Raw genomic sequence first — 144,179 nt, forward strand, 5'->3', positions numbered from 1 at the left:
TCCATCTAGTCAAAGCTATGGTTTTTCCAGTGGTCAGGTATGGATGTGAGAGTTGGACTATAAAGAAAGCTGAGCACGGAAGAATTGATGCTTTTGATCTGTGGTGTTGGAGAAGATTCTTGAGAGGCCATTGGACTGCAAGGAGATCCAATCAGTCCATCCTAAAGGAGATCAGTTTTGGGTGTTCATTGGAAGGACTGATGTTGAAGCTGAAACTCCAATACTTTGGCCACCTGATGCAAAGAGCTGACTCATTTGAAAAGACCCTGATGCTGGGAAAGACTGAGAGAAAGAGGAGAAGGGAACGACAGAGGATGAGATGGTTGGATGGCATCACTGACTCAATGGACATGAATTTGAGTAAACTCTGGGAGTTGGTGATGGACGGGGAGGACTGGTGTGCTGCAGTTCATGGGGTTGCAAAGAGTTGGATATAACTGAGTAACTGAACTGAACTGAAAATAGATCCTATGTTATGGAGGTTAATTGTTATGTTCAAATCTGACTGAATGATTGAGGTCATGGCATCCTGCAATAAAAGTATTAACAGGCTTTTACCCAGTTTGAAGTGTGCATTGTACAGATGCTTTCAGGCATAATTGTGATCATGTTGGGATCTTATTCTGAATTGGTAATGTGATGCAATTATTTTAAGTCAGCAGCATTTAACTGATCTAAGGGTTATTTCTATGTCTGATATTTAGATGAGACGGATAAATACCTCGTGTTCAGAATAATATTTTAACACAGATTTCACATAACAGAGTCTTCTGTGATGCCAAATTCTGCTCTTAGTTATTTTCCACAAGAGACCAAAATTATGCTATTTCCATTAGTGAAATTATTTTATGTTTCTGGTAAAAGTTAGTTTGCTTTATTCAATGTAGTGGAAAAATCAACGTTATTGACATGTTGTAAAAATACCTCAACTGTCTAGTGTTTTCACAAGTGAAATTATCAAATAAAACAGTGAAGTCAGTGAAGTCTATTTGGGGCAATGAGGTTTAGAAAATATCTATACATCTTTTTCAGTAAACACAATGTCATCATGATAATCACATGGTTTATCAAGGAGAGATTTTTATGATGTTGTGAAAAGAGACTGGATTAAGACAGAAAAACATGATACCCAGTCCTAAGCCCCTTGTTTGCTAGTGTGATCTTGAGTAAACCACCTCACATCTTCTTAATTAATTTTTGTCTGTGCTGGGACTTCGTTGCTGTGCGTTGGCTTTTTCTAGCTGCAACGAGTAGAGGCTACTGTCTAGATGTGGTGCTTGGGCTTCTCATTGTGGTGGCTTTCTTCCTTGCGGAGCATGGGATCTAGGGTGTGCGGGCTTCAGTAGTTGTGGTGCATGGGGTTAGTTGTCCTGAGGCATGTGAAATCCTCCTGAAGCAGGGATCAAACCCATGTTTCCTGCCTTGGCAGTTGGATTCTCAACCACTGGACCACCAGAGAAGTCCTCATCTCATGTCTTTATTTTCAGTTCTATCATGTGTACCTTGGGGTTAGTAACATTTACTTTATAATCTTGTTGTGAGTATAAATAAGCTAATGCATGAAATAATTCTAATATAGGTCTAGAAATATTCTGCATGCATGCTCAGTCATGACTGACTCTTTGCGACCCCATGGACTATAACCCACTGGGCTCCTCTGTCCATGGAATTTTTCAGGCAAGGATACTGGAGTGGGTTGATGTTTCCTACTCCAGGGGATCTTCCTCATCCAGGGATTGAACCTATATCTCTTGCATCTCTTGCATTGGCAGGCGAATTCTTTATCACTGTGCCACCTGAGTAACCCCGAGAACCATTTGGTACTCAATAAATATTCATCTCTATTTCTAAATTAAAAAAAAAAAATTTGCCTCCTAGTTGCCAATATTGTGTGTGTGTGTGTGGTGTTAGTCACTCAGTCGTGTCCGACTCTTTGCAACCCCATGGAAAGTAGCCCACCAGACTCCTCTGTCCATGAAATTCTCCAGGCAAGAATACTGGAATGGATTTCCATTCCCTTCTCCAGGGGATCTTCTTGACCCAGGGATCGAATCCAGCTCTCCTGCATTGCAGGCAGATTCTTTACTGTCTGAGGCACCAGGGAAGCTCCTTCAAAGTATATTAGGTAAGGGTAAGTCTAAGAAGATATGTTACAACAGGAGAAAAATTTTGGGTAATTGTGTAGCAAAATAAGCTATGCAATTTTGCTGATGGAAGTAGTTTGGCTTAAGACTAAGGAGAATCTTTTAACGAAAGTTTATTGTGGGAAACTTTTGACCAATTTATTACAAGAATTTCTTATTTTAAGGAAATCCATTATATAGAATACTGAATTTAACATAGAGACCAGATAATAGACAGCATCAGCAACATAAACCTCAATGTCCTTATATGGGACGTAAAATTTGTAATTCTCTTTAGCTGTCAACATTCTTTGTTGTCTTGATGGCCAGCTTCCCTCCTTTACATTACCTGATTGACTCCTATATTATTTGTTTGCTGTCCATGATTTCAAACATTGAGATAAAGACTTGTTATTAGGCAAGACAGTTTCCCTTTCCTAAATTGTGAGTTGGATGTGGAAACTGATGACTAGAGAGGTTGCAACAGTAATGCAAACTCAGATGCTTGTGTTTACTTTCTGTTTTCAAAAGTCAAAGAAATAGCAACAACAAAAAATAATACCTGATTGTATCAAACAGAAAAAAGAAAACAAATTAACTTTGACCTTAAATAAATAAAAACAATCAGTTCTGTCTTTTTAGCTTCAGAATGGTAGCATACTTAAAGCCCTTCCACAAATAGCACTATTTCCAGCAAATTTTGTAATATGTCTATCAGCTTATAAATCATAAATCTTAGTAATCTTAAAACCCAAAAATTTCCATTCCTAGCACCCTGAAGACTGATAGAACTCTGTTGAACTTTTACTTTTAGCTTTGGAGATTGTGCCTTTCTCAATGACAGGGCTAGCTTTTCTTAAAAATATTTTATTTCTCTTCAATGTGTGCTCCAAATGCTTTGATTTCTTATTGCAATTGCTGTTACCCAGATGCTTTTGAACTGTAGTGTTGGAAAAGACTCTTGAAAATACCTTGGACAGTAAGGAGATCAAACCAGTCCATCCTAAAGTAAATCAGTCCTGAATATTTATTGGAAGGACTGATGCTGAAGCTGAAGTTCCAATACTTTGGCCATGTAATGTGAAGAACTGACTCCTTCGAAAAGACCCTGTGCTAGGCAAGATTGAAGGAAGGAGAAGGGGATGACAGAGGATGAGATGGTTGGATGGCATCACTGACTCGATGGATATGAGTTTGAGCAAGCTCCAGGAACTAATGATGGACAGGGAAGCCTGGTGTGCTGCAGTCCATGGGGGTTGCAAAGAGTCGGACACGTTTGAGCGACTGAACTGAACTGAACTTAACAAAAAGTAAATGTTATCATAATATATGCCTAAGCATGAACCTAAAATTCAGGTTTTATTTGTTTTGCAAAATTGGCTTATGTTACCTTACATTCTGATCATTGGATTTACAGTTAATATTTACCCAAGATTAAACATATCATAATTGGACGATGTTCCAATAAAATACTGCTTCCTCATAGTTCAGTTGGTAAAGAATCTGCCTGTGATGCAGGAGACCCCCGGTTTGATTCCTGGGTTGGGAAGATTCACTAGAGAAGGAATAGGGTATCCACTCCACAGAATTCTTGGGATTCCCTTGTAGCTCAGCTGGTAAAGAATCTGCCTGCAATGTGGGAGATCTAGGTTCAATTCCTGGGTTGGGAAAATCCCCTGGAGAAGAGAAAGACTACCTACTCCAGTATTCTGGCCTGGAGAATTTCATGGACTAAGTCCATGGGGTTGCAAAGAGTTGGACAGGACTGAGCAACTTTCATTTCGCCTTCATTTCTAAAGTACTATTAGGCATTACATTTAGTTTCCTAGTGCTCACTGGCATTTAGTTTCATGCTGATTTTACTATAAGTGGTGTTTTTTGGGGTCCTTTTTAAAAAAATCTTCTTTTGCCTTCAAATAAGTAAGGGGAATCTAGATGCTTCAGTAATCTAAAGGGGATTAGATTCCACTAACTTAAAAACCGGAGAAGGCAATGCACCCCACTCCAGTACCCTTGCCTGGAAAATCCCATGGACGGAGGAGCCTGATAGGCTGTAGTCCATGTGGTCGCAAAGAGTGGGACACGACTGAGCGACTTCACTTTCACTTTTCACTTTCATGCATTGGAGAAGGAAATGGCAACTCACTTCAGTGTTCTTGCCTGGAGAATCCCAGGGATGGGGAGCCTGGTGGGCTGCTGTCTATGGTGTTGCACAGAGTTGGACACGACTAAAGCGACTTAACAGCAGCAACTTAAAAACAACTTTATGATTTGGGATCAAATAGGTAGGATAAAGTTTAAAAGCAGTGATATATATCTAAACGTCAGAATTATGAAAACAGCAGGTACCATAGCAGTTCTAAAGATTTGTATATGTTGACACATTTAGGGTCCTGGGAGAAAATGTGACTGTCAGCAATCTCATTTTGTTATTTTTGTAAAAGATCTGCAGGTTTTTTTTCCTGTGTGACTCAAGAATCACACAATAAATTTTTCTTCGCTCCAAACATCACCCTGGCATCATGCAACCTACTCTGACTATATAATTCCCTTTATTCTTCATTTATGTAATTTTCCCCAAGATATTTCAGCTTTCTTATCTCATTCAGTTTAGTTCAGTTACTCAATCTTGTCTGACTCTTTGTGACCCCATGGACTGCAGCACGCGAGGCCTCCCTGTCCATCACCAATTCCTGGAGTTTACCCAATCTCATGTCCACCAAGTCGGTGATGCCATCCAACCGTCTTATCCTCTTTTTGTCTCCTTCTCCTTCTGCCTTCAATCTTCCCAGCATCAGGGTCTTTTCAGATGAGTCAGTTCTTCACATCAGGTGGCCAAAGTATTGGAGTTTCAGCTTCAGCATCAGTCCTTCCAATGAATATTCAGGATTGATTTCCTTTAGGATGGACTGGTTGGATCTCCTTGAAGTCCAAGGGACTCTCAAGAGTCTTCTCCAACACCACAGTTCAAAAGCATCAATTCTTCGATGCTCAGCTTTCTTTATAGTCCAACTCTCACATCCATACATGACTACTGGTAAACCATAGCTTTAACCAGATAGACCTTTTTTGGCAAAGTAATGTCTCTGCTTTTTAATGATCTGTCTAGGTTGGTCATAGCTTTTCTTCCAAGGAGCAAGCATCTTTTACTTTCATGGCTGCAGTCACCATCTGCAGTGATTTTGGAGCCCCTCTCAAAATAAAGTCTGTCACTGTTTCCCTGTCTATTTGCCATGAAGTGATGGGACTGGATGCCATGATCTTCGTTTTCTGAATGTTGAGCTTTAAGCCAACTTTTTCACTCTCCTCTTTCACTTTCATCAAGAGGCTCTTTAGTTCCTCTTCACTTTCTGCCATAAGGGTGGTGTCATCTGCATATCTGAGTTTATTGATATTTCTCCTGCCAATCTTGATTCCAGCTTGTGTTTCACCTAATCCAGCATTTCTCATGATGTACTCTGCATATAATTTAAATAAGCAGGGTGAGAATATACAGCCTTGACGTATTCCTTTCCCGATTTGGAACAAGTCTGTTGTTCCATGTCTGGTTCTAACTGTTGTTTCTTGACTGGCATACAGATTTCTCAGGAGGCAGGTCAGATGGTCTGGTATTCCCATCTCTTTCAGAATTTTCCACAGTTTGTTGTGATCCACACAGTCAAAGGCTTTGGCATAGTCAATAAAGCAGAAAGAGATGTTTTCCTGGAACTCTCTTGCTTTTTTGATGATCCAGTGGATGTTGGCAATTTGATCTCTGGTTCCTCTGCCTTTTCTAAATCCAGCTTGAACATCTGGAAGTTTACGGTTCACATACTGTTGAAGCCTGGCTTGGAGAATTTTGAGCATTACTTTGCTACTGTGTGAGATGAGTGCAATTGTGTGGTAGTTTGAGCACTGTTTGGCATTGCCTTTCTTTGGGATTGGAATGAATGCTGACCTTTTCCAGTCCTGTGGCCACTGCTGAGTTTTTCAAATTTGCTGGTTTACTGAGTGCAGCACTTTTACAGCATCATCTTTTAGGATTTAAAGTAGCTCAACTGGAATTCCATCACTTCCACTAGCTTTGTTCATAGTGATGCTTCCTAAGGCCCATTTGACTTCGCACTTCAGGATGTCTGGCTCTAGGTGAGTGCCACACCATCATGATTATCTGGATTATGAAGATCTTTTTTTGTACAGTTCTTCTGTGTATTCTTGCCACCCCTTCTTAATCTCTTCTGCTTCTGTTAGGTCCATACCATTTCTGTCCTTTATTGTGCCCATCTTTGTGTGAAATGTTCCCTTGGTATCTCTAATTTTCTTGAAGAGATCTTTAGTCATTCCCATTTTATTGTTTTCCTCTATTTCTTTGCACTGATCACGAGGAAGTCTTTCTTATCTCTCCTTGCTATTCTTTGGAACTCTGAGTTCAGTTGGGTATATCTTTCCTTTTCTCCTTTGCCTTTTGCTTCTCTTCTTTTCACAGCTATTTGTAAGGCCTCCTCAAACAACCGTTTTGCCTTTTTGCATTTCTTTTTCTTGGGAATGGTCTTGATCACTGCCTCCTGTATAGTGTCCATAGTTCTTCAGGCACTCTATCAGATCTAATCCTTTGAATCTATTTGTCACTTCCACTGTATAATTGTAAGGGATATGATTTAAGTCATACCTGAATGGTCTAGTGGTTTTCCTTACTTTCTTCAATTTAAGTCTGAATTTGGCAATAATTATCTCATTAGGTAGTAATAACATTTGTATACAAACTTGAAATAATTTTTTTCCTTCATTGACTCAAAACCTATATGTTAAATATTCCTCTATTTTCTGAATCTGGCACTGAGGATACAAAATGTAATAAAATATGGTCCACAGATGATTAAATATACAAGATGAGAAGTTCTGATAATGATGAGTCAAGTGATATGGAGTTGTAGCTAGACGATATTCATATTATCTAGGGCCTTAGTTCTTAACTTTAGGTGCATGTTAGAATTGTCTGGAGAGGTGCAAAAAATTCCTATGCCCAGATGGCTGCCCAGGTCAATTAAATCAGAATTGCTGAGGGTGGCTTCCAGGCCTCAGTTTTATCTTGAAGCTTTCTAAGAGATCCTAATGTGAAACCAACTTTGAAAATCACAGGTCTAGATATTTGCAGTTGGAGTCCCAGAAGAGTTGAGACTTGAGTTGACAGTTTACTTAGATATGTGAAGAAATGGGGATGTCATAATAGGAGGAAAGTGCATTTTGAAGAGGCAAAGGATTATGAAAATAGCATGAAGTTTTAGGCAATTCACAGGTTACTCAGTACAGTAGAAGGAAAGATAGAGAATGAAATGCCCTAAAATTTGAGGAAGAGGTAGGTAGAAAACTAATTATAAAGAACTTTGACCTACTTATTTCCAACAGAAATGATCATCACAGTGATAATGTGGCAAAAGATAAGAGGAGTGAGCTTAGAATGAAGTAGAAGAATAAAGATGCAAGACTAGGAGTGGATGGCTATGAGGAAGAAAGGAACGCGCCAGCATGGAAAGGAGCCAGTAAGTCAAATGGTCACAGGCAGAGGGGCTGGTAGAATCAAGAGGAAAGAAGTTTTGATTAATATAGGAAAGTTTTGGTATTCAGTGTTGGTGTCAGACTTAGCTAATGTTTCTACACAATTGTTACCTCCAGTGGACTTTTGGATCATGGGAGACAGTGCCTGGGAGAGGAGGTAGAGGGAACTAGGTAAGGTGGTCCATGTTCTCTGTTACCTGGCTAAAGGTATTAGGATTCAGTTATTCAGTTATTTCAGGCATGGAGAATCAGAGACCTGGGCTGAGGAGCAGATTGTGAGGTTGGTATTTAATGTTTACTCTAATATCCTGGGGTTGAAAACTTCTGGCTGTACCAGCAAATTTAGGATCTTTGGACATCTGTAATCACATACCCTACCTTACCACTTGTTACTATGTATCCACTCTCTCTGCTTCTATTAGGGACAACACTTCCACATGCATACTGGATCACACCTTGTGAAAATATTTTGGTTCTGCAATTATTCCCTTTTCTTATTTATTAACAGTTTTCTTTTTTCTGTTGGGCCATTGCCAACAATATACCAACATGTTTGCTGTCTTTAAAATAACCCCCTGACTACATTTCCTCTGTGTAACACTCTTATGTTTCTTATCCTTATTATCTTAACCTGTTTATTATCTCTGTGTTTCTTAACCCTTTCAGAAGGGTTACCTCTCTTCACTCTATGTCCTTTACCTCAATTTTCTTCTGAACACACTCCAACAGGATTTTCACTTTCTCTATGCCTCTAGAATCACTCTTGTTAAGGTCATTAATGGCTTTCAAATTGCCAAAATCAATGGCAATTTGAATTTAATTTAACTGAATTTAATTTCAGTTCTAATCTTACCTGACTTTATTTGCATCATTTGGCAGCAGTTAGTCCTAATACCCTGAACACTGTCTTCCTTTCAATTAGGATACTATTCCCTTTTGGTTTTACCCATATCTCAGTGGTCGCACGTTCTCAGTCTCCCTTGCATTTATTTCCTATTCTTAACTTTTCTGTTGCTCTTTCTTCCTTCCCTAGCTGCATCCATTCCCCAGTTCATCTGGTCCAGTGGCATGGCTTTGATTTCTATCAATATGTTGACTCATATTTATATATCCAGCCTCTCCTATGAGTTCTAGGCTCATTGGTCAAAGTGTCATTTTTAAAATTGCTACTTGGAGTTCAAGTAGATATCTTATGCCTCAAACAGAAATCCTTTATTAAGTCTTATTTCTTCCCTAGTGTTCTCCTACCTTAATAGTTGAATCACAATTCTTAAAATAATTGATAAACTTGTATGATTTACAGGCTTCCCAGGTGGCCCTGGTGATAAAGAACCCACCTGCCAATGCAGGAGACATAAGAGATGTGGATTTGACCCCTGGGTTGGGAAGATCCCTTGGAGGAGGGCAATGGAACCCACTCCAGTATTCTTGCTTGGGGGATCCACATGGGCAGAGGAGCCTGGTGGGTTACAGTACATATGTTGCAAACAGTTGGACATGACTGAAGGGACTTAGTAATGCACACACGTATGATTTGCTCTTGGCTAGTTCTTTGACCTGTGCTTTTTGCTACTCTTACTCTTGACTCACTGTACTGGCTGTACTGATCTTCTTGCTGTTTTTAAGCATGCCAGGCACACTACCACCTCAGGGCCTTTGCTCCTGCTGTTCCATTCCCTGGAGTATGTTTTACTCCCGATATTCATGGTGCTTACTCTCTTCATTCCTGTCTTTGCTCAAATATCTCTTCGGCAAAGCTTTTCTTGTTCACTCTAAAAGAGAAAGCTTTCCCTTATAACTCTCTATTCAATTCTTACTTTTTCTCTGAAGAAGTTGTTACTGTCTTCTGACATCCTGTTATTTGTTTATTTACTGTTTGCCTGTCTTTCATACTAAACAGAAAGCTCTAAGAGGGCAGGGATTGTTGTCTGTATTGTTTCCAGCTTTATTTTTATTTTTTTTGTTTCCAGCTTTATTTTTAGTATCTAGAATAACACAAAGTAAGGAGCTTAGTAAATATTTGTTAACTGATTGATCCAATGAATGAACTACCTGTTAATAAAAGTGGATGCTCCTTAGATAAGAATTAATCATCTTGTGTCAGAATAATCTGACATAGTTTCCTATTGCTAGAAAAATTTTAAATTATTATATGAAAAAGTCATTATTTTTAGGCTTGTAGCTAGACTTATCTTGATATGTCCTCTTAAGTTAATTTCTAAGCAATGTAGGAAATTGCTCTTAGTCTTATCCTAACGATTAATCTGGTGTGTGTGTGTGTGTGTGTGTGTGTTTGTTAGTCACTCAGTTGTGTTCAACTTTTTGTGACTCCATGGACTATAGCCCGTCAGGCTAATCTGGTATTTGAAGTAAAATAGGAAACATTAATTTCCCTTTGTTTTCTCAGAGTCTGACTTTGTGATATATTAACAGTCTTTCTCCTCCCACTTCTTTTTTTAACTACCCCTTCAGCATAATAACCTTCCCTTGTAGCTCAGCTGGTAAAGAATCCGCCTGCAATGCAGGAGACCTGGGTTCAATCCCTGTGTTGGAAAGATCCCCTGGTGAAGGGAAAGGCTATCCACTCCAGTATTCTGGCCTGGAGAATTCCATGGACTTTACAGTTCATGGGGTCACATTGGACATGACTGAGTGACTTTCACTTTCACTTTCACCATTATAATGATACATAAAATATGAAGAAAAGGATGGGAGCAATTAGTTAGACTCCAGTGATACATTCTATGTTCTACATCAATGGATAGGCTTTAAGTGGAACACAAGATGAGCTGCATTCCTTCAAAACTGACTAATACATTGAACTAATCTGAGAAAAATGACTTGGTACTCACTGTAAAGGTTAGCTGACAAAGCAGATGGTTGAAATGATTTTTATTTTTCACATTAAGATGTCACTTTTAAAATTAATGCTGTACATAATAAAATTCTTAGTTCAGTGGCTTATCTTTTTCATGAAAATCTAAAATGTGAGTCATTTATTTCTACAATTGTAAACATAAATCGCCATGGCACATAGCGTGTCACTAATCAGAAATGGCCCTTTGAATAAGTAGTCATGCATCAATTGCCTTTGAGAAATGTGTTATTTCTGTGTTTTTCCTGATAAAGAGAAAAGGTGACAAGAAGAACTAAAAGCATGAAGCTAGTAACACTTAGAAAATAGTAAAAATACTTACAACAGAAAAATGATGACTTATGTTTACATTTCTAGTTTGTATTTTCAGATTTATAAAGGGTGTGGTTTTATTTCCAAATTAAACAGCAGACACTGAGTAATGTAATACAAAATTGATTTCATTCATCAGCTTAACGGGAAGTATTAGAGGTGCCACATTGATATATAGCATTTAATCAAAAGAAAAGCACCCAATTGCTGAATTCGAAGGCTCAAATGATAATAAATCCTCAATCCACACTAGAATTTTATGTTCCTAAGCAACAGTAGTCCTCCAGTGACTTCATTATTATCAAGTTAATGTGTGTTTTTTCTCAAGGGTAGTTTGAGACGCAAACCATAACTATTATGCATATTGGAATTATAGGCGAAAATCTCACATATGATATTATTTTGATATTATAAATAGTTCTATGCATAACAACAAAGTAGATGAGGTTCACAATAAGATCGAGAGCTTGGGGGCTCTTTTGGTATTGTAATTCATGAGCTTTCCAACCTCAGGCTGGGGACATATTTGTAATTTACTTCATTTCTTGTAATTCATTTTAGGCTGGAAAGACTCTCAGGTTGCACTTTCAAGGTTTTACAGGTATAACTGCTTGTGGTGTGTTTGTGATTCTGGTGATGACTTTAAATATTAAAACTGCAACTCTCATGATATTTACATAGATCTAAAACTAATAACTACATAGGAAATGGTAGCTTTCTGCTTATAGAAACACGTCTTATAATTTAATAGTTGATACCCATTAAAAAATCCAGTCTTAAAACATATTAATGCCTATGCAAAGCTCTTTATTTTCTACTGATGAAACCCACAAATAGTAAAGTGTAATTCAGTTTAAATACTGACAAAGTAAGGAGAGAATTTAGAAACATCAGAATTTCTATATTCTGGTGAGTATTATTTTCTTCAAAGTTGTTCTGTTAGCAATTTGCATACTTATTTCAATGACTCTACTATTATTCAAAATATATTAGTCCTAACTAAATAAATTATTTTTTCTTTTTAAAATTGTGATGTAAAATACATGAAATCTATTTAACTTTTTAAGTGTACAGTACTGTCAGATATAAACATAATATTATACAGCAGATCTCTAGAACTTTTTCATCTTGAATGACTAAAAATTTATACCTATTGTTCAGTGTATTAGGGTTCGCCAGAGAAACAAAACCAATAAAGTGTATAACTATATGCATATATAATATATATGTGTAATATGGGCTTCCCAGGTAGCTCAGTAGTAAAGCATCTGCCTGCCAATGCAGGAGACGAAAGAGATGTGGGTTCAGTCCCTGGGTTGGGAAGATCCCCTGGTGGAGGAAATGGCAACCCACTCTAGCATTCTTGCCTGGAAGGAGCCTGAACGGTTTTAATTCATGTGTTGCAAAGAGTTGGACACGACTGAACATGTCCACATGTGCATGTTCACACACATGTGCGTGCGTGTAAACACACACACATGAAATTTACTGTAAAGAATTGGCTTAAGATATTGTGGAGGCTGAGAACTCTCAAGATCTGCAGTTGGAAAGCTGGAAACTTGGGAAAGCAAATGTGCAGTCAGAGTCTGAAGGTTTGAACACCCAAATTATTAATTTTTTTTGTTCTGGATTTTGGGTAACCACAAAGGTAGGAAATGTCTTAGACATCCTGGAATGTGAAGTCAAGTGGGCCTTGGAAAGCATCACTATGAACAAAGCTAGTGGAGATGATGGCATTCCAGTTGAGCTATTTCAAATCCTGAAAGATGATGCTGTCAAAGTGCTGCACTCAATATGCCAGCAAATTTGGAAAACTCCGCAGTGGCCACAGGACTGGAAAAGGTCAGTTTTCATTCCAATCCCAAAGGAAGGCAATGCCAAAGAATGCTCAAACTACCACACAATTGCACTCATCTCACACACTAGTAAAGAAATGCTCAAAATTCTCCAAGCCAGGCTTCAGCAATATGTGAACCGTGAACTTCTTGATGTTCAAGCTGGTTTTAGAAAAGGCAGAGGAACCAGAGATCAAATTGCCAACATCCGCTGGATCATGGAAAAAGCAAGAGAGTTCCAGGAAAACATCTATTTCTGCTTTATTGACTATGCCAAAGCCTTTGACTGTGTGGATCACAATAAACTGTGTAAAATTTTGAAAGAGATGGGAATACCAGACCACCTGACCTGCCTCTTGAGAAATCTGTATGCAGGTCAGGAAGCAACAGTTAGAACCGCACATGGAACAACAGACTGGTTCCAAATAGGAAAAGGAGTACGTCAAGGCTGTATATTGTCACCCTCCTTATTTAACTTCTATGCCGGGTACATCATGAGAAACGCTGGACTGGAAGAAACACAAGCTGGAATCAAGATTGCCAAGAGAAATATCAATAACCTCAGATATGCAGATGACACCACCCTTATGGCAGAAAGTGAAGAGGAACTAAAGAGCCTCTTGATGAAAGTGAAAGAGGAGAGTGAAAAAGTTGGCCTAAAGCTCAACATTCAGAAAATGAAGATCATGGCATCCGGTCCCATCACTTCATGGGAAATAGATGGGGAAACAGTGGAAACAGTGTCAAACTTTATTTTTTGGGGCTCCAAAATCACTGCAGATGGTGACTGCAGCCATGAAATTAAAAGACACTTACTCCTTGGAAGAAAAGTTATGACCAGCCTAGATAGCATATTCAAAAGCAGAGACATTACTTTGCTGACTAAGGTCCATCTAGTCAAGGCTATGGTTTTTCCAGTAGTCATGTATGGATGTGAGAGTTAGACTGTGAAGAAGGCTGAGCACTGAAGAATTGATGCTTTTGAATTGTGGTGTTGGAGAAGACTCTTGAGAGTCCCTTGGACTGCTAGAAGATCCAACCAGTCCATTCTGAAGGAGATCAGCCCTGGGATTTCTTTGGAAGGAATGATACTGAAGCTGAAACTCCAATACTTTGGCCACCTCATGCGAAGAGTTGACTCATTGGAGAAGACTTTGATGCTGGGAGGGATTGGGGGCAGGAGGAGAAGGGGACGACTGAGGATGAGATGGCTGGATGGCATCACTGACTCGATGGATGTGAATTTGAGTGAACTCTGGGAGTTGGTGATGGATAGGGAGGCCTGGCGTGCTGTGATTCATGGGGTTGCAAAGAGTTGAACACGACTGAGTGACTGAACTAAACTGAACTGAAAGTAGGAAATGATTGTACTAAGATTAAGTAATATTTGTCAACAATTCTTGGATAATATTTTCCAGAATCCCAGGGATGGAGGAGCCTGGTGGGCTGCCATCTATGGGGTCGCACAGAGTCGGGCACGATTGAGGCAAGTTAGCGGCAGCAGCAGTATTTTTCTAGTTATTACTTAAAATGAGTATACACTAGCAGTTGTGTATTAGTTTCTAGACAGAATGGCTAATTTCTAGACTATTATAATAAGGTTAAAAAAATCCAATGATAGATAGCTAGGAAAATTATGGAATGAAATTTAAGTTACATGTATTTCTTTAATCTTCCAACTATCTGTTCAATTCAGTCGCTCAGTTGTGTCCAACTCTGCAATCCCATGGACTGCAGCACCCCAGGCCTCCCTGTCCATCACCAATTCCCAGAGCTTACTCAAACTCATGTCCATTGAATTGGGGATGCCACCCAACCATCTCATGCTCTGTCTACCCTTCTCCTCCCTCCTTCAATCTTTCCCAGCATCAGGGTCTCTTCAAATGAGTCAGTTCTTTGTAACAGGTGGCCAAAGTATTGGAGTTTCAGCTTCAACATCAGTCCTTCCAATGAATATTCAGGACTGATTTCTTTTAGGATGGACTGGTTGGATCTCCTTGCTGTCCAAGGGACTCTCAAGAGTCTTCTCCAACACCACAGTTCAAAAGCATCAATTCTTTGGCACTCAGCTTTCTTTATAGTCCAACTCTCACATCCATATCTGACTACTGGAAAAACCATAGCTTTGACTAGATGGACTTTTGTTAGCAAAATAATGTTTCTGCTGTCTAGGTTGGTCATAACTTTTCTTCCAAGGAGTAAGCATCTTATTTCATGGCTGCAGTCACCATCTGCAGTGATTTTGGAGCCCCCCCCCAAATAAAGTCTCACTGTTTCCATCTTTTCCCCATCTATTTCACCCTCATCCACCATAAATTGTGGTGCTATTTACCAACCGTTGGTACACTTAGCATATATGACCCTGAACTTGCCTGTCTGTAAGGGGACAGCAATTGTCACTGTATATCAGGCTTGTCCTGTGAACTGTTTCAGGGTTTCAAGTTCTCACCAAATCTGTCTTTACTTGAACATACTACTTAGCATGGATACTCACTAAATAACAGGAGAAAAATTCTACTTTTTAAATATAAAATGTCAAATAAAATTAAGCAAAATTTAAGAAAGAAAAAAAAAATGAAAAAATGGTACCAGTAATTTCTTCCTGACTCTGGAAATCTTAACATATAGTAATGGCAATCAATACATCTTTATTTGTTAATTGGTAGAAAATAACTTTATAGTTCAAATTGAGGTAGAATAAGAAACTTAGAGCTATGGGTGAAATCTGAAAAAAAAGGGGGAGCTAGAGTGAAAGTTCAAAAGCATGATCAGTAATTCAAATACTTAAGGCATGCTATACAACTCTGCTACTTTGCACACATGCATATGCATGTGTGAATGAATACATTTGGGGGTGCATAACTTCCTACACTTGTGAGAATATATTGCTACTTATCAATGTTTCATTAAAAATGTTATTATGTTCACATGAGAGTGGTAAATAATAACATTTTATTATAACTATTAAGCAATCATTTGTTAATACAATTAGGACATGATTCTCAAAGGGTGGATTTTTGGATCACAGTAGCATGACCATATAAATGTCTGGAAATTTGAAAAAAAAATATAAAAAAGAAAGAAATACAGAAAGAAATGTAAAATCTCAGGTTCCAACCAAGATCTACTGAATCAGAGCCTTTATTGTATGATTATGTTAACAAGATCATCACATGATTTATATGCATGTTCAAGTTTGACAAGTTGTTCACATTAGGACATTTAATTTGGCAACAAGGAAGATGTTGGTGATGGTACCTTGGTTGGCTACTTGGGCAAGTAACAGTCTAGATAAATGATCCTGAAGGTCTGAACAGCATAGTGATAGTGTGAAAAGGGGTTGATAAGAGCTACAAATTTTAAAAGTATTCCCATGTGGGGTCCACTCTGTAATATCCTTTTGCAGTGGATCTAAGGTGAAGCCTAAGTATGAGAATTTTTTAAATCTTCCCTGATGATTGTACAGCTCCCCTGTGCATCCACAGTTGAGAATCATTGCTCTATAGACTGGGAACTTTAAAATAAGAATCAATATAGTGAAAATGAGTATACTACCCAAAGCAGTATATAGATTCAGTGCAATCCCTATTAAGCTACCAATAGGATTTTCACAGAGCTAGAACATATAATTTCACAGTTTGCATGGAAATACAAAAAACCTCAAATAGCCAAAGCAATCTTGAGAAAGAAGAATGGAACTGGAGGAATCAACCTGCCTGAATCAACCAAGCCACAGTCATCAAGACAGTGTGGCACTAGCACAAAGACAGAAATATAGATCAATGGAACAAAATAGAAAGCCCAGAGATAAATCCACACACATATGGACACCTTATCTTGACAAAGGAGGCAAGAATATACAATGGAGTAAAGTGATGCTGGGAAAACTGGTCAACCACTTGTAAAAGAATGAAACTTCAACACTTTCTAAGACCATAAACAAAAATAAACTCAAAATAGATTAAAGATCTAAATGTAAGACCAGAAACTATAAAACTCCTAGAGGAGAACATAGGCAAAACACTCTCCGACATACATCACACAAGGATCTTCTGTGACCCACCTCCCAGAATACTGGAAATAAAAGCAAAAACAAACAAATGGGACCTAATTAAACTTAAAAGCTTCTGCACAACAAAGGAAACTATAAGTAAGGTGAAAAGACAGCCTTCAGAATGGAAGAAAATAATAGCAAATGAAGCAATTGACAAAGAATTAATCTCAAAAATATTCAAGCAACTCCTGCAGCTCAATTCCAGAAAAATAAACGACCCAATCAAAAAATGGGCCAAAGAACTAAACAGACATTTCTCCAAGCAAGACATTCAGATGGCTAACAAACACATGAAAAGATGCTCCACATCACTCATTGTCAGAGAAATGCAAATCAAAACCACAATGAGGTACCATTTCATGCTAGTCAGAATGGCTGCAATCCAAAAGTCTACAAGCAATAAATGCTGGAGAGGGTGTGGAGAAAAGGGAACGCTCTTACACTGTAGGTGGGAATGCAAACTAGTACAGCCACTATGGAGAACAGTGTGGAGATTCCTTAAAAAACTGGAAATAGAACTGCCTTATGACCCAGCAGTTCCACTGCTGGGCATACGCACTGAGGAAACCAGAATTGAAAGACACACATGTACCCCAGTGTTCATCACAACACTGTTTATAATAGCCAGGACATAGAAACAACCTAGATGTCCATCAGCAGATAATGGATAAGAAAGCTGTGGTACATATACACAATGGAGTATTACGCAGCTATTAAAAAGAATACATTTGAATCAGTTCTAATGAGGTGGATGAAACTGGAGCCGATTATACAGAGTGAAGTAAGCCAGAAAGAAAAACACCAATACAGTATACTAACACATATATATGGAATTTAGAAAGATGGCAATGATAACCCTGTATGTGAGACAGCAAAAGAGACACAGATGTATAGAACAGTCTTTTGGACTCTGTTGGAGAGGGAGAGGGTGGGATGATTTGGGACAATGGCGTTGAAACATGTATAATATCATCAGTTCAGTTCAGTCACTCAGTCATGTCCGACTCTGCGACTCCATGAATCGCAACACGCCAGGCCTCCCTGTCCATCACCAACTCCCGGAGTTCATTCAGAGTTGCGTCCATCGAGTCAGTGATGCCATCCAGCCATCTCATCCTCGGTCTTCCCCTTCTCCTCCTGCCCCCAATCCCTCCCAGCATCAAAGTCTTCTCCAATAGGTCAACTCTTCACATGAGGTGGCCAAAGTACTGGAGTTTCAGCTTTAGCATCTTTCCTTCCAAAGAAATCCCAGGGTTGATCTCCTTCAGAATGGACTGGTTGGATCTTCCTACAGTCCAAGGGACAGTCCAGGTTCGATGCAGGATACTGGATGCTTGGGGCTGGTGCACTGAGATGACCCAGAGAGATGGTATGGGGACAGAGGAGGGAGGGGGGTTCACGATGGGCAACACATGTATACCTGTGGTGGATTAATGTTGATGTATGGCAAAACCAATACAATACTGTAAAGTAATTAATCTCCAAGTCAAATAAATAAATTCATATTAAAAAATAAAATATAATGAATTGACTTATAGAAAATAAAATAAGCACAGTAACAGTAAATAATGATGTGACATGATGGTAATACAAATGTAAATTAGCTTGTTAATTATACTAGAAAACTCCCTACTTCATTAAAAAACTTTGATTTAGTTTTTACTTAAAAAATTTTTCTTTTTAAACAAATAGTACTTATTTATGGATGAGATGGCTGGATGGCATCACTCACTCGATGGACGTGAGTCTGAGTGAACTCCGGGAGTTGGTGATGGACAGGGAGGCCTGGTGTGCTGCGATTCATGGGGTCACAAAGAGTCGGACATGACTGAGTGACTGAAATGAACTGATTTGGATTTTGAATTATCAAATAAAATTTGTCTTTTTTTCAATTTTCATTGTATGGAATTTTTGTTCATGCTCTCAGCCTGTCATGCCTTAAATTAATTTTCTTAAACATACTGTCTGCCTGAAAAAAAAAACAAACAAACTAAACATATAGAATAAATTGTTTCCTTGAGGAATTCATAAGGTGTGAATATTATATATATAATTATGAAGATCAGACTTCTCTTAAACATTTCATTAAAAAGTGAGAATGATATAAGAAAAATACTTAGGAAGCAGATTCATGTAGAGTCAAACAATTTTAATACAAAAGATTTTTCTCCATTTTTATTTTGGATTTATCATAAATTGTCAATGTTTCTCAATATTAATATAAGGGCTCAGTATTATTACCTTTTTAAAATATTTTGCTGCACATTTCTCAAACCCATTAAGATACATCAGCTAGCACTCAGGTTTGCAGTACTAAGAATTTAAGTTTATAGGTGGCAAATTTAGAATTTTTTGGCTCTACTTTCACAGAGTACAATTGTTCACAAAGGTTATTAGCAATACCAAGTAGTTTTCAAGCTCCAAAACTTTAACCAATTCACTTTTTCCTTCTCTGGTTCTCAGATAAAATAATGCTTTTTATTTATTCTGTTGCTCAGAGAAGAAAGAAAAGAGCTATTTTTTTTCATTTGAACACATACTACTTTGTCATACCATTGTGCAGGCAGCTTTATGTAGAAACTATCTAATTCTTATAATAAAGTTACCAGGTAGCGTTAAACTCAGATCTGCCTGACTTCCAGCCTATGCACATTTGATTAACTGCTTCGTTCTTATTAAATGTCCCAGAGCTCTGTTGGCATTTACCAATATTTTTCAGAAAATTGTTTTGCTCTTATAAAACATCTTTTTTGCAGTTGCCAACATATTAATAGTATCGTAAAACCCTTTGTTTAAATTTATACTTTTGTTTATAATCCTCTAGCCTCTGGGCTTCCCTGGTGGCTCAGTGGTAGAGAATCTGCCTGTCAATGTAGAAGACACGGGTTCAATGCCTAGGTTGAGAAGATCCACTCTAAAAGGAAATGGCAACACCTTGGATCCTGTCAAAATAAATCTACTTTAGTACTTTTAATCTTCCCAAATTCTTTTTTCTCCTCTATATGTTGTTTGGTGTGCCTGGGATGCTACTATTCCTTCTTAATCCCATGGCAAATTTCCACCCTTTATATTAGTCTGGTTCTCCAGAGAAAGAGAACTATACATATAAAGAGATTATCATGAGAAATTGGCTCTTGTGATCAAGGAGGCAGAGAAGTCCCCTGACCTGCAGCTGGCAAGCTGAAGACCCAGGAGAACTAGTGGTATAGTTCTAGGCTGAGTCTGAAGACTTGACAACCAGAGAAACTAGTGGTATAAGTTCCAGTTGGGGTCCAAAAATATGAAAGTGTTAGTTGGTCAGTTGTATCTGACTCTTTGGGATATCATAAACTTTCCTTGGAAGGAAAGTTATGACCAACCTAGACAGCATATTAAAAAGCAGAGACATTACTTTGCCAACAAAGGTCCGTCTAGTCAAGGCTACAGTTTTTTTTTTCCAGTAGTCAGGTATAAATGTGAGAGTTGGACTATAAAGAAAGCTGAGTGCTGAAGAACTGATGCTTTTGAACTGTGGTATCGAAGACTCAAGAGTCCCTTGGATTGCAAGGAGATCAAAACAGTTCATTCTAAAAGAAATCAGTCCTGAATATTCATTGGAAGGACTGATGTTGAAGCTGAAACTCCTATACTTTTGCCACCTGATGCGAAGAGCCGACTCATTTGAAAAGACCCTGATGCTGGGAAAGATTGAAGGCGGGAGGAGAAGGGGATGACAGAGGATGAGAGAGTTGGATGGCATAACCGACTCAATGGATATGAGTTTGAGTAAACTCCGGGAGTTGGTGATGGACAGAGAGGCCTGGTGTGCTGCAGTTCATGGGGTTGCCAAGAGTCGGACATGACTGAGTGACTGAACTGCATTGAACTGTGGCCTACCAGCCTCCTCTAGTCATTGAATTCTCCAGGCAAGAATACTAGTGTAGGTTGCCGTTCCCTTCTTCAGGGGATCTTTCCCACCCAGGGATTGAACCCAGGTTTCTTACATGGCAGGCAGATTCTGATCCACCAGGGAAGCCCCAAAGGCAGGAGAAAACTGATGTCCCAGCATGAAGAACATCAGGCAGAGAAATAATCCTCTATTTGCCTTTTATTCTATTCAAGACTTCAGTAGATTGGATGTGGCTCTTCCACACTGGGGAGACAATATAATTTAATTGATTTAAATGTCAATCTCATCCAGAAACACTAACAAAACATAGCTAGAATAATGTTTAAGCAAATATCCAGGCTCTTCTGTTTCAGTCAACTTGGCACAAAAAGTTAATCATCATAACTTCCTATAACATTTAACTGAGGTATCCTGTGCTTTCAAGCTCTTCCTGAACATTATGTTGCTTTTTAATCTCTTAGTGGTATTTGACTCTTTGTCAACCCATGGACTGCAGCACGCAAAGCTTCCCGGTCCTTTACTATCTCCCAGAGTTTGCTTAAACTCGTGTCCATTGAGTCAATGATATCATCCAACCATCTCATCCTCTGTTGTCCCCTTCTTGCTTGCCTTCAATCTTTCCCAGCATCAGGGTCTTTTCCAATGAGTTGGCTCTTCGCCTGAGGTGGCCAAAGTATTGGAGTTTCAGCTTCAGCATCAGTCCTTCCAATGAATATTCAGTATTGATTTCCTTTAGGATTGACTGGTTTGACTCCTTGCTGTCCAAGGGACTCTCAAGAGTCTTTTCCAGCATCACATTCAAAAGCATCAGCTCTTCAGTGCTCAACCTTCTTAACAGTCCAATTCTCACATCTGTACATGATTACCAGAAAAACCACAGCTTTGACTATACGAACCTCTATCAGCAAAGTTATCTCTCTGCTGTCTAGATTTGTAAAAGCTTTTCTTCCAAGAAGCAAGTGTCTTTTAATTTCATGGTTGCAGTCACCATCCACAGTGATTTTGGAACCCAAGAAAATAATGTCTGTCACTGTTTCCATTTTTTCCCCATTTTTGCCATGAAGTTATGGGACAGGATAGCATGATCTTAGTTTTTTGAATGGTGAATTTTAAGCTTGCTTCTTCACTCTCCTCTTTCACTTTCATCAAGAGGCTCTTTAATTCCTCTTGATGTGCCATAAGGGTGGTATCATCTGCAAATCTGAGGTTATTGATTTTCTCCTGGAAATCTTGATTCCAGTTGGTGATTTATTGAGCCTGGCATTTCACATGATGTACTCTGCATATAAGTTAAATAAGCAGGGTGACAATATACAGCCTTGATGTACTCCTTTCCCAATTTTGAGCCAGTCTGTTATTCCATGTCCAGTTCTAACTGTTGCTTCCTGACCTGCATATAGGTTTCTCAAGAGGCAGGTCAGGTGGTCTGGTATTTCCATCTCTTTAAGAATTGTCTACAGTTTGTTGTGATCCACACAGTTAAGGGCTTCAGTGTTGTCAATAAGGCAGAAGAAGATGCTTTTCTGGAATTTCCTTGTTTTTTCTTAGATCCAATGGATGTTGGCAATTTGGTCTCTGGTTTTCCTGCTCTTTCTAAATCCACCTTGAACATATGGGAATTCTTGGTTTATGTACTGTTGAAGCCTGGCTTGAAGGATTTTGAGCATTATCTTGCTAGCATGTGAAATGAGGGCAACTGTGCAGTAGTATGAGCATTCTTTGGCATTGCCCTTCTTTGGGATTGGAATGAAAACTGACCTTTTTTAGTCCTGTGGCCACTGCTGAGTTTTCCAAACTTTCTGGCATATTGAGTGTATCACTTTCACAGCATCATCTTTTAGGACTTGAAATAGCTCAGCTGATATTCCATCACCTCCACTACCTTTGTTCATAGTGATGCTTCCTAAGGCCCACTTGACTTCACACTCCAGGATATCTGGCTCTAGGTGAGTGATCAGGCCATCATGGTTATCTGGGTCAATAAGATCAGTTTTGTATAGTTCTTCTGTGTATACTTGCCACCTCTTCTTCTGTTAGGTCCATACCATTTGTGTCCTTTAGTGTGCCCATCTTTGCATGAAATGTTCCCTTGGTATCTCTAAATTTCTTGAAGAGATCTCTAGGCTTTCTCATTTTGTTTTCCTGTATTTCTTTGCACTGATCCCTTAGGAAGGCTTTCTTATTTCTCCTTGATATTGTTTGGAACTCTTCATTCAAATGGGTATATCTTTCCTTTTCTTCTTTTCCTTTTGCTTCTCTTATTTTCTCAGCTATTTGTAAGGCCTCCTCAGACAATCATTTTATGTTTTTGCATTTGTTTTTCTTGGGGATGGTTTTGATCACTACCTCCTGTACAATGCTATGAACCTCTGACCATAGTTCTTCAGGCAGTCTGTCCATCAGATATAATCCCTTAAATATATTTGTCACTTCCACTGTATAATCATAAAGGATTTGATTTAGGACATACCTGAATGATCTAGTGGTTTTCCTTACTTTTTTCAATTTAAGTCTTAATTTTGTAATAAGGAGTTCATGATCTAAGTCAAGGCTATGGTTTTTCCAGTGGTCATGTATGAATGTGAGGGTTGGACTATAAAGAAAGCTGAGTGCTGAAGAATTGATGCTTTTGAACTGTGGTGTTGGAGAAGACTCTTGAGAATCCCTTGGACTGCAAGGAGATGCAACCAGTCCATCCTAAAGCAGATCAGTCCTGGGTGTTCTTTGGAAGGACTGATGTTGAAGCTGAAACTCCAATACTTTAGCTACCTGATGAGAAGAGCTCACTCATTGGAAAAGACCCTGATGCTGGGAAAGATTGAGGGCAGGAGGAGAAGGGGCTGACAGAGGATGAGATTGTTGGATGGCATCACCGACTTGATGGACATGGGTTTGGGGGGACTCTGGGAGTTGGTGATGGACAGGGAGGCCTGGCATGCTGTGGTTCATGGTGTCACAAAAAGTCGGACATGACTGAGTGATTGAACTGAACTTTCTAAGCCACAGTCACCTTCTGATCTTGTTTTTTTTTTGACTGTATAGAGCTTCTCCATTTTCAGCTAAAAAAGAAGCCTGAGCATTAGAGGATTAGTTAATTGCTTTCTATAGCACCTATGGTAGAGATATTTGGCTGTTCAACCAATCTATTTTCTTTTCCTGCTTGGTACATATGCAGACTACATTACTCAAACTCCTTTGTCCTTTGGTGTGGCCATGTAGCCTTACAGCTAAATTTCTCCCACATAATCTGTTGTTTCTTCTCCTATCTTGTTAATTGTCTGCTTATATAGACAATTTATCCTTTTTAAAAACTTTTAATTTTATATTGGAGTGTGGTTGATTTGCAATGTTGTATTAGTTTCAGGTGCATAGCAAAGTGATTCAGTTATGCAGGTACATGTATGTATTCTTTTCAAATTATTTCCCCATTTAGGTTGTTACATAATGTTGAGTAGAGTTCCCTGTGCCATACAGGGTATGTTGGGGGAGGGATAGTTAGGGAGTGTGGGATTGACATGCATACATTGCTATATTTAAAATGGATAACCAGCAAGGAACTATTGTACAAGAGAAGTTATCTTTAAAAACCATGTGTTGAAATGCCAGAGCCTGTCAGCTGGGTTCCTGAATGAATAAAGGAATACATCTGCCAGTCCTCCATCCTATCTCTGCCCCGCTGTCCTATCAATGGAATAAAATAAAATTTTATGCATTAAGCCATCATAGAAACAGTAAGGGAATTCCAGAAAAACATCTTCTTCTGCTTCCTTGACAACACTAAAGACTTTGACTGTGTGAATCTCAACAAACTGTGGAAAATTCTTTAAGAGATGGGAATACCAGACCATCTTACCTGCCTCCTGAGAAACCTGTATGTTAGAACTGGACATGGAACAACAGTCTGGTTCCAAATTGGGAAAGGAGTATGTCAAGGCTGTATATAGTCACCCTGCTTATTTAACTTATATGCAGAGTACATCATGTGAAATGCTGGGGTGGATGAATCACAGACTGGAATCAAGACTGCTGGGAGAAATATCAATAACCTCATATATGTAGATGACACCACCCTTATGGCAAAAGGTTGTGAGGAATTAAGCCTCTTGAAAGTGAAAGAGGAGAGGAAAAATTTGGCTGAAAACTCAACATCAGAAATGAAGATCATAGCATCCTGTCTCATCACTTCATGTCAAATACATGGGGAAACAATGGAAGCAGTGACAGTCTTTATTTTCTTGTGCTCCAAAATCAATGAAGTTGGTGACTTCAGAGATAAAATTAAAAGATGCTTGCTCCTTGGAAGAAAAGCTATGACCAACCTAGACACCATATTAAAAAGCAGAGACATTTTTTCCCTTTTTTAAAAAATATAAATTTATTTAATTGGAAGCTAATTACTTTACAATATTGTATTGGTTTTCCCATACATCACCATGAATTCACCACGGGTGTACATGTGTTCCCCATCTTGAAACTCCCTCCCACCTCCCTCCCCATCCCATCCCTCTGGGTCATCCCAGTTTACTAGCCCTGAGTATCCTTTATCAGGCATCGAACCTGGACTGGCAATTTGTTTCACATATGATATTATACATGTTTCAATGCCATTCTCTCAAATCATCCCACCCTCATTCTCTCCCACAGAGTCTAAAAGACTGTTCTATACATCTGTGTCTCTTTTGCTGTCTCACATACAGGGTTATAATTACCATCTTTCTAAATTCCATATATATGCGTTAGTATACTGTATTGGTGTTTTTCTTTCTGGCTTACTTCAACCTGTATAATTGGCTCCAGTTTCATCCACCCCATTAGAACTGATTCAAATGGATTCTTTTTAATGGCTGCTTAATACTCCATTGTGTATATGTACCACAGCTTTCTTATCCATTCATCTGCTGATGGACATTTAGGTTGCTTCCATGTCCTGGCTATTATAAACAGTGCTGTGATAAACATTGGGGTACAAGTGTCTCTTTCAATTCTGGTTTCCTCAGTGTGTATGCCCAGCAGTGCAATTGCTGGGTCATAAGGCAGTTCTATTTCCAGTTTTTTTAAGGGATCTCCACACTCTTCTCCATAGTGGCTGTACTAGTTTGCATTCCCACCAACAGTGTAAGAGGGTTCCCTTTTCTCCACACCCTCTCCAGCATTTATTGCTTGTAAACTTCTGGATAGCAGCCATTCTGACTGGCATGAAATGGTACCTCACTGTGGTTTTGATTTGCATTTCATAATGAGTGATGTGGAGCATTTTTCATGTGTTTGTTAGCCATCTGAATGTCTTGCTTGGAGAAATGTCTGTTTAGTTCTTTGGCCCATTTTTTGATTGGGTCGTTTATTTTTCTGGAATTGAGCTATAGGTGTTGCTTGTATATTTTTGAGATTCTTTATCAGTTGCTTCATTTGCTATTATTGTCTCCCACTCCGAAGGCTGTCTTTTCACCTTGCTTATAGTTTCCTTTGTTGTGCAGAAGCTTTTAAGTGTAATTAGGTCCCATTTGTTTGTTTTTGCTTTTATTTCCAGTATTCTGGGAGGTGGGTCATAGAGGATCCTGCTGTGATGTATGTCGGAGAGTGTTTTGCCTATGTTCTCCTCTAGGAGTTTTATAGTTTCTGGTCTTACATTTAGATCTTTAATCCATTTTGAGTTTATTTTTGTGTATGGTCTTAGAAAGTGTAGTTTCATTCTTTTACAAGTGGTTGACCAGTTTTCCCAGCATCACTTGTTAAAGAGATTGTACTTACTCCATTGTATATTTTTGCCTCCTTTGTCAAAGATAAGGTGTCCATAGGTGTGTGGATTTATCTCTGGGCTTTCTCTTTTGTTCCATTGATCTATATTTCTGTCTTTGTGCTAATGCCATACTGTCTTGATGACTGTAGCTTTGTAGTAGAGCCTGAAGTCAGGCAGGTTGATTCCTCCAGTTCCATTCTACTTTCTCAAGATTGCTTTGGCTATTTGAGGTTTTTTGTATTTCCATAAAAACCTTGAAATTATTTGTTCTAGTTCTTTGAAAAATACCATTGGTAGTTTGATAGGGATTGCATGGAATCCATAGATTGCTTTGGGTAGTATACTCATTTTCACTATAGTGACTCTTCCCATTCATGAACATGGTATATTTCTCCGTGTATTAGTGTCCTCTTTGATTTCTTTCACCAGTGTTTTATAGTTTTCTATATATATATAGGTCTTTTAGTTTATTTAGGTAGATATATTCCAAGTATTTTATTCTTTTCATTGCAATGGTGAATGGAATTGTTTCCTTAATTTTTCTTTCTGTTTTCTCCATTTTTAGTGTATAGGAATGCAAGGGATTTCTGTGTGTTGATTTTTATATCCTGCAATTTTACTATATTCATTGATTAGCTCTGGTAATTTTCTGGTGGCATCTTTGGGGTTTTCTATGTAGAGTATCATGTCATCTGCAAACAGTGAGAGTTTTACTTCTTCTTTTCCAATTTGGATTCCTTTTGTTTCTTTTCTGCTCTGATTGCTGTGGCCAAAACTTCCAAAAGTATGTTGAATAGTAGTGGTGAAAGTGGGCACCCTTGTGTTGTTGCTGACTTTAGGGGAAATGCTTTCAATTTTTCACCATTGAGGATAATGTTTGCTGTGGATTTGTCATATATAGCTTTTATTATGTTGAGGTATGTTCCTTCTAGGACTGTAGCCTACCAGGCTCCTCCATCCATGGAATTATCCAGGCAAGAGTACTGGAGTGTATTGCCATTTCCTTTTCCAGGACATCTTCCCAACCCAGGGATCAAACCCTGGTCTCCCGCATTGCAGGCAGACACTTTACCATCTGAGTCACCAGGGAAGACTCACTTTCTGGAGGGTTTTTATCATAAATGGATGTTGAATTTTGTCAAAGGCTTTCTCTGCATCTATTGAGATAATCATATGGGTTTTATTTTTCAATTTTTTAATGTGGTGTATTACATTGATTGATTTGCGAATATTGAAGAATCCTTGCATCCCTGGGATAAAGCCCACTTGGTCATAATGTATGTTCTTTTTTTAATGTGTTGTTGGATTCTGATTGCTAGAATTTTAGTAAGGATTTTTGCATCTATGTTCATCAGTGATATTAGCCTGTTGTTTTCTTTTTTTTTTTTTGTGGCATCTTTGTCAGGTTTTGTAAAAAGCAGAGACATTACTTTGCCAACAAAGGTCCATCTAGTCAAAGCTACGGTTTTCCAGTAGTCATGCATGGATGTGAGAGTTGAACTCTAAAGAAAGCTGAGTGCCAAAGCATTGATGCTTTTGAACTGTGGTGTTGGAGAAGAGTATTAAGAGCCCCTTGGACTGAAAGGAGATCAAACCAGTCAATCCTATAGGTGATCAGTCCTGAACATTTCTTGGAAAGACTGATGCTGAAGCTCCAATACTTTGGCTGCTCGTGCAAAGAACTGACTTATTGGAAAAGACATGATGCTGGGAAAGATTGAAGGCAGGAGGAGAAGGGGATGACAGAGAATGAGATGGTTGGATGACATCACCGACTCAAAGGACATGAGTTTGAGCAAGCTCTGAGAGTTGATGATGGACAGGGAAGCCTGGTGTACTGCAGTCCATGGGGTTTCAAAGTGTTGGACACAACGGAGCAACTGAACTGAAAGGTCTTCTACCTGGGTCACTTTTGGGAGACCGAAACAAAGACACACATCTAGTACAGCTCATCTCATTTGTGCATGCTTAGTTGATCAGAAGTGTCTGACTCTTTCCAAGCCCATGGACTCTAGCCCACCAGGATCCTCTGTCCATGTGATTATTTTGGCAAAAATACTGCAGTGGGTTGCCATTTCCTCCTCCAGAAAATATTCCTGAGTCAGAGATCAAACTGGCACCTCCTGTGTCTCCTGCAAGTCTGTGGCAAGTGGAGTCTTTACCACTGGGCAAACTGGATAGCCATAGCTCATCTCACGTTGTTTTATATGATTGGTCTTATGTCTTTGTCTACTACCAGATTCTAAGAACTTTAGATTCTATGTGCTGTGCTTAGTTGCTCAGTCATGTCCAACACTTTGCGACCCCATGGACTATAACCCACCAGGCTCTTCTGTCCATAAGAATTCTCCAGGCAAGAATACTAGAGTGGGTTTCCATGCCTTTCTCCAGGGGATCTTCTGAACCCAGGGATTGAACCCCAGTCACCCACATTGCAGGTGGATACTTTACCATCTGAGCCACCATGGAAGCCCTTGAGATACTAAGGTGAGTAGAATTTTGAGATGGCTCCCAAGATTCCTGTCTCCTCGTGTACTTGCTCTAAATAATCCCCTCATCTTGAGCATGGGCAGAACCTGTGAATATGAGGAGGTAGTTGCTTCTTTGATTAAATTACATTATAAGGTGAGATGATAATTACATTTGATTGTAAAGAACTCTGTTTTAGCTGACTGAAGACAGAGATTCCCATGCTGAAACTTGAAGAAGCAGGGCACCATGAATTCTACAAATGCAAGGAAATGAATTCCGTTAACAAGTGACTTTGGAAGTAGATCCTATGCCTCAGATGAGACTCCAGACTTCACCAACACCTTGACTATGGCCATGTGAGAATTTGATTACCCAGCTAAGCTACAGCCTGACTCCTGACTCAAGGAAACTGTGGGATAATAAATATATGTTGTTTTAAGTTCTTAAGCTTGCGATATTTTGTTACAGCATAGAAACCTATTACAGACATGTATATGTTCTTATAAAAATTGTGTAATATTTCAATATGCCAAAATGTTAGAGAATAATGTAACTAGTATCATGTATGCAGTATGAAGCTTGAACATAAAATTCATAAAATTATGAATAATGTTGAAATCATCTGTGTAGCCCTTCTTAATTCTGTTTCCATTATGTCCTCTTGAGAACCCACACTGTCCTGAAGATGGTATTCAGCATTTCTGTGCATTTTAGAAAACTTTATTTCGCTATATGTATGTCCAAAGATAATATACTATTGTTTCTTTTTACTTGATCAAATAAATAAATTTATATTAAAAAACAATGATGTTTTATGTTAGTTTTCCTTTTTAATACTGTCTAATTTTACACTGTGGACAAACTAGCAAATATTTGGCTAGTTGCTATGACAGAAATACTTAACACTTACTGAACAAGTGTGTACTCCACCACATCTGCCAGGCTCTAGCAGTTGGGTCATGCCATGTGACAAATTCTGACCCATGGCCTGTTAGTGGAAGTTGCCTGTGTCATTGCTGGGCTAAAGTACTGAAGAACTTCTGCAGGACATTCAGTTTATCTATCCCCTGTCTTAGCAACCAAGGAAGCTGCCTGTTAAGATGATTGAACCTAGGATGGAAACAGCCTGGATTTCTGAGTCTCTGTACGGATGATTGCTGGTCTGCAACACTTATGAAAATTGCACAGGACTTTCTGTAAGAAATAAAACTTTACTGTGTAAAGCCAGTATAATTTATTATTATGGCATATGTAGCCTAAACTACTCTGTCTGATACAGAGGAATACAAGTTCATGTATTTTATTCTCATGTTGTGTTCCTTTTTGTAGCTTATCCTTATTAAGCCCTTTGTCTTACACTCTGTGTAACACTGATATTGCTATATAAATTTACTTTTGATTAGTATGTTCCTCTATACTTCTGATCATCCCGTTATTTTCAAACCTTTATTTTATTTATTGCATGTCTCTTCTAAGATAACTGGGTATATTTTAAAATCAGATCTCATAGTTCTTTTTCTTCTGTTAGGTAGTTTAATCCACTTATACTATTGGGATTACTAATAGATTTAGACTTATTTCTATGATTTTATTGTTATCAAGCCATTTAGTTTCAATTTTAATGAAAGAATCACAGTTAATTATCAATTGATATTATAGTCAGTAGCTCATTAAATTTGCTAGTCTGTTTTTAAAGAAACATTTTCTGTCTTCAGTGCTGTTTTTACACAAGAGGCTTTTCCCTTTGGACTCACCATTCATCTTGATGAGATATGTATACTGCTTTCTTTCTTTCTTTCTTTCTTTTTCAGTGAAGGTCTGTAGATAGAAAGCTCCATTAGACTCTTCTATGTCTGAAAATGTCTTTATTTTGTCTGTCACCTCGAATGATAGCTAGGTATAGCATTAAGTTATTTTTCTGTAGCATTTTCTGATACTATTTCACTAACTTCTGGTGTCTATAATTGCAGATGACAGGTTAGCTCTTAATTCAACAACCATTCCCTTGTAGGTAATTTGCCTTTTCTTTACAGCTTCTTCCAAGATTCTTCTTTATCAAATATTCTGAAATTATACTACAATATGTCTAGAATTTAAAAAACCTAGTATTTGAATTTAACTTTTGCTCTGAGAGTTCTAATTTTTAGTTCTTCAAACTTTTTTATTTTAGCTTTGTTGAGATAAAGTTGACAAATAAAATTGTAAGATATTTAAAGTGTACATGGTGATGACTTGATATATATACACATTGTGAAAGGATTTCCCCCATCAAGTTAATGAAAACATCCATCACCTCGTGTGTTTGTTTTTTATTTAAAACATTTTTGTTTTGGTCAGAACACAAGTTCTACTCTCTTAACAAATTTTAATTACACGAATAGTGTTATCAACTATAGCCACTATGTTATACATTAAGAGTTTCTTTTAAAAATTATTTATTTATTATTATCATTGTTTTTTTCAGCCATGCCTTGGCTTGTGGGATCTTAGTTCCCTGACCAGGAATTGAACCCGGGCTCTTGGCAGTGAAAGCACAGAGTCCTAAGCACTGGACAGCCAGGGAATTTCTGTACATTAAGATTCTCTTGAAACTGAAGGTTTGCTCTGTCTCCTTGATGGTGGAATATGTACATAAATTATTTGGAATAATTCTCTATGGGAGTTTGGTCTCTTCTCCCTCATTTATTTAATTATTCAACCATTTTAATAAATAAATGGACTCAATATTTATTTTAGACTCTGTGTGATAATCCAATTGTTACTTTATTCCATTAGTCAACTTGTTCCCATGCACTGTATTTATTTTTATCTGAGAAATTGTGAATTGTGCCATGAATCAGATCTTTTTTGCTTTGGTTTCCAGAAAACATAGAGCTACATTTGTGGCCTTGCAAAAATTGTTCAGAAATTGATACATTTTAACATTAATCTGACTTGCTTCTCCATCCTCTGTCTGTAGCCTCATTTCTCTCCTCTCCACTTTCTTCAAATTCATATTATCTTACTGTGTTTTATGAAAGTGTCTTTATAGGCCACTTTACATTTTTTTTTTTTCTGAAAGAAGGCCAGAAGTAGCTACTTGTACTTATTTACCTTCTTTGTATCATTATGTGCCTATTCCATCCCTTTCCACATAATAAGGGACCACTGCCAAAGCTCTCTCTGGAATCCCGGCTCCAAGACCCTACTCCTAGCCGCTGCTGGACCTGGCTTGCTGTGAACTGACCCTGTAGAGCTGTGTGAGGTGTTGGACATCTCACTGGCCAGGCTTCACATCTGGGTCTTTTGCTGGCAGGACTGGGGGTTGGATGGAACAGGATTTCATCTTCCACGAAACTTGTTGGGATTTCACGGTCTTTTTTGATTTTTGACTTATTGTTTCTCTGTTTCTTAAAAAGATATTTTATTGAGGTATGCATGACATACAAAAAGTGAACACATATAATGTACACAACTTGATCAGTTTGGAGATAAATATACATCTGTGGAACCATTACCACAATCAAGGTCATAAAATCATACATCCTCCAAAGGTGTCCTCTCAATGCCTTTTATTAAAAAATTATTTTTTCTTTTGTGATAAGAGCACCTAAGATTTACCTTCTTAGAAAAATTTTAAGTATACAAGTATACTAACTATTCTACAATTCAGTAGTGTTAATTATAGATCCTGCTTTGTACAGTAGATTTCTAGACTTTATTCACCCTGCATAACTGAAACTTGGTACCCTTTGACTCAGGGCTTCCTGGGTGGCTCAGCAGTACAGAATCTGCCTGTAGTGTAGGAGACACAGGAAATGCCAGTTCGATTCTTGGGTGGGGAAGATTCCTCTGGGGGAGGGCGTGGCCACTCCAGTATTCTTGCCTGGAGAATCCCATTGACAGAGGAGGCTGGTGGGCTACAGTCCCTGGGGTCACAAAGGCTCAGATGTGACTGAAGCAATTTAGCAATGCACCTTTGACTCACAATTTCCCATTTCTCCCTTCCCTCAGTCCCTGGTAACCACCTGCTTCTATGTGTGTGGCAATTTTAGATTCTGTATAATGTGAGGATCATTCAGTATTTCTTCTTCTGTGACTGGTTTATTTTACTTACTTAGTATATGTCCTCCAAGATCATTTGTTATATAAATAGCAGGATTCCCTTCCTTTTTTATGGTTGGATATATGTATGTATAATGGATTATACATATAAATTATATATAAATCAATTATATACCTTTAATTATGCTAATATATATAATGAAATATTTATATGAATTTATATTTTATATGAATGATGAACACTGTGTCCATGTCTTGGCTATTGTTGTAAATATGCTGCAATGTACATAGGGGTGCAGATTTCTCTTCAAAACTGACTTCCTGTCTTTCAGATACATACTCAGAAGTGAGGCTGTTGAATTATACAGTTCTTTTTTTTTTTTTTTTTAATATTTGAGGAGCCGCATAGATCTCTATATCTTTACAGTTAGTTATTGGAGCATTACCTCATTCTTGGTGATCCTTGTACCCTTGCGTTCTTGCTTTGGAATCTGCATTTGAGCAAGTGGACTCTTCTTCCAGAGGGAAAGATGGTCTACAAGTCAGTTCAGTTCAGGGTACGGGATGAGGCAGTTGGCAGCATCTGGAGGTGTGGGGTTTTTCTATCTGGTTTCTTGGTGGGTGAGGAGGACACTGCCTGTGCTCTAAGGATGCCACTGGCTGGGTCCCGAGTGGACCTCTATGTAAGTGAAGGAGCCGGGTGGGCTACCTGTTCAGGTTGGGGCCAAGCAGGGCACCTCTCCCAGGTCAGAAGAGGCTTCAGGGTGGTGCTCCCTGGCAGGGCAACGCCAGGGGTTGGATTGTGCCTTTGGGCAGAATTCCAGGCTGTGCTCCTTGCACTCCAGGTTGGATGAGGTGTCGGTCGTTCTCCTCGATTGGATGATGCGGAGGGCCGGGTGCTGAGTTCAGGCAGGGTCAAGCGCGGTTTCCGCAGATGGAGGCGCACATGGGAGCTGTGTTCTGAGATCAGGGGGAAATGCGCACCGTGCCCAGAGTTGTGCAGAGCCACAGGCGGGCCTCACGGACAGGTAGGCAGTTGGGTCTGATGGGCGGGGAAGCCGTGGCGCTTCTGTAGCTGGGCGAGGGTAGGGGCTGGGCTGCTCAGGCAGCAAGCTGAGTCTTGGTTCTGGCGTCCGTTTCGGGTGTGATCGCAGACTTGGCTCGGTGATTGGGCGGGGCCAAGAGCTGGGTTCCCTATCTGGGCGAGGCCGCAGGCTGCGTTCAGCAGTCTGGCAGGGGCCAGATGCTGATCTCGGGGGTAGGCTGGGCTCCGAGGATGCTCAGGGTCACTGCTCCGGTTTGCTGGTAAAATGGGGCAGCGGCTCTGCTTAATAGTTGGGCGTGGCTGCCGGCTTAGTTCCTGACCCGGTGGCAAGATGTGCTCCACAGCCTTCAGGTGTGTCTCGGGAGTGGAACGTGGAGACTGCTCTCTGCCATTAGGCAGCTCTGTGCATCAACAATGTGGGCAAAGCGTAACTGCTTCTCTTACCCCTCCAATATTCCTCTTGGTCTCTGCGGTCCATGGGGATGTTGCAGTTTCCCCCTGACCTTTCTGAGATTTTCATAATGATGTCTTGCCTATGCTGTAATGAGATGGAAGTAACATTATCTGTGGCACATGGCTCTAAGTATATAATAGCTTCCAGGGAAATCTCTAATTTGAGTGATTATTAATCAAAAGGAAGAGAAAGAATTGTTTAGCTATCTAAAAGTCGTTCTCATTTTGCAGATGAAACAATACAACCCAGAGCGACAGAGAAACTTGCTCAGGTTTCTTTCTCACAAAGCCTGTAACTGTTACATAGCTGTGAGGAGCTGAAAGACATGAGTATGTGTTTCTGAACTGGAAGCCCCTCAAGGAGGCAGGCAAGGGAGGCGGGGCCATATGGTTGCTGATGGAGGAGAAATGCCTGGTTTGATGGGCATGATCATTCCACTGAAGGCAACTCTGTCAACCCCTGTGTGGCAGTGAATATGGTTCTTGACCTGGGCCAGGCTTTGAAATACTTGGATGGAGTGAACATGTGGGGAAGAAGGAAATGTCAGGTGAGGCCAAAGGTGTGCCTTGAAGCAGGTCATGTAGGATGCTGAAGGTCAATTTCATTAGTCTGGGCAGTTGAATATTTTTGAGGTTGAATGTAAGTGCTTATGATTAAGCCAATACTGTGTGTCTGCAATAAAATGTGACTTTGAAAGTGGGGAAATTTTGCTGGTGTCTTCTCCTGCCACAGAGTCCAGACTATTCCCTCTCAGAAGCTCACTGTTCCACCAGTGAACTAGAAGTTTCCTTCTCTGGCCTTTGCACTAAATGGTAAACATACTTCATTTGTGAGCTTTTGAACCCTGAGGAAACATTTTTAGTAGAAGATGTCCTGTGACAGCCTGGAAAGACTGTTGGAGTTTTAGTCATGGTTTCTTAGGGTCAGTGGTCCTGGAAGAGCCAATCTGGGTGGTTCTTGCTTGCAGCATTTCACGAATCTGTATTCAAGACGGTGTCCGGGCCTGTTGTCTCTGAAAGCTTGCCTGGAGTTGGTAGATCTGCTTCCAAGGAGGCTTCCTCATATGGCTGTTGTCCCTTATATGACCTTAGTTCCTCACCACATGGCCTTTCCACAAGAGCTTCTCACAAAAGGGTAATATCCCTTCCTCAGAGCAAGCAAGTGAGAAAGTAAGAGAGAGGTGACGAAAGGTTTTAAAAACATTTTTGTCTTTATTCCTATATATTTTTTTCCTTAACATAGAGCAGTTTGCAAATGCTTCCCCTAGCTCCTTGATCTCAAGAACTATTATATTATCAGGTGGAAGCTCATTTTTTGGTCACATTGAGGATACTTTTGGTTAGTCACTCAACCTATAGGTGGCTTGATTCTTCATCAGTAATCAACAGGCTATTCTCATCGTCTTCCTCCTAATATCACAGAGTCACAGAAGCCATAGGATCAGTCAGTGTTTGGAAGCAGCTTTTTTCAGCTTCATTTTATGAATAAGAGAATCTCTAAATCTCTGCCTTTCACCAGGAATTTTGGCTATACTACTCCACTTGGTGTTAAGTTCCAATGCGTCCATGAGCTCTTCAAACTTATGCATTAGCCATTCTCTTTGGAAAAATCTTTTCCAAAACTTCACATGACTTTTTGCTTCACAGCTCTAGAGAAGCCTTTCCTGACTGGCCCATTAAAGGTAAAATGCTACTGTATCTCCTACCAAAGTGTAAATTCCATGAGACAGCGACTTTGTTTAGTGTCTATGCACATGTTACCCAGTGCAATGCAGAGAAACTGATTCATAGTATATACTTAATAAATACTTTAGAAAATAAGTGAATGACTGAAATTATGGTGGTAAATGTAATAAGGTTGTATGTGCTTGAAAAGGCAGAAAGGATGAAGACAGGAAATTAACATTGGTTGACAAACTATTATGTGCCATTCATTGTAGTGGGATTGTTGTTCAGTTGCCCATTCATGTCTGCTCTGCGACTCCATGGACTGCAGCACTCCAGGCCTCCCTGTCCCTCATCATCTCCCAATTTGCCTAAATTCATGTCCATTGCATTGGTGATGCTATCCAGTCATCTCATTCTGTGATGTCCTCTTCTCCTTCTGCCTTCAATCTTTCCCAGCATCAGGGACTTTTCCAGTGAGTCAGCAGTTCGCATCAGATGACCAAAATACTGGAGCTTCAGCTTCTACATCAATCTTTCCGATGAGTATTCAGGGTTGATTTCCCTTAAGATTGACTGGTTTGATCTCCTTGATGTCCATGGGACTTTGAGGAGTTTTCTCTAGCACTATAGTTTGAAGGCATCAATTTTTTGGCATTCTGCCTTCTTTATGGTCCAGCTCTCACAACCGTATGTGACCACTGGGAAGACCATAGCCTTGACTATACAGACTTTTATTGGCAGAGTAATGTCTCTGCTTTTCAACACACTGTCTAGGTTTGCCATAGTTTTCCTGCCAAGAAGCAATTGTCTTTTGATTTCATGGCTGCAGTCACCATCTGAAGTGATTTTAGAACCCAAGAGGAACCTTGAAGATATTATCCCATTTAATCTTTGTGTCCCTGTGAGGTCAAGATCAAAGTCATACTTCTAACACCATATGCAGTTATTTAGAGTCCAAGAAGAGGGAACCTTGAAGATATTATCTCATTTAATCTTCATATACCTGTAAGGCCAAGGTCAAAGTCATACTGCTAGTTAGTGACAGAGCGATTTCAGGGTCTGAGTATACTGAATTTATATAGCAAACATATATTTTCTTTCTTTTTTAAAATTTATTTTTAATTGGAGGATAATTGCTTTACAATGTTGTATTGTTTTTTGCCATATAACCACTCGAATCAGCCATAAGTATACATATGTCCCCTCCTTCTTGAACCTCCCTTCCTCCCACTACTCCATCCTACCCCTCTAGGTTGTCAGACAGTACCAGTTGAGTTCCTATTAGCCATCTGTTTTACATATTGTAATGTATATGTTTCAATGCTACTGTCTCAATTCGTCCCACTCTCTCCTTCCCCCACTGTGTCCACAAGTCTGTTCTCTATGTCTGAGTCTCTATTCCTGCCCTGCAAATAGGTTCATCAGTACCATTTTTCTAGATTCCATATATATGTGTTAATATACAATATTTGTTTTTCTCTTTCCGGCCTTCTTCCCTCTGTATATCAGGCTTTAAGTTCATCCACCTCACTAGGACTGACTCAAATTAGTTCTTTTCATGGCTGAGTGATATTCCTTTGTATATATGTACCACAACTTCTTTATCCATTCATCTGTTGACAGATATCTAGGTTGCTTCCACATCCTGGCTGTTATAAATAGTGCTGCAATGAACATTGGGGTACATGTGTTCTTTTCAGTTATGATTTTCTCAGGTATATGCACAGTAGTGGGATTGCTGGGCCATATGGTATTTTATTCCTAGTTTTAAAAAAAAATCTCCATACTGTTCTCCATAGTGGCTGTATCAACTTACATTCCCACCAGCAGTGCAAGAGGATTTCCCTTTCTCCATATTGTCTCCAGCATTTGTTTGTTTGTTGATTCTTTATGATGGCCATTCTGACTGGTGTGAGGTGATAACTCGTTGTAGTTTTGATTTGCATTTCCCTAATAATGAACTTCCCTGGGCTTTCCTGGTGGCTCATATGGTAAACAATCTGTTTGCAACATAGGAGATCAATGGAGGCAGGAAGATCTCTTGGAGAAGGGAATGGCTATCCACTCCAGTATTTTTGCCTGGAAAATCCCATGGGCAGAGGAGCCTGAGGGGGCTACAGCCCTTGGCATTGCAAAGAGTTGGATATGACTGAGAGACTAACACATACAATAATGAGCTGTGCTGAGCATCTTTTCATGTGTTGGCCATATGTATGTCTTCTTTGGAGAAATGTTTTTTTAGATGTGCTCATTCTTAAATTGGGCTGTTTCTTTTTCTGGTATTGAGCTGCATGAGCTGTTTGTATACTTTGGAGATTAATCCTTTTTCAGTTGTTTAACCTGCAATTATTTTCTTCCATTCTGAAGGCTGTATTTTCATCTCATTTAGAGTTCCGTTTACTGTGCAGAAGCTTTTAAGTTTAATTAGGCCCCACTTGTTAATTTTTGTTTTTATTTCCATTACTCTAGGAGGTGGGTCAAAGAGGATCTTGTAGCAAATACTTTTGAGTACACAAAGATCACTACTTAAAGTAAGGAAGCAATAAATTCTATTGTGTTATAAATAATATTTTGTGGAACATAATTGCAAGCTGTACATATGATCTGTTTTAGTTTTCTACATTAAACTAGCAACAAATAGAATCTTAGAAGGATAGATGGTACAGGAACCCATGCTGGGACAACACTTTGCCCTCAGCCTACTCTTTTTTCTTCACAGGAAGTCATAGGAACCACGGACAGCCCTTTGGGGCTGAAAATTTCTTTAGATCAAGTGAATTACTGCTGCCTTGAATTTACCTACTTTGTAATAAAAGAAGAAATGAATTAGCTATCCCATCTTCTAAACAGACATCAAAAATCCTGGTAGGATTCCTATTATTCTCTGAGCATTAAGACTTTAAAAATGTAAGTGTTTAAGGTATTTAGCTATATACTTTCTTGGAAAATATATAGAAATGAAGTTGTCAGAGGCCTCTAAATATCACTAGTGAGCAGATAATTCTCCAACGCTATCAGGGTCAAAGGGACTTTTATTCAGCTAGGGCATTTTCTTGTTGACAAGGTGCTTACTAACTATTGAACAGAAGAAAACCCATTTACAAGAAATAGGCCAGTTGGTGCATCAAATCAGTGATTAATCTAAACCTAGCAAAGAAGCACGTGCATTGTGTTAGCTTAGTAGGATACACACGGGTCATACATTTTCTTCTCATTTGTTCCAGTCACAAACCAATTCAGCTCTATGGACTGTGTACTGAAGAGAAATTGAGAAATACTATGCAGGAAATTTAGATTATATCACCTAATTGGGGAAATACTTAAATATAGCAAATTGTAATCAAGCCCTCTGGACTGTTCTAGCAATGTGAATATATATTAGTTTTCTTTATTAAAAGTTATGAAAACTTTGACTATATTATTTTTAGTGATCTGAAAGAATAATTACTGAATTTGAAATTTTAAAAATTTTATAAGAAATTGAGAATACGGTAATCACTTAAATCTGAAATAATATTGGATCTTTTGGAAAGGCAATGCAAATATGATTCAGTTATGCCATTAATGAAAAACTCTGCATGGAGAAACCCTTCACCTGGAGTAGGGAGAGGGTAAGGAAAAGATGAGGGGTCCTGAACTGCAGCCCTAGTTTTCTCAGACTCTTGTGATTTGACCTGGGTTAACTCACTTCATTTTTCAGGACTCAATCTCTTTGGCTATGAATGGAGATTATCCAAAATCTATAGTTCAAGTAGTTAGGCTCCAGATCTTTCTTCAAAATATTTATTAAAGCATTATATCTAGGCCTAAAATAGAAAGAAAATTTTAAAATAGACCCTAACTCAGGTTCCCTTTGCCTATGAAGGATATCTGTGGAAAACAATGGAAATATTTTATTTTTTGGTAGATAGTTTCTAAAGTTCTTTCTAGCTGTAACACTTTGAGATTCTGTGGTTTTTAATAACGACAGACTCTTTGGATTAGCTTTTGATTTTGAATTACATAAGATGATCTCTTCATTTAACAAATTATATCAGGTATTGTTTCAGTGTTAGGGAAATGAACAAAGAAGCAGACAAACATACTTATACTCACAGAGCCTATATTTAATGAGGAATGACAAAAGAGAAGAAAAGAATAAGTATGCCATATAACAGATGATATATACTATTGTTGTTGTTTAGTTGCTAAGTCATGTCTGACTCTTTGAGACCCCATGAAGTGCAATGCAACACACCAGGCTTCCCTGTCCTTCTCTGTCTCCCAGAGTTTGCTTAAACTCATGTCCATTGAGTTGGTGATGCCATCCAATCATCTCATAATCTGTCTCCCTCTTCTCCTCTTGTCCTCAATCTTTCTCAGCATCAGGATCTTTTCCAGTGAGTTGGCTCTTCACATCAGGTGGCAAAGAAAGATAAATACATGAGGGGTCAGGGCTTCTGAGGTGGGGGCTATATTTTTACTTCATATAGGGTGGTCAAGAAAGTCTTCACTTGAGTGAAGTAATGGTGACTGAAACCGTGGTTTCAGTGACTGCATTCAATAGAATAAAGAGCATTAGGGAGTACAGTAAATTTTTTGATGAGTTTTGCTGTAAAGGTGAACAGAATAAAGAACATGTGTGGTAACAATAAGTTATTTGTAAGATGCAGTATATCACTGCATATTTGTGTACATATGAAGGGGATGATGCCTTAGAGGAGTGTTGCTAGAGCAGTGTTCTTAAGTAGGTAGTGGAGGGTCATGGAATCCAGGGCACAAGTAAACATTGGAATTGATGATGGATTATTTTGGCAGGGATGCAAGTAAGTGCATCAACGTGGTGATGGGAGCTTGTGGGAGTTCTCTTCTATTTGCTTCAGATATCTCAGTGAAATGAAAGCTAGATTGTAATTTAAGGGTGGAGGTGTTAAAGGTTTGAGGAAAGTGAAAAAGCTGTGAAATACTCACAAGGAAAGTTAATAAAGTAGGGAAATATTCTCTGATTACTTGGGCAAAATGAAGGGTCTACTTGATATTAATGCTCTTGAATTTAAAGTGAGACCCCTCAGCATGGTTGCATGTTTTTCTTCAGCTCCTTGTACTTGTGTGAATATAGGTGCAAAGTGTGGGGTTGAATTTAATCACATGGGCAAGATGGTTGAGGTGAGATTGTGAAGATGGACTGTAGAATCTGAGGGGTAAAAGGAAAGGGTTAGAATATAATAGGCACAGTAAACTGTGAAAAAAAATAAAAAGATTTTAGTTTGCAGTGGGTAAAAGAAATATTGAAAATGTGCTACCAGAGGAAATGAAGAAACATGTAATAGGGAGTGGTCATAAAAGTAAATAATGTAATGCATTTTAGGGCAGTGTGTGGTGGAGATCAAAATTAATGAAAGAGCAGAGGTCAGGGAACTGTATAAATATTGAATCACGAAGAACTATGACAGTGGTAGAATTGAAGAAAATGATAGTAACTATATCTTAATTACATTATGAAAATCATGATGTTTTAAAATTCAGCTTTCAAAATAATTAGGAATTAGAATAGAAGGACAAATATCTTTATTTTTGTAGCACAGTTTTCACTGAAAGAATAGATTAAAAATCACTGCTCAAGACTGTATTTTATTGAAAAATAATTTTACACCTGTCAGGTTGTTTGGGTATAGATACTTAGTAGAAATGATTGCCATGCATATAACCTCATGGTTCCCACATCTTTGTGCTCAGCTTGTTGTTGTTTAGTTGTTCGGTCATGCCTGACTCTTTGCAACCCTATGGGCTGTGACCTACCATGCTCCTCCTATCCATGGGATTTTCCAGGCAAGAATACTGGTGTGGGTTGCCATTTCCTTTTCCAAGAGATCTTCTTGACCAAGGAATTGAACCCACATCACTGCATCTTATGCATAACAGGAGGATTCTTTACCACTGAGCTTCTGGGAAGCCCACTTGTGCTAGGCTATCACCTCTCAAACCACAATAAGTTACAGATTCCTATCATGCAAAGAATTATTAAAAACTCTAATATTTATTTGAGGAGCAATTTCTGCTAATCATTTATCTTTCTAAATGGATATATTTCAAGTTCTTCTGATTTTTCTTGTAAATGAATACACCCACAAGATATAAATATTCATTTTTAGAATTAGATGTAATCTGAACAATGATGTATATATACACACACATATATACTAACTATGCATTTCTTGCATTTAATTTTAAAAGCAGTGTTCTAGTTGGAACCCAAAAGTGGAAGATAAATGTCTGTGGAGATCCAGGTTTGGTTTGGTCCTGGTGATAACAGTAGACATTTAAACGTTAATCTTCCTAGTTTTCAGCTACATTTGAGGGAAAAAAGAAAGGTCATTTCAGATTTTGGCATGCAGAAAAAAATTCAGATATATCACTATGAAAAACTCACTGCCCCAAGAAATTATAAATTGCCATTCAGCATCTGTCATATTGTCTGTGGCAATAATGATTACATGCTAAATTGGCGCCCAATAAAAGCAATAAACATGCCACACCTTGTAGTCCTATTTCTCCTGCAGTTAGTGTCATTGCCTCACATTTAATTTGTCTCAGTTAGAGTCACTATTTCACTTTCAAATTGGAGAACGTTCTAAAATGTAGCTCTTTGATTTCAAAGCATTTCTACCCGGAAGTGATCCTAGAATTCAATTCAAATCACCTCATTTTACCAATAAGAAAACCAAAGACCAGGAAGGCATAATGGTGTGTTTCAGTTCAGTTCAGTTCAGTCGCTCAGTCGTGTCTGACTCTGCGACCCCATGAATCACAGCACACCAGGCCTCCCTGTCCATCACCATCTCCCGGAGCTCACTCAGATTCACGTCCATCGAGTCTGTGATGCCATCCAGCCATCTCATCCTGGGTCGTCCCCTTCTCCTCCTGCCCCCAATCTCTCCCAGCATCAGAGTCTTTTCCAATGAGTCAACTCTTCTCATGAGGCGGCCAAAGTACTAGAGCTTCAGCTTTAGCATCATTCCTTCCAAAGATATCGCAGGGTTGATCTCCTTCAGAATGGACTGGTTGGATCTCCTTGCAGTCCAAGGGACTCTCAAGAGTCTTCTCCAACACCACAGTTCAAACCCATCAATTCTTTGGCGCTCAGCTTTCTTCACAGTCCAACTCTCACATCCATACATGACCACAGGAAAAACCATAGCCTTGACTAGACGGACCTTAGTCAGCAAAGTAATGTCTCTGCTTTTGAATATACTATCTAGGTTGGTCATAACTTTTCTTCCAAGGAGTAAGCGTCTTTTAATTTCATGGCTGCAATCACCATCTGTAGTGATTTTGGAGCCCCAAAAAATGAAGTCTGTCTCTACTGTTTCCCCATCTATTTCCCATGAAGTGATGGGACCAGATGCCATGACTTCATTTTCTGAATGTTGAGCTTTAAGCCAACTTTTTCACTCTCCTCTTTCACTTTCATCAAGAGGCTTTTTAGCTCCTGTTCACTTTCTGCCATAAGGGTGGTGTCATCTGCATATCTGAGGTTATTGATATTTCTCCTGGCAATCTTGATTCCAGCTTGTGTTTCTTCCGGTCCAGCGTTTCTCATGATGTACTCTGCATATAAGTTAAATAAGCAGGGTGACAACATACAGGCTTGACATACTCATTTTCCTATTTGGAACCAGTCTGTTGCTCCATGTCCAGTTCTAACTGTTGCTTCCTGACCTGCACACAGATTTCTCAAGAGTCAGGTCAGGTGGTCTGGTAATCCCATCTCTTTCAGAATTTTCCACAGTTTATTGTGATCCACACAGTCAAAGGCTTTGGCATAGTCAATAAAGCAGAAAGAGATGTTTTTCTGGAACTCTCTTGCTTTTTCCATGATCCAGCGGATGTTGGCAATTTGATCTCTGGTTCCTCTGCCTTTTCTAAATCCAGCTTGAACATCAGGGAGTTCACGGTTCATGTACTGCTGAAGTCTGACTTGGAGAATTTTGAGCATTACTTTACTAGCATGTGTGATGAGTGCAATTGTGTGGTAGTCTGAGCATTCTTTGGCATCGCCTTTCTTTGGGATTGGAATGAAAACTGACCTTTTCAGGTCCTGTGGCCACTGCTGAGTTTTCCAAATTTGCTGGCATATTGAGTGCAGCACTTTGACAGCATCATCTTTCAGGATTTGAAACAGCTCAACTGGAATTCCATCACCTCCACTAGCTTGGTTCATAGTGATGCTTTCTAAGGCCCACTTGACTTCACATTCCAAGATGGCTGGCTCTAGATTAGTGATCACATCATCATGATTATCTGGGTCGTGAAGATCTTTTTTTGTACAGTTCTTCCGTGTATTCTTGCCACCTCTTCTTAATATCTTCTGCTTCTGTTAGGTTCAGACCATTTCTGTCCTTTATCGAGCCCATCTTTGCATGAAATGTTCCCTTTGTATCTCTAATTTTCTTGAAGAGATCTCTAGTCTTTCCCATTCTGTTGTTTTCCTCTATTTCTTTGCATTGATTGCTGAAGAAGGCTTTCTTATCTCTTCTTGCTGTTCTTTGGAACTCTGCATTCAGATGCAATGGTGTGTTTAAGTTCACATTAATGGGAGTTGCAGTGAGAAACTAGATCTCCCATATGGATCTACTATATCCCATTGCCATTCAGATATTAGTTGTAAATAAAATTTGGCAAGTTAACAACTTGACACTTGAAAATATTGTAATTCTTTACTTTAAAAGAGCTTCCTGAATTTAGTCAGATACTGTGCTGTGTAACTACAATATGATAGAAGCATAATTGGGAGTCTGGGGGAATCTAAGCATTAACATTTATCACAGAGACAGTTCTAAACAAAAACTGATTATAAGTTTCTAACTATGCTAATAATTATGATATAACATTACTTCTAGCAATATATAAATAAAGTTCTTTTGCTAAAATATTTGTTTCTATTCTAGATCATGAGTGTATGAGAAGATGCATTACTGCTTTAAAAATTCATACTAAGGCTTTTAGTGTAGTAGTGATAATATATCCAAAAGCTGGAGAAGTGTATTTTTTCCTTATAAATAAAAAAGAAGGAAAACTCTGAGTTTCTTGGTTAACTTTCATCCTGTTATTTTGCATTGTTATTCTGATAGTAAATCCTTTCAATTTCAAAATACTGTCTCTTTTAAAATATAAAACATGTCAAGTTTTATGCTTGACACATAAAATTGTATGTATTTAAAACATATATTATGATGTTTTGATATAAGCATACATTGTGAAATGATTACCATAATTAAGTTAGCTAACATATCCATGACCTCAAATACTCACATTTTTTTTTTTTTTGGGTGAGAACACAAGATCTGCTCTCTTAGAAAATTTCAAGTCTACAATACAGTATTATTAGCTACAGTTACCATGTTGCACATTAGCTCTCCAGAACTTATTAATCCTGGGTGAAAATTTGTACTCTTCAACCAACATTTCCCCACTTTCCTCACTGCTCCAGATCCTGTCAACCACCGTTCTACTTTCTGCTTTTATGAATTCAAATTTTTAAAATTATTCATGTGAATTATTCAGCATTTGTCTTTCTGTGTCTAGCTTATTTCACAGAGCCACCCACCAACCAACAACCAAAGGGAAAACGCAAAAAAAAAAAAAAAAAGTGACACAAAAACCATAAATGTGTTAGCACTGATGCATGTTCATGGAGGGTGACTATTGCTATTGAGGTGTTGTTCTCCAAAGGCTTTAGCCTTCTTCATTGTGTGGGGACAAGATCATTTGAAATGTTTTCTGTCTTGTGATAAAAGTATTGACCATATATTCTTAGAATTCCTTCATGGTAAGAAGAGGAGTTGGGACACAGTAGGAGGTTGATCAGTATCTGGGTTAAATTCTAGATTTTTCATTTTGTAGTAGCTATGAACAAATCATATGCATTATGTGTTTATGACTATGAATGAAGAAGTTATTTTTGAATATAGTAATAATTGTAGTAATAGTACTGCTTATAAAGTCCTCATGTTCTGGACAGTGTCCTTTTGGTAGTTGCTGTTTGATAGCTCAAACAGTAAAGTAATTCAGTAATGCAGAAGATGATTAACTATTGTGCCTTCAAGGAGAGTACCATATTATATTGGGGACATATTATATCTGTCGATGCAAAACTATCTTCAGGTAGCTATTTTTGTATTATATACAGGTCATATATGTATATATCAGTTCAGTTCAGTTCAGTTGCTCAGTCGTGTCTGACTCTTTGCGACCCCATGGACTGCAGCACACCAGGCGTCCCTGTCCATCACCAACTCCCGGCGTTTACTCAAATATATATTATGTTCTCTGTGTTAGTCTGGTAGTATCTTATTCTGTCCTTAGTAGCAGAAGTCCAGTTGAGTTTATTTTATGCTTGAAAAGTATCAAGTTTGTTGGAAGGCCAATGTCTGGCTCACTACCTTTAGATGTATATATTGTTTTTTCTTTAGAAATAATTTCCTATGTAGAGAATGGCTAAAGGTATACATTTGAGTAAATATTTTTTTTCTGAGGTTTTGAATCTGTTTGTGTGTGTGTACATATATAAGAGTATATGTTTAAGTATCACTGGAGGGTCCCACATCAGTGGGATCAGGGTTGGAAAAAGGGGAAAATTGCTTTCTTGAATAGAAACAAGTCAGTCACAGTCCTTCAGCCAGAATGCTTGATTCTGTGAAATTGTCTAGAAGAAAGAAATCAGATGATATAGTAATGTAACTTGTTTTCGTTTGGAAAACATTTCATTTCATTATCTGTTTATTCTCCAAACAAGAAGGGGACGACAGAGGATGAGATGGCTGGATGGCATCACTGACTTGATGGACATGAGTTGGGTGAACTCCGGGAGTTGGTGATGGACAGGGAGGCCTTGCGTGCTGTGATTCATGGGGTCGCAAAGAGTCAGACACGACTGAGTGACTGAACTGAACTGAACTGAACCTTAACTATGGGGCTTCCCAGGTGGCGCTCAACGATAAAAAAACCACCTGCCAATACAGGAGACATAGAGGCACTGGTTCGATCCCTGGGTCAAAAAGATCCCCCGAAGGAGGGCGTGGCCATCCACTCCAGTATTCTTGCCTGGAGAATCCATGAACAGAAGAGTCTGGTGGGCTATGGTCCACAGGGTCGCAAAGAGTCGGACACGATTGAAGTGACTTAGCATGCACACATCTTAACTAGAATGTGTTTGAGTATATCAGTTAAGTTAACCTGAGCAGCCTTATATGATTAGAATGAAATGCATCATCTGTTGAATGAGTTACTTTCAGTAACGACTGAAGCCACTTTTGTCTTCTGGCATTATGTTCCTTTTTCATGTATGTTTTAAATATACATGCTTTCTGTATGGTTTCAGGGAAATGCATATGCCTGACAGCAGAGGCATAGAAAACTGGTCTACTGGATCCTGCTATTTCATTTGTCTGTCTTTTTGTTTTAAATTGTGGTTTAAACTTTTCATTTAACTTCAGAATCTTGTTATTAAAGTGTAGTAAAATTAAGGGTGGAGATGGATGGTGTTTTCTAAAATTACTGAATATATTCGCATGGACTTATTTCTGAGGAATGTATAAGAGGTTGTGTGAAGATTACAAATTAGCTTTTGTTAACTGCCTTTGCAGCCTTTTTCTTCCATGTAATATTTTTGTCTTAGATCAAAAAGATTCTGGAGAGAAGATTGTGTTTGGATTTGCTAGAAAATATAGAATAGGCAGAAGACTGAGTAAGTGTGAATGTGAGTGTGTGTGTATGTTTGTATGCATGGAAAAGAGCAAATATTTAAAATTATTTGATATAGGACTATATATAACTTCTTGAAATTGCTATCCAGGATGAATTGATTTTTTCCTTTTAATCTTGAGGAAAGATCACTTTTTCTGTATTCCACAGCTTTTACTATGTTAGACTTTTGGCCCTCTGCCATTTCCAAAAGTCTGGGATTCAGCCCAGATTTAGAAACGATTCATAGGCTACCTAGCAATCCATATGCTGACCAGTATATTAATCTTCAATGACTTCCAGGTGTTAAATCAATGTGGTGCTGGACACCTTGGCAAGAAAACAATTAAGAAGGAAGAAACATGGGAAAGGAAGTCCAAAAAATGCAGCATGTAATATCATAATGGTTTGTGACATTAGAGTGCCTAATGTCATAGCCAAAGTCAAGGACTAAAAATGGAAGTCTTGTGAACTTAACACCAATTTTCTTTTGCTGGTGAAATATTAACATACTTAATTTAGTTTAGCTATAAAATTTCATGTTAGAAGTGATAGTCTAATAAAAATGACAGTTTTCAAGATAAGAAAATTGAGATCCAGAGTGACTGTTTTTCTCTATTTTGTGACTATTTTCACTATTATCTGGAGACAAATTCATGGTTAAAAACTGGTCTCCAAGTACTTACTATTAATTCAGGCACTGAGGTTGGCGGTCCTAAGATGGTGGAGAAATAGGATGGGGAGACCACTTGCTCCCCCACAAATTCATCAAAAGAACATTTGAATGCTGAGTAAATTCCACAAAACAACTTCTGAATGCTGGCAGAGGACATCAGGCACCCAGAAAAGCAGCCCATTGTCTTCGAAAAAGGTAGGAAAAAATATAAAAGATAAAAAGAGACAAAAGAGGTAGGGACAGAGACTGTCCTGGAAGGGGGTCTTAAAAAACAGATAAGTTTCCAAACACCAGGAAACACTCTCACTGGCGAGTCTGTGGCGAGCCTTGGAACCTCAGAGGGCAACATAACTGCTAGGAAAAATAAATCAATAATTAAACCCCACAGATAACGTGCCCAATGGTAACTCACAGCAGAGAAGCAGCGCAGACACACGCATCCTCCACGAGCAAGCGGGGGCTGGACAGGGAGGCGGGGGCTGCATTGCTTAGAGTAAGGACCAGACCTGAATGCCCCGAGGGCAGTTGAGGGAACTAACTTGAGATAGCAAACCAGACTGTGGGATAGCTACCCTGAGAAAAGCCCTAACCTAAGACACTGACAGGCCCACTCTCAGAACAAAGGACTGAACAGAGCTAACCTGTTGCTGACTGGCCCATCCATCGCCGGAGATAGGCAGGTGAGGGCAGCCAGAGCTGGGAGGTGGCAATGAAAGCCCCAGAGAGACATCATCTACCAAACTGCAAGCAGGCTTCTTTGCTAACCAAGACCTCCTGGGATTCTGGATGGCTGACATCCGCCGGGCAGTCACAACCAGAGATCAACTCCCCAGAAGAGACACATGGCACACCTGAGAAGGTGTGCCAGTTGTACACCCAGAAAACTGAGCGGCAAGGACAGGGGAGGTGATAAGTTGCAGTGACCGCGCTCGCCAAACACCTGGTCACCTGAGTGGCTTGTACCTGGGAAGGGCACAAAACACAGGCCAACAGAGTCTGCACCTCTGAGGACTACCTGAGTACCTGAACATGAGTGGCTTAGACCTGGGAAGTGCATAGAACCCAGGGGCAGCCTCAGACAGTTTCCGGCAGATCAACCTAGAGCCTAAGCAGTGTAGATAGGGAAAGCACACACGCTGAGAGCAGGGGCAAACCCAGTGTGGCCAAGACACTGTGAGCACATGCCGGTGTTATTTGTTTGCAGTGTTCCTCCCTCCCCACAGCACAACTGAACGAGTGAGCCTAAAAAAGTGACCACCTTCGCCACCTTGTGTCAGGGCAGAAATTAGACACTGAAGAGACCAGCAAACACAAAAGGCCAAAATAAACAGAGGGAACCACCTTGGAAGTGACAGGTGCAGCAGATTAAAAGCCTGTAGTTAGCACCGACCACATTGGAAGGGGCCTATAGATCTTGAGAAGTATAAGTAGATCAAGGAACTATCTGAAAATGAACTGACCCCACCCTGTCCACAACAACACCAGAGAAAGTCCTAGATATATTTTTACTATTATCATTCTTAAAAATAAAAAAATTAAAAAAAATTAAGTCCTCTATTACTCCTTTAATTTTCATTTTTATAACCTACTTCTGCTGCTGCTGCTAAGTCGCTTCAGTCGTGTCCGACTCTGTGCAACCCCATAGATGGCAGCCCACCAGGCTCCCCTATCTCTGGGATTCTCCAAGCAAGAACACTGGAGTGGGTTGCCATTTACTCCTACAATGCATGAAAGTGAAGTCGCTCAGTCATGTCCGACTTGTAGTGACCTCATGAACTGCAGCCTACCAGGCTGCCCTGCCCATGGGATTCTCCAGGCAAGAGTACTGGAGTGGGGTGCCATTGCCTTCACTGATAACCTACTATTACTTTGCAAAAAAAAAAAAAAAAAGGCCCAATTTTTAAAGCAAACTTCATATATATATATATATATATATATATATAAATTTTTGTGACTTTGTTTTTCTTTTCTTTATATTGTATTTTTGAAAATCCAACATCTATGCTAGATTTTTAATCTTTTCTATTGGTATTTGTTGTCAATTTTGTACATTTAAGAACTCAATCTTCAGTATCCATTTTTACTTAGGAGCAAGATTACCTGGTTGACTACTCTCTCCCCCTTTGGACTCTCCTTTTTCTCTACCAGGTCACCTCTATCTCCTCCCTCCCCCTTCTGTTCTCTACCCAACTCGGTGAATCTCTTTGTGTGTTCTGGGCTGTGGGAAACACTTAGGGAACTGATTACTGGCTGGATATGTCTCTCTCCTTTTGATTCCCCCTTTTATCCTCCTGGCCACCTCTGTCTCCTTCCTCCCTCTTCTCTTCTCTGTGTTACTCCATGAACATCTCTGAGGGGTCCAGACTGTGGAGAGCACATAGGGAAGTGATTACTGGCTAGCTTGCTCTGTCCCCTTTTGATCCCCTCCTCTTCTCCAGGTCACATCTATCTCCCTCCTCCCTCTTCTCCATGGAACTCTGTGAACCTCTCTGGTATCCCTCACTGTGGAGAAAATTTTCATTTTTAACCTAGATGTTTTATCATTGCTGCTGTATAGATGGAGAAGTCTTGAGGCTACTGTAAGAATAAGACTGAAAACCAGAGGAAGGAGGCTTAAGTCCAAATCCTGAGAACACCAGAGAACTCATAAAATGCCTCCATACATACACTGACACCAAGTAACACCCAAGGGCCAATAATTTCCAGAGCAAGACATACCATGCAAATTCTCCAGCAACACCTGAGCTCCAATACACAGGCTGCCCAAAGTCACACAACCTAATGACATCTCAAAACTAATTACTGGACACTTCATTGCACTCCAGACAGAAGAAATCCAGCTCCACCCTCCAGAACACTGACACAAGCTTCCCTAACCAGGAAACCTTGACAAGCCATCCATCCAGCCCCACCTACAGTGAGGAAATTAATGAAGAGAACTTGACAAACTGCCAGAATACAGAATGGCCACACCAAACACAGCAATCTAAACAAGATGAAGAGGCAGAGAAATTCTCAGCAGGAGAAGGAACAGGATAAATGCCCACCAAACCAAACAAAGGAGGAAGAGACAGGGAATCTACCAGATAAAGAATTTTGAAAATGATAGTGAAAATGATCCAAATTCTTGAAAAGAAAATGGAGTTACAGATAAATAGCCTGGAGACAAGGATTGAGAAGATGCAAGAAAGGTTTAACAAGGGCCTAGGAGAAATAAAAAAGAGTCACTATATAATGAATAATGCAATAAATGAGATAAAAAACACTCTGGAGGGAAATAACAGTAGAATAATAGAGACAGAAGATAGGATAAGTGAGGTAGAAGATAGAATGGTGGAAATAAATGAAACAGAGAGGAAAAAAGAAAAACGAATTAAAAGAAATGAGGACAATCTCAGAGACCTCTGGGACAATGGTAAATGCCCCAACATTCAAATCATAGGAGTCCCAGAAGAAGAAGAAAAAAAGAAAGACCATGAGAAAATACTTGAGATAATAGTTCAAAACTTCCCTAAATGGGGAAGGAAATAATCACCCAAGTCCAAGAAACCCAGAGAGTCCCTAACAGGATAAACCCAAGGTGAAACACCCCAAGACACATAGTAATCAAATTAACAAAGATCAAACACAAAGAACAAATATTAAAAGCAGCAAGGGAAAAACAACAAATAACACACAAGGGGATTCCCATAAGGATAACAGCTGATCGTTCAATAGAAACTCTTCAGGCGAGGAAGGAATGGCAAGACATACTTAAACTGATGAAAGAAAACAACCTACAGCCCAGATTACTGTACCCAGCAAGGATCATTCAAATATGAAGGAGTATCAAAAGCTTTCAGTTCAGTTCAGTTGCTCAGTCGTGTCCGAATCTTTGCGACCCCATGAATCGCAGCACGCCAGGCCTCCCTGTTCATCACCAACTCCCGGAGTTCAATCAGACTCATGTCCATCGAGTCAGTGATGCCATTCAGCCATCTCATCCTCTGCCATCCCCTTCTCCTCCTGCCCCCAATACCTCCCAGCATCAGAGTCTTTTCCAATGAGTCAACTCTTCGCATGAGGTGGCCAAAGTATTGGAGTTTCAGCTTTAGCATCATTCCTTCCAAAGAAATCCCAGGGCTGATCTCCTTCAGAATGGACTGGTTGGATCTCCTTGCAGTCCAAGGGACTCTCAAGAGTCTTCTCAAACACCACATTTCAAGAGCATCAATTCTTCGGTGCTCAGCCTTCTTCACAGTCCAACTCTCACAATCATACGTGACCACAGGAAAAACCATAGCCTTGACTAGATGGACCTTAGTCGGCAAAGTAATGTCTCTGCTTTTGAATATGCTATCTAGGTTGGTCATAACTTTTCTTCCAAGGAGTAAGCGTCTTTTAATTTCATGGCTGTAGTCACCATCTGCTGTGATTTTGGAGCCCCCCAAAAAATAAAGTCTGACACTGTTTCCCCATCTATTTCCCATGAAGTGATGGGACCGGTTGCCATGATCTTAGTTTTCTGAATGTTGAGTTTTAAGCCAATTTTTCACTCTCCTCTTTCACTTTCATCAAAAGGCTTTTTAGTTCCTCTTCACTTTCTGCCATAAGGGTGGTGTCATCTGCATATCTGAGGTTATTGATATTTCTCCCAGCAGTCTTGATTCCAGCTTGTGTTTCTTCCAACCCAACGTTTCTCATGATGTACTCTGCATATAAGTTAAATGAGCAGGGTGACAATACACAGCCTTGATATACTCCTTTTCCTATTTGGAACCAGTCTGTTGTTCCATGTCCAGTTCTAACTGTTGTTTCCTGACCTGCATCCAGATTTCTCGAGTCAGGTCAGGTGGTCTGGTATTCCCATCTCTTGAAGAATTTTCCACAGTTTATTGTGATCCACACAAAGGCTTTGGCATAATCAATAAAGCAGAAATAGATGTTTTTCTGGAACTCTCTTGCTTTTTCCATGATCCAGCAGATGCTGGCAAGTTGATCCATGGTTCCTCTGCCTTTTTTAAAACCAGCTTGAACATCTGGAAGTTCATGGTTCACGTATTGCTGAAGCCTGGCTTGGAGAATTTTGACGTTGCGTTACTAGCATGTGTGATGAGTGCAATTGTGTCGTAGTTTGAGTATTCTTTGGCATTGGCTTTCTTTGGGATTGGAATGAAAACTGACCTTTTCCAGTCCTGTGGCCACTACTGAGTTTTCCAAATTTGCTGGCATATTGAATGTAGCACTCTCACAGCATCATCTTTCAGAATTTGAAATAGCTCTACTGGAATTCCATCACCTCCACTAGCTGTGTTCATAGTGATGCTTTCTAAGGCCCACTTGACTTCACATAAGCAAAGGCTGAGAGAATAACAAATGCTAAAGGATCTTCTCTAGACAGGAAACACAAAAAGGGTGTATAAACTCGAACCCAAAACAATGAAGTAAATGGGAATGGGAGCATACTTATCAATAATTACCTTAAACATAAATGGGTTGTGCCCCAACCAAAAGACAAAGACTGGAAGAATGGATACAAAAACAAGACCTATATATATGTTGTATACAAGAGACCTACCTCAAAACAAGGGACACATACAGACTGAAAGTGAAGGGCTGGAAAAAGATATTCCACACAATTAGCGACCAAAAGAAAGCAGGATTAGCAATACTCAGATAAAATAGACTTTAAAACAAAGGCTGTGAAAAGAGACAAAGAAGGACACTACATAATGATCAAAGGATCAATCCAAGAAGAAGATATAACAATTATAAATAATATGCACCCAACATAGGAGCACTGCAATATGTAAGACAAATGCTAACAAGTATGAAAGGAAAAATTAACAATAACACAATAATAGTGGGAGACTTTAATACCCCACTCACACCTATGGATAGATCAACTAAATGGAAAATTAACAAGGAACAACAAACTTTAAATGATACAATAGTCCAGTTAGACCTAATTGACATCTGTAGGACATTTCACCCCAAAACAGTGAATTTCACATTTTTCTGAAGTGCACACGGAACCTTCTTCAGGATAGATCACATCCTGGGCCATAAATCTAGCCTTGGTAAATTCAAAGAAATTTGAAATCATTCCAAGCATCTTTTCTGACCACAATGCAGTAAGATCAGATCTCAGTAACAGGAGAAAAACTATAAGAAATTCCAACATGGAGGCTGAACAACACGGTGCTGAATAACCAACAAATCACAGAAGAAATCAAAAAAGAAATCAAAATATGCATAGTAATTAATGAAAATGAAAACACAACAACCCAAAACCTGTGGGACACTGGAAAAGCAGTGCTAAGGGGAACATTCATAGCAATACAAGCATACCTCAAGAAACAGGAAAAAAGTCAAATAAATAACCTAACTCTACACCTAAAGCAACTAGAAAAGGAAGAAATGAAGAACTCCAGGGTTAGTAGAAGGAAACAAATCTTAAAAATTAGGGCAGAAATAAATGCAAAAGAAAAGAGACCATAGCAAAAATCAATAAAGCCAAAAGTTGGTTCTTTGAGAGGATAAATAAAATTGACAAACCATTAGCCAGACTCATCAGGAAACAAAGGGAGAAGAATCAAATCAATAAAATTAGAAACAAAAATGAAGAGATCACAACAGACAACACAGAAATACAAAGGATCAGAAGAGACTACTATCAGCAACTATATGCAAATAAAATGGACAACGTGGAAGAAATGGACAAATTCTTAGAAAAGTACAACTTTCCAAAACTGAACCAGGAAGAAATAAAAATCTTAACAGACCCATCACAAGCACAGAAATTGAAACTATAATCAGGAATCTTCCAGCAAAGGAAAGCCCAGGTCCAGGCAGGTTCACAGCTGAATTCTACCAAAAATTTAGGAAGAGCTAACAACTATCCTACTCAAACTCTTCCAGAAAATTGCAGAGGAAAGTAAACTTCCAAACTCGTTCTATGAGGCCACCATCACCCTAATACCAAAACCTGACAAAGATGTCACAAAAAAAGAAAACTACAGGCCAATATCACTGATGAACATAGATGCAAAAATCCTTAACAAAATTCTAGCAATCAGAATCCAACAACACATTAAAAAGATCATACATGGTGACCAAGTGGGCTTGATCCCAGGGATGCAAGGATCCTTCAATATCCACAAATCAATGTAATACACCATATGAACAAATTGAAAAATAAAAGCCATATGATTATCTCAATAGATGCAGAGGAGGCCTTTGACAAAATTCAACATCCATTTATGATAAAAACTCTCCAGAAAGCAGGAATAGAAGGAACATACCTCAACATAATAAAAGCTATATATGACAAACCCACAAGAAACATTATCCTTAATGGTGAAAAATTGAAAGTATTTCCCCTAAAGTCAGGAACAAGACAAGGGTGCCCACATTCACCACTACAATTCAACATAGTTTTGGAAGTTTTAGCTACAGCAATCAGAACAGAAAAAGAAATAAAATGAATCCAAATTGGAAAAGAAGAAGTAAAACTCTCACTGTTTGCAGATGATATGATTCTACATAGAAAACCCTAAAGATGCCACCAGAAAATTACTAGAGCTAATCAATGAATATAGTAAAGTTGCAGGATATAAAATCAACACACAGAAATGCCTTGCATTCCTATACACTAATAATGAGAAAATAGAGAAATTAAGGAATAATTGCATTCACCATTGCAACAAAAAGAATAAAATACTTACAGAAACAAAAACTACCTAAAGAAACAAAAGACCTATATATAGAAAACTATAAAACACTGGTGAAAGAAATCAAAGAGGACACTAATAGATTGAGGAATATACCATGTTCATGGATTGGAAGGATCAATATAGTGAAAATGAGTATACTACCCAAAGTGATCTAGATTCAATGCAATCCCTATCAAGCTACCAATGGTATTTTTCACAGAACTAGAACAAATAATTTCACAATTTGTATGAAATACAATAAACCTCGAATAACCAAAGCAATCTTGAGAAAGAAGAATGGATCTGGAGGAATCAACCTGCCTGATTCCAGGCTATACTACAAAGCCACAGTCATCAAGGCAGTATGGTACTGGCACAAAGAAATATAGATCAATGGAACAAAATAGAAATCCCAGAGATAAATCCACACACCTATGGACATCTTATCTTTGACAAAGGAGGCAAGAATATACAATGGTTAAAGAAAATCTCTTTAACAAGTGGTGCTGGGAAAACTGGTCAACCACTTGTAAAAGAATGAAACTAGAACACTTTCTAACATCGTACAGAAAAATAAACTCAAAATCAATCAAAGGTCTAAATGTAAAAGCAGAAACTATAAAACTCCTAAAGGAAAACACAGGAGAAACACTCTCTGAGGTAAATCATAGCAGGATCCTCTATGACCCAACTCCCGGAGTAATGGAAATAAAAGCAAAAGTAAACAAATGGGACCTAATTAAACTTAAAAGCTTTTGCACAACAAAGGAAACTGTAAGCAAGGAGAAAAAAGAGACTTCAGAATAGGAGAAAACAATATCAAATGAAGCAACTGACAAAGAATTATTCTCAAAAATATACAAGCAACTCCTGCAGCCCAATTCCAGAGAAATAAATTACCCAATCAAAAAACGGGCCAAAGAACTAAACAGACATTTCTCCAAAGAAGACATACAAATGGCTAACAAACACATGAACAGATGCTCAACATTATTCATTATCAGAGAAATGCAAATCAAAATCACAATGAGGTAATATGGTACCATCTCACACTGGTCATAATGGCTGCTATCAAAAAGTCTATAAACAATGAATGCTGGAGAGGGTGTGGAGAAAAAGGAACCCTCTTATACTGTTGGTGGGAATGAAAACTAGTACAGCCACTATGGAGAACAGTGTGGAGATTCCTTAAAAAACTGGAAATAGAACTGCCACACAACCCAGCAATCCTACTGCTGGACATACACACTGAGGAAGCCAGAATTGAAGGAAACATGTGTACCCCAGTGTTCATTGCAGCACTGTTTATAATAGCCGGGACATGGAAACAACCTAGATGTCCATCAGCAGATGAATGGATAAGAAAGTTGTGGTACACATACACAATGGAGTATTACTCAGCCATTAAAAAGAATCCATTTAAATCAGTTCTAATGAGGTGGATGAAACTGAAGCCTATTATACAGAGTGAAATAAGACAGAAAGAAAAATACCAATACAGTATACTAACGCATATATATGGAATTTAGAAAGATGGTAATGATAACCCTGTATGTGAGACAGCAAAAGAGACACAGATGAATAGAATAGTCTCTTGGACTCTGTGGGAGAGGGCGAGGGTGGGATGATTTGGGAGAATGGCATTGAAACATGTATATTATCATATGTGAAACGAATCACCAGTCCAGATTTGATGCATGATACAGGGTACCTGGGGCTGGTACACTGGGATGACCCAGAAGGATGGGATGGGGAGGGAGGTGGGAAGGGTGTTCAGGATGGGGAAGAGATATACACTCGTGGTGGATTCATGTCCATGTATGGCAAAACCAATACAATATTGTAAAGTAATTAGCTTCCAGTTAAAATAAATTAATAAAAAAAGAAAAAAGGGAAAATAATTCAGGCACTGAAAATTGGAATTTTTTCCTGATTTTTACCTGACTAACTAATAGGCATAATAATAATGCATAATATTTGAGATAAGCTAATTTGTTGTTATTTATTTGCTAAGTCATGTCAGACTGTTTGCGACCCCATGGACTATAGCATGCCAGACTTATTTGTCCTCCACTATCTCCTGGAGTTTGCTCAAATTCATGTCTGTTGAGTTGATGATGCTATCTAACTATTTCATCCTCTGTTGCCCCATTCTCCTTTTGCCTTCAAACTTTCCAGCATCAGGGTCTTTTCCAGTGAATCAGCTGTTTGATCATGTGGCCAAGTATTGAAGCTTCGGTTTCAGCAACAGTCCTTCCAATGAATATTCAGGGTTGATTTCCTTTAGGATTGACTGGTTTGATCTCCTTGCTGTCCAAAGGACTCTCAGGAGTATTCTCCAGAACCACAATTTGAAAGCATCAATTCTTCGATGCTCAATCTTCTTTATGGTCCAATCCTCACATCTGTACATGACTACTGGAAAAGCCATAGCTTTGACTAGACAGACTTTTGTCAACAAATTGATGTCTCTCCTTTTTAATATCCTGTCTAGGTTTGTCATAGCTTTTCTTCCAAGGAGCAAGCGTCTTTCAATTTCATGGCTGCAGTCACCATAAACAGTGATTTTGGAAACCAGAAAGTAAAATCTGTCACTGTTTCCATTTTACCCCTTCTATTTGGCATGAAGTGATGGGATAGGATGCCATGATCTTAGTTTTTTAAATATTGAGTTTCAAGCCTGATTTTTTCATTCTCTTCTTTTACCCTCATCAAGAGGCTTTTTAATTCTTCTTCAACTTCTGCCATTAGAGTGGTATCATCTACATATCTGAGGTTATTGATATTTCTCCCGGCAAGCTGTTTCCAGCTTGTGATTCATCCAGCCCAGCACTCACCTGATGTACTCTGCACAGAAGTTAAATAAAGAGGGTGACAATATACAGCCTTGATGTACTCCTTTCCCAATTTGGAACCAGTCTGTTGTTCCATGTCTGTTTCTAATTGCTGTTTAGAACTAGCATACAGGTTTCTCAGGAGGCAGGTCAGGTGGTCTGGTATTCTCATCTCTTTAAGAAATTTCAACAGTTTGTTGTGATCCACACAGTCAAAGGCTTTAGCATAGTCAGTGGGGCAGATATTTTTCTGGAATTCCCTTGCTTTTTCCATGATCCACCAAATATTTACAATTTGGTCTTTGGTCCTTTGCCTCTTTGAAACCCAGCTTTTACATCTGGAAGCTCTCAATTCGTGTACTGTTGAAGTGTAGCTTGAAGGATTTTGAGCATAACCTTGCTGGAATGTGAAGTGAGCTCAACTATATGGTAGTTTGCACACTCTTTGGCATTGCCCTTCTTTGAGATTGGAATGAAAACTGACGTTTTCTAGTCCTATGGCCACTGTTGAGTTTTCTAAATTTGCTGACATATTAAGTGCAGCACTTCAACAGCATCATCTTTTAGGACTTTAAATAGTTATGCTGAAATTTTGTTACCTTCACTAGTGCTGTTTGTAGTAATGTTTCCTGAAGCCCACTTGACTTCATGCTATAAGATGTCTGATTTAGGAGTGTGACCATATTATCATGGTTATCTGGGTTGTGAAGTCCTTTTATGTATAGTTGTTCTGTGTGTTTATGCCACCTCTACTTAATCTCTTCTGCTTCTATTATGTCCTTACAGTTTCTGTCCTTTATTATGCCCATCCTTGCATGAAACATTCCTTTGATAGCTCTAATTTTCTTGAAGAGATCTCTAATCCTTCCCATTCAATTGTTTTCTTCTATTTTTTGCATGGATCTTTAGGAAGGCTTTTTCTCTTTGCTGTTTTTTGGAACTCTGCATTCAGATGGATATGTCTTTCCTATTCTTTGCCTTCTGTGTCTTTTCTTTTCTCAACAATTTGTAAGGCTTCACAACCATTTTGTCTTTTTGCATTTCTTTTTCTTGGGGACGGTCTTGATCACTGCCTCCTATACAATGTCACAAATCTCTGTCCATAGTTCTTTAGGCACTCTGTCTATCAGATCTAATCCCTTGAATCTATTCATCATCTCCTGTAAGGGATTTGATTTAGGTCAAAGCTGAATGGTCCAGGGATTTTCCCTACTTTCTTCAATTTAAGTCTGATTTTTTCAATAAGGAACTCATGATCTGAGTCATAGTCAGCTCTTGGTCTTTTTTTTTTTTTTTTTTTGCTGACTGTATAGAGCTTCTCCATCTTTGGCTGCAAAAACCTTATCAGTCTGATTTTGGTATTGACTACTGGTGATGTCCATGTGTAAATTTGTCTTGTATGTTGTCAGAAGAGGGTGTTTGCTATGACTAGCATGTTCTTTTGCCAAACCTAGTTAGCTTTTACCCTGCTTCATTTTGTACTCCAAGGCCAAACTTGCTTGTTATACTGGCTGTCTCTCTTTTTTAAAATTTTTAAAAAATATAAATTTATTTATTTTAATTGGAGGTTAATTATTTTACAATATTGTATTGGTTTTGCCATACATCAACATGAATCTGCCACAGGTATACACGTGTTCCCCACCTACTTTTGCATTCCAATCCCCTGTGATGAATAGGGAATCTTATTTTTGTGTAAGTTCTAGAAAATGTTGTAGGTCTTTACAGAACCTGTCAACTTTAGCTTCTTTGGCATCAGTGGTTAGGGCATAGACTTGGATTACTGTGATGCTGAGTGGTTTGCCTTGGGAACGAACTGAGTTTTGTCTGTCATTTTTGAGGCTGCATCTTAGTACTGTATTTCAGACTCTTTTGTTGACTGTGAAGGCTACTCCATTTCTTCTAAGGGATTCTTGCCCAGTAGATATAATGGTCATCTGAATTAAATTCCCCCATCCCCATCCATTTTAGTTCACTAATTCCTAAAATGTTGATGTTCAGTCTTGCCATCTCCTGCTTGACCCCATCCAGTTTACCTTGATCCCTATGCAATGTTGTTCTTTACAGCATCAGACTTTACTTTCACCACCAGACACATCAAGAGTTGAGTGTTGTTATTTCTTTTGCCCAGCCACTTCATTCTTTTTGGAGCTATTAGTGATTGTCCTCTGTTCTCCGCCGCTAGCATATTGGACACCTTCAGACCTGGGTGAGGGAGCTCATCTTCCAGTGTCATATCCTTTTGCCTTTTCATATTATCCATGGGGTTCTCCAGGCAAGAATACTGGATTGGGTTGCCATTTCTTTCTCCAATTTACAGTTTATTTAATTTACAGTTTTCCTGATGAAGTTTATGCTGGCCATTACTTCCTCCCAATGTCTACTCTAATTCTTAGCTAACGCTTTATGTCATTATGACTTGTGTCCTATCTTTATACTCTTTCATTGAACTTCCCCATCTCTTCTTCTTAATCTGGGTAACCTCACCTTTCTTTGGCAAGAGATAGAGACACAGGATACGTTTATTGACATTCAGGATTTCTACAAATGCAGTCTGAGTCCCAAGTAATTAGAAAGTTACTGCCTCTGATTCTCAGTCTGAGAATTTACAGAGGTGCCAATAGACAGAAGAGTAGGGGAAGAGAAGTACAGAAAATCAGATAATACTGATTTACTCACTCAGGTTGTCTACTAAGTCAGTGGCAGCCCTGAAAGGTCTGTAGCATGAGATGTTCTAAACAAATGTGAGGTGCCTGGATTTACATACTTTTACAAATACAAATCTATCCCCCTCTTCATTTTTCCTTCTTTTGTTTCCACAAAGTTTTCCCCATTTCTGCCCTAGGAACAATATATGCCACTTCTTGGATAGTCTTCAAAGTGCTACTTCGTTTATGCCTTTATTATGCTCAGACATCTACTTTATTATACTACTACTATCATGTCTCGATGGACGTGAGTCTGAGTGAACTTTGGGAGTTGGTGATGGATAGGGAGGCCTAGCGTACTGCGATTCATGGGGTCGCAAAGAGTCGGACACCACTGAGCGACTGAAGTGAACTGAACTATCATGTCAGTATACTATGGGAAGTGGTCCTAGGCTACCTTGCTTGGTAACTGTGTAGTACTTTCTAATTCTGGTTGGTTTAATTCCCAATACATGGAAACACTATTATGCTTCTGTAATCTAAATGGTGCAAAACAAAGTCCAAGTTATTTAAATTTATCCTACAGACACCAATTAGCATTAAATTGACCAATCTATTTTATTCTAGAGTCTTTGTTCTTTGGTTCTGGTTTTGGTGCAAAGTAATTCTTCCTTTGATGATCCAACCTACCTTTATCCAAAATGTTATTTGAACTTGAACTTATCTATAAAATATGTGTGTGTGTGTTCTCAGTTGTATCTGACTCTGTGCAATCCCATGGACCATAGCCCACCAAGTTCCTCTGACCTTGGAATTTTCCTGGCAAGAACACTGGAGCAGGTTGTCGTTTCCTACTCCAGGGGATCTTCCCGACCCAGGGGTCAAACCTGCCTCTATTGTGTCTCCTAAATTGGCAGGCGGATTCTTTACCACTGTGCCACCTGGGAAGTCCATCTAGGTAATACAGTTTTACAGTCATGATATTGCTTTGAAATTTTCTAAATGTCTCTATCTTATAGTTTATGTTTCTGGGCTTCTCTAGAATTCAAGGTCATTTCAGCTATTTGTGCCCTTTTTGATATGTAAGATGTTGGTGAAATAAGGCCATATATTACCCTGGATTGGGCTCAAAATAATGGCAAATAATGAGAAAATGTGAAGGTTTATATTAAAAATCCTTGTTAGATCCTCCAGAAAGATGCATTCAGGGTGAACTTTTTCTATCAAATTCTAACTTTCTGGTGATTAGGGTTATTTCACCTTTAGTTACCTTTATGGATGATCTGTGTTGTGAATAGGGACACTGTATAGATGGTAAATTTGCAGCACATTGTAGATAACTTTTATTATGAGCCTTTAACTTCACTGAGGTAGAAATATATCTATTTAATGAAGACTAGACAAATTTTCAGTGTGACAGAAGGACCTAGTCCTCCTTAAGCAGAGCATAGGCCATATCTACCACATGTTATGAGATCTAAGAATGAGAAAATAAATTTCAAACAGAAAAAAAAGGATAGTAAATAATGATGACTATTTAAACAAAAGTAGTAGAAGAAAATTTAGGGTAGATTTATTTATATAGGTTATATTGGAAGATAGGGCTTCCCAGGTGGCATTAGTGATAAAGAACCTGTCTGCCAGTGTAGGAGATGTAAAAGATGCAAGTTCGATCCCTGAGTTGGGAAGTTCCCCTGGAAGAGGGCACAGCAACCTGTTCCAGTGTTCTTGCCTGGCAAGTCCGATGGACAGAGGAGCCTGGCAGGCTATAGTCCATAGGGTTGCAAAGAGTTGGACATGGCTGAAGTGACTTAGCACGCACCCATGCACATACGAAGATAAACTAAAATAGCTCATGGATAACAGTAAAATTATTAGTTGTAAGTTTCACTTGGGCCTGAGGTGAGGAAAAGTTCATTCTCTAATACCATCAAATAGTACCAGGCAGAATGTTTTGCTGTTTACGTATGCTTCATCAAGCACAAAAGTTAAAATGCCATTGCTTGACTGTCATGTTTTAGCCTGTGATGGGTTACACAATATTACCTTCATAAACAGCATATGAACTGTGGGGAGCCTGTTTTCTCTAGTTATTTGGCAAGATGAAAAACTCTGCATGCTCTGAAATAAATGGTGTTTCTTTTAATTCCAAGATTTTAATTGTTGAACTGTAATCACAAGGTATAGATGATATATTTGTTTAATTAAGAAAGTCTGATGTTCAGGAGGAAATAAGAAAATGTGTAGCAGTGGCATATAAGAGTCGACAGCAAGAGCTAAGTTTTTCACGACTGAGTTATCTTTGCACATACAATTAAATACAATTCATCTATCATGTCTTATTTAAGGGAGATGGTTTAAAACAATTTATATGTTTATGAACTTATAGTTAACATGCTATTCATTTGAACCCCTAATAAACGTGACTTTGAATTAATTTTCAGTTGCATAATTTATCAACAACTTAATTTTTTGGACTTTGAATCTATTTTAACAATTGAATTTAAAATAAATTCAATTGAAAGGCAAACAAGCAATGATTAAAATAGAATACATGTGAGAGCAAATTGTTGCCATTTGATAGAAAGGCAAGAGAACTAAAATAGCAGGCAGATTATGTAAATTCTGGTCCCGGGCTCACTATCACTCATGATATGACCTTTATTTCCCTGGACTTCAAAAGCCATCTGTATAAATTAAAACACACAGATTAGAAAATTCCTGGGGGATCAATTGGATAGTTATTTAAAAAATAGATCCCTTTTTCCTACTGGACACACAGCCTCTTTTGCCTTTAGATGTGATCATGTGACTGGATTATGGTCAGTGAAATCTGATATGTGATGTATATAATTTCCATATGATCTGCTACTGGAGATCAGTGGAGAAATAACTCCAGAAAGAATGAAGAGATGGAACCAAAGCAAAAACAACACCCAGTTGTGGATGTGACTGGTGATGGAAACAAGATCTGATGCTGTAAAGAGTAGATTCACATGCAGAATAATCCTGTACTCCTGAATGACTGCATGGACCAGAACTGCTTTTGCTATCTCACTTATGGCTATTGACTGCATAATAAATTAAATTTTATTATATTAAGCCACTAAAAATTTGAAGTTATTGTTAAGCAGTTAGCCTAACTCACTAATACAATAGGTAAGTTTCCTTCTAGCTTTAAATTTTGTGATTTGCCAAAAATCACTGGTGAGTTAATATATGGAAAACACTTTGAAAAGTAAAAACCTTTGTAAATGCAAGTGAAACTTTTCTATTAGTCAAGTAGCCACAGAGAAGTATTCTAAATAATTTAAATTTAACATTTATTTCAATAAGACAGTTCTTAGTTTACATAATTCCAGTATACATTATATTTAATTATCATGGTTTAGTTAAATGATCCCAGTTTCCCAACAACTCAGCTCAAATTTCAGTTACTATAGTATATTAGCTGCTAGCTTTTTAGTCCACAGATTGCTACATAAATAATAGATGCACATTATAATAAAGTGACAAATCATGTCACTTCTCTCAGAGTCTCTTGGTGATTGGTCAGTGTGCATGTTTTGAAGAGTATGAAGTTGTGTAGTCTCTCTGTAACCCATTGTTACATCATTGTGACAGCTTACACAAATAGATATCTGAAAGAGGAAATCAAGATAGAAGTGGACCAAAGAAGGTGATCGTGTTAGACATAAGATTCTGTAGAATGTAAATGTCATTATAGAAGTAATAGCTGACTGTGGGAATGTTAACAGTGGTGCACTGGAGAGACTCTAGATATGCAGCCAAAGGAACTTGGTAAAGGTCAAGTTATTAACATAAATGAAGAAAGTAGTTGTGATGAAAAGGAGATGTTCCAGAGAAAACAAAATTGGCATAAAACTTAACATTTTTGGAACATTTAGAAATATTTTATGACTTTGAAAATACAAACATAAAAAGTTGGTGATCGTGGTTGGGTATGGGAAGCCAAGCCATATCTCCACTTGGAAATTGAAGCCAACCCAGTTTTCTCATTTCCTTTGTTTTTATTTTTTTTCCGTTTAATTTTGTTTTATTTTGTCTAGAAAAAAAATATCTAGGAATGCTTTTTGAATTCTTTTCCAAATTCGTATTGAAGAAGAATCATATAGTCTCATGTTTTACAAAGCGCTTTGAGACATACATCGTTTCATTTGCCCTTCATACTACTCCTTTTAATAAGGTAGCCTGGGTATTATTCTGTCCATTAAATAGATGGTCATTTGGAAAACAGGCCCAGAGAGGTTAATTGGCTTGTTCACAGTCATGGAGTGATAGAGCTGACTCTTGAGTCCAGAATTAACTCTGAGACCAGTGTTCTTGTTCCTTCACCAATGATTATAAAACCTTGACTTGACTAATAACCTTTATGAAAGAAGAGCCTTGACCACATTCATGGAGCTAAGATGGTTCTAAAAGAGTGAAAAATAACAAGAAAAATGATGAACAGAATTAACAGGAGCAGCTGTTACACATGAATTTTTCTGTTGAGAGCTCTACTTCATGTTTGACTCCTTCTTCTCTTTAATTACATGGGAAAGTAGTAGGAGAAGCCACCATTCCTCCTGGAAAAAACGAAAAAGAAATGCAAAGATAAAATGGTGGAAGCCAACCCAAACTTAGACAGGCACAGAAAAGATGCTTGCTCTGTATTACATCCCATCCCAAAGAAAGGCAATGCCAAAGAATGCTCAAACTACCACACAATTGCATTCATCTCACACGCTAGAAAAGTAATGCTCAAAATTCTCCAAGCCAGGCTTCAGCAAAACGTGAACTGCAAACTTCCAGATGTTCAAGCTGATTTTAGAAAAGGCAGAGGAATGAGGGATCAAATTGCCAACATCCGCTGGATCATCGAAAAAGCAAGAGAGTTCAGAAAAGCATCTATTTCTGCTTTATTGACTATGCCAATGCCTTTGACTGTGTGGATCACAATAAACTGTGGAAAATTCTGAAAGAGATGGGAATACCAGACCACCTGACCTGCCTCTTGAGAAACCTATATGCAGGTCAGGAAGCAACAGTTAGAACTGGACATGAAACAACAGACTGGTTCCAAACAGAAAAGAAGTACGTCAAGGCTATATGTTGTCAGCCTGCTTATTTAACTTTTATGCAGAGTACATCATGAGAAACGCTTGGCTGGATGAAGCACAAGCTGGAATCAAGATTGCTGGGAGAAATATTAATAACCTCAGATATGCAGATGACCCCACCCTTATGGCAGAAAGTGAAGAACTAAAGAGCCTCTTGATGAAAGTGAAAGAGGAGAGTGAAAAAGTTGGCTTTAAGCTCAGCATTCAGAAAACTAAGCTTATGGCATTTGCTCTTATCACTTCATGGCAGATAGATGGGGAAATAGTGGAAACAGTGGCTGACTTTATTTTTCTGGGCTCCAAAATCACTGCAGATGGTGATTGCAGCCATGAAATTAAAAGACATTTACTCCTTGGAAGGAAAGTTATGACCAACCTAGACAGCATATTAAAAAGCAGAGACATTACTTTGCCAACAAAAGTCCATCTAGTCAAGGCTATGGCTTTTCCAGTGGTCATGTATGGATGTGAGAGTTGGACTATAAAGAAAGCTGAGCACTGAAGAGTTGATGCTTTTGAACTGTGGTGTTGGAGAAGACTCTTGAGAGTCCCTTGGGCTACAAGGAGATCCAACCAGTCCATCCTAAAGGAGATGAGTCCTGGATGTTCATTGAAAGAACTGATGTTGAAGCTGAAACTCCAGTACTTTGGCTACCTAAGATGAGCTGACTAATTGGAAAAGACCCTGATGCTGGGAAAAATTGAGAGCTAGAGGAGAAGTGGACGGCAGAGGATGAGATGGCTGGATGGCATCATCAACTCTATGGACATGGGTTTGGGTGGACTCCGGGAGTTGGTGATGGACATGGAGGCCTGTCGTGCTGAGGTTCATGGGGTCGCAAAGCGTCGGACACTACTGAATGACTGAACTGAACTGAACTTTAAATCTGCTCAGAACACTTAAATCAGCATACAGTTAGGTAAAAATCATCTAACGCAAAGCCTATTTTATAATAAAGTGTTGAATATCTCATGTAATTTATTGAGTACAGTACTGAAAGTGAGAAACAGAATGGTTGTTAGTGTATCAATTGATTATACTGGTGATTGTGTGGCTGACTGGGAGCTGTGGCTCTCTGGCACTGCCTACATTAGGACGGAGTAACATACCGCATGTTACTGGCTCAGCAAGCTTAGTCGCTTTAGTCCTGTCCAACTCTTTGCGACTGCATGGACTGTAGCCTGCCCTCTGTCCATGGGATTTCCCAGGCTATTTCCTTCTAGCCCAGGGAAAGGTCAAAATTCAAAACAGAGTTACTACTGAATGTATATTGTTTCTGTACCATTGTAAAGTTGAAAAATTGTGATTCCAATGATCATAAGTTGGAGGCCATATGTGTTTTTTTTTTTTTTTAATAAAGAAAACACCTCTTTGGGAGTTTCTGGACCTTCATAAACAGGCTCTCATAAACAGAGGGTAGGGAGAGACTGAAGAAAGAGGCAGACGACTCTAGATTGGTAGGTGGCTGGTTTAATAAGCAAGAAAACTTGTATATGAAGTTTGTCTTGGGTGGCTGCAATATAAGTGGATTTCCACAGTTGTCTGCCAGAACCTTAATAGTTTATATAGAGCCTTTAATTAGACTCAGTCAAATGGTTTCAACACCACCTTACTAACTCAAGGCTGTGTTCTTGGGCAATTTCCAGCATGGGGAAGGTGTGGAATGAACAGCCCATGGGCAAGAGAGGGTATAAAAGAACTTTAAGTTTGCCTGGGCATAGCTCACAGGTCAACAGGTGGTCTTGTTCTTAGGATTACCTTCTCCAACACTAATTTATAAATGACAATATGTTGAATAAATATCAGTTTTATTTAAAAACATTTCCCTATATATTTATAACCAACAGTAAAATGTATTTGGGCTTCCCAGGTGGTGCTAGTGGTAAAGAACCCGCCTGTCAATGCAGGAGACATAAGAGATGCAGGTTTGACCCCTGGATCGGGAAGATCCCTGGAGGAGGGCATGGCTACCTACTCCAGTATTCTTGCCTGGAGAATCCTATGGACAGAGGAGCCTGGCAGGCTATAGTCCATGGACTCACAAAGAGCTGGGCACAACTGAAGTGACTTAGCATGCACACACACAAGAGAGTTTTCAACGTTTTAACAAACATATGTAAATGTCACAAAATAATTGTTTTTTTTTTCAAAATTGATTATTAAGATCACTTACCACAGTTTCAGCTTGTACACCTGCTTTATATGAGTGGATCTTTTTTGGATTCTTTCTACAGTTCCTTTGACCTAAACACCTAACACCAAAACTACACTGTGTTGATTTATGGTAGATTTATAGTAAATATTGAAATCAAATAGTGTAAGTCTCCAACTTTGTTGTTTACCAAAAAATTTTGGTTATACTATGTTCTTTGCATTTCTATATAATTTTGGAATCAACTTGTCAATTTCTTCTTAAAATTTTTTAATTTTTAATTGGGTGAAAATTGCTTTACAACATTGTGTTGGTTTTTGCTGTACAACCATACAAATCACCAATAATTATACATTTACCAGCTCACTCTTGAGCCACTCTCCCTCCTCCCATCCCACCTTTCTAGCTCTTCAAAAAACACCAGGCTGGGCTCCCTGTGTTATATGGCAGCATCTCACCAGCTATCTATTTTATACATGGTAGTGTATATATGTAGTCTTAGATACAGAAAATGGACTTGTGGACTCAGTGGGGGAAGGAGAGAGTGGGATGAATGGAGAAAGTAGCATCAACTTGTCAATTTCTGTAAGAGCATCCTTCTGAGATTTTCACTGGCAGATTGCAGAATCTGTGGCTCACTTTTGGAAAATTTATATCTTATAGTTTTAAGTCTTCTAGAACTCACGTAACTTTTCTCCTCCTGCTCCTTCTTAGGTTCCAGTTATTATACATTGATATTGTCCCATATGCTATTGTCACATTTAATAGAATTAATAGCAATTCTCTAGTATCATTCTAACTAGAGATACTATATACCAACTTCCACATGTTTTATTTAGTTGTTATATTTATTGCGTCCTTTTTTATTCCCCACCCCCCTTTTGTCTTTGATCTCTTGGAGGTTTCAATCATAAATATGTCCTATAACTAGTACTTCTCAACTCTATTTTTTAAAAATATTTATTTATTTTAATTGGAGGTTAATTACTTTACAATATTGTATTGGCTTTGCCATACATCAACATGAATCCACCATGGGTGTACATGTGTGCCTCATCCTGAACACCCCTCCCACCTCCCTCCCCATCCCATCCCTCTGGGTCATCCCAGTGCATCAGCCCCGAGCATCCTATATTATGCATTGAACCTGGATTGGCGATTCATTTCACATATGATATTATACATGTTTCAATGACATTCTCCCAAATCATCCTACCCTTGCCCTCTACACAGAGTCCAAAGATTGTTCTATACATCTGTGTCTCTTTTGCTGTCTTGCATACAGGGTTATTGTTACCATCTTTCTAAATTCCATGTATATGCATTAGTATACTGTATTGGTGTTTTTCTTTCTGGCTTACTTCACTCTGTATAATAGGCTCCAGTTTCATCCACCTCATTAGAACTGATTCAAATATATTCTTTTTAATGGCTGAGTAATACACCATTGTGTATATATACGACAGCTTTCTTATCCATTCATCTGCTGATGGACATCTAGGTTGCTTCCATGTCCTGGCTATTATAAACAGTGCTGTAATGAACATTGGGGTACACGTGTCTCTTTCAATTCTGGTTTCCTCAGTGTGGGAGGAATCCCACTGTGCCTACCAGTGGGATTGCTGGGTCATAAGGCAGTTCTATTTCCAGTTTTTAAGGGAGTCTCCACACTGTTGTCCATAGTGGCTGTACTAGTTTGCATTCCCACCAACAGTGTAAGAGGGTCCCCTTTTCTCCACACCCTCTCCAGCATTTATTGCTTGTAGACGTTTGGATTGCAGCCATTCTGACTGGCATGAAATGGTACCTCATTGTGGTTTTGATTTGCATTTCTCTGATAATGAGTGATGTTGAGCATCTTTTCATGTGTTTGTTAGCCATTTGTATGTCTTCTTTGGAGAAATGTCTGTTTAGTTCTTTGGCCCATTTTTTGATTGGGTCGTTTATTTTTCTTGAATTGAGTTGCAGGAGTTGCTTGTATATTTTTGAGACTAATTCTTTGTCGGTTGCTTCATTTGTTATTATTTTCTCCCATTCAGAAGGCTGTTTTTTCACCTTGCTTATAGTTTCCTTTGTTGTGCAGAAACTTTTAAGTTTAATTAGGTCCCATTTGTTTATTTTTGTTTTTATTTCCAGTATTCTGGGAAGTGGGTCATAGAGGATCCTACTGTGATTTACGTCAGAGAGTTTTGCCTATGTTCTCCTCAAGGAGTTTTATAGTTTCTGATCTTATGTTTAGATCATTAATCCATTTTGAGTTTATTTTTGTGTATGGTGTTAGAAAGTGTTCTAGTCTCATTCTTTACAAGTGGTTGGCCAATTTTCCCAGCACCACTTGTCAGAGAGATTGTCTTTTCTCAGGTGTATATTCTTGCCTCCTTTGTCAAAGATAAGGTGTCCATATGTGTGTGGATTTATCTCTGGGCTTTCTATTTTGTTCATTGATCTATATTTCTGTCTTTGTGCCAGTACCATACTGTCTTGATGACTGGCTTTGTAGTATAGCCTGAAGTCAGGAAAGTTGATTCCTCCAGTTCCATTGTTCTTTCTCCAGATTGCTTTGGCTATTTGAGAATTTTTGTATTTGCATACAAATTGTGAAATTATTTGTTCTAGCTCTGTGAAAAATACCGTTGGTAGGTTGATAGGGATTTCATTGAATCTATAGATTGCTTTGGGTAGTATACTCATTTTCACTATATTGATTCTTCCCATCCATGAACATGGTATATTTCTCCATCTATTAGTGTCCTCTTTGAGTTCTTTCACCAGTATTTTATTTTTCTACATATAGGGCTTTTGTTTCTTTAGGTCTATATATTCCTAAGTATTTTATTCTTTTCGTTGCAATGGTGAATGGAATTGTTTCCTTAATTTCTCTTTCTATTTTCTCATTGTCAGTGTATAGGAATGCAAGGGATTTCTGTGTATTGATTTTATATCCTGCAACTTTACTATATTCATTGATTAGCTCTAGTAATTTTCTGGTGGCGTCTTTAGGGTTTTCCATGTAGAGGATCATGTCATCTGCAAACAGTCAGAGTTTTACTTATTCTTTTCCAATCTGGATTCCCTTTTATTTCTTTTTCTGCTCTGATTGCTGTGCCCAAAACTTCCAAAAGTATGTTGAATAGTAGTGGTGAATGTGGGCACCCTTGTGTTGTTGCTGACTTTAGGGGAAATGCTTTCAGTTTTTTACCATTGAGGATAATGTTTGCTGTGGGTTTGTCATATATAGCTTTTATTATGTTGAGGTGTGTTCCTTCTATTCCTGCTTTCTAGAGAGTTTTTTTTTTTTTATCATAAATGGATGTTGAATTTTGTCAAAGGCTTCCTCTGCAATTTATTGAGATAATCATATGGCTTTTATTTTTCAATTTGTTAATATGATTGATTTGCGGATATTGAAGAATCTTTGCATCCCTGGGATAAAGCCCACTTGGTCACCATGTAGGATCTTTTTAATGTGTTGTTCGATTCTGATTGCTAGGATTTTGTTAAGAATTTTTGCATCTATGTTCATCAGTGATATTGGCCTGTAGTTTTGTTTCTTTGTGGCATCTATGTCAGGTTTTGATATTAGGGTGATGGTGGCCTCATAGAATGAGTTTGAAAGTTTAGTTTCCTCTGCAATTTTCTGGAAGAGTTTGTGTAAGATAGGTATTAGCTCTTCTCTAAATTTTTGGTAGAATTTAGCTGTGGAGCTGTCTGGACCTGGGCTTTTCTTTGCTGGAAGATTTCTGATTACAGTTTCAATTTCTGTGCTTGTAATGGGTCTGTTAAGATTTTTATTTCTTCCTGGTTCAGTTTTGGAAAGTTGTACTTTTCTAAGAATTTGTTCATTTCTTCCACATTGACCATTTTATTCGCATATAATTCCTGATAGTAGTCTCTTATGATCCTTTGTATTTCTGTGTTGTCTGTTGTGATCTCTCCATTTTCATTTCTAATTTTGTTGATTTGATTTTTCTCCCTTTGTTTCTTGATGAGTCTGGCTAATGATTTGTCAATTTTATTTATCCTTTCAAAGAACTAGCTTTTGGCTTTGTTGATTTTTGCTATGGTCTCTTTTGTTTCTTTTGCATTTATTTCTGCCCTATTTTTAAAGATTTCTTTCCTTCTACTAACCCTGGGGTTCTTCATTTCTTCCTTTTCTAGTTGCTTTAGGTGTGGAGTTAGGTTATTTATTTGACTTTTTTCTGGTTTCTTGAGATATGCCTGTATTGCTATAAACCTTCCCCTTAACACTGCTTTTCCAGTGTCCCACAGGTTTCGGGTTGTTGTGTTTTTATTTTCATTCATTTCTATGCATATTTTGATTTCTTCTGTGATTTGTTATTCAGCACTGTGTTGTTCAGCCTGCATATGTTGGAGTTTCTAACAGTTTTTCTCCAGTTCAGTTCAGTTCAGTTCAGTCGCTCAGTGGTGTCCAACTCTTTGTGACCCCATGAATTGCAGTACGCCTGGCCTCCCTGTCCATCACCATCTCCCAGCGTTCACTCAGACTCACGTCCATCGAGTCCGTGATGCCATCCAGCGATCTCATCCTCGGTCGTCCCCTTCTCCTCCTGCCCCCAATCTCTCCCAGCATCAGAGTCTTTTCCAATGAGTCAACTCTTCGCATGAGGTGGCCAAAGTACTGGAGCTTCAGCTTTAGCATCATTCCTTCCAAAGAAATCGCAGGGTTGATCTCCTTCAGAATGGACTGGTTGGATTTCCTTACAGTCCAAGGGACCCTCAAGAGTCTTCTCCAACACCACAGTTCAAACGCATCAATTCTTCGGTGCTCAGCCTTCTTCACAGTCCAACTCTCACATCCATACATGACCACAGGAAAAACCATAGCCTTGACTAGGTGGACCTTACTCGGCAAAGTAATGTCTATGCTTTTGAATATACTGTCTAGGTTGGTCATAACTTTTCTTCCAAGGAGTAAGCGTCTTTTAATTTCATGGTGCAATCACCATCTGCAGTGATTTTGGAGCTCCCCAAAATAAAGTCTGACACTGTTTCTCCTGTTTCCCCATCTATTTCCCATGAAGTGATGGGACCAGGGGCCATGATCTTCTTTTTCTGAATGTTGAGCTTTAAGCCAACTTTTCACTCTCCTCTTTCACTTTCATCAAGAGGCTTTTTAGCTCCTCTTCACTTTCTTTCATAAGGGTGGTGTCATCTGCATATCTGAGGTTATTGATATTTCTCCCGGCAATATTGATTCCAGCTTGTGAGATCTAATCTTACTCTATTGTGGGCAGAAAAGATGCTTGGAATGAATTCAATGTTTTTGAATTTACCAAGGCTAGATTTATGGCCCAGGATGTGATCTATCCTGGAGAAGTTCCATGTGTGCTTGAGAAAAAGGTGAAATTCATTGTTTTGGGGTGAAATGTCCTATAGATGCTAATTAGGTCCAATTGGTCTATTGTATCATTTAAAGTTTGCTGTTCCTTGTTAGTTTACTGTTTAGTTGATCTATCCATAGGTGTGAGTGGGATATTAAAATCTCCCACTATTATTGTGTTGTTGCTAATTTCCCCTTTCATACTTGTTAGCATTTGTCTTACATATTGTGGTACTCCTATGTTGGGGGCATATATATTTATAATTGTTATATCTTCTTGGATTGATCCTTTGATCATTATGTAGTGTCCTTCTTTGTCTCTTTTCACAGCCTTTGTTTAAATTCTATTTTATCTGATATGAGTATTGCTACTCCTGCTTTCTTTTGGTCTTTATTTGTGTGAAATATCTTTTTCCAGCCCTTCACTTTCAGTCTGTGTGTGTCCCTTGTTTTGAGGTGGGTCTCTTGTAGATATCATATAGAGGGGTCTTGTATCCATTCAGCCAGTCTTTGTCTTTTGGTTGGGGCATTCAACCCATTTACATTTAAGGTTATTATTGATAAGTATGCTCCCATTGCCATTTACTTTATTGTTTTGGGTTCGAGTTTATACATCCTTTTTGTTTTTCCTGTCTAGAGAATATCCTTTAGCATTTGTTGGAGAGCTCGTTTGATGGTGCTGAATTCTTTCAGCTTTGCTTGTCTGTAAAACTTTTGATTTCTCCTTCATATTTGAAGGAGATCCTTGCTGGGTACAGCAATCTCAGCTGTAGATATTTTTCTTTCATCTCTTTAAGTATGTCCTGTCATTCCCTCCTGGCCTGAAGAGTTTCTATTGAATGATCAGCTGTTATCCTTATGGGAATCCCCTTGTGTGTTATTTGTTGTTTTTCCCTTGCTGCTTTTAATATTTGTTCTTTGTGTTTGATCTTTGTTAATTTGATTAATATGTGTCTTGGGGTGTTTCACCTTGGGTTTATCCTGTTTGGGACTCTCTGCATTTCTTGGACTTGGGTGATTATTTCCTTCCCCATTTTAGGGAAGTTTTCAACCATTATCTCCTCAAGTATTTTCTCATGGTCTTTCTCTTTTCTTCTTCTTCTCAGACACCTATGATTCGAATGTTGAGGCATTTACCATTGTCCCAGAGGTCTCTGAGACTGTCCTCATTTCTTTTAATTTGTTTTTCTTTTTTCCCCTATGTTTCATTTATTTCTACCATTCTATCTTCTACCTCACTTATCCTATCTTCTGCCTCCATTATTCTACTGTTGTTTCCCTCCAGAGTGTTTTTGATCTCATTTATTGCATTATTCATTATATATTGACTTTTTAATTTGTTCTAGGTCCTTGTTATACATTTCTTGGATCTTCTCAATCCTTGTCTCCAGGCTATTTATCTGTAACTCCATTTTGTTTTCAAGATTTTGGATCATTTTCTCTATCATTATTTGGAATTCTTTATCACGTAGATTCCCTATCTCTTCCTCTTTTGTTTGGTTTGGTGGGCATTTATCCTGTTCCTTCACCTGCTGAGAATTTCTCTGCCTCTTCATCTTGTTTAAATTGCTGAGTTTGGGGTGACCTTTCTGTATTCTGGCAATTTGTGGAGTTCTCTTTATTGTGGAGTTTCCTTGCTGTGGGTGGGATTGGACAGGTGGCTTGTCAAGGTTTCCTGGTTAGGGCAGCTTGTGTTGGTGTTCTGGAGGGTGCAGCTGGATTTCTTCTCTCTGGAGTGCAATGAAGTGTCCAGTAATGAGTTCTGAGATGTCAGTGGGTTTGGTGTGACACGGGCAGCCTATATATTGAAGCTCAGGGCTATTTTCCTGTGTTGCTGGAGAATTTGCATGGTACATCTTGCTCTGGAACTTGTTGGCCCTTGGGTGGTGCTTGGTTTCAGTGTAGGTATGGAGGCATTTGATGAGCTTCTATCGATTAATGTTGCCTGGATTCAGGAGTTCTCTGATGTTCTCAGGATTTGGACTTAAGCCTCCTGCCTCTGGTTTTTGGTCTTATTCTTACAGTAACCTCAAGACTTCTCCATCTATACAGCACCAATGATAAAATATCTAGGTTAAAGATGAAAATTTTCTCCACTGTGAGGGACATCTAGAGAGGTTCACAGAGTTACATGGAGAAGCGCAGAGAGAGGAGGGAGATAGATGTGACCTGAAGAAGAGGGGGGGATCAAAAGGGGACAGAGCAAGCTAGCCAGTAATCACTTCTCTATGTGCTCTCCACAGTCTGGACCCCTCAGAGATGTTCACAGAGAAGAGAAGAGGTAGGAAGGAGACAGAGGTAGCCAGGAAGATAAAAGTGGGAATCAAAAGGAGAGAGATCCAGCCAGTAATCAGTTCCCTAAGTGTTCTCCACAGCCCAGAACACACAAAAGATTCACCAAGTTGGGTAGAGAAGAGAAGGGGGAGGGAGGAGATAGAGGTGACCTCATGGAGAAAAAGGGGAGTCCAAAGGGAGAGAAAGTAGTCAAGGCAGTAATCTTGCTCCTGAGTAAAACTGGGTACTGAAGATTGGATTCTTAAAGGTACAAAAGTGACAACAAATACCAAAAAGAAAAGATTAAAAAATCTACCATAGAGGTTGGATTTTCAAAAATACAATATTAAAGAAAAAAAAACAAAGTCACAAAAATTGTAAAATAGATATATATATGAAGTTTGCTTCAAAAAATAGGGTCTTCTTTTTTTTTTTGCAAAGTAATAGTTCAGTTCAGTTCAGTCACTCAGTCGTGTCCGACTCTTTGTGACCTCATGTATCGCAGCACACCAGGCCTCCCTGTCCATCACCAACTCCCAAAGTTCTCTCAGACTCATGTCCATCGAGTCAGTGATGCCATCCAGCCATCTCATCCTGGGTCGTCCCCTTCTCCTCCTGCCCCCAATCCCTCCCAGCATCAGAGTCTTTTCCAATGAGTCAACTCTTCTCATGAGGTGGCCAAAGTACTGGAGTTTCAGCTTTAGCATCATTCCTTCCAAAGAACACCCAGGGTTGATCTCCTTCAGAATGGACTGGTTGGATCTCCTTGCAGTCCAAGGGACTCTCAAGAGTCTTCTCCAACACCACAGTTCAAAAGCATCAATTCTTCTGCGCTCAGGCTTCTTCACAGTCCAACTCTCACATCCATACATGACCACAGGAAAAACCATAGCCTTGACTAGACGGACCTTAGTCTGCAAAGTAATGTCTCTGGTTTTGAATATACTATCTAGGTTGGTCACAATTTTTCTTCCAAGGAGTAAGCGTCTCTTAATTTCATCGCTGCAGTCACCATCTGCTGTGATTTTGAAGCCCCCCAAAATAAAGTCTGACACTGTTTCCACTGTTTCCCCATCTATTTCCCATGAAGTGATGGGACTGGATGCCATGATCTTTGTTTTCTGAATGTTGACCTTTAAGCTAACTTATTCACTCTCTTCTTTCACTTTCATCAAGAGGCTTTTTAGTTCCTCTTAACTTTCTGCCATAAGGGTGGTGTCATCTACATATCTGAGGTTATTGAATAGTAGGTTATAAAAATGAAAATTTAAGAAGTAATAGAAGACTTAAAATTTAAGAAAAATTTCAAGTTTAAGAATGATAATAGTAAAAATATGTCTAGGACTTTCTCTGGTGTTGTTGTGGACAGGGTGGGGTCAGTTCATTTTCAGATAGTTCCTTGATCCGACTTATACTTCTCAAGATCTATATGCCCCTTCCAATGTAGTCGGTGCTAACTACAGGGTTTTAATCTGTTGCACCTGTCACTTCCAAGGTGATTCCCTCTGTTTATTCTGGCTTCTTCCGTTTGCTGGTCTCTTCAGTGTCTAATTTCTGCTCTGACACAAGGTGGCAAAGGTGGTCACTCTTTTAGGCTCACTTGTTATGTCGTGCTGTGGGGAGGGAGGAACACTGCAAACAAATAACACTGGCATGTGCTCGCAGTGTCTCAGCCACACTTGGCTTTCCCCTGCTCTCAGCGTGTGTGCTTTTCCTGTCTACACTGCTTAGGCTCTAGGTTGCTCTGCCAGAAACTGTCTGAGGCTGCCCCTGGGTTGTATGCACTTCCCAGGTCTAAGCCACTCACGTTCAGGTACTCGGGTAGTCCTCAGAGGTGCTGACTCGGTTAGGCCTGCGTTTTGTACCCTTCCCAGGTCTGAGCAGCTCAGGTGACCAAGTGTTTGGCGAGTTCTGTCACTGCGACTTATTGACTCCCCCGCCCTTGCTGCTAGGTTTGGGTGTACAATCACCGCACCTTCTCAGGCAGATGTTGACTGTCCAGAATCCCAAGAAGTCTTGGTTAGCTATGAAGCCTGCTTGCAGTTTGGTAGATAATGCCTCTCTGGGGCTGCAATTGGCCCCTTCCAGCTCTGACTGCTCTTCCCTACCTATCTCCGGTGGGGGATGGGCTGGTCCACAGCCAGCTAGCTCTGCTCAGTCCTTTGTTCTGTGAGCGGGTCTGGCAGTGTCTTGCCGCTGCTAAATCTCTTCAGTCGTGTCTGACTCTGTGCGACCCATAGACAGCAGCCCACTAGGCTCCCCTGTCCCTGGGATTTTCCAGGCAAGAATACTGGAGTAGGTTGCCATTTCCTTCTCCAATTCATGAAAGTGAAAAGTGGAAGTGAAGTCGCTCAGTCGTGTTCAACCCTCAGCGACCCCACGGACTTTGAACTACCAGGGTCCTCCATCCATGGGATTTTACATGCAGTGTCTTAGGTTAGGGCTTTTCTCAGGGTAGCTGTCCCATAGTCTGGTTTGCTATCTTGTTAGTTCCCTCAGACTGCCCTCGGGGCATTCAGGCCTTTTATGCCTCCCTGTCCAGAACCACTTGCTAGTGGCGGATGTGGGCGTCTGCACTGCTTCTCTGCTGAGTTATCATTGGGCATGTTATCTGTGGGTTTTAATTATTTATTAAATTTTCCTCCCCATTATGTTGCCCTCTGTGATTCCAAGACTCACCACAGACTCGGCAGTGAGAGTGTTTCCTGGTTTTTGGAAATTTCTCTTTCTTTTAAGACTCCCTTGGCACCCCACTCCAGTACTCTTGCCTGGAAAATCCCATGGATGGAGGATCCTGGTGGGCTGCCGTCCATGGGATCGCGAAGAGTTGGACACGACTGAGCAACTTCACTTTCACTTTTCACTTTCATGCATTGGAGAAGGAAATGGCAATCCACTCCAGTGTTCTTGCCTGGAGAATCCCAGGGACAGGGGAGCCTGGTGGGCTGCCATCTGTGGGGTCACACAGAGTCGGACACGACTGAAGCGACTTAGCAGTAGCAGCCTGCTACGGATCTCCGTCCCTACCTCTTTGTCTCTCTTTTAATCTTTTATATTTTTCCCCACCTTCTTTTGAAGACAATGGGCTGCTTTTCTGGATGCCTGATGTCCTCTGCCAGCATTCAGAAGTTGTTTTGTGAAATTTACTCAGTGTTCAAATGTTCTTTTGATGAATTTGTGGGAAAACAAGTGGTCTCCCCATCCTATTCCTCTGCCATTTTAGGACCGCTCCTCAACTCTAATATTTGAGATATGAATTGTCCAGAGGTCTTGTCAAGATGATTCTTTTTCAGCCCTGAGATTTTGCACTTTTAACAAGCTCTCAGATGGTGTGTATTTTGATGCACTGAGGACCACACTTTAAATATCATGGATTTATAGCCCATCTAGACCTCTTGAATTAGAATCTGCATTTTATCAAGATTTCTAGTGGATTCAAATGCACATTAAAGTTTGAGAAGCATGGCTATCAAATAAAAAAAAAAAAACAGGACCATACGAGGTAAGGAAATGGTCATTATTTTTTTTCTTCTCCCCTTATTGTAGTGTCTGATTTGCCTTTTGTTTACAGTCAGCTTTTCTTCTGACTGATCAGTATGTTTTTCTGATTTCCTAATGCCCATGCCGTATTGTTTGTTAAGTATTTTTAATATTACCCGGTATTTTTAGGTCTGTATGCATATGTTTATCTATATATGTTATTTAAATAGATTTCTAGATGGAGATTTGCAAGATATTAAGTTCATAATGAAGAATATTTTTTTTCCTATTGGCAGCAGGTTTGATTTTCTTTGCTTCCTTTAAACACAAGTAGACTGATCTGCATTGCTATGAAATCACCAGATAATTAATAAGTACCTCACGGTTTACACAATTACCTTCTATTACTTATTATAATTCCCTTTCATCAGCTAGTGCTTACAGATAGATTTTAATTTCCTCAGAACATTAGAAGAGAGTAACAACTAATGATGAGGAATTTGCTTGCATCTCTGTTCTCAACACTCATACAAGTTCTTGGCTTTTATGTCTTACTCTCAGTGTTTAGGATTTTTCATTGTTATGAAGTAAAGAAAATACTTCATGGAATACAATGGGGCTATTTGTTGCAAATAGTAACAAATAGTAGTATTTAAATAATAACAATAGTAGTAACAAAGAGTAGTAATTTCATGGATTATCATAAAAAGAGTTTGACAAATCTTAAGAAACCTTGACATTAACAGCAAAGAGAGATTTTTAACTCTTGGAGATTTTTTAAAACACAAAGATAGAAATATAATTTTAAAGCAAGGCATATTTTAACAATGAATAATCTAAATATACTGTATTGTCTAAATTATGTTATTTGATTTTGTTCACTATAGATATTCTTTTTTGCTAGGGAAAAGCACTTTAAAAAAAGTAATTTCATTTTCATATGCTTTTATATTTATATATGTCTACAAGAAGCAGAAACTGTTTTTTTATGTGTATATTTAAACATTTTTGTATGGTATTAGAGACATCATTATGATCCATGTCTTTTCTTTTTTTAAAAAAATTATTTATTTATGGTTGTGCTAGGTCTTTGTTGTTGCACGAAGGCTGTCTCTAGTTGCAGTAAGTGGGGACTCCCTCTTTGTTGAGATGCACAGGCTTCTCATTGTGGTGACTTCTCTTGTTGTGAAGCATGGGCTCTAGGGCACGTGGGCTCAGTAGTTGTGGCACATGGGATTCGTTGCTCCGCTACATGTGGAATCTTCCTGGACTAAGGATAAAACCCATGTATGCTGCATTGGCAGGTGGATTTGTATCCACTGTAGCACCATGGAAGTCCAAGCCATGTATTCTGTTCATTAAGTATTAAGTTTCTGAGAAATAACCATGTTGTATATGTGGCTCTAGTTCATTTATTTTACTTGCAGATTAGTGTACCATTATGAGTATATAATATATCCTGATAAACCTATATGCAGGTCAAGAAGCAGCAGTTAGAGCTGAACATGGAACAACAGACTGGTTCCAAATTGGGAAAGGAGTATGCCAAAGCTGTATATTGTCATCCTGCTTATTTAACTTATATGCAGAGTACATCATCCGAAATGCTGAACGGGATAAAGTGCAAGCTGGAATCAAGATTGCCAGGAGAAACAGCAATAACCTTAGATATGCAGATGACACTATCCTTATGGCAGAAAGTGAAGAGGAATTAAAGAGCCTCTTGATAAATGTGAAAGAGAAGAGTTGACTTAAAACACAGCATTCAAAAAACTAAAATCATGGCATCCGGTCTCATCACTTCATGGCAAATAGATGAGGAAACGACAGAAACAATGACAGACTTTATTTTCTTGGGCTCCAAAATCACTGCAGATGGTGACTGCAGCCATGAAATTAAAAGACACTTGCTTATTGGAATAAAAGCTATGACAGACCTAGACAGCATATTAAAAAGCAGAGACATTACTTTGCCAACAAAGTCCATCTAATTAAAGCTATAGTTTTTCTAGTAGTCATGCATGGATGTGAGAGTTGGACTGTGAAGAAGGCTGAGCGCCAAAGAATTGATGCTTTTGAACTGTGGTGTTGGAGAAGACTCTTGAGAGTCCCTTGGACTGCAAGGAGATCAAACTAGTCAAGAATATTCATTGGAAGGACTGATGCTGAAGCTGAAGCTCCAGTACTTTGGTCACCTGATATGAAGAGCTGACTCATTAGGAAAAACCCTGATGCTGGGAAAGATTGAAGGCAGGAGGAGGGGATGACAGAGGACGAGATGGTTGGATGGCATCACTGACTCAATGCGCATGAGTGTGAGCAAGCTCTGGGAGATGGTGAAGGACAGGGAAGCCTGGTGTGCTGCAGTCCATGGGGTCACAAAGATTTGGACTTGACTGAGTGACTGAACAACAGCAACAAAAAATTAGTATATCACAGCATACATATATATATATTTCTGTTGAACATTTAACATGTTTCCAAATTTTGCTTTTGCAAAGGATGCTGCAAGAAACAGTCATATGTATTACTTCTTGTATCATATTTGAGCATTTCCCTATTGTAAAATACCTAGAATTGGAATTATAGTATCTAATTTACGGACTTTTCAGTTTCATTATATCATACAAAATTGCTCTTTGCTCCCTGAGGTGATTTTGACACTGTGACACTATCAGCTTATGAATTTATATTTTTCTTTACTCTAGCTTTGAATTGCTGTTTCTGTTTTGTTAAGGTTAAGAAAATATTGCTGTCTGGCAATGGTGTCTTGAGAAAAGATACTTTGGTAGATGATTAGTTCATTTAATGTTTATTGCTTAATTCATTTTCCCTGACACAATTTGGTAATCTCTATCTTTCTAAGAAATTATATTTCAGATTTGTTGAGTCTTTAATGTCCCTCAGGTTTGTTTCATTTTTCATTCTTAGTATTATTTAATTTCAGCTTTTTCTCTTTTCTCCATCTTGCTGGAGATATGCTGCTTTTTTTAGTTAATTTTTTTTCTTTTTTCTTCTTTTTCTGTATAGTGTCTTTAATTGTCTTTAAAAATTTTTATCCTATCTTTATGTTTCATATTTACTTTCTTATTCTAGCATGTTGAATCAAACACAGCTCATTTATTTTTAACCTCTTCTTTTGAAATATTGATATATGTGTTTATGGCTATAAATTAAACTATGGTATTACTCCAGCTGAATCCCATGTATAGTGCTGGTATTGTTTTATTCTTAATATTCTGTGATTGCCATGGAATGAATGTATATATGTGTGTATTTATGTATGTATATATATGTATGTATGTATATATATATACTGCCGTCTATGGGGTCGCACAGAGTCGGACACGACTGAAGCGACTTAGCAGCAGCATATATATATATATATGTGTGTGTGTCCCGCCTGCCCCCTCCCCTTGCTGCTGGTACTGCTGCTGCTAAGTTGCTTCAGCGTCTGATTCTGTGCGACCCCATAGACAGCAGCCTGCCAGGCTCCACCATCCCTGGGATTCTCCAGGCAAGAACACTGGAGTGGGTTGCCATTTCCTTCTCTAATGCATGAAAGTGAAAAGTGAAAGTGAAGTCGCTCAGTTTTGTCTGACTCTTCGCCATCCCATGGACTGCAGCCTACCAGGCTCCTTCGCCCATGGGATTTTCCAGGCAAGAGTACTGGAGTAGATTGCCATTGCCTTCTCTGCCTCCCCTTGGGGAGAAACTGTTTTTACTTGGTGACTTCTAGTTAAATTCTGTGATCAGTGAAAATAGTGTATGTAATTGAATTCATTTGACTTTTCTTTTGTTACTTTTAATGAGATCACTTTGGTAAATGTTCCATGTATATGGAAAAAACTCACTGTCTATTTCTTAGATCACATGTGCTAATTTTGTTTTATAGAAAATTTTATATACTTGAATTTATCTTATATATCAATATCTGATGTTTATAGGTTAAAAATGTCACCAAATGATTGAGGACTCTTGAAATTCTCCTTCTATTTGAGTCCATTTTTGCTTTATGTAATATTAAGACTGAATGTTTTAGATATATGTTAGGTGTAAAATAACCATTATAGTTTTATTTTCTTGAATTGTCCCTTTCCTTATTATGTAAGGCCTAAGAATTTCTTTTTTTTTTTTTTAAGTCCTTGTTAATGTTTTCTTTTTGACTGAAGTTCTGCTTAGACTGATAGATACTACTGCAGCCAGTTTCTTTTCATTGGTATTTTGCATATTATGTTTTATTTCTTTTGTGATCCTTCCTGTGAAGGTATTCAGATCCAATCACTGAGCCAGTCCGCAGATCTGTTCATTATTAGTTACAAGGTTTGAGCCTGTGACCTCTGCCTATTAAGAGAGGGTACCTGCTAGAAGCAATAACTTTGCCAGTGTGATCCCTGAATCAGCTTGTTGAAATCTCTACTTTAAACAGACATCTTTTGATAGTAATCTTTATTTTCTTTTTATCTTAAAATTTTATTTTTTTCTCTTTCCTTCTCTAGCCCTGTATTTATTTTAGGGTGGTGGTTCACAACCTTGACTATATATTGGATTCACCTGTGAAGTTTTAAAAGCTAGTGACACCTAGCTGGATCTCCTGCCCTGCAAAGATTAGGATTTAATTAGTTGAGGAGAGCTAGGCTGGGCATTGGAATTTTAAAATGTTCCTGAGTGATTCTGGTATGTAGCCAGTATTGAAAGCTACTGTCTAGTTCTGGGTGCTCTCTCTAGACAAACTTCTGCTGAAGTCACTGCTGATACTGTCTTGGCAAGGGGAAAGAGGAGAATAAAGTGTCTTTTGGTTTAGCTGTAGAATTTATGAGTTCTTTATTTACTTCAGGCCCCTTCTCTTTGTATGTACTGTTTCTGAGATTTTGATGTCTCTGAAATTACTTACCTTTGTATAGTTTTGTCTTTCATTCATTTGGCTGTGGATTGTCTTTGTTTTCCTTTCTCTGTCAATTTGTTTCCCTAGAATTCCCATCTTTGATCTATGAATATCACTATTAATTGTTTTCTAGTACACAATTTATTAACATTATATAATAATTAGGTGTCATTATATTATATGTATGGTACCATACTATTAATACATATATATTCTGTTATTCAGGGGACTCTGAAAGAGATGGTGGAAAGAGACTTCTGAAAGAGAAATATGTGTGTTTAGATCTTTCTTCTGCTGATCCTGGCCTCTTCATTAAATTACCTCTTAAGTCATTGTATGAACTAATTGAATCTTTTTGTAGTTCCTCATAAACCGTGCTCTGCTCCTTACCTCTTTTTTTGAGATGACCTCCAGGTAGTTATAATTTCCCTGGACTTTCTTCCCTGGGATTTTGGGCTGGACTTGGCCCTGGGAAATTTGAAAAGAGAGGGAGAACGTAATTTCTGTGGCTCCTGAAGTCACACTCTTGCCACTTTTGAATTCTGTACTGAGAAAGGCATCAGCTACATGCTTTACATTAAAGAGGCAAGATCTTAAAAGGCTTAGTGTACCATTTAAACAGCTAATTTAATGGTTTATCTCAAAAGAGAAACCTTCAATGTGAAGTTTTAAACATTAAGTAAGAAGTCAGTTAGGGAAGATAAAATCAGCCAAGTGAGCTTAATTCCTTAGGCAGGGTTAGAGGTCTTCTAGATGTCAGGGTCAAAATACACTTCTAAGGTAAAAATATGCTTTACCAAAGAGTGTGACTAGGGCTAATATGTTTTATTTTATTTTATATTATATATTTCTTGCCTGTTCTTCTAATTTTTTAATTTCTGTTGTGTTAAAACCTTAATTTATTATTTATTGTGCTTACAAAATATATCTAATCCTAGGTCCCAGGGAATGTATTTTGATAAGTATGGGGAACCATATGATGACAAGTTTATGGATTAACATTGGGAAATAATAAATATTTACTAGATGAAATACACAAAACAGATGAATAGATTTTGCTCAATCTTCCTTACAGTAGTCACCAAGAGACCAGTTGAAAAATATTAGCACTGAAGTATTATTTTTTTGAGAAAATTTATAACAATCGAAAGCGGAACTTTAAAATGAAGTTACCAGTGCAATCTTCTTGCATCCTCCCCAGGTACTGTCAGTAAGATTGAAATTTTTGATCTCCATCATTATTTTCTGCAGAGTACATTTATAACACGAACACAGGTAAATAATATTCTTCAATGAATTCAGTTCATTGTGGTGCTTTCTTGAAAGGCACGTTACATCAGTGCTTCCTATCACATGTCAACAGAAGATTACTAGTCTCAGGTCTTCTGATTGTGCTCTGAAAACTCTGGTATTTATCTTAATCCTTTCTCTTCCACCTTACCAAGATACCTTTTTCCTATCACTCAGGCAGTTTTGCCTCAGTATTTTCTTTGGGGATTACTGTTTCTTTTTCTCTTTCCTGGGGTCTCTTCTGATACCTAATAGAAAGAAATTAGGGACCCCAACTTTGTTGATTTTTGCATGTTTGCTAGTCCAATCTTGAGGCAGTTCTTTTATATTCCTAATAAAAGCACATCAAGAGATTTGGCTTTCCTAGTTGTGGTCACCTCTCAGATGAATGAATTCTACAAATCAACAGATGGTAAAGGACTTTACCAAGAAAAAAAAATCATATTTGCTTTCTTTTGGTAGGAGAGAGCCAGAAAAACAATCCTACCATTGAAATTTTTTTCTAAACAAAACATCAGGAGGAAAAAATTCTGCTGACTGTTTAAAGAAACAAAGTAAAATTCCAGTTGACTGATGAAGATGTAGTTATCTTTTATAGCTTGAGTGTCATGATAAATTTATTTTTATGCTTCAATGATAAGTTTAATTATAAAATAAAAGAAATATTTTCCATAAAATGACCTATTTTTAACCAATAACTTTATTATGACAATTTAATAAGGATATTAAAAATTATTTTGTTTTACCATGAAAACTGAATACACTTTCAGCTCATTTTAGTCAGGTTACCCTTAGGCAAAACTGTAGCTAGTCTCTCTCAATATCTTGTTTTATCTTCTCTCCTCTCTCCTTCTTCTTACTGCTGCTGCTGCTGCTAAGTCGCTTCAGTCGTGTCCGACTCTGTGCAACCCCATAGATGGCAGCCCACCAGGCTCTGCCGTCCCTGGGATTCTCCAGGCAAGAACACTGGAGTGGGGTGCCAGTGCCTGCTCCGCTTCTTCTTACTATGTGATATTAATTCCTCTCAGGAACTTAAAGTTCTTAGGTTTCCAGTTGAGGTAGAAATTATTAGGCAGTCAGGTGTAGAACTCTGAGACCTGGTTTTGTTTTCAGTAAGCATCCCACGACATTGTCCAGAATTCCTGAAATGTGTCTTTAGTCTGATAAATTATCAGCACTCAGATCCAAATAGGAAAAGGAGTAGTCAAGGCTGTGTATTGTCACCCTGTTTATTTAACTTATATGCAGAGTACATCATGAGAAACCCTGGGCTGGATGAAGCACAAGCTGGAATTAAGATTGCTGGGAGAAATATCAATAACCTCAGATATGTGGATGACATCACCCTTATGGCAGAAAGTGAAGAACTAAAGAGCCTCTTGATGAAAGTGAAAGAGGAGAGAGTGAAAAAATTGGCTTAAAATTCAACATTCAGAAAACAAAAATCATGGCATCCAGTCCCATTGCTTCATGGCAAATAGATGGAGAAACAGTGGAAACAGTGTCAGACTTTATTTTTTGGGGCTCCAAAATCACTGCAGATAGTGACTGCAGCCATGAAATAAAAAGATGCTTACTTCTTGGAGGAAAAGTTATGACTAGCCTAGACAGGATATTAAAAATCAGAGACATTACTTTGCTGATAAAGGTCCGTCTACTCAAGGATATGGTTTTTCCAGTAGTCATGTATGGATGTGAGAGTTGGACTATAAAGAAGGCTGAGCACAGAAGAATTGATGCTTTTGAACTGTGGTGTTGGAGAAGACTCTTGAGAGTCCCTTGGACTTCAAGGAGAGCCAACCAGTCTATCCTAAAGGAAATCAGTCCTGGGTGTTCTTTGGAAGGACTGATGTTGAAGCTGAAACTTCAGTACTTCGGCCACCTAAAGTTAAGAGCTGACAGACTTGAAAAGACCCTGATGCTGGGAAAGATTGAGGCAGGAGAAGGGGATGACAGAGGATGAAATGGTTGGATGGCATCACTGACTCATGGACATGAGTTTGAGTAAACTCCAGAGTTGGTGATGGACAGGGAGGCCTGAGATGCTGCAGTCCATGGGGTCACAAGGAGTTGGACATGTCTAAGTGACTGAACTGAACTGAGCTGAACTGAGATCCAGGGAAGGGCAGTAATTAAATTCTGTTCCATATGTTTGAGGGAAAACCAGCTGGTAATCATTAGTCTTCACTTCAGTTTAGTTCAGTTCACTTAATCATGTCTGACTCTTTTTTGACCTAATGGACTGCAGCACGCCAGGCTTCCCCCTCCATCACCAACTCCCAAAGCTTACTCAAACTCATGTCCATCAAGTCAGTGATGCCATCCAACCATCTCACCCTCTGTCATTCCCACATTAATCTTAAACTCATACATCTGGTCCATGGTAAAATGGCCAGAGGGCATGAAAAAGGGTGGTGACTTACCCAAGGATCAAAAGAAGCCATAAAGATGTTAAGTACCTTGACCTTTAAAATGATTGGTTAGAAATAATGTGATTTAAGAAAGGATATAAAAACTGCTGTTAAGTCCCACCTTGGGGGGACTCTTTACCCCCTCTCAGTGTCTATCCTGAGAACTTTGTAATTTCCTGCTCTTCAATAAGTCTTATTGGCTGGCTACCCTGAGTGTTTGAGTGTTCCTGGATTCCATTCTTCGGCTCCACAGAGGAGAACTTGGATCTCTGTCTCATTGTCCTATTTTCTCAGTCAAACTCTATCTCAAGGTACCTTATTGATTCAAATTAACAGACATTTTATTAAACTATAAATTTGCATTCTTATACAGGACAGAGTCCTAATTTTGCTTACACCCATGCATGAAATTCAACTTAGTCACAAACTAGAGTGGGTAAATTTGGAAAAAGTTAAACTTATTGTCACAATTGAAAATCATCCAATAAATGACTGGTTATAACAGTTTGTCAATGCAAAGAAATAGAGGAAAACAACACAATGGGGGAAAGACTAGAGATCTCTTCAAGAAAATTAGAGCTACCAAGGGAACATTTCATGCAAAGATGGGCTCGATAAAGGACAGAAATGGTGTGGACCTAAGAGAAGCAGGAGATATTAAGGAGAGGTGACAAGAATACACAGAGGAACTGTACAAAAAAGATCTTCACGACCAAGATAATCACGATGGTGTGATTACTCACCTAGAGCCAGACATCCTGGAGTGTGAAATCGAGTGGGCCTTAGAAAGCATCACTATGAACAAAGCTAGTGGAGGTGATGGAATTCCAGTTGAGCTCTTTAAATCCTCGAAGATGATGCTGTGAAAATGCTGCATTCAATATGCCAACAAATTTGGAAAACTCAGCAGTGGCCACAGGACTGAAAAAGGTTAGTTATCATTCCAATCCCAAAGAAAGGCAATGCCAAAGAATGCTCAAACTACTGCACAATTGCACTTATCTCACATGCTAGTAAAGTAATACCCAAAATTCTCCAAGCCAGGCTTCAGCAATATGTGAACCATGAACTCCCTGATGTTCAAGCTGGTTTTAGAAAAGGCAGAAGAAGCAGAGTTCAAATTGCCAACATCCACTGGATCATGGAAAAAGGAAGAGACCTCCAGAAAAACATCTCTTTCTGCTTTATTGACTATGCCAAAGCCTTTGACTGTGTGGATCACAATAAACTGTGGAAAATTCTGAAAGAGATGGGAATACCAGACCACATGACCTGCCTCTTGAGAAACCTGTATGCAGGTCAGGAAGCAACAGTTAGAACTGGACATGGAACAACAGACTGGTTCCAAATAGGAAAAGGAGTACATCAAGGCTGTATATTGTCACCCTGCTTCTTTAACTTATATGCAGAGTACATAATGAGAAACGCTTGGCTGGAAGAAGCACAAGCTGGAATCAAGATTGCTGGGAGAAATATCAATAACCTCAGATATGCAGATGACACCACCCTTATGGCAGAAAGTGAAGAGGAACTAAAAAGCCTCTTGATGAAAGTGAAAAAGGAGAGTGAAAAAGTTGGCTTAAATCTCAACGTTCAGAAAACTAAGATCATGGCATCTGGTCCCATCACTTCATGGGAAATAGATGGGGAAACAATGGAAACAGTGTCAGACTTTATTTTTTTGGGCTCCAAAATCACTGCAGATAGTAATTGCAGCCATGAAATTAAAAGACGCTTACTCCTTGGAAGAAAAGTTATGACCAACCTAGATAGCATATTGAAAAGCAGAGACATTACTTTGCCAACAAAGGTCAACAAATAAGGCTATGGTTTTTCCAGTGGTTATGTATGGATATGAGATTTTGACTATGAAGAATGCTGAGCACCGAAGAACTGATGCTTTTGAACTGTGGTGTTGGAGAAGACTCCAACACCTGGAGGCCTGGAGGCCTGGCATGCTGCAGTTCATGGGGTCACAAAGAGTCGGACACGACTGAGTGACTGAACTGAACTGATAACAGTTTGTGCTGGATTGTCTGTTAACTCAGCACCAAGTGTCATTTCTTCTGAAGCTGGGAACTTCATTTCCAATAATGCTCTGTGTTCCCAACCTCCTTGAGAGCTTCCTGGGTATAATCTGAAACTAATCTCTATATCCTGAGGACAAAGAGGGAATAAAGAAAAAGGCTAGATCTGTAGATGATAGGTTTAATAAGTAAGGAAACATAAAACAAGACTTATTTTGGCTGGCAACAAGATAAGTACAGATATATCTCAGAGATCTTTTGGATTTAGTTCCGACTATTGCAATAAAGTAAATATTGCCAAAAAGTAAAAAATAAAAAAGGCAAGTCTCATGAATTTTTTGCTTTCCCAGTCCTTTTAAAATTATATTTACACTATAGCTTCACACTCTCATTTGTAACTTTTTTGTCAACATCTTCACTTGAATGGCCTGCAACAGCATATTGCAAGCTTGCTCCTCTTCCAAACTTACCATTCAGTGAAGAAAGCAAGATAACACAAAGATATTATTTTTGTAAAGAGTTGTTAATTGCTCCAGGATCAAAGTAAATTTTATAAGAATAGAACTCTTTTGGAAATTTATCTGTTTTAGATCTTTAACATTTAAATTTAAAATAGCTATTCGTTGGGAGAAGACTCTTGAGAGGCCCTTAGGCAGCAGGGAGATTAAACCAGTCAATCTTAAAGGAAATCAACCTTAAATATTCATTGGAAGAACTGATACTAAAGTTGAAGCTCCAATTCTTTGGCCCCCTTATGCAAAGAGCTGACTCACTGGAAAAGTCCCTGATGCTGGGAGAGATTGAAGGCGGGAGGAGAAGGGGAAGACAGAGGATGAGATGACTGGATGCCGTCATTGACTCAATGGACACAAGTTTGAGCAAACTCCGGGAGACAGTGATGGATAGGGAAGCCTGGCCTGCTGCAGTTCATGGGGTTGCAGAGTTGGACACGACTTAGTGACTGAGCAAGAACAACTGATGGCCCAGTGTTTAGGACTCCATGCTCCCACTGGAGTTGGGGAGCACCCAGGTTTGATCTTTGGTTAGGGAACTAAGATCCCACAAGCCACATGGTAAGACCAATAATAATAATAATAATAATAATAATAATGATAATCTAGCTATTGGTTGAAATATTTTACCAGTGCCAAATGTTGAGATCTCTGTAGAAAACATATTTTATGGAGTAATTAGTCAAATATTTAGTAAGATATTAATGATCCAAGGAGAGATTATCAGTATTATTTTAGTTAATGATAATATATATATATACTTCAGACAAGCATGGAAAAAGTTTGGAATGACTAATTAAACTATGAACAGTGGGTATTTAGGGCAAAATACTTTCACTATATTTTACTATAAGACATGATAATATATACATATGTACATATCATGTAGATTAATATTTCATTTTATTTATTTATTTATTTTTAATATAAATTTATTTATTTTAATTGGAGGTTAATTACTTTACATATTGTATTGGCTTTGCCATACATCAACATGAATCCTCCACAGGTATACACGTGTTCTCCATACTCAACCCCTCTTCCTCCTCCCTCCCTATACCATCCCTCTGGGTTGTCCCAATGCACCAGCTCCAAGCATCCAGTATTATGCATCAAACCTGGACTGGAGATTAGTTTCATATATGATATTAGACATGTTTCAATGCCATTCTCCCAAATCATCCCACCCTCGCCCTCTCCCAGAGAGTCCAAAAGACTGTTCTAGACATTTGTGTCTCTTTTGCTGTCTCACATACAGGGTTATAATTACCATCTTTCTAAATTCCATATATATGCGTTAGTATACTGTATTGGTGTTTTTCTTTCTGGCTTACTTCACCCTGTATAATAGGCTCCAGTTTCATCCACTTCATTAGAACTGATTCAAAGGGATTCTTTTTAATGGCTGAGTAATACTCCATTGTGTATATGTACCAGCTTTCTTATCCATTCATCTGATGATGGACATCTTGGTTGCTTCCATGTCCTGGCTATTATAAACAGTGCTGCAATGAACATTGGAGTGTCTCTTTCAAATCTGGATTCCTCAGTGTGTATGCCCAGCAGTGGGATTGCTGGGTCATAAGGCAGTTCTATTTCCAGTTTTTTAAGGAACCTCCACACTGTTCTCCATAGTGGCTGTACTAGTTTGCATTCCCACCAACAGTGTAAGAGGGTTCCCTTTTCTCCACATCCTCTCCAGCATTTATTACTTGTAGACGTTTGGATCGCAGCCATTCTGACTGGCGTGAAATGGTATCTCATTGTGGTTTTGATTTGCACATCTCTGATAATGAGTGATGTTGAGCATCTTTTCATGTGTTTGTTAGCCATCTGAATGTCTTCTTTGGAGAAATGTCTGTTTAGTTCTTTGGCCCATTTTTTGATTGGGTCGTTTGTGTTTCTGGAATTGAGCTGAAGGATTTGCTTGTATATTTTTGAGATTAGTTCTTTGTCAGTTGCTTCATTTGTTATTATTTTCTCCCATTCAGAAGGCTGTCTTTTCACCTTGCTTATAGTTTCCTTTGTTGTGCAGAAGCTTTTAATTTAATTAGGTCCCACTTATTTATTTTTGCTTTTATTTCCAGTATTTTCGGAGGTGTGTCAAAGAGGATCCTGCTGTGATGCATATCAGAGAGTGTTTTGCCTATGTTCTCCTCTAGGACTTTTATAGTTTCTGGTCTTACGTTTAGATCTTTAATCCATTTTGAGTTTGTTTTTGTATATGGTGTTTGAAAATGTTCTAGTTTCATTCTTTTACAAGTGATTGACCAGTTTTTCCAGCACCACTTGTAAAGAGATTGTCTTTAATCCATTGTATACTCTTGCCTCCTTTGTCAAAGATAAGGTGTCCATAGGTGTGTGGATTTATCTCTCCGTTCAGTTCAGTTCAGTCGCTCAGTCGTGTCTGACTCTTTGTGACCCCATGAATCGCAGCACGCCAGGCCTTCCTGTCCATCACCGTCTCCCAGAGTTCACTCAGACTCACGTCCATCGAGTCTGTGATGCCATCCAGCCATCTCATCCTCGGTCGTTCCCTTCTCCTCCTACCCCCAATCCCTCCCAGCATCAGAGTCTTTTCCAATGAGTCAACTCTTCGCATGAGGTGGCCAAAGTACTGGAGCTTCAGCTTTAGCATCATTCCTTCCAAAGAAATCCCAGGGTTGATCTCTTTCAGAATGGACTGGGTGGATCTCCTTGCAGTCCAAGGGACTCTCAAGAATCTTCTCCAACACCACAGTTCAAAAGCATCATTTCTTCAGCGCTCAGCCTTCTCCACAGTCCAACTCTCACATCCATACATTACCACAGGAAAAACCATAGCCTTGACTAGACAGACCTTAGTTGGCAAAGTAATGTCTCTGCTTTTGAATATACTATCTAGGTTGGTCATAACTTTTCTTCCAAGGAGTAAGCATCTTTTAATTTCATGGCTGCAGTCACCATCTGCAGTGATTTTGGAGCCCCCCCCAAAAAAGTCTGACACTGTTTCTACTGTTTCCCCATCTATTTCCCATGAAATGATGGGACCAGATGCCATGATCTTCGTTTTCTGAATGTTGAGCTTTAAGCCAACTTTTTCACTCTCCTCTTTCACTTTCATCAAGAGGCTTTTTAGCTCCTCTTCACTTTTTGCCATAAGCGTGGTGTCATCTGCATATCTGAGGTTATTGATTTTTCTCCTGGCAATCTTGATTCCAGCTTATGTTTCCTCCAGTCCAGCGTTTCTCTTGATGTACTCTGCATAGAAGTTAAATAAGCAGGGTGACAATATACAGCCTTGACGTACTCCTTTTCCTATTTGGAACCAGTCTGTTGTTCCATGTCCAGTTCTAAGTCTTGCTTCCTGACCTGCATACAGGTTTCTCAAGAGGCAGGTCAGGTGGTCTGGTATTCCCATCTCTTTCAGAATTTTCCACAGTTTATTGTGATCCGCACAGTCAAAGGCTTTGGCATAGTCAGTAAAGCAGAAATAGATGTTTTTCTGGAACTCTCTTGCTTTTTTGATAATCCAGCGGATGTTGGCAATTTGATCTCTGGTTCCTCTGCCTTTTCTAAAACCAGCTTGAACATGGGCTTTCTATTTTGTTCCATTGATGTATAATTCTGTCTTTGTGTCAGTACCATACTGTCTTGATGACCGTGGCTTTGTAATAGAGCCTGAAGTCAGGCAGGTTGATTCCTCCAGTTCCATTCTTCTTTCTCGAGATTGCTTTGGCTATTCAAGGTTTTTTATATATCCATACAAATTGTGAAATTATTTGTTCTAGCTCTGTGAAAAAAACCATTGATATCTTGATAAGATTGCACTGAACCTATAGATTGCTTTGGGTAGTATACTCATTTTCACTATATTGATTCTTCCCATCCATGAACATGGCATATTTCTCCATCTATTAGTGTCCTCTTTGATTTTTTTCACCAGTATTTTATAGTTTTCTATATATAGGTCTTTTGTTTCGTTAGCTAGATAAATGTCTAAGTATATTATTCTTTTTATTGCAATGGTGAATGGAATTGTTTCCTTAATTTCTCTTTCTATTTTCTTATTTTCAGTGTATAGGAATGCAAGGGATTTCTGTGTGTTGATTTTATATCCTGCAACTTTACTATTTTCATTGATTAGCTCTAGTAATTTTCTGGTAGCATCTTTAGGGTTTTCTGTATAGAGAATCATGTCATCTGCAAACAGTCAGAGTTTTACTTCTTCTTTTCCAATCTGGATTCCTTTTATTTCTTTTTCTGCTCTGATTGCTGCAGCCAAAACTTCCAAAACTATGTTTAATAGTAGTGGTGAAAGTCGGCACCCTTGTCTTGTTCCTGATTTTAGGGGAAATGCTTTCAATTTTTCACCATTGAGGATAATGGGCTTGTCATATATAGCTTTTATTATGTTGAGGTATGTTCCTTCTATGCCTGCTTTCTGGAGAGTTTTTTTTTTTTTAATCATAAATGGATATTGAATTTTGTCAAGGCTTTCTCTGCATGTATTGAGATAATTATATGGCTTTCATTTTTCAGTTTGTTAATGTGGTATATTACATTGGTTGATTTGTGGATATTGAAGAATCCTTGCATCTCTTGCATAAAGCCCACTTGGTCACCATGTATGATCTTTTTAATGTGTTGTTGGATTCTGATTGCTACAATTTTGTTAAGGATTTTTGCATCTATGTTCATCAGTGATATTGGCCTGTAGTTTTCTTTTTTTGTGGCATCTTTGTCAGGTTTTGGTATTAGGGTGATGGTGGCCTCATAGAATGAGTTTGGAATTTTACTTTCTTCTGCAATTTTCTGGAAGAGTTTGAGTAGGATAGGTATTAGCTCTTTCTAAATTTTTGGTAGAATTCAGCTGTGAAGCCGTCCGGGCTTTAGTTTGATGGAAGATTTCTGATTACAGTTTCAATTTCCGTGTTTGTGATGGGTCTGTTAAGTTTTTCTGTTTCTTCCTGGTTCAGTTTTGGAAAGTTGTACTTTTCTAAGAATTTGTCCATTTCTTCCACGTTGTCCTTTTTATTGGCATATAATTGCTGATAGTAGTCTCTTATGATCCTTTGTATTTCTGTGTTGTCTGTTGTGATCTCTCCATTTTCATTTCTAATTTTGTTGATTTGGTTTTTCTCCCTTTGTTTCTTGATGAGTCTGGCTAATGGTTTGTCAATTTTATTTATTCTTTTAAAGAACTAGCTTTTGGCTTTGTTGATTTTTGCTATGGTCTCTTTTGTTTCTTTTGTATTCATTTCTGCCCTAATTTTTAAGATTTCTTTCCTTCTACTAACCCTGGGGTTCTTCATTTCTTCATTTTCTAGTTGCTTTAGGTGGAGAGTTAGGTTATTTATTTGACTTTTTTCTTGTTTCTTGAGGTATGCCTGTATTGCTATGACCTTTCCCCTTAGCACTGCTTTTACAGTGCCCCACAGTTTTTGGGTTGTTTTGTTTTCATTTTCATTCGTTTCTATACATATTTTGATTACTTTTTTGATTTCTGCTGTGATTTGTTGGTTATGCAGCAGCATATTTTTCAGCCTCTATATGTTGGAAGTTTTAATAGTTTTTCTCCTGTAATTGAGATCTACTCTTACTGCATTGTGTTTAGAAAAGATACTTGGAATGAATTCTTTTTTTTTTTTTGAATTTACCAAGGCTAGATATATGGCCCAGGATGTGATCTATCCTGAAGAAGGTTCTGTTTGTGCTTGAGGAAAAGGTGAAAATGATTGTTTTGGGTGAAGTGTCCTATAGATATCAATTAGGTCTAACTGGTCTATTGTATTATTTAAAGTTTATGTTTCCTTCTTAATTTTCTGTTTAGTTGATCTATCCATAGGAGTGAGTGGGATAGTAAAGTCTCCCAGTATTATTGTGTTACTGTTAATTTCCCATTTCATGCTTGTTAGCTTTTGTCTTACATGTTGTAGTGCTCCTATGTTGGGTGCATATATATTTATAATTGTTATATCTTCTTCTTGGATTGATCCTTTGATCGTTATGTAGTGTCCTTTTTTGTCTCTTTTCACAGCCTTTGCTTTAAAGCCTATTTTATCTAATATGAGTATTGCTACTCCTGCTTTCTTTTGATCTCAGTTTGCATGGAATACCTTTTTCCAGCCTTTCACTTTCAGTCTGTATGTGTCCCCTGTTTTGAGGTTGGTCTCTTGTAGACAACATATATAGGGTCTTGTTTTGTATCCATTCAGCCAGTCTTTATCTTTTGGTTGTGGCATTCAACCCATTTACATTTAAGGTAATTATTGATAAGTATGATCCCATTGCCATTTACTTTATAGCTTTGGGTTCTAGTTTATACACCCTTTTCGTGTTTACTGTCTAGAAAATAACCTTTAGCTTTTGTTGGAGAGCTGGTTTGGTGGTGCTGAATTCTCTCAGCTTTAGCTTGTCTATAAATCTTTTGATTTCTCCTTCATATTTGAAGGAGATCCTTGCTGGGTACAGCAATCTCGGCTGTAAGTTATTTTCTTTCATCACTTTAAGTATGTCTTGCCATTCCCTCCTGGCTTGAAGAGTTTCTATTGAAAGATCAGCTGTTATCCTTATGGGAATCCCCTTGTGTGTTATTTGTTGTTTTTCCCTTGCTGCTTTTAATATTTGTTCTTTGTGTTTGATCTTTGTTAATTTGATTAATATGTGTCTTGGGGTGTTTCACCTTGGGTTTATCCTGTTTGGACTCTTTGGGTTTCTTGGACTTGAGTGATTATGTCCTTCCCCATTTAGGGAAGTTTTCAACTATTATCTCCTCAAGTATTTTCTCATGGTCTTTCTTTTTGTCTTCTTCTTCTGGGACTCCTATGATTCAAATGTTGGGACTTTTAACACTGTCCTAGAGGTCTCTGAGATTGTCCTCATTTCTTTAATTCGTTTTTCTTTTTTCCTCTCTGATTCATTTATTTCTACCATTCTATCTTCTAATTCACTAATCGTATCTTCTGCCTCATTATTCTACTATTTGTTGCCTCCAGAGTGTTTTTTATCTCATTTATTGCATTATTTATTATATATTGACTCTTTTTTATTTCTTCTAGGTCTTTGTTAAACCTTTCTTGCATCTTCTCAATCCTTTTCTCCAGGCTATTTATCTGTGATTCCATTTGATTTCAAGTTTTTGGATGATTTTCACTATCATTATTCGGAATTCTTTATCAGGTAGATTCCCTGTCTCTTCCTCTTTTGTTTGGTTTGGTGGGCATTTATCCTGTTCCTTTACCTGCTGGGTATTCCTCTTTCTCTTCATCCTGTTTATATTGCTGTGTTTGTGGTGGCCTTCCTGTATTCTGGCAATTTGTGGAGTTCTCTTTATTGCAGAGTTTCCTCACTGTGGGTTGGGTTGTACAGTTGGCTTGTCAAGGTTTATGTTTATGGAAGTTTGTGTTGGTGTTCTGGTGAGTGGAGCTGGATTTCTTCTCTCTGGAGTGCAATGAAATATCCAGTAATGAGTCATGAGATGTCAATGGCTTTGGAGTATCTCTGGGCATCCTGTATATTGAAGCTCAGGGCTGTGTTTCTGTGTTGCTGGAGAATTTGTGTGGTATGTCTTGCTCTGGAACCTGTTGGCCCTTGGGTGGTGCTTGGTTTCAGTGTAGGTATGGAGGCATTTGATGAGCTCCTGTCAAATAATGTTCCCTGGAGTCAGGAGTTCTCTGGTGTTCTCAGGGTGTGGACTTAAGCCTCCTGCTTCTGGTTTCCAGTCTTATTTTTACAGTAGTCTCAAGACTTCTCCTTGTATACAGCACTGTTGATAACACATCTAGGTTAAAGATGAAAAGTTTCTCCACAGTGAGGGACACCCAGAGAGGTTCACAGAGTTACATGGAGAAGAGAAGAGGGAGGAGGGAGTTAGAGGTGACCCGAATAAGATGGGTGGAATCAATAGAGGAAAGAACAAGGTAGCCAGTAATCACTTCCTTATGTGCACTCCACAACTGAATCGCTCAGAGATGTTCACAGAGTTATACCGAGAAGAGAAGAGGGAGGAAGGAGACAGAGATAGCCAGGAGGATAAAAGGGGGGAATCAAAAGGAGAGAGACAGATCCAGCCAGTAATCAGTTCCCTAAATGTTCTGCAGCATCTGGAATACACAGAGATTCACAGAGTTGGGTAGAGAAGAAAGAGGGTAGGGAGGAGACAGAGGTGACCTGGTGAAGAAAAAGCAGTGTCCAAATGGGCAGAGAGCATTCAAGCCAGTAATCTCACTCCCAAGTAAAAATGGGTACTGAAGATTCGGTTCTTAAAGGCACAAAATTGATAACAAATACCAAAAAGCAAAGATTAAAAATCTAGAGTAGAGTTTGGAATTTCAAAAAATACAATATTAAAGAAAAGAAAAAAAAAGAAAGAATAAGAAAAAAAAACAAAGTCACAAAGATTATAAAAATATATGTATATGACGTTTGCTTATAAAAAATAGGGTCTTTTTTTTCAAAGTAATATAGGTTATAAAATTGAAAATTAAAGGAGTAATAGAGGACTTAATTTAAAAAATTAAGAAATAGAAAAGAATGATTGTAAAAATAGTAAAAATATATCTGGGATTTTCTCTGATGTTGTTGTGGGTATTGTGGGGTCAGTTCATTTTTGGATAGTTCCTTGGTCTGGCTTATATTTCTCAAGATCTATAGGCTCCTTCGTATGTAGTTGATACTAATGACAGGGTTTTAATCTATTGCACCTGTCACTTCCAAGGCGCTTCCCTCTGTTTTAGCTTCTTCCATTTGCTGGTCTCTTCAGTGTGATTTCTGCCCTGACACAAAGGGGGCGGTGGTGGACACGTTTTTTAGGCTCACTTGTTCAGTCGGCTGTGGGGAGGGAGGGATGCTGCAAACAAATAACACTGGTGTGTGCTCGCAGTGCCTCAGCCACACTGGGGCTTCCCCCGCTCCTGATGCATGTGACCTCCCTGCCCACACTTCTCAGGCTCTAGATTGCTCTGCTGGGAACCATCTGAGGCTGGCCCTGGGCTACATGCATCTCCCAGGTCTAAGCCGCTCAGGTTCAGGCACTCGGGTAACCCTCAGAGGCGCAGACTCCATTGGGCCTGCGTTTTGTGCCCTTACCAGGTCCGAGCAGCTGAGGTGATGAGGTGTTTGGTGAGTGTGGTTGCTGTGACTTATCACCTCCCCAGTCCCTGCCACTCGGTTTTCTGGGTATACAACGGGCGCACCTACTCAGGTGGATGTTGACTGTCTAAAACTCTAAGAAGTCTTGGTTAGCAAAGAAGCCTGCTTGCAGTTTGGTAGATAATGCCTCTCTGGGGCTGCGATTGCCTCTTCCAGCTCTGGCTGCGTCACTGGAGGGGGATTGTCTGCAGCTGGCTAGTTCTGTTCAGTCCTTTGTTCTGTGCATGGGCCTGGCAGTGTCTTAGGTCTCTTCCTGTGGTAGCTATCTCACAGTCTGGTTTTGCTAGTCCAAGTTAGTTCACTCAGAGTGCCCTTGGAGCATTCAGGCAAGATCCTTACTCTAAGCAATGCAGCCTGCGCCTCCCTGCCCGGCCCCTGCTTGCTAGTGGTGGATGCAGGTGTCTGCACTGCTTCTCTGCTGGGGGAGTTACCATTGGGCTAGTAATCTGTGGGTTTTAATTATTTATTTATTTTTCTTCCCTGTTATGTTTCCCTCTGTGCTTCCAAGGCTTGCCACAGACTCGGCAGTGAGAGAGTTTCCTGGTGTTTGGAAACTTCTCTCTTTTTAAGACTCCCTTTCTGGGACAGAGCTTCATCTCTACCTCTATTGTCTCTTTTTTTGTCTTTTATATTTTTTCCTACCTCCTTTCGAAGACAATGGGCTGCTTTTCTGGGTGTCTGATGTCCTCTGCTGGCATTCAGAAGTTGTTTTGTGGAATTTACTTAGTGTTTAAATGTTCTTTTGATAAATTCTTGGGGGAGAAAGTGGTCTCCCCATCCTATTCCTCAGCGATCTTAGGACCGCACCTCATAACTTTCATTTTAATGAATTAAGTATATTTATCCTAAGTATTCTGTTAATGGGTCATGGATAATGGTTATTCAATGGATTTTTATTAATAAATAACAGTTTTGAATTGAAAAAACATTTTATTCATAATAAGCTGAAGGCATCCTAATATTAGAGAAGCTTATGGGATATAAAATTGATTTTTTTTCTTCTTTCATAATATTAGATTGAATATCAACCATGTAATGAAAAGATACCTAGGATAGATTTATTTAAATAGCAGGAATGTTGTTATTCTATCATGAGAGGATCCATTCTACTTCTGTATTACAAGAGCCTATTAAGTTCAGGGCTTCAGAGATCTTTTTTTTTTCTTTTTGTATGGTTTACAAAGATGAATTCGAAGCTAGCAAATAACAGTTCAAAGGAGGGAGAGTAGGGAAAGAAGTGTGGACTCAAGAACTGTTTTAAGGGGTAAATAATATTTAGGAAGTTCTTGAAGCATGAGTAGGAGTTACACAAAGGCTACAGTAAAAAGGAAGTTCCAAGTAGAGAGAATGAAATGATGAAGGAAGTGGAAACTCAGTATTTGCATATGGCTGAGATGAATTTAGTTAACTGAATATTTGTTGGTGTGATAAAGATGAAGATAAATTTGAGAAAACACTGTAACTAGACTTGAACCTCAGCTCTGGACCTTGGACTTCTAGAGATAGTAGACAACCATAAAATTCTTTTGAGTTGGGTAGAGAAATAAAAGAACTCACGCTTCAGAAAATATAACCTGACAGTTGTGTTTTGGATATAAATGGTAGCTGGAGAGGGAGGAGATGGATAATTGGTTTCCTTGCAGTTGTGGCCTATGTGTGTGGATAGAGTACCATGGGATTGTTGCATTCCATGTGCTGGAAATGGCTACACTTTACTCAGACCTGAGCCTCCCATCTTCTGTGTGAATCCTGTGTGAGCTCAACTATGTGCCACATTTTCAGTGTAGGGCCCTATATAGACAAATTGAAGTTTCTTTTTGTGCGAAGTTTCTTTTTAGTGTCCTGTTGATGGCAAACCAACATTGCCATCAGTGTTTTTTAGCTCTGTTATGTCAAAGCCAGGAGGTTTACCTTTCTCATTTTGCATTTTGTACTAGTGAATTGAAATTGTTAATTTTCTTGGAATCTTGTTGTTGTTCAGTTTCTAAGTCATGTCTGACTCTTTGCAATCTTAATTCTTCTGTTTCTCTAAGACAAGTATTTTAGAGCCAGGCAGGATTGTGTTTGATATCCTTTTCTTGCCCTTATTGGGAAAGAACAATTTTCTGAGCCTCCAGTTTCTGACTGTGAGATAGGTGAAATAATATATAACTCAAGGTTTTTGAGAAATCTGAATGAGATAAGTTATGTAAAAAACTTAGCCTATTGGCTTGTTCATATGGGTGATCAATGAATAACACTGGCTTTCCTTCTCATATTAATTCACTGTTCCTAGAACTGGACATGATTATTTCATTTTTTAAAAAGCTTGGCTTCCTCTTTCTTCTTCTGGAACACCTGCTTATCCAGGATCTTCTCAACATGCTTCTTTGGCTTTAGCATACTCTGCTTTTTCTTTTTGTTGTTGATCAGTCACTAAGCCATGTCTGACACTTTGTGACCCCAAGGACTGTAGCACACCAGGCTTCTCTGTCCTCCACTATCTCCTGGAGTCCACTCAAGTTCATGTTCATTGAGTCAATGATGCTATCCAACCATCTCATCCGTTGCCATCCTCCTCTCTTTTTGCCTTCTATCTTTTCCAACATTAGGGTATTTTTTCAATGAGTCTGGCTTTTCACACCAGGTGGCCAAAGTATTGGAGCTTCAACTTCGGCATCAGTCCTTCCAATAAATATTCAGGGTTGATTTCCTTTAGGATTGACTGGTTTGATCTCCTTGTTGTCCAAGGGACTCTCAGGAATCTTCTCCAGCACCACAATTTGAAAAGCATCAATTCGTTGGTTCTCAGCCTTTTTTATGGTCCAACTCTCATGTATGTACATGACTACTAGAAAACGCATAGCTTTGACTAGACAGACCTCTGGTTTTTCTTTGCTTTTCTCTTTCTAGTATGAGGTATTTCCTGGAGTCTCATTTTCTGCCCTCTTCTCTCTATACTATTTCTGGTGATCTCTTTATGGCCATAATTTCAAGTACTTTGTGAAAAATGATGTTTTCAGTTTTTATGTTTAGCATTAATAGAATCTGTCCTCTTTGGTTTTATATCTATTTTCCTATAGTAAGCTAAATGTATGCTTCTAGATATTACACAAGTATTTGATACTTAACACATTTAAAATGTAGTATTTTTTTCTTCTTCCCTTTGTTGTGTATTTCCTCTTAAACTCCCAGGAAATGGTGTCATTATTAGCTGACATTTCCAAGTCAGTATCTTAAGTGTTTTCCTAGACACCTCCTTCTGCCTTATCTTCTGCTACTGATCAATTGTCATCTCTTAAGCGACCAGCACACTAAGTGCAGCAAAGAGGAGCTACCCCACGTCCGAGGGCAGCAGCAGAAGCTGGAGGACCCCATGCTCTAAGGGCGGTGGCCAAAAGGAGTTACCCCACATCCGATGTCAGTGGCAGCGGCCGAGAGTGCCAGGCTGCGACAGCACAGGAACGGCTGAGAGGAGATACCCCACGTCCGAGGCCAGGCGGTGGCCAAGAGGAGCTACCCCACATCCTAGGCCAGGGGCGGCCGGGAAAGGCCACCCCATGCCCTAGGCGACGGGCAGCAGCTGGGAGGAGCAACCCCATGCACGAGGCCAGGGGCGGTGGCCGGGAGGAGCAACCCGAGGAGGGGTGGCTGTGCAGGCACAGGAGGGCCTACAGGAGGTATCCCACGTTGAAGGTCAGGAACGGCAGCGGTAAGGAGATACCCCTCATCCAAAGTAAGGAGCAATGGCTGTGCTCTGCTGGAGCAGCCATGAAGAGATACCCCACGCCAAAGGTAAGAGAAACCCAAGTAAGATGGTAGGTGTTGCAAGAGGGCATCAGAGGGCAGACACACAGAAAGCATACTCACAGAAAACTAGTCAATCTAATCACACTAGGACCACAGCCTTGTCTAACTCAATGAAACTAAGCCATGCCTGTGGGGCAACCCAAGATGGGCAGGTCATGGTGGAGAGGTCTGACAGAATGTGGTCCACTGGAGAAGGGAATGGCAAGCCACTTCAGTATTCTTGCCTTGAGAAACTCATGAGCAATATCAAAAGGCAAAATGATAGGATACCAAAAGAGGAGCTCCCCAGGTCAGTAGGTGCCCAATAAGCTACTGGAGATCAGTGGAGAAGTAACTTCAGAAAGAATGAAGGGATGGAGCCAAAGCAAAAACAATACCGATCTGTGGATGTGACTGGTGATAGGAGCAAAGTCTGATGCTATAAAGAGCAATATTGCATAGGAACCTGGAATGTCAGGTACATGAATCAAGGCAAATTGGAAGCGGTGAAACAAGAGATGGCAAGAGTGAATGTTGACATTCTAGAAATCAGCGAACTAAAAAGGACTGGAATGGGTGAATTTACTCAGAGGACCATTATATCTATTACTGCAGGTAGGAATCCCTCAGAAGAAATGGAGTAGCCATCATGGTCAACAAAAGAGTCTGAAATGCAGTACTTGGATGCAATCTCAAAAACGACAGAATGATCTCTCTTCATTTCCAAGGCAAACCATTCAGTATCACAGTAATTCAAGCCTATGCCCCAACCAGTAATGCTGAAGAAGCTGAAGTTGAACGGTTCTATGAAGACCTACAAGACCTTTTGGAATTAACACCCAAAAAAGATGTCCTTTTCATTATAGGGGACTCGAATGCAAAAGTAGGAAGTCAAGAAACACCTGGAGTAACAGGCAAATTTGGCCTTGGAATACAGAATGAAGCAGGGCAAACACTAATAGAGTTTTGCCAAGAATGCACTGGTCACAGCAAACACCCTCTTCCAACAACACAAGAGAAGACTCTACACATGGACATCACCAGATGGTCAACACCAAAATCAGATTGATTATATTCTTTGCAGCCAAAGAAGGAGAAGCTCTATACAGTCAACAAAAACAAGACCAGGAGCTGACTGTGGCTCAGATCATGAACTTCTTATTACCAAATTCAGACTTAAAGAAAGTAGGGAAAACCGCTAGACCATTCAGGTATGACCTAAATCAAATTCCTTATGATTATACAGTGAAAGTGAGAAATAGATTTAAGGGCCTAGATCTGAGAGACAGAGTGCCTGATGAACTATGGAATGAGGTTCATGACATTGTACAGGAGACAGGGATCAAGACCATCCCCATGGAAAAGAAATGCAAAAAAGCAAAATGGCTGTCTGGGGAGGCCTTACAAATAGCTGTGAAAAGAAGAGAGGCAAAAAGCAAAGGAAAAAAGGAAAGATATAAACATCTGAATGCAGAGTTCCAAAGAATAGCAAGAAGAGATAACAAAGCCTTCTTCAGTGATCAATTCAAAGAAATAGAGGAAAAGAACAGAATGGGAAAGACTAGAGATCTCTTCAAGAAAATTAGAGATACCAAGGGAACATTTCATGCAATGATGGGTTTGATAAAAGACAGAAATGGTATGGACCTAACAGAAGAGAAGATATTAAGAAGAGGTGGCAAGAATACACAGAAAAACTCTACAAAAAAGATCTTCATGACCAAGATAATCACGATGGTGTGATCACTCATCTACAGCCAGACATCCTGGAATGTGAAGTCAAGTGGGCCTTAGAATGCATCATTATGAACAAAGCTAGTGGAGATGATGGAATTCCAGTTGACCTATTTCAAATCCTGAAAGATGATGCTGTGAAAGTGCTGCACTCAATACGCCAGCAAATTTGGACAACTCAGCAGTGGCCACAGGATTGGAAAAGGTCAGTTTTCATCCCAGTCTCAAAGAACAGCAATGCAAAAGAATGCTCAAACTACCACACAATTGCACTCATCTCATATGCTAGTAAAGTAATACTCAAAATTCTCCAAGCCAGGCTTCAGCAATACGTGAACCATGAACTTCCTGATGTTCAAGCTGGTTTTAGGAAAGGCAGAGGAACCAGAGATCAAATTGCCAACATCCATTGGATCATGGAAAAAGCAAGAGAGTTCTAGAAAAACATCTATTTCTGCTTTATTGATTATGCCAAAGCCTTTGACTGTGTGAATCACAATAAACTGTGGAAAATTCTGAAAGAGATGGGAATACCAGACCACCTGACCTGCCTCTTGAAAAACCTGTATGCAGGTCAGGAAGTAGCAGTTAGAACTGGACATAAAACAACAGACTGGTTCCAAATAGGAAAAGGAGTATGTCAAGGCTGTATATTGTCACCCTGCTTCTTTAACTTATATGCAGAGTACATCATGAGGAACGCTGGGTTGGAAGAAACACAGGCTGGAATCAAGATTGCCAGGAGAAATATCAATCACCTCAGATATGCAGATGACACCACCCTTATGGCAGAAAGTGAAGAGGAGTTAAAAAGCCTCTTGATGAAAGTGAAAGTGGAGAGTGAAAAAGTTGGCTTAAAGTTCAACATTCAGAAAACGAAGATCATGGCATCCGGTCCCATCACTTCATGGGAAATAGATGGGGAAACAGTGGAAACAGTGTCAGACTATATTTTGGGGGGCTCCAAAATCACTGCAGATGGTGATTGCAGCCATGAAATTAAAAGACGCTTACTCCTTGGCAGATAAGTTATGACCAACCTAGATAGTATATTCAAAAGCAGAGACATTACTTTGCCGACTAAGGTCTGTCTAGTCAAGGCTCTGGTTTTTCCTGTGGTCATGTATGGACGTGAGAGTTTGACTGTGAAGAAGGCTGAGCACTGAAGAATTGATGCTTTTGAATTGTGGTGTTGGAGAAGACTCTTGAGAGTCCCTTGGACTGCAAGGAGATCCACCCAGTCCATTTTGAAGGAGATCAACCCTGGGATTTCTTTGGAATGAATGATGCTAAAGCTGAAACTCCAGTACTTTGGCCACCTCATGAGAAGAGTTGACTCATTGGAAAAGACTCTTATTCTGGGAGCGTTCTGGGGCAGGAGGAGAAGAGGACGACAGAGGATGAGATGGCTGGATGGCATCACCGCCTCAATGTACGTGAGTTTGAGTGAACTCCAGGTGTTGGTAATGGACAGGGAGGCCTGATGTGCTGTGATTCATGGGGTTGCAGAGTCGGACATGACTGAGTGACTAAACTGAACTGAATATTCCATTGTGTATATGTACCACAGTTTTCTTATCCCTTCTTCTGATGAACATTTAGGTTGCTGCCATGAATATTATAAACAGTGCTGTGATGAATATTGGAGTATACGTGTTTCTTTCAATTCTGGTTTCCTTGGTGTGTGTACCCAGCAGTGGAATTGCTGGGTCATATGGCAGTTCTATTTGCAGTTTTTTTAAAGGAATCTCCACACTGTTCTCCATAGTGGCTGTACTAGTTTGCATTCCCACTAACAGTGTAAGAGGGTTCCCTTTTCTCCACACCATTTCCAAGATATATTGCTTGTAGACTTTTGGATTGCAGCCATTCTGACTTGCATGAGATGGTACCTCATTGTGGTTTTGACTTGCATTTCTCTGATAATGAGTGATGTTGAGCATCTTTTCATGTGTTTGTTAGTCATCTGTATGTTGTCTTTGGAGAAATGTCTGTTTAGATCTTTAGCCCAGTTTTTGATTGGGTTCTTTATTTTTCTGGAATTGAGCTGCAGGAGTTGCTTGTATTTTTTGAGAATAATTCTTTTTCAGTTGCTTCATTTGCTATTATTTTCTCCCATTCTGAAGGCTGTCTTTTCACCTTGCTTATAGTTTCCTTTTTTGTGCAAAAGCTTTTAAATTTAATTAGATCCAATTTGTTTATTTTTGCTTTCATTTCCAGTATTCTGGGAGGTGGGTCATAGAGGATCCTGCTGTGATGTATGTCAGAGAGTGTTTTGCCTACGTTTTCCTCTAGGAGTTTTATAGTTTTTGGTCTTACATTTAGATATTTGATCCATTTTGAGTTTATTTTTGTGTATGGTCTTAGAAAGTGTTCTAGTTTCATTCTTTCACAAGTGGTTGACCAGTTTTCCCAGCACCACTTGTTAGAGAGATTTTCTTTTCTCCATTGTATATTCTTGCCTCCTTTGTCAAAGATAAGGTGTCTATTGTTACACGGATTTATCTCTGGGCTTTCTATTTTGTTCCATTGATCTATGTTTCTGTCTTTGTGCCAGTACCATTCTGTGTTGATGACTGTCGTTTTGTAGTATAGTGTGAAGTCAAGCAGGTTGATTCCTCCAGTTCCATTCTTTCTCAAGATTGCTTTGGCTATTCGATATTTTTTGTATTTCCATACAAATTGTGAAGTTATTTGTTCTAGTTCTGTGAAAAATACCATTGATAGCTTGATAGGGATCGCATTGAATCTATAGATTACTTTGGGTAGTATACTCATTTTCACTATATTGATCTTTCCAATCCATGATCATGGTATATTTCTCCATTTATTTGTGTCCTTTTTGATTTCTTTCATCAGTGTTTCATAGTTTTCTATATATAGGTCTTTCCTTTAGATTTATTCCTAAATATTTTATTCTTTTCTTTACAATGGTGAATGGAATTGTTTCCTTAATTTCTCTTTCTGTTTCTCATTATTAGTGTATAGGAATGCAATGGATATCTGTGTGTTGATTTTATATCCTGCAACTTTACTAGTCATTGATTAGCTCTAGTAGTTTTCTGGTGGAGTCCTTAGGGTTTTCTATATAGAGGATCATGTCATCTGCAAACAGTGAGAGTTTTACTTCTTCTTTTCCAATCTGGATTCCTTTTGTTTCTTTTTTTTTTTTTTTTCTGATTTCTTTGGCTGATACTTCCAAAACTATGTTGAATAGTAGTGGTGAGAGTGGGCACCCTTGACTTGTTCCTGACTTTAGGGGAATACTTTCAATTTTCTCACCATTGAGGATAATGTTTGTTGTGGGTTTGTCATATGTAGCTTTTACTATGTTGAGGTATGTTCCTTCTATTCCTACTTTCTGGAGGGTTTTTTTTTTTTTTTATCATAAATGAATGTTGAATTTTGTCAAAGGCTTTCTCTGCATGTATTGAGATAATCATATGATTTTTATATTTCAATTTGTTAATATGGTATATTACATTGATTGATTTGTGAATATTGAAGAATCCTTGCATCCCTGGGATAAAGCCCACTTGGTCATGATGTATGATCTTTTTAATATGTTGTTGGATTCTATTTGCTAAGATTTTGTTAAGGATTTTTGCATCTATGTTCATCAGTGATATTGGCCTGTAGTTTTCTTTTTTTGTGGCATCTTTTTCTGGTTTTGTTATTAGGGTGATGGTGGTCTCATAGAATGAGTTTGGAAGTTTACTTTCTTCTGCAATTTTCTGGCAGTGTTTAAGTAGGATAGGTGCTAGCTCTTCTCTAAATTTTTGGTAGAATTCAGTTGTGAAGCCATCTGGTCCTGGGCTTTTGTTTGCTGGAAGATTTCTGATTACAGTTTCAATTTCCATGCTTGTGATGGGTCTGTTACGATTTTCTATTTCTTCCTGGTTCAGTTTTGAAAAGTTGCACTTTTCTAAGAATTTGCCCATTTCTTACAAGTTGTCCATTTTACTGGCATATACTTGCTGACAGTAGTGTCTTATGATCCTTTGTATTTTTGTGTTGTCTGTTGTGATTTCTCCACTTTCATTTCTAATTTTGTTGATTAGATTCTTCTCCTGTTGTTTCTTGATGAGTCTAGCTAATGGTTGTCTATTTTATTTATCTTTTTAAAGAACCAGCTTTTGGCTTTGTTGATTTTTGCTATGGTCTCTTTTGTTTCTTTTACATTCATTTCTGCCCTAATTTTTAAGATTACTTTCCTTCTACTAACCCTGGGGTTCTTCATTTCTTCCTTTTTTAGTTGCTTTAGGTGTAGAGTTAGGTTATTTATTTGACTTTTTTCTTGTTTCTTGAGGTAAGCCTGTAGTGCTATGAACCTCCCCTTAGCACTGCTTTTCCAGTGTCCCACAGGTTTTGGGTTGTTGTGTTCTTATTTTCATTAGTTTCTATGCATATTTTGATTTTTTAAATTTAATCTGTGACTTGTTGGTTATTTAGAAGTGTGTTGTTTAGCATCCATATCTTGGATTTTTTAACAGTTTTTTTTTTCCCCCCAGTAGTTGACATTTAATCTCACTGATTGTGATCAGAAAAGATTCTTGGAACGATTTCAATTTTCTTGAATTTACCAAGGATAGATTTATGGCCCAGGATGTGATCTACCGTGGAGAAGGTTCTGTGTGCAATTGAGAAAAAGGTGAAAATGATTGTTTTGTGGTGAAATGTCCTATGGATATCAATTAGATCTAACTGGTCCATTGTATCTTTTAAAGTTTGTGTTTCCTTGCTAATTTTTGTTTAGTTGATCTATCTATAGTTGTGAGATGGGTATTAAATTCCCCACTATTTTTGTGATATTGTTAATTTCGCCTTTCATACTTGTTAGCATTTGCCTTACATATTGCCGTGCTCCTATGTTGGGTGCATATGTATTTATAATTGTTATATCTTCTTGTTGGGTTGATCCTTTGATTATTATGTAGTGTCATCTTTGTCTCTTTTCACAGCCTTCATTTCAAAGTCTATTTTGTCTGATATGAGTGATGCTCTTCCTGTTTTCTTTTGGTGTCCATTTGCATGAAATATCTTTTTCCAGCCGTTCACTTTCAGTCTGTATGTGTCCCTTGTTTTGAGGTGGGTCTCTTGTAGACAGCATATATAGGTGTCTTGTTTTTGTATCCATTCAGTCAGTCTTTGTCCCATTCATCCAGTCTTTGTCTTTTGGTTGGGGGATTCAGTCCATTTACATTTAAGGTAATTATTGATAAGTATGATTCCTGTTGGCATTTACTTTGTTGTTTTGAGTTCGAATTTATACACCTTTCTCTGTTTCCTGTCTAGAGAATGAAGAGCTGGTTTGGTGGTGCTGAATTCTCTCAGCTTTTGGTTGTCTGTAAAGCTTTTGATTTCTCCTTCATATTTGAATGAGATCCTTGCTGGGTACAGTAATCTGGGTTGTAGGTTTTTCTCTTTCATCACTTTAAGTATGTCCTGCTATTCCCTTCTGGCCTGAAGAGTTTCTATTGAAAGATCAGCTATTATCCTTATTGTGCCCTTCCCAGGTCTGAGCAGCTCAGGCAACCAGGTCCTTGGCAGGCACAGTCTCCCCAGGTGGGTGGTGTGCCTTATCACCTCCCCCATCCCAGCTGTTTGGTTTCCTGGGTGCACAGCGGGAGCTCCATCTCAGGTGTGCTGTGTGTTTCTTCTGGGGAGCTGATTTCTGCCTGTGACCCTCCTGGTGGATGTCAGCCATCCAGGATCCCAGGAATACTTGGTTAGCAACTGGGAGCCTGCTCACCGTTTGGTAGAGGATGCCGTCTATGGGGCCGAGTTTGCCCCTTTCCGGCTCTGGCTGCCACCTGCCTGCCTCCCTGCCTCTGGCGGGGGATAGGCTGGTTCGCAGCCGGCTAGCTGTCCTGTTATTTGCTCAGTCCTTTGTTTCTGAGTGGGCCTGGCAGTGTCTTAGGTTAGGGCTTTTTGCAGGATAGTTCTCTCTCTGTCTCTGTCTCTCTCTCTTTTTTTTCTCTCCCTCTGGATATCCCCACGGTTTGGGTTGTTATCTCACATTAGCTCCCTCAGATTGCCCTCAGGGCATTCAGGCCTGGTCCTTACCCTAAGCAATGCAGCCTGTGCCTTCCTGTTCAGTCCCCACTTGCTGGTGGTGGATGCGAGCATCTGGGCTACTTCTCTGCTGGCAGTTGCTGTTAGGTATGTAATCCGTGGGTTTTATTTATTTATTTACTTTTCCTCCCAGTTATGTTGCCCTCTGAGATTCCAAAATTCCCCACAGACCCACTGGTGAGAGGGTTCCTGGTGTTTGGAAACGTCTCCTCTTTTATGACTCCCTCCTCAGTATGGGTCTCCATCTCTAACTCTTTTGCCTCTCTTTTTATCTTTTATCTTTTGTCCTACCTCCTTTTGATGACAATGGGCTGCCTTTCTGGGTGCCTGGTGTACTCTGCCAGCGTTCAGAAGTTGTTTTGTGGAATTAGCTTAGCATTCAAGTGTTCTTTTGATGAATTTATAGGGGAGAAATTGGTCTTCCCGTCCTATTCCTCCACCATCTATCGACTGCTTCCTCTCAACTTATTTAATATTCAGAAATTCTTGCTAAGCATTAACCATGTGCCAGGCTCTGTGCTAGTCAATTCTCTGTGAATAATTCCTTGACTCCCAGGTACTTCTTATTCTGCCATGTGCACATTTCTATTATCAAGTTGAATTGTCAAGATCTGCATATTTATCTGCCTCTTTTACTGAGCCATGTGCTTCCAGAGGGCAAGAAATTTATCTTATTCATTTAGGTGTCATTAGTTCTTGACACAGTCAGAGATAATCATTACATGTTGAACAAATGAATGAAATGGTTACTTTGAGCAAAATGTTAATAAAATTTCTTAGGGAGATTTGGAAAAATATAATTTTCCTTGAGCTTGGTAGAACACAAATACTGTTTCCTGAAATTCTAAACCTACTGGGCTAGAAAATGAGTGTTTTAAAATGAGTGAATCACCTTAGCATTCTAGTTAATTGGTGTGAATAATTTCTGACAGAAGGTTGGATATCAAATAGCTATCTTCTTTGCCTCTCTTTTGTATTTATCATATGTATTTTGATAGAAATTAGCAATAAACCAAAGAGATGTTTACTCAGAGATATCATTGCTTTTCATTTGGTGTGAATAATGAACACTACGAAAGCAGGCAGGGTTTACAGGGAGTAACTGATGTTGATGTTTTGTGCTATCACGTGGATATTATTTTTTTAAAAAAGGCACTAAACTATCATTTAATGCCCAATAGTTACAAGCAAGGGCCACGTGGATCAGTGATTCTTCAATGAAATGCTGTGGAGCACAGAGTCATTATCTTGTTCTTACAAATAAGAAACAAGAATGAACTATTGAATTCATGAGCAAGGAGGGCAGTTTTTATTGTATAACCCCAACTCTTTTTTTTTTTTTTAAATAAATGAAGGAATCATGAATTAAAGATGTTAGAATATCAATTTGAGGTGACAAAGTAGAGATAGGACAGAAATTAGACATCCTAACTAAAAATTTCTTCCAACTGTTTTAAGTTTTGACAGAAGCTCACACTCTGTGTACCATATGAGCCTGAGATTGCTATCATATTCCTTTTAAACAGGCACATTAATCAGTCATTAATAATATGCATATATTTATTGCTTAAATGGTTAATATTTATGTGTCAAGTAGCTCATGAAAGGGAAAGTGAAAGTGGAAGTCACTCAATCGTGTCCAACTCCTTGTGACCACATTGAGTATACAATCCATGGAATTCTCCAGGCCAGGATACTGCAGTGGGCAGCCATTCCCTTCTCCAGGGGATCTTCCTAACCCAGGGATCTAATCCAGGTCTCCCTCATTGCAGGAGAATTCTTTACTAGCTGAGCCACAGGGAGGCCCATACAAATAGCTCACTCTTGATATTAATTTTATATCATGAACCAAGAGTTCACAAGTATTATTTTCCATATGTTAGCTCCTGAAAAAATAAAATCAGTATGTCAGTTTTTCCTTCATCTCTTCACAGATAAATGTGATTTACTGTGCCTAGTGTAGTTACCCACTTCAGGGCCCATGGAAAGTCAAGTCCAGAATCTAGTTTTTATGTTTCCATTGAATTTCCCTTATGTCCTGGGTAAGTTGTTAGTAGCAGTTTGTAACAGATGGCCAGGCTCTTAGGAGCTCTGGGTTAGAACTTGCCAGGAAAATAATGTGGTATGAAGGCTGCCTAATGGTCTGGGAGTGGACAAAGAAGGGGAGGGGGAAAGAAAGGGAAGGAAGCAGTAGAACAGAGGAACCAAAGGAAAAAGGGGAAGTAAGGAAAGAACCAAGAATGTAAGGCAGGAAAGTTAGGCCTGGAAAAGTTTTTAAAACTCCCGCCTATTAGATTAAGGTACTGTGCTAGAAAATTTCGCCTAGTTAATCCTCATAACTTTAGAACACATTCCATTTATAGGTGAGGAAATGTGCCCCAAACACCTGGTTAGTAAGTATCAGGACTAGAATTCAAACCCAGATCTAGTATCTTCTCCTGCTGCAGGAGGAAAAGCTCATTAAATGCTTCTCAGGATGCAAGCACATGGCTGGTAAGGACTCCCTTGAAAATTCAGTCCTCACTAGGTTAGTTCAAATGGCCTGGGAGTGCCTGCTCTTGTAAACTTCAGTGGATCCCTTAGCACAGGGCCTTAAAAAAATGAGGCCAGCTAATAAGCCCTGAATGTCTGATTACTGGATGTTATCTGAAGAAAGGGAGGAAATTCTTCCCTAAGTAGGGCCAGAAAAGGGAGAAAACTGAAATAATAGGAATTACAATGCAAGACCTCTTAGAAATGAAGGAGTGATGGTTTTTCCTCTTTGGCTGCAGAAATCACACCTTTCAATGGAGAAAAAATCAGTCCCCAAATGCAGAAGAAGGTATGTTTGTGTGTATGTGTGTGTGGTGTGTTTGGCTATGGTAGGGTAATGGTCCCATTCATAAAACTGGGCTGGAACTTGGAGCCCTATATAATTAAGAGCCATACATCCTGGAATGCAAAATGAAGTGGGGCCTTAGGAAGCATCACTATGAACAAAGCTAGTGGAGGTGATGGAATTCCAGTTGAGCTATTCAAATCCTAAAAGACGATGTTGTCAAAGTGCTACACTGAATATGCCAGCAAATTTGGAAAACTCAGCAGTGGCCACAGGACTGGAAAAGGTCAGTGTTCACTCCAATCCCAAAGAAAGGCAATGCCTAAGAATGTTCAAACTACTGTACGATTGCATTCATCTCACACATTAGCAAAATAATGTTCAAGTTTTCCAAGCCAGGCTTCAACAGTACACGAACCATGAAATTCCAGATGTTCAAGCGGGATGTAGAAAAGGCAGAGGAACCAGAGATCAAATTGCCAACATCTGCTGTATCATCAAAAAAGCAAGAGAGTTCCAGATGCTTTATTGATTATGCAGAGCCTTTGACTGTGTGGATCACAAAAAAATGTGGAAAATTCTGAAAGAGATGGGAATACCAGATCACTTTACCTGCCTTCTGAGAAATCTGTATGAAGGTCAAGAAGCAACAGTTAGAAGCAGACATGGAACAACAGACTGGTTCCAAATTGGGAAAGGAGTGCATCAGGGCTGTATATTGTCACCCTGCTTATTTAACTTATATGCAGAGTGCATCATGCAAAATGCCAGGCTGGACAAAGGTAAGCTGGAATCAAGATTACCGGGAGAAATATCAATAACCTCAGATATGCAGATGACACCATCCTTATGGCAGAAAGCAAAGAAGAATGTAAAAGAGGAGAGTTTAAAAGCTGGCTTAAAACTCAACATTCAGAAACCTAAGATCATGGCATCAGGTCCTATCACTTCCTGGCAAATAGATGGGGAAACAATGGAAACAGTCACAGACTTTATTTTCTTGGGCTCCAAAATCACTGTGGAGGGTGACTGCAGCCATGAAATTAAAAGACGCTTACTCCTTGGAAGGAAAGTTATGATCAACCTCAGTTCAGTTCAGTTCAGTTCAGTTCAGTTCAGTTCAGTCTGTCACTGTTTCCATCATTTCCCCATCTCTTTGCCATGAAGTGATGAGACTGGATGCCAAGATCTTAGTTTTCTGAATGTTGAATTTTAAGCCAATGTTTTCACTCTCTTCTTTCACTTTCATCAGTTCAGTTTAGTTCAGTCACTAAATCGTGTCTGACTCTTTGCAACCCCATGAATTGCAGCATGCCAGGCCTCCCTGTCCATCACCAACTCCCAGAGTTCACTCAAACTCACGTCCATCGAGTCAGTAATGCCATCCAGCCATCTCATCCTCTGTCACCCCCTTCTCCTCCTGCCCCCAATCCCTCCCAGCATCAGGGTCATTTCAAATGAGTAAGTTCTTGGCATCAGGTGGCCAAAGTATTGGAGTTTCAGCCTCAGCATCAGTCCTTCCAATGAATATTCAGGACTGATCTCCTTTAGGATATCACCACAGTACAAAAGTATCAATTCTTTGGAGCTCCACTTTCTTTATATTAAACTCTCACATCCATACATGACTACTGGAAAAACCATAGCTTTGACTAGATGGACCTTTGCTGGCAAGTAATGTCTCTGCTTTTTAATATGCTGTCTAGGTAGAAAGCATCACTACAAACAAAGCTAGTGGAGGTGATGGAATTCCAGTTGAGCTATTTCAAATCCTGGAAGATGATGCTATGAAAGTACTGCACTCAATATGCCAGCAAATTCGGAAAAGGCTATGGTTTTTCCAGTGGACATGTATGGATGTGAGAGTTGGCCTGTGAAGAAAGCTGAGCACCAAAGAATTGATGCTTTTGAACTGTGATGTTGGAGAAGACTCTTGAGAGTCCCTTGGACTGCAAGGAGATCCAACCAGTCCATTCTAAAGGAGATCAGTCTCGGGTGTTCTTTGGAAGGAATGATGCTAAAGCTGAAACTCCAGTATTTTGGCCACCTCATGCGAAGAGTTGACTCATTGGAAATGACCCTGATGCTGGGAGGGATTGGGGGCAGGAGGAGAAGGGGGTGACAGAGGATGAGATGGCTGGATGGCATTACCGACTCGATGGACGTGAGTTTGTGCAAGCTCTGGGAGTTGGTAATGGACAGAGAAGCCTGTCGTGCTGAAGTCCGTGGGGTTGCAAAGAGCAACTAAACTGAACTGAACTGATAATTAAGGTTGTAATTGCACCTTGTCTCTTTATTGTCAAAGATAGTGTAACTTGGGAATAAGTTTACTAGCAGGTAAAATTGCATTGCACAAATCCAGATGCATAATATCTGCATTAAAATATTTTAAAAATCACAATTTGAAGTTGTTTTAGAAGAATAATATATATATTAATTTCATAAGAATTGGAGAGTTTCACTACAAATAAAGAACTAGTAATGGAATATTATGAAGAAAAAAGTAACAAATAGGCCAACATTTTTGTGACAGAATCTATGTGACTTTAAATATTTGCTGAATAGTGTTTACGGTATCTGTTTGTGTGTATGAAAGTGAAAGTGTTAGTTACTCAATTGTGTCTGACTCTTTGTGATCCTATGGACTATAATCTGCCTGGCTCCCCTGTTCATGGGATTCTCCAGGCAAGAATACTGGAGTGGGAATACATAAATAGAAATATAAGTAAGTAGAAATAATTTTGTAGCAGATGAGATATTACTCTATATGCAGTTTTAAATTAAAATATAACTGCCAACATGCATTACTGAAGGAGACCAACCCTGGGATTTCTTTGGAAGGAATGATACTAAAGCTGAAACTCCAGTACTTTGGCCACCTTATGCGAAGAGTTGACTCATAGGAAAAGACTTTGATGCTGGGAGGGATTGGGGGCAGGAGAAGAAGGGGACGACCGAGGATGAGATGGCTGGGTGGCATCACTGACTCGATGAACGTGAGTCTGAGTGAACTCTGGGAGTTGGTGATGGACAGGGAGGCCTGGCGTGCTGCGATTCGTGGGGTTGCAAAGAGTCGGACACGACTGAGCGACTGAACTGAACTGAACTGAACATGCATTTAATAAAAACCTGAAGCTGAAGTAATTGTTTAATTTTACACTAAATGTTTGTTTTTAATCACAGAACTATATGAGGCCTTGGACTTAATCTGTCTAGAATTAAAAAAATTCTAAAAAATTTAAGAGGTTGAGTCATTGCATTTTTCAACAGTGCTTTTTCACTGTTAGAATAGCTACAAGTTTGCAACTATGAATAGAGACATCAGCATACTTAGACTTCCTTTTCTTCATTCCCTTTACCTGGTTCCTTCAGACATTCCTGAGTTAATTTTACTTTTGTCCCATTTCTCTTAAAAACTTTACATTTCTGCTATCTAGTTATATTTTATGTGTTTTTTTCAAATCACCCTTAGTACACAATAGGAAGAAGGCAGAATATAAATAAATCACAAATAAAGTTTTGTAAGTTATTATAATTCAAAATGTTTATAATCCCGAATCATGACTTACTAGTAATTTTTCTGTGTTCAATAGTATGTGTAAAGATAGCCTCTAAATCATATGTTAGTTACTAGAGAAATAGGTTATAACAATGTGAAGTGTCTTTTTTTAAATCAATATTCACCTATTCACTAATAAGTCTCTTCTAAATTTTTGTGTCTTCAATATAGCATTTACATGCAGTAGGACAAAATTGCTTTGCTTTGGTGTTGAAATTTTGTGTTCTTGTATAGAAAGGCCATGAAGTGAGTGACTCCTGGCTTACTGATTTTTAAATTATAGATTGTTAAGTAAGATCTGCCAGAATCAGTTCCTAAAAGTGAGTTATTTTTCATATATCAAAATCTAGGTTGAAACACTGGCTTGCTTGTTAAGATTGATTAAGTAGAAGTAATACTTTCACATTGGCTCATTAACAGAAGAAAAATTGGCCCACTCTAATCACTCACAGAATTTTAGCAGAAAAGTTAATGATGAATGTAAGCAAACCTCATGTACATCAACCCTTTTACTGTTAGGAGAAAAAAAAAAAAAAAAAAGAAAACATTTTTGTTTCCCCTCCACAGTAAATAATTACACAGTGTGAAATTCTCCTGCAGCTGTTTTATTTTCTTATCATCTTTCTTTCCTAATGTTAAGAAATCACAAAATTAATCATTTCTGATCTTGTACACTTGAGCAGTGTTGGATACTAATACTGAAATTAGACACAGTGGCTCTGTCATAAGTAAACTTGAACTTGAACCAGTTTCTTAGTCCTTTGAGCCTCAGTTTCTGCTGAAAAAATGATGGAGGTGAACCAGTATTCTTTTAAATGCATTCTTTTTGTAAAATTTTTCTTCTTAAATGAGCTACATTGAAAATATGAGTGCCTTTTGGATGTTTTCCTTGTGTCAAGTTGCATTACAACAACTTCAAAAACATTCTTGAAACAAAAATATACTGACTTGGTGTTTAAACAATTTAAACTTTAAGTGGTTTTGTGAAATAAGACTATTGTAATTGAGTGTCCAGGCTCAACACTGAAGGCCATCACTGATCATGTTTCTGTGATCAGTACCACATTGCATCTCTGAAGCCTGTTAGTACTTCAGTCTATTGGACTGATGGCTAATCTTATTCAGTTTCCACTGTGGTTGCCATCTTTGAATATTTGGAGAAGATAAAAGACTAACTGTGGTAAATGAGGCAATCTGATCATCTCATATCACAGTAGCTATCTGCCTGCCCATTCTGTGGTCAGTACAAATCCTGGGAAATTCAGCCAGGGTACACAACCAGTGAGCCCAAGTGTCTTTGACTAATTTTTAGTAGAATGTGTTCTGTTATTGCTAACTTTGTTAGCAATGATAAAGCATGTATCAAGTTTTGATTGTGATTACTAATTGAGTATTATATATTTTGAAGTTTATGAAATTTCTTTATAGGTCTGTCAGTAGGTTAAATATAAGTTCTATGGTGCTGAGTTTTCATAATATTCTGTGTCTTCATAAGTATTTCACTGAGAATATTGTGTTACTGAAACGTTGAAGCTGAAACGCCAATACTTTGGCCACCTGATGCGAAGAAGTGACTCACTAGAAAAGACCCTGATGCTAGGAAAGCCTCCAGAGGTGGTGATGGACAGGAAGCCTCATGTGCTGCAGTCCATGGGGTCTCAAAGAGTTGGACACAACTGAGTGTCTGAACTGAACTAAACTGATCTTAATTAGAAAATTGTTCTATGAGTTTTACCTTCTCTTACTAGGTAGAAAATGTCAGACTTGGTCATCTTTAGAATACTTTAACTCCAAAGTACCATATTTCTTTACCTTAGGCTCAGAGAATTTCTCATTTAGGGGTAATGCCATTCATTACCACTCAATGCCACTGAGTCTACCCAAACTCCTGGATATACATGATATATGGCAGCAAATACTTTAAGATTACTTTAGAGATGTTAGGTAGATTGATACAATTAGATACAAACATTTAAAATGATTGAAAGTTACATGTGATTAAGTCATCATTAGAAAAATAGGCTTTAAAAGTTTCATTCACCATCTGAGTTTAGGAGCCATAGTTGCTGTGTCTAGCTTGGAATTTGAATCCTGTAATTCACTGCTTATCATTAAACTGGGCCCAACAAGAGTCATGTGTGTGTTTCTTCACTGAAAAACTGTGACAGCTTCTTCTGGGAATCTTAGTACAAAGTGATTTCAAAATAATGTTTAGTCTGGAAACTTGTTCTTTCCTGAGTGGTGAGTAATGAAACTTGGGCATGTTGCTTCCTGCTGCTGCATTGCTTATCAAGAGCACTGTAAAGAAGAGAGGGATTAATAACAATGATAAAATCTGCATCTTATTTAAAGGATTACTCTTTCAAACCCAATCTTTGTTCCAGAAGCTTAATTTTTTTCCCCCAGATCCTTTCTTTTTCTTGATGGAACAGTAGCATGTGGCATAGTCAAAGAGTATAAGCAGCTTGAGTTCACTGTAAAACTCTATCTACCTATTACATTTTTTGAAAGTTATTAAAAAACTCTGGGACTCACTTTTTCCCTTTGTGAAGCTTTGTAATATATGTCATATTTTTGGAAGATGGCATAGAATTTATGAGGAAGGGTTCTTATATTAGGCTCACTGATTTTGAATTTTGGCTCCAACTCTTAAGAACTATTTTAAAAAGGGGCTTCCCTGATAGTTCCATTGGTGAAGAATCCGCCTGCAATGCAGAAGACCCCAGTTTGATTTCTGGGTCAGGAATATCCCCTGGAGAAGGGATAGGCTACCCACTCAAGTATTCTTGGGCTTCCCTTATGGTCCAGCTGGTAAAGAACCTGCCTGCAATGCGGGAGACATGAGTTCAACCCCTGAGTTGGGAAGAAATCCTGGAAAAGGGAAAGGCTACCCACTACAGTATTCTGGCCTGGAGAATTCCATGAACTGTACAGTCCATGTGGTTGCAAAGAGTCGGACATGGCTGAGTGACTTGACTTTCACTTAAGAACTATGCGATTTTGCTTGGTATGCTTAGTCTAAGACTCAATTATTTCAGTGGTAAAAATGGGGTTATCAGTACTAATGGGCTTGTTCTGATCATTAGATTGGATAATCTGTGTAGCACATTTAGCACAGTACCTGGCACAAATACATATATATTAACTATTGGATGTTATTGTTAACTCTTACTAAATGTAGTGCAGACACATATAGAAAGCACTCAAACTATTATTACTGAGCATGTAGAAGACTCAGTAGGTGTGTTATAAAGCAGTAATTATAATTAGTCTCTTCTCTGTGTATCTATTATCTAATGACAAGAGAAGATATTGTTGGTAGGACATTTATTCAGGTTTTAAATTATGGTGGAGATCGCTCATGTTTAGCCTGTTCTGCTTTTCCACATCACTGGATTCTACATGATCTTTCTCAAATTAAATTGTCCTTTTTATTTCTAACTGCACACCAGGTTGCTGTCTAATGCCAGTATTTCTTAACTAAGGAATATTCAATTAGTTCTTATTCTGATGAAGGAAGATCTTTAATAATATTCTGCAGTGGGTCTTTTATCTGGGATATTTAACAGGTTCTATGTTTTTTTTTTCTAATTGCAAAGGCTATATGATAGTCATTTCATTATTAGTATAGATCTGTGAGCAGCTATAATACAGTAGATAGGGCATTTTTATGCTTTTTCTCTAGAAAATGAATGCAATTTAAGGGAAAAATTTTCCATGAGGTGATGGGTGATTTCAATTATTTAAAGCAAATGTTTTTCCATGGAATATATACAGCAGCAGCTAGTGATATAGGTAACTAACACATACTATTGCTTATATATTTTATAGCCTAATAGATTTTTAAAAAGGAAAATGGTACAATCTGTTTTGGAAGGAATATTTGTCAGAATAATTCCTGTTGTTGTCATATTAATGTGGTAATTTAAATATTTTTTTTGGCTGAGGAAATATGGTTAAATTTTGCACAGTGTGCATGTGTGTATATATATTATAAAAATGAGAATTTTGACTTTTAAAATTTCATTATCATTATCCACTTTCTCGATTCTCAGTCTTAATCACAGAATGTTGTATGTACTGTCATTGTAATATATCATAGCACTAAAATTGATAGATATAGTTTATTTATTTATTTATTTTTAATAAATTTATTTATTTTAATTGGAGGTTAATTGCTTTACAATATTGTATTGGTTTTGCCACACATCAACATGAATCTTCCAAAGGTATACACTTGTTCCCCATCCTGAAACCTCCTCCCTCCTCCCGCCCTGTACCATCCCTCTGGGTCGTCTGAGTGCACCACTTCCAAGCATCCTGTATCCTGCATTGAACCTGGACTGGCTATTTGTTTCGTATATGATATTTGAAATGTTTCAATGCCATTCTCCCAAATAATCCCACGCTCGCCCTCCCCCACAGAGTCCAAAAGACTGTTTTATACATCTGTGTCTCTTTTGCTATCTCGCATACAGGATTATCATTACCATCGTTCTAAATTCCATATCATTCACTCACTCACTTCAGTCACTCAGTAGTGTCTGACTCTTTGCAACCCCATGAATCGCAGCACGCCAGGCCTGCCTGCCCATCACCATCTCCCGGAGTTCACTCAGACTCACGTCCATCGAGTCCGTGATGCCATCCAGCCACCCCATCCTCGGTCGTCCCCTTCTCCTACTGCCCCCAATCCCTCCCAGCATCAGAGTCTTTTCCAATGAGTCAGCTCTTCACATGCGGTGGCCAAAGTACTGGAGTTTCAGCTTCAGCATCATTCCTTCCAAAGAAATCCCAGGGTTGATCTCCTTCAGAATGGACTGGTTGGATTTCCTTGCAGTCCAAGGGACTCTCAAGAGTCTTCTCCAACACCACAGTTCAAAAGCATAAATTCTTCGGCGCTCAGCCTTCTTCACAGTCCAACTCTCACATCCATACATGGCTACTGGAAAAACCATAGCCTTGACTAGACAGACCTTAGTCGGCAAGTAATGTCCCTGCTTTTGAATATGCTATCTAGGTTGATCATAACTTTTCTTCCAAGGAGTAAGCGTCTTTTAATTTCATCACCATCTGTGGTGATTTTGGAGCCCCCAAAAATAAAGTCTGACACTGTTTCCACTCTTTCCCCATCTATTTCCCATGAAGTGATGGGACTGGATGCCATGATCTTCGTTTTCTGAATGTTGAGCTTTAAGCCAACTTTTTCACTCTCCTCTTTCACTTTCATCAAGAGGCTTTTTAGTTCCTCTTCACTTTTTTCCATAAGGGTGGTGTCATCTGCATATCTGAGGTTATTGATATTTCTCCCGGCAATCTTGATTCCAGCTTGTGTTTCTTCCAGTCCAGCATTTCTCATGATGTACTCTGCATAGAAGTTAAATAAGCAGGGTGACAATATAAAGTCTTCATGCACTCCTTTTCCTATTTGGAACCAGTCTGTTCCATGTCCAGTTCTAACTGTTGCTTCCTGACTGCATACAGATTTCTCAAGAGGCAGGTCAGGTGGTCTGGAATTTCCATCTCTTTCAGAATTTCCCACAGTTTATAGTGCTCCACACAGTCAAAGGCTTTGGCATAGTCAATAAAGCAGAAAGAGATGTTTTTCTGGAACTCTCTTGCTTTTTCCATGATCCAGCGGATGTTGGCAATTTGATCTCTGGTTCCTCTGCCTTTTCTAAAACCAGCTTGAACATCAGGAAGTTCATGGTTCACGTATTGCTGAAGCCTGGCTTGGAGATTTTTGAGCATTACTCAACTAGCATGTGAGATGAGTGCAATTGTGCCGTAGTTTGAGCATTCTTTGGCGTTGCCTTTCTTTGGGATTGGAATGAAAACTGACCTTTCCCAGTCCTGTGGCCACTGCTGAGTTTTCCAAATTTGTTGGCATATTGAGTGCACCACTTTCACAGCATCATCTTTCCGGATTTGAAATAGCTCTACTGGAATTCCATCACTTCCACTAGCTTGTTCGTAGTGATATGTTCTAAGTCCCACTTGACTTCACATTCCAAGATGTCTGGCTCTAGATGAGTGATCACATCATCATGATTACCTGGGTCGTGAAGATCTTTTTTGTACAGTTCTTCTGTGTATTCTTGCCACCTCTTCTTAATATCTTCTGCTTCTGTAAGGTCCAGACCATTTCGTCCTTTATCGAGCCCATCTTTGCATGAAATGTTCCCTTGGTAGCTCTAATTTTCTTGAAGAGATCTCTAGTCTTTCCCATTCTGTTCTTTTCCTCTATTTCTTTGCATTGATCACTGAAGAAGGCTTTCTGATCTCTTCTTGCTATTCTTTGGAACTCTGCATTCAGATGCATATATCTTTCCTTTTCTTCTTTGCTTTTTGCCTCTCTTCTTTTCACAGCTATTTGTAAGGCCTCCCCAAACAACCATTTTGCTTTTTTGCATTTCTTTTCCGTGGGGATGGTCTTGATCCCTGTCTCCTGTACAATGTCATGAACCTCATTCCATAGTTCATCAGGCACTCTGTCTATCAGATCTAGGCCATTAAATCTATTTCTCACTGATTTAGGTCATATCTGAATGGTCTAGCGGTTTTCCCTACTTTCTTCATTTTGAGTCTGAATTTGGCAATAAGGAGTTCATGATCTGAGCCACAGTCAGCTCCTGGTCTTGTTTTTGTTGACTGTATAGAGCTTCTCATTCTTTGGCTGCAGAGAATATAATCAGTCTGATTTTGGTGTTGACCATCTGGTGATGTCCATGTGTAGAGTCTTCTCTTGTGTTGTTGGAAGAGGGTGTTTGCTATGACCTGTGCATTCTTGGCAAAACTCTATTAGTCTTTGCCCTGCTTCATTCTGTATTCCAAGGCCAAATTTGCCTGTTACTCCAGGTGTTTCTTGACTTCCTACTTTTCCATTCGAGTCTCATATAATGAAAAGGACATCTTTTTTGGGTGTTAATTCCAAAAGGTCTTGTAGGTCTTCATAGAACCGTTCAACTTCAGTTTCTTCAGCATTACTGATTGGGGCATAGGCTTGGATTACCGTGATATTGAATGGTTTTCATTGGAAATGAACAGAGATCATTCTGTCGTTTTTGAGATTGCATCCAAGTACTGCATTTCAGACTCTTTTGTTGACCCATGATGGCTACTTCATTTCTTCTGAGAGATTCTTGCCTGCAGTAGGAGATATAATAATCAACTGAGTTAAATTCACCCATTCCAGTTCCTTTTAGTTCGCTGATTCCTAGAATGTTGACGTTCACCCTTGCCATCTCTTGTTTGACCACTTCCAATTTGCCTTGATTCATGGACCTAACATTCCAAGTTCCTATGCAATATAGCTCTTTACAGCATTGGACCTTGCTTCTGTCACCAGTCACATCCACCACTGGGTATTTTTTTTGTTTTGGCTCCATCCCTTCATTCTTTCTGAAGTTACTTCTCCACTGATCTCCTGTAGCCTATTGGGCACCTACTGACCCGGGGAGTTCCTCTTCTGGTATCCTATCATTTTGCCTTTTCATGCTGTTCATGGTGTTCTCAAGGCAAGAATACTGAAGTGGCTTGCCGTTCCCTTCTCCAGTGGACCATGTTCTGTCAGATCTCTCTACCATAACCCGCCCATCTTGGGTTGCCCCGCAGGCATGGCTTGGTTTCATTGAGTTAGACAAGGCTGTGGTCCTAGTGTGATTAGATTGACTAGTTTTCTGTGAGTATGCTTTCCGTGTGTCTGCCCTCTGATGCACTCTTGCAACACCTAACATCTTACTTTGGTTTCTCTTACCTTTGGCGTGGGGTATCTCTTCACGGCTGCTCCAGCAAAGCACTGCCTCTGCTCCTTACCTTGGATGAGGGGTATCTCCTTACCGCCAGCGTTCCTGACCTTCAATGTGGGATAGCTCCTCTAGGCCCTCCTGTGCCTTCGCTGCCACCGCTCCTCGGGTTTGCTCCTCCCGTTCGCCAGCCCTGGCCTCGGGTGTGGGTGGCTCCTCCCAGCTGCTGCCCCTGGCCTCGGGCTCGGGGTGGTTCCTCAGGGTCACCGCCCCTGGCCTCGGGCTCACGGTGGCTCCTCAGGGTCACCGCACCTGGCCTCAGGTGAGAAGTGGCTTCTCTCGGACGCCTCCCGGCCACCACCCCTGACCTGGTAGCTCCTCTTGGCCGTTGCTGCGCTGCAGCAGCCTGGCACACTAGGCCGCTGCTCCTCACCTCGGACGTGGGGTAGCTCCTCTCACCTGCGCTCAGTGCGCCAGCTGGCCGTAGCAGCATTAATACTGTATTAGTGTTTTCCTTTCTGGCTTGCTTTACTCTGTATAATAGGCTCCAGTTTCATCCACCTCATTAGAACTGATTCAAATGTATTCCTTTTAATGGGTGAGTAATACTCCACTGTATATATGTACCACAACTTTCTTTTCCATTCATCTGCTGATGGACATCTTGGTTGCTTTCATGTCCTGGGTATTATAAACAGTGCTGCGATGAATATTGGGGTACACGTGTCCCTTTCAATTCTGGTTTCCTCAGTGTGTATGCCCAGAAGTGGGATTGCTGGGTCATAAGGCAGTTTTATTTTCAGTTTCTTAAGGAATCTCCACACTGTTCTCCATAGTGGCTGTACAAGATTGCATTCCCACCTACAGTGTAAGAGGGTTCCCTTTTCTCCACACCCTCTCCAGCATTTATTGCTTGTAGACTTTTGGATCGCAGCCATTCTGACTGGCATGAAATGGTACCTCATTGTGGTTTTGATTTGCATTTCTCTGACAATGAGTGATGTTGAGCATCTTTTCATATGTTTGTTAGCCATCTGAATGTCTTCTTTGGAGAAATGTCTGTTTAGTTCTTTGGCCCATTTATTGATTGGGTCGTTTATTTTTCTGGAATTGAGCTGCAGGAGTCACTTTTATATTTTTGAGATTAATTCTTTGTCAGTTGCTTCATTTGCTATTATTTTCTCAAATTCTGAATGCTGTCTTTTCATCTTGCTTATAGTTTCCTTTGTTGTGCAGAAGCTTTTAAGTTTAATTAGGTCCCATTTGTTTATTTTTACTTTTATTTCCAGTATTCTGGGAGGCGGGTCATAGAGGATCCTGCTGTGATGTATGTCAGAGAGTGTTTTGCCTATGTTCTCCTCTAGGAGTTTTATGGTTTGTGGTCTAACATTTAGATCCTTAATCCGTTTTGAGTTTACTTTTGTGTGTGGTGTTAGAAAGTGTTCTAGTTTCATTATTTTACAAGTGGTTGACCAGTTTTCCAGCACCACTTGTTAAAGAGATTGTCTTTAATCCATTGTATATTCTTGCTTCCTTTGTCAAAGATAAGGTGTCCATATGTGTGTGGATTTCTCTCTGGGCTTTCTATTTTGTTCCATTGATCTATGTTTCTCTCTTTGTGCCAGTACCATACTGTCTTGATGACTGTGGTTTTGTGGTAGAGCCTGAAGTCAGGCAGGTTGATTTCTCCAGTTCCATTCTTCTTTCTCAAGATTGCTTTGGCTATTCGATGTTTTAGTATTTCCATACAAATTGTGAAATTATTTGTTCTAGCTCTGTGAAAAATACCATTGGTAGCTTGATAGGGATTGCATTGAATCTACAAATTGCTTTGTGTATTATACTCGTTTTCACTATATTAATTCTTCCCATCCATGAACATGGTATATTTCTCCATCTATTAGTGTCCTCTTTGATTTCTTTCACCACTGTTTGACAGTTTTCTATATATAGGTCTTTAGTTTCTTTAGGTAGATATATTCCTAAGTATTTTAATCTTTTCGTTGCAATGGTGAATGGAATTATTTCCTTAATTTCTCTTTCTATTTTCTTATTATTAGTGTATAGGAATGCAAAGGATTTCTGTGCATTGATTTTTTATCCTTCAACTTTACTATATTCATTGATTAGCTTTAGTAATTTTCTGGTAGAGTAGTTAGGGTTTACTATGTAGAGGATCATGTCATCTGCAAACAGTGAGAGTTTTACATCTTCTTTTCCAATTTGGATTCCTTTTATTTCGTTTCTGCTGTGATTGCTGTGGCCAAAACTTCCAGAACTATGTTGAATAGCAATGGTGAAAGTGGGCACCCTTGTCTTGTTCCTGACTTTAGGGGAAATGCTTTCAATTTTTCACCATTGAGGATAATGTTTGCTGTGGGTTTGTCACATATAGCTTTTATTATGTTGAGGTATGTTCCTTCTATTCCTGCTTTCTGGAGAGTTTTTATCATAAATGGATTTTGAATTTTGTCAAAGGCTTTCTCTGCATCTATTGAGTTAATCATATGGTTTTTATTTTTCAATTTGTTAATGTGGTGTATTACATTGATTGATTTCCAAATATTGAGGAATCCTTGCATCCCTGGGATAAAGCCCACTTGGTCATGATGTATGATCTTTTTAATGTGTTGTTGGATTCTGATTGCCAGAGTTTTATTAAGGATTTTTGCATCTATGTTCATCAGTGATATCGGCCTGTAGTTTTCTTTTTTTTGTGGCAGCTTTGTCTGGTTTTGGTGTTAGGGTGATGGTGGCCTCAAAGAATGAGTTTGTAAGTTTACCCTCCTCTGCAATTTTCTGGCAGTGTTTGAGTAGGATAGGTGTTAGCTCTTCTCTAAATTTTTGGTAGAATTCAGTTGTGAAGCTGTCTGGACCTGGGCTTTTGTTTGCTGGAAGATTTCTGATTACACTTTCAATTTCCATGCTTGTGGTGCATCTGCTAAGATTTTCTATTTCTTCCTGGTTCAGTTTTGGAAAGTTGTACTTTTCTAAGAATTTGTCCATTTCTTCCACATTGTCCTTTTTATTGGCATATAATTGCTGATAGTAGTCTCTTATGATCCTTTGTATTTTTGTGTTGTCTGTTGTGATCTCTCCATTTTCATTTCTAATTTTATTGATTTGATTTTTCTCCCTTTGTTTCTTGATGAGTCTGGCTAATGGTTTGTCAATTTTATTTATCCTTTCAAAGAACCAGCTTTTGGCTTTGTTGATTTTTGCTATGGTCTCTTTTGTTTGTTTTGTATTTATTTCTGCCCTAATTTTTAAGATTTCTTCCCTTTTTCTAACCCTGGGGTTCTCCAATTCTTCCTTTTCTAGTTGCTTTAGGTGTAGAGTTAGGTTATTTATTTGACTTTTTTCTTGTTTCTTGAGGTATGCCTGTATTGCTATGAACCTTCTCCTTAGCACTGCTTTTTCCTGTGTCCCACAGGTTTGTGGTTGCTGTGTTTTCATTTTCATTAGTTTCTATGCATATTTTGATTTCTTTTTTGATTTCTTCTGTGATTTGTTGGTTATTCAGCAGCGTGTTGTTCAGCCTCCATATTTTGGAATTTTTAATAGTTTTCTCCTGTAATAGAGATCTACTCTTACTGCATTGTGGTCAGAAAAGATGCTTGGAATGATTTCAGTGTTTTTGAATTTACCAAGGTGAGGTTTATGGCCCAGGATGTGATCTATCCTGGAGAAGGTTCTGTGTGCACTTGAGAAAAAGGTGAAAATGATTGTTTTGGGGTGAAATGTCCTATAGATGTCAATTAGGTCTAACTGGTCTATTGTATCATATAAAGTTTGTATTTCCTTGTTAATTTTTTTGTTTAGTTGATCTATCCAAATGAGTGAGTGGGGTATTAAAGTCTCCCACTATTATTGTGTTATTGTTAATTTCCCCTTTCATACTTGTTAGCATTTTTTTTACATATTGGAGTGCTCCTATGTTGGGTGCATATATATTTATAATTGTTATATCTTCTTCTTGGATTGATCCTTTGATCGTTATGTAGTGTCCTTCTTTGTCTCTTTTCATAGCCTTTGTTTTAAAGTCTATTTTATCTAATATGAGTATTGCTACTCCTGCTTTCTTTTGGTCTCTATTTGCATGGAATATCTTTTTCCAGTCCTTCACTTTCAGTCTGTATGTGTCCCCTGTTTTGAGGTGAGTCTCTTGTAGACAACACATATAGGGGTCTTTTTTGTACTGATTCAGCCAGACTTTGTCTTTTGGTTGTGGCATTCAACCCATTTACATTTAAGGTAATTATTGATAAGTATGATCCCATTGCCATTTACTTTATTGTTTTGGGTTCGAGTTTATACACCCTTTTTGTGTTTCCTGTCTAGAGAATATCCTTTAGCATTTGTTGGAGAGCTGGTTTGGTGGTGCTGAAGTCTCTCAGCTTTTGCTTGTCTGTAAAACTTTTGATTTCTCCTTCATATTTGAAGGAGATCCTTGCTGGGTACAGCAATCTCGGCTGTAAGTTATTTTTTCATCACTTTAAGTATGTCTTGCCATTCCCTCCTGGCTTGAAGAGTTTCTATTGAAAGATCAGCTGTTATCCTTATGGGAATCCCCTTGTGTGTTATTTGTTGTTTTTCCCTTGCTGCTTTTAATATTTGTTCTTTGTGTTTGATCTTTGTTAATTTGATTAATATGTGTCTTGGGGTGTTTCGCCTTGGGTTTATCCTGTTTGGGACTCTCTGGGTTTCTTGAACTTGGGTGATTATTTCCTTTCCCATTTTAGGGATGTTTTCAACTCTTATCTCCTCAAATATTTTCTCATGGTCTTTCTTTTTGTCTTCTTCTTCTGGGACTCCTATGATTCAAATGTTGGGACTTTTAACACTGTCCTAGAGGTCTCTGAGATTGTCCTCATTTCTTTTAATTTGTTTTTCTTTTTTCCTCTCTGATTCATTTATTTCTACCATTCTATCTTCTAATTCACTAATCCTAACTTCTGCCTTGTTATTCTACTATTTGTTGCCTCCAGAGTGTTTTTGATCTCATTTATTGCATTATTCATTATATATTGACTCTTTTTTTTATTTCTTCTAGGTCCTTGTTAAACCTTTCTTGCATCTTCTCAATCCTTGTCTCCAGGCTCTTTATCTGTGATTCCATTTTGATTTCAAGATTTTGGAGCATTTTCACTATCATTATTTGGAATTCTTTATCAGGTAGATTCCCTATCTTTTCCTCTTTTGTTTGGTTTGATGGGCATTTATCTTGTTCCTTTACCTTCTGGGTATTCCTCTGTCTCTTCATCTTGTTTGTATTGCTGTGTTTGGGGTGTCCTTTCTGTATTCTGGCAATTTGTGGAGTTCTCTTTATTGTGGAGTTTCCTCACTGTGGGTTGGGTTGTACAGGTGCCTTGTCAAGGTTTCTTGGTTAGGGAAGCTTATGTCAGTGTTCTGGTGGGTAGAACTGGATTTCCTCCCTCTGGAGTGCAATGAAGTATCCAGTAATGAGTTATGAGATGTCAATGGTTTTGGAGTAACTTAGGGCAGCCTGTATATTGGAGCTCAGGGCTGTGTTCCTGTGTTGCTGGAGAATTTGCATGGTATGTCTTGCTCAGGAATGTTGGCCTTTGGGTGGTGCTTGGTTTCAGTGTAGGTATGGAAGCATTTGATGAGCTCCTGTCAATTAATGTTCCCTGGAGTCAGGAGTCCTCTGGTGTTCTCAGGGTGTGGACTTAAGTCTCCTGCTTCTGGTTTTCAGTCTTATTTTTACAGTAGTTTCAAGACTTCTCCTTGTATACAGTACTGTTGATAAAACATCTAGGTTCAAGATGAAAAGTTTCTCCACAGTGAGAGACACCCAGTGAGTTTCACAGAGTTACATGGAGAAGAGAAGAGGGAGGAGGGAGTTAGAGGTGACCCAAATGAGATGAGGTGGAGTCAATACAGGAGAGAGCAAGCTAGCCAGTAATCACTTCCTTATGTGCACTCCACAAGTGGATTGCTCAGAGATGTTCATGGAGTTATACCGAGAAGAGAAGAGAGAGGAAGGAGATAGAGGTCGTCAGGAGGATAAAAGGGGGAATCAAAAGGAGCGAGACAGATCCAGCCAGTAATCAGTTCCCTAAGTGTTCACCTCCCGCCCGAGGCCAGGGGCAGTGACCCTGAGGAGCCACCCCAAGCCTGAGGCCTGGGGCGGCAGCTGGGAGGAGCAACTCGACGAGAGGTGGCTGTGCAGGCACAGGAGGGCCTAGAGGAGCTATCCCACATTGAAGGTCAGGAACGGTGATGGTAAGGAGATACCTCTTATCCAAGGTAAGGAGCAGCGGCTGTGCTTTGCTGGAGCAGCCTTGAAGAGATACCCCACGCCAAAGGTAAGAGAAACCCAAGTAAGCTGTTAGGTGTTGCAAGAGGGCATCAGAGGGCAGACACACTGAACCATACTTACAGAAAACTAGTCAATCTAATCACACTAGGACCACAGCCTTGTCTAACTCAAGCCATGCCTGCAGGGTAACCCAAGACGGGCGGGTCAATGTGGAGAGGTCTGAAAGAATGTGGTCCACTGGATAAGGGAATGGCAAGCCACTTCAGTATTCTTGCCTTGAGAACCCCATGAACAGTATGAAAAGGCAAAATGATAGGATACCGAAAGAGGAACTCCCCAGGATATTAGGTGCCCAATATGCTACTGGAGATCAGTGGAGAAATAACTCCAGAAAGAATGAAGGGATGGAGCCAAAGCAAAAACAATACCCAGTTGTGGATGTGACTGGTGATAGAAGCAAGGTCCAATGCTGTAAAGAGCTATATTGCATAGGAACTTGGAATGTTAGGTCCATGAATCAAGGCAAATTGGAAGTGGTCAAACAAGAGATGGCAAGGGTGAAAAACAACATTCTAGGAATCAGTGAACTAAAATGGACTGGAATGGGTGAATTTAACTCAGTTGATTATTATATCTCCTACTGCAGGCAAGAATCTCTCAGAAGAAATGGAGTAGCCATCATGGTCAACAAAAGAGTCTGAAATGCAGTACTTGGATGCAATCTCAAAAACGACAGAATGATCTCTGTTCATTTCCAAGGAAAACCATTCAATATCATGGTAATCCAAGTCTATGCCCCAACCAGTAATGCTGAAGAAACTGAAGTTGAACGGTTCTATGAAGACCTACAAGACCTTTTAGAACTAACACCCCCAAAAGATGTCGTTTTTATTATAGGGGACTGGAATGGAAAAGTAGGAATTCAAGAAACACCTGGAGTAACAGGCAGATTTGGCCTTGGAATGTGGAATGAAGCAGGGCAAAGACTAATAGAGTTTTGTCAAGAAAATGCACAGGTCATAGCAAACACCCTCTTCCAACAACACAAGAGAAGACTCTATACATAGATATCACCAGATGGTCAACACCAAAATCAGATTGATTATATTCCTTGTAGCGAAAAATGGAGAAGCTCTATACAGTCAACAAAAACAAGACCAGGAGCTGACTGTGGCTCAGATCATGAACTCCTTATTGCCAAATTCAGACTTAAATTGAAAAAAGTAGGGAGAACCACTAGACCATTAAGGCATGACCTAAATCGAATCCCTTATGATTATACAGTGGAAGTGAGAAATAGATTTAAGGGCCTAGATCTGATAGACAGAGTGCCTGATGAACTATGGAATGAGGTTCGTGACATTGTACAGGAGACAGGGATCAAGACCATCCCCATGGAAAAGAAATGCAACAAAGCAAAATGGCTGTCTGGGGAGGCCTTACAAATAGCTGTGAAAAGAAGAGAGGCAAAAAGCAAAGGAGAAAAGGAAAGATATATGCATTTGAATGCAGAGTTCCAAAGAATGGCAAGGAGAGATCAGAAAGCCTTCTTCAGTGATCAGTTCAAAGAAATAGAGGAAAGCAACAGAATGGGAAAGACTAGAGATCTCTTCAAGAAAATTAGAGATACCAAGGGAACATTTCATGCAAAGATGAGCTCGATAAAGGACAGAAGAACTGTACAAAAAAGATCTTCATGGCCCAGATAATCATGATGATCTGATCACTAATCTAGAGCCAGACATCCTGGAATGTGAAGTCAAGTGGTCCTTAGAAAGCATCACTACGAACGAAGCTAGTGGAGGTGATGGAATTCCAGTGGAGCTGTTTCAAATCCTGGAAGATGATGCCGTGAAATTGCTGCACTCAATATGCCAGCAAATTTGGAAAACTCAGCAATGTCCACAGGATTGGAAAAGGTCAGTTTTCATTCCAGTCCCTAAGAAAGGAAATGCAAAAGAATGCTCAAACTACTGCACAATTGTGCTCATCTCACACGCCAGTAAAGTAATGCTCAAAATTCTCCAAGACAGGCTTCAGCAATACGTGAACCGTGAACTCCCTGATGTTCAAGCTAGTTTTAGAAAAGGCAGAGGAACCAGAAATCAAATTGCCAATATCTGCTGGATCATGGAAAAAGCAAGAGAGTTCCAGAAACACATCTCTTTCTGCTTTATTGACTATGCCAAAGCCTTTGACTGTGTGGATCACAATAAACTGTGGAAAATTCTGAAAGAGATGGGAATACCAGACCACCTGACCTGCCTCTTGAGAAATCTGTATGCAGGCCAGGAAGCAATAGTTAAAACTGGACATTGGGCCCCTGCGGCCCGGTCCAGCCAGCTTGCTCCTGCTCGCTCTGGCCCAGGGCCACCCCGTCCCTCCCCACACCCGCCGGCCGGGGTGCTCTAGGTGCCGCGCGGAGACCCTCTGCACTGTGCGAACATGGTGCTGCGCGCGGTGCGGAGTGTGTGGGCTGTGGTCGGCAGCCTGTGAGCCATCTCAGCACCCAGCGCGCCCTGCTCGCTGCAGCCCTGGGGACTGTGAACGGGTGCTGTCTGGGCGCTGTGCACTGGCCCTGCTCTGCTGTCGGTGCAGAAATTCACAGAAAAACACGAATGGGTAACAACAGAAAATGGTGTTGGAACAGTGGGAATCAGCAATTTTGCACAGGAAGCTTTGGGAGATGTTGTTTACTGTAGTCTGCCTGAAGTTGGGACAAAGTTGAACAAACAAAAGGAGTTTGGTGCTTTGGAAAGTGTGAAAGCTGCTAGTGAACTTTATTCTCCTCTATCAGGAGAAGTAACTGAAATTAATAAAGCTCTAGCAGAAAATCCAGGACTTGTCAACAAGTCTTGTTAGGAAGATGGTTGGCTGATCAAGATGACATTCAGTAACCTTTCAGAACTAGATGAACTAATGAGTGAAGAAGCATATGAGAAATACATAAAATCTATTGAGGAGTGAAAATGGAACCCCTAAATAAACTACTTTGAAACAACTTAATCCAGCATAGTTATCTTAAATTAGTGGTGGATAGGCATTTAAAAAGCAACTTTTAGCAAAAGAAACTACTTGTAACAATGTTTCCTGAAGAAAATACCGCTTAACTTTCTAACAGCTTCAGATAAACACTGTGCATCTTTTCCACAGCATCCTGTGATTTTTAGGCTAGTCTCCAGTTATAATATTCAGAATTCCTGAAATTATCTCTGGTAAAACATTACAAAAATTATGTAATTCAAGGATAACATGGTTATCTTAAACCTTATATGACGCTGTAACTTGCTTACAGCTATCCTTGGATTTGGGTCAAAACTATCTTCCCATTAGAAACAACTGCCAGTGGAGAAAAGTTTGTTAGTTGCATAGTGTCCAATGAAGAATATTACTATCTTAATTTTGCAATATACTGTGTTTGCTGGTGCTATTTTTATACAGTGAAGTAACAGCCTTGCAGGAGAATAAACAATTTAATAATAAAATATGCAACTTCCTAATCATGAAAAAAAAAAACCCAAAAAAACTGGACATGGAACAATAGACTGGTTCCAAATAGGAAAAGGAGTACGTCAAGGCTGTATATTGTCACCCTGCTTCTTTAACTTCTATGCAGAGTACATCATGAGAAACTCTGGACTGGAAGAAACACAAGCCGGAATCAAGATTGCCAAGAGAAATATCAATAACCTCAGATATGCAGATGACTCCACCCTTATGGCAGAAAGTGAAGAGGAGCTAAAAAGCCTCTTGACGAAAGTGAAAGAGGAGAGTGAAAAAGTTGGCTTAAAGCTCAACATTCAGAAAACGAAGATCATGGCATCCGGTCCCATCACTTCATGGGAAATAGATGGGGAAACAGTGGAAACAGGGTCAGACTTTATTATTTTGGGCTCCAAAATCACTGCAGATGGTGATTGCAGCCATGAAATTAAAAGACACTTACTCCTTGGAAGAAAAGTTATGACCAACCTAGATAGTATATTCAAAAGCAGAGACATTACTTTGCTGACTAAGGTCCATCTAGTCAAGGCTATGGTTTTTCCTGTGGTAATGTATGGATGTGAGAGTTGGACTGTGAAGAAGGCTGAGCACCAAAGAATTGATGCTTTTGAACTGTGGTGTTGGAGAAGACTCTTGAGAGTCCCTTGGACTGCAAGGAGATTCAACCAGTCCATTCTGAAGGAGATCAGCCCTGGGATTTCTTTGGAAGGAATGATGCTAAAGCTGAAGCTCCAGTACTTTGGCCACCTCATGCGAAGAGTTGACTCATTGGAAAAGACTCTGATGCTGGGAGGGATTGGGGGTAGGAGGAGAAGGGGAAGACCGAGGATGGGATGGCTGGATGGCATCACGGACTCGATGGACGTGAGTCTGAGTGAACTCTGGGAGATGGTGATGGACAGGGAGGCCTGGCGTGCTGCGATTCATGGGGTCGCAAAAAGTTGGACATGACTGAACAACTGAACTGAACTGAACTGAAGTGTTCTCCAGTGTCTGGAACACACAGAGATTCACAGAGTTGGGTAGAGAAGAAAGGAGGTCGGGAGGAGACAGAGATGACCTGGTGAAGAAAAAAGACAGTCCAAAGGGGGAGAGAGCATTCAAGCCAGTTATCTCACTCCCAAGTAAAAATGGGTACTGAAGATTGGCTTCTTAAAGGTACAACATTGATAACAAATACCGAAAAGCAAAGATTAGAAATCTAGGGTAGAGTCTGGAATTTCAAAAATACAATATTAAAGAAAAGAAGAGAAAAAGACAAAAAGACAAAAAAATAACAAAGTCACAAAAATTATAAATATATATATATGATGTTTCTTTTTAAAAAATAAGGTCTTTTTTTTTTTGCAAAGTAATAATAGGTTATAAGAGTGAAAAGTCAATGAGTAATATAGGACTTAAAAATTAAAAAATTAACAAGAGAATGATCATAAATATAGTAAAAATATATTTAGGACTTTCTCTGGTGTTTTTGTGGGTATTGTGGGGTCGGTTCATTTTCGAATAGTTCTTTGGTCCGGCTTATATTTCTCAAAATCTATAGGCCCCTTCTTATGTATTTGGTACTAACGACAGGGTTTTAATCTATTGCACCTCTCACTTCCAAGGTGCTTCCCTCTATTTTAGCTTCTTCTATTTGCTAGTCTCTTCAGTGTCTGATTTCCTCCCTGACACAAAGAGGGCGGTTCTGGTTACTTCTATTTAGACTCAGTTGTTCAGTCACGCTTTGGGAGAGAGGAACGCTGCAAACAAATAACACTGGCGTGTGCTCGCTGTGCCTCAGCCACACTGGGCCTGCCCCCACTCACAGCCTGTATACCCTCCCTGCCCACACTTTTTAGGCTCTAGTTGCTCCACCGGGAACCATCCGAGGCCGACCTTGGGCTGCATGGACCTCCCAGGTCTAAGCCGCTCAGGTTCAGGCACTCGGGAAGTCCTCAGAGGTGCAGACTCCATTGGGCCTGCGTTTTGTGCCCTTTCCAGGTCTGAGCAGCTCAGATGATGAGGTGTTTGGCGAGCGCAGTTGCTGTGACTTATCACCTCTCCCGTTACTGGGTGTACAACCGGCGCACCTTCTCAGGCAGAGGTTGACTGTCCAGAACCCCAAGAAGTCTTAGTTAGCAAAGAAGCCTGCTTACAGTTTTGTAGATAATGTCTCTCTGGGGCTGCAATTGCCCCCTTCTGGCTCCGGCTGCCTGTCACCAGAGGAGGGTGGTCTGCAGCCGGCTGTCTCTGTTCAGTCCTTTGTTCTGTGTGCGGGCCTGGCGGTGTCCTAGGTTAGGACTGGCTTTTCGTGTGGTAGTTATCCCACAGTCTGGTGCAAGCCCAAATAGTTTGCCCAGACTGCGCTCGGGGCACTCACGCCAGATCCCCACTCTAGGCAATGCAGCCCGGGCCTCCTTGCCCAGCCCCCGCTTGCCAGTGGCGGGTGCAGGCATCTGTGCTGCTTCTCCGGTTGGGAGCCACCGCTGGGCTTGTAATCTGTGGATTTTAATTATTTATTTATTTTTCCTCCCCGCTATGTTGTGCTGCGTGCTTCCAAGGCTCGCCACAGACTCGGCAGTGAGAGTGGCTCCTGGTGCTTGGAAACTTCCCTCTTTTCAAGACTCCCCTCTCGGGACAGAGCCCCATCCCTACCTCTTTTGTCTCTTTTTTTGTGTTTTATAATTTTTTCCTACCTCCTTTTGAAGACAATGGGCTGCTTTTCTGGGTGTCTGATGTCCTCTGCTGGCATTCAGAAGTTGTTTTGTGGAATTTACTCAGTGTTTAAATGTTCTTTTGATGAATTTGTGGAGGAGAAAGTGGTCTCCCTGTCCTATTCCTCTGCCATCTTAGCAGTGTCTCTCGATAGATATAGTTTAAATTATTATTGGTTTAAAGGTATCAATGATTAGATTTCTTATCTATGCATACACACAGAAACACATGCAAATAAACTTGCATATTTATATATGTAATATTTTTTATAACTCAAACTTTTTTTTTTTGGCGGGGAAGGAAATCTGTAACAGGATATTTGAGAGGGATAAACCTAGAAAGAATTCATGTGAAGTCAGGACTGTGAATCCACAGTCTTATACTTAATGAGTCCCCCACCCCCACCTCATCCCCCTCTCTGCCCTCCAACTCATCCCTTTTTTCTTTCCTTTGAAAGGATTTTATAAGTTTAAGAGATTCAGGCAGGCAGAAGAGCACCTTTTCCTTTTTATAGGATCCCCTAACCCTTGATTCCATCCCTAAGTAAGCTAGGTGGGACCATGTTGACGTTTCTTTATACCTAAGTCCTAAAATCAAAGTAATCTCTGTTATGTTTATCCTAAATCCAAACAATCTGGTCTCTCTCATTTATCCTTACATGGTGAGAAAAACCTAAGCTCACCAGATGTTATGACCAGGTACAAGAAGTAGGGCTGTTGGTTCATCTCTGAGACTTGGAACAGAATTGGCTTAGGTGCCTCTCTAGAGGTCTTTTCAGAATGGTTTAACTCCTGAAGGGCAGCTGATTCTTCTCCTGCATGCATAGGAACAGATCCTCAGAGGCTCCAAAAGGGAGTTGGGAGTAGAACACTCAGTCAGGTCTTCAACTTCTATACTTGTGACTCTGGATATCACCACCTCTAGTACTGAAATCCTTCAAATTGTACTTGTGTTCACACTGACTTCCTGTAGGGAGGACCAAGGAAGGAAAGGGGCAAAGGGAGGTTCCTAAGATCCTTTTTGAGATCAGTAAGACTCTGACATCTTTTTATGTATTCTTTTTTGTTTTGTAATTCTAGAGATTTTCCATCCAAACGCTCTTTTAAAAGTTTGATGGTATATTTGATATCATACATTTATTATTATGGCTTTAACATATAAAAGTGAACTTTTAGAGATTTTATTATTAAAGATGAATCATTTTATGAAAAAAAAAGGGGAAAGAGGGTAATCATTTATCCTCTTTCAAATACTATAGAGTCATTCACTTATGTACTTATTTCTTGGTGTTATAAAAATGAGGAGATCCTGCATTGTTCATGTTAATTTCTCATGGTTTCTCTTGTGCTGAGATTGTAGAGTAAGTTTTATTGCCTGATTTAAATACATACAGAGATATTGCGCTGGTCTTGGAATGTATTGCTGTTTCCCAATCCAATAAATCAAGGAGGCTGACTGAGAGCTCTAAAATAACTAAATAACCAGGTTGTTGAGCCACTAACAGGCATAGGCAATTCATCACATAAATGCTATGTGCCACAACAGGTAAGTGAGAGTTTGTGAATGATATGTTATTGCCCTCTTTTGGTTTATTTATTTTTAGTTTAGCAGAGTAAGTCACTGGGGCAGAGACTATGAAGAGGCGGATATAGAGAGGAGAGAAAAAGGAAGGAAAGCTTTATATTTTATTGATTTCAGAGGATAAAAAATGTGTTATTTGTGGAGCTAGAAGAGGTTATTTAGACATTCACTGTTTTAATCACAGCACCATGACTTTGCTAAGGATGTTGTTATAAGCAAGGATCAAGAAGAAAACTTTAACTGCTGTTAATAAAACACGTGTAAGGCCTGTTTCCATACATCTTAAAAAATTCAATGAGGACAATTGCTCTCAAACTTTAGTTTGCATATATATCATGCAAGACTGTTTGAAATTCAGATGCTCAGGTGCCTCTTAAGATTCTGACTCACTCCTGGAGTGGGCACCAGAAGCTGCATTTAAAATGTAAGATGCAGATATGGCTTGCTGTCAGTTCCTCCACTGCATCCTGCCAGAACTCTGTAATGTTTGAAAAATAGGACAGTAAGTCTTAACCAAGTATTAATCATTACTGTGCAATAATATCGATTCAGAGCTTAGTAACACCTCTCACTTATTATTAAATCCTTATTGTGGTAATGGCTTGTCTTTGATGATGTTGTGTTAGAGGTGTCTTGGCATTCATGTGCTTTGAGTCACAGGATCTGTCTTTGTTGCTTAGAAACAGTAATCAATTGTGATTTTAAAAGAGGGGGGGGGGGAGGGAGAGAGAGAGAGAGAGAGAGAGACATTCAAACTCTTTTCCAAGCTCAGAGAATTGATCAGAGTCAGAAGAACCAATCTTGGAAAAGAAGCCTGCCTCAAGGCAGTTGTGTGTGGGGCTGTGGGGTCTGGCCAGAAGAACTGCCTGTGAAGTTGCCCTGAGGGCAGTGTTTGTGCCTTGCCCTGCTGCTGATGCCTGTGACAGGAAGACCCCACCGCAAACATCAAAGCTCGGGGAGACTATTACAATTTGTTCTGCTCCCTTTTCTGGCTGGTGGTAAAGACAGGAGAGAAATCCTCAAAGCATATTTCTGAGACTGTCTTGAATCCTTACGTTGGGCACCAGAGAGTTCCGGATCTCTGTAGCTTTATTTCATTTGGGGTTATAGGTGAGAAAGCATAGATATAAATTACATGATTAATTATTCACACTGACTAGTACAAAGACAGTGGAGAAAGTAAAAGGTCATCTGTGTCTAGAAATTTAATTTTTAAATTATCCTTCATGACATTATTCAAAACATAATATTTCTTTTGTTTTAAGATACATATTCATACAAGTCAGAAAAATTATATTCCATATTATATCCAAATTGTTTTAATATGTATATAATGCTTAAAATGACTTACTTTCAAAGAATAAGAAAGAAATCACTGTAAGAAAGATACATCACTGGAATGAGATATCTATTTTGATATCTCACATATTTCTTTGGATAGTACTGGATGTAAGTAAGTACTGGATAGTTCTTAGAGCGTAGTATCTACTAAAAGTATATGGTCAAACAGGCACATGAAAAGATGCCCAACATTGCTAACTTAGAGAAATGCAAATGAAAACTACAATGAGGTATCATTTCACACCAGTCAGAATGGCCCCCATCAAAAAGTCTATAAATAATAGATCTTGGAGACAGTGCAGAGGAAAGTGTACCCTCTTACACTGTTGCTGGGAGTGTAAATTGGTGCAACCACTGTGGAGAACCGTATTGAGGTGCCTTAAAAAACTAAAATTAGAATTACCATATCATCTAGTAGCCTCATTCCTGGGCATATATCTGGAAAAGACAAAAACTCAAATTCAAAAAAGACATAAACACCTCAGTGTTCATAGCAGCACTATTTACAATATATAAGACATGGAAGCAACCTAAATGTCCACTGATAGATGAATGTATAAAGAAGATGTGGGGTACACAAACACATATGCATGCACACAATAGAACATTTGTTGTTGTTCAATTGCTAAGTCATGTCCGACTCTTTGGGACCAATGGACTGCAGCATGCCAGGCTCCACTGTCCTTCACCATCTCCCAGTGTTGGCTCAGTTTCATATCCATTGAGTCAGTGATGTAGTAACCATCTTATCCTCTGCTGCCCCCTTCTCCTTTTGCCTTCAATCTTTCCCAGCATTAGGGTCTTTTCCAATGAGTCAGTTCTTCCCATCAAGTGGCCAAAGTATTGGAGCTTCAGTCCTTCCAATGAATAAATGGAAAATTACTCAACCATAAAAAGAATGCCATAATGCCATTTGCAACAACTTGGATGGACGTAGAAATTATTATACTAAGTGAAGTAAGACAGAAAAAGACAAATTTCATATGATATCACTTATATGTGAAATCTAAAAATTTAATACAAATGAACCTACTTGTAAAACAGAAATAGACTCATAGATATAGAAAATAAACTTATGGTTACCAAAGTGGATAGCAGTGGGAAGGGATATAAATTAGGAGTTTGGGATCTAACACAGGCACACTAATGTATATAAAGTCTTAATAGATAAACAATACACACCTACTGTATAGCACAGGGAGCTATATTTAATATCTTCTATTAGCCTATAATGGAAAAGAATATGAAAAAGATCTTAAACAATAGATGACCAACTTTTTTCCTGTTTATCTATTATATATGAATAAACCAATAAAACTATTAAACAGGACACTTAGAAAACATAAAGTTGGTCTTTGTTAAATGGGAAATGTCTTTTTAAATTTTTTAAAATTTTATTATCTTTTTGAATTTTTTTTTGACAGACAACATTGGCTGTATGAGATAATTGAACTTTTTTGGTTGATTGAAAATTGGAAGTTCCTTAAGATTCTTGTTTGACTTTATTCAGGAAAGTAAGCACTCCCTGATTATACTTCAGAAGCTAAGTTCACAGCTAAGCCATGTGGTTACACTAAGGTGCATGGTGGGCTGGAATATCATTATTATGAATAGGTGCTGAGTGAGCCAATGTAGCCCATGTGCTATACTGCTCAGCCTGGAGAGCATATGCAGAGAGAGAGTGAAGAGGTGAGAGAGGGGGAGGCAGGGAGGAGGAAGGTAAAGAAATATTTAGAGAGAGAGAGAGAAAGAGAATTATTTCAATGGCCGGGTAATCTAGACAAAAGACAGGAATGCACAGTGTGGGGGGTGGGGTGGGGAGTGGGAGGTGGTGGTGGTGGTACTAAGTGAAACAGCCTATCAGCATTTTGAAGAAAACAATATTTTTAAAAAGCATTTGTGGGGAAGGAAAGCCTCAATAGAAATTAAATGGGATTGTGTTGAAGGGAATTTACAGCTACTGTCTAAATGTCATTGTTATATCTTTTTCTTTTTAATGAAAGTTTAAAAATACTAAAACTAGGTTAATTTTTTATGTTATATATATAGAATTATAATTAGTTGTTGTTTAGTCACTAAGTCACATCCGACTCTTTTGTGACCCCCATGGACTGCAGTCCACCAGGCTCCTCTGTTCATGGAATTTCTCAGGCAAGAATACTGGAGTGGGTTGCTATTTTCTTTTCCAGGGGATCTTTCCTACCCAGGAATTAAACCTGCATCTCCAGCATTGGCAGGTGGATTCTTTTTTTTTTTTTAATTTTTATTTTTACTTTATCTTACTTTACAATACTGTATTGGTTTTGCCATACATTGACATGAATCCACCACGGGTGTACATGCGTTCCCAAACATGAACCCCCCTCCCACCTCCCTCCGCATAACATCTCTCTGGGTCGGCAGGTGGATTCTTTACCTCTGAGCCACCAGGGAATCCCAGATAAGAAGGTAGTAGGTATAAAGCTGGGCTTCCCAGATGGCTCAGTGATAAAGAATCTAACTGCAGTGCAGGAGCTGAAGAATATCATGGGCAGAGCAGCCCGGTGGGCTACAGTCCATAGGTCGCAAAGAATCAGACACGACTGAAGTATGTTAGCATGCACGCAGATAGTAAGCTAGCAGATGCTACTGTGTATAATACAGCAGTTTAAATTAGGTTCCAATACTGTGTTTGAAAAAGAATATAGTTGGCTTTTATAATGCAACATTTCAATATATAAAATTTAGTAAATTTAGCTTCTACTATTAGGTTTTCATTGTATTACTGTATTGTATATTGCATTCATCTCTGTCAGCAATCTGTCTTTTTTGATTCATTTTGAGGTATACTG

General features: G+C 39.1%; 1 pseudogene; it reads left to right on the forward strand.

The window, feature by feature from the left end:
* The first annotated feature begins 134,670 nt into the window (after positions 1-134,670).
* On the forward strand, positions 134,671-135,192 carry LOC138075370 (glycine cleavage system H protein, mitochondrial pseudogene; annotated as a pseudogene).
* The last annotated feature ends 8,987 nt before the right edge of the window (positions 135,193-144,179 follow it).

This window comes from Capricornis sumatraensis, chromosome 3 (genome assembly GCF_032405125.1).
Source record: "Capricornis sumatraensis isolate serow.1 chromosome 3, serow.2, whole genome shotgun sequence".
Classification (NCBI taxonomy): domain Eukaryota; kingdom Metazoa; phylum Chordata; class Mammalia; order Artiodactyla; family Bovidae; genus Capricornis; species Capricornis sumatraensis.